At 44.3% G+C, this 120702-nt stretch overlaps 3 protein-coding genes and 1 long non-coding RNA gene across 6 annotated transcripts in view; 2 read left to right on the top strand and 2 right to left on the bottom strand.

Moving 5' to 3' along the window:
• Positions 1-10236: 10236 nt before the first annotated feature.
• Positions 10237-77159, bottom strand: LOC138949189 (von Hippel-Lindau disease tumor suppressor-like). Its single transcript, XM_070320967.1, has 4 exons — positions 77124-77159; positions 51337-51545; positions 44932-45202; positions 10237-13771 (listed from the first exon to the last, which is right to left on the bottom strand). The coding sequence occupies exons 2-4, from the start codon at positions 51430-51432 to the stop codon at positions 13602-13604; spliced, it is 537 nt and encodes a 178-aa protein (XP_070177068.1). The 5' UTR covers positions 51433-51545; positions 77124-77159; the 3' UTR covers positions 10237-13601.
• On the top strand, positions 37960-38913 carry LOC138948108 (uncharacterized). Its single transcript, XR_011449887.1, has 2 exons — positions 37960-38165; positions 38407-38913. It is a non-coding gene; the product is annotated as an uncharacterized lncRNA (long non-coding RNA).
• Positions 77160-77194: 35 nt separating the features above from the next.
• Positions 77195-90248, top strand: LOC138949190 (uncharacterized). 2 transcript variants are annotated; one of them, XM_070320968.1, is made up of 3 exons: positions 77195-77458; positions 81226-81270; positions 89938-90248. In XM_070320968.1, the coding sequence occupies exons 1-3, from the start codon at positions 77335-77337 to the stop codon at positions 90240-90242; spliced, it is 474 nt and encodes a 157-aa protein (XP_070177069.1). In that variant the 5' UTR covers positions 77195-77334; the 3' UTR covers positions 90243-90248. The 2 variants fall into 2 exon arrangements, with proteins under 2 accessions (XP_070177069.1, XP_070177070.1); XM_070320969.1 differs by lacking the exon at positions 81226-81270 and having other exon boundaries at positions 77198-77458.
• A 24773-nt stretch (positions 90249-115021) lies between these two features.
• Positions 115022-120702, bottom strand: part of LOC138949153 (uncharacterized) — a 16327-nt gene continuing 10646 nt past the window's right edge. For both annotated transcript variants that reach the window (XM_070320916.1, XM_070320917.1), the window contains exons 4-5: positions 119758-119977; positions 115022-115435 (exon numbers count right to left, since the gene is read on the bottom strand). In XM_070320916.1, the coding sequence (XP_070177017.1) occupies positions 115142-115435; positions 119758-119977 (514 nt within the window). In that variant the 3' untranslated portion in view covers positions 115022-115141. The remainder of the gene's footprint in view (positions 115436-119757; positions 119978-120702) is intronic.

The following is a 120702-nucleotide window of genomic DNA, read 5'->3' as shown; positions in this document are numbered from 1 at the left end:
CATTCCAAGGACATAATAATATCAATTTACTTTTATGTATAATATTTACATATATATAGACACTTATGATCACTGTTTGCAATTATTGGTAAAAGTTTGCCAAACAGTTTCCTCTAAGAATTAAAAATGACTGTTGAAATGAAACTTTTTGTAGTTTACCAAAGGCATGGGTGGGAACCCAAAATGTTGCCAGGACTGAACATTTTGGAAGGTCCAGGGGCCGCTAAGGCTCCGGCGGGGTGCAGGGGCAGCGTCTTTGCTAGGGGATGTAGGGGGGCAGCGCCCCCCCGGCGAAAATGAATTTTAGCAATTTAGGTGGCCTCTCCTGACTCTAAATCTTAGAACAAACAAGCTTGTTAGAGATGCATAATATATAAATCTTGAAAACTTGAAGGTATTTGTTATTAAAACTGACCAGCTGAAAATGAATTTTAGCAATTCAAGAGGGGTTATTTGAGCCTCTCCTGGCTTTAAAACTGAAAACAGCACACACACATTTAAAAAATTTTTTTTTTAGAGGGTTCAATCAAATTGCTTATATCGCGCGTATTCCGTGGGTACAGTTCTAAGCGCAGGGATTTATTTTTTATTTTTTTATTTTTTTTATGCAATTTATATCGCGCACATATTCAAGGCGCAGGGATTTATTTATGCCGTGTGAGATGGAATGTTTTTTACACAATACATCACGCATTCACATCGGCCAGCAGATCGCAGCCATTTTGGCGCATATCCTACTTTTCACGGCCTATTATTCCAAGTCACACGGGTATTTTGGTGGACATTTTTATCTATGCCTATACAATTTTGCCAGGAAAGACCCTTTTGTCAATCGTGGGATCTTTAACGTGCACACCCCAATGTAGTGTACACGAAGGGACCTCGGTTTTTCGTCTCATCCGAAAGACTAGCACTTGACAAGGGCGGATCAATTCACTTTGGAGGGGGGGGGTTACAAAATGACTGCGAAGATACAAGTAAGCCTCTAGGGGGGTCCGGGGGCATGCCCCCCCGGAAATTTTTTTTATCCAAAGAAGCAAAATAGAGCTATCTGGTGCATCCTGAGCCAATAAATTACCTCTTTTTTGGGGGGGTGGGGGGGGGGGGTTACGTAACCCGTGTAACCCCCCCAGATCCGCCCTTGCTTGAACCCACCACCTAGGTTAGGAAAGGGGGGAGAAAATTGCTAACGCCCTGACCCAGGGTCGAACTCGCAACCTCTCGCTTCCGAGCGCAAGTGCGTTACCACTCGGCCACCCAGCCCAGGGTTGGGGGTGAATGCACAAAATCAAAAACCTCTATACTTGAAGATGTTTGGTTGCATCACTCTGGCTAGGGTGTCTACTTAAAAACAAGTGGTAAACAAATTTCAAGAAGGGTTTTAGATTTTAGCCTCTCCTTGCTTAAACCAAAACTTAAAATTGGAGCTGCACAAAATTAAGAAATCTTGTAAACTTGAAGGTATTTCATCACCTAGTTTTGTCTTTGGTTTACCACATTAAAGGAAAATTGCCATGCTAACAAAAAGTTAGGCAAACACAAGACATTGAACAGTCACCTCCCTTGTATTACACATTTTTACTTGTAGCTTATGATTTTATCATTGCAGGTGGTATATATTATCAAATAATTGTTGAACCATAGCTTGAACCAAATGAGAAACAAGTTTCAAGTCATTTTGTTTCAATTGAACACCTTCAAAAGGGCTAACTGCTCAGGTTAAAAAAGAAGGTTTAGACAAAAACAGAAACCCCCAGAGTTATATCCCTTGCTAATGCTATACACGGATGCTGCTTTTCATCATTTCAGGAGTTATATTCTAAAAGGATTGTTGAATCATAGCTTGAATTAAAAGAGAAATATGTTTCAATTAAGTTTGTCTCACTTGCTAACTTTCTTAAGGACTCAATGTATCAGAAGCTAAATACCACTTGCTCATAGATGAGGAACTAGAAAGAATACCCGCTTCGCCGGGTAGCCGGCTTCGCCGGGAAGAAGTAGAACCGAATACCCGGCTGTGCCGGGGACCCGGCTTTGCCGGGTGTACGCCGGCACACGAAGGACGGGAGATAAACGCGCAAAACACTGGAGAAGATAAGGAAGAGTTACTCCCTTTGGACGACGTCAAATCTAACCGAGTGCCGAAACACCACAATTACCTTTGAAGGCGAAGTCGTCTCAAACGGGATTGAGAATATTAGAGCTTATTTGTAAGCCCTATAATAACTGTTATGGCTTCTGAAAGGAAGGCCTGAACATACGGCGAGATAAACGCCGCCAGGCCCCATCACAAACAGAACTCTACAATCCACAGGTGTTGCCTACACACACACACACACACACACACACAGAAGCCGTATATATCTATCTATATATATATAAATAGATAGAGATAGATGACAGTGGATTTTTTGATAAATAGATTCGACCTTTGCACTTTTACAGTGAGGACAACTTACAGGTACATGCAAGGAAAGCCGCGTTCTGGACAGTGCAGTCACCTTCTAAAAATAGTAACGTAGTAACGGGAATATGGATTGACACCACACGAAGGAAGGGAGATAAACGCTGAAAACACTGGAGAAGATAAGGAAGAGTTACTGGGAATGGATCCAGAGAAAAACCAAAATCGGTTCAGCGCTGTGCGCTGAGAGCATGTGTTGAAAATTCTCATCGACCAGGTTCTGTGCGGGGTCTACCTGAATATGCCCACCAAATTTGAAGCAGATCCATCGAGAACTTTGGCCGTGCATCGCGGACACACACACAGACAGACAGACACAAGTCGTACATATATATAGATAGATGCAAGTCCACACCACTGAAGGTCTCTGAATCCCTGCAAGATGTGGGCGAGCCGAGTTTTCAAATAAATAGCAACTATGATTCTTTCTTTCTTTATTTGGTGTTTAACGTTGTTTTCAACCACGAAGGGTTATATTGCGACGGGGAAAGGGGGAAGATGGGATAGAGCCACTTGTCAATTGTTTCTTGTTCACAAAAGCACTAATCGAAAATTTTATTGGTAAATTTTCATTTGATTAATATACTTACCCAATTCACATATAGCAATTTACTTCAGTTTAGTGCTAGAACGCTGAAACTACGATCCACCCTGGTAGGGGGAGTAACCCTAAAAATAGAACGGCCTTGAACAGTCACATGACCATCTCTGACCAATGGTTACTCTCTACATGCATTGCGCATGCGCACTCTCGCCGCCAATTGTTCTTCATTCGCTCGAAGCGCCCCTTTTATTTTTAGGGGATCTAAAGCGGGGTAGGCGGGAGGGACTTCAGTATGTGAATTGGGTAAGTATATTAATCAAATGAAAATTTACCAATAAAATTTTCGATTAAATTACATATCTTATCCCAATTCACATATAGCAGATTGCTAATTAAGGTGGTGGGGTGCTCACCTATGAACTAGGCAACAACTGCCCTGCTGCTACCATCGCTGGTAGCGCCTTGGAACTGTCCTGCCGCACACTGGAAATGTCGCGCAGGTAATAGTTGATGAAGACATCTTCCGATCTCCAGTACGCAGACTGGAGGACCTCGGATAACCTCCCTGATCTTAGCACAGCTAAGGAGGATGCCCAGGATCTAGCCTCATGCGACCTTGCCGACGTTAGAGGGAGAACTGACTGCCCCCCCCCCCCCCTTTCTTTTTGTGCCACCAATCATACGCCTGTTTGATCAGCGTTGAGACCCATTTCGCAAGAGTTACCTTAGATATGTCTTTGTCTCTAGCTGTGTTCAGAGATAAGAAAAGAAGTTTCTGCTGACTCGCTCTGAAAGGAGCCGTACGGGACAAATAACTGCTAAGAGCTCGAACCGGGCAGTTAGACAAATCGGGGTCTCCTGGTGCCAGAATTCTGCTAAGAGGAAGAACTCTGATTATAGGAGAAACTTGATCAGGCTTCTGGTTTTTGGCTAGAAAATCCGGCCGAAAACGTAAAGAAATAGAACCATCTTTTTCAAAAGCTATATCTCTAGCTAAGCCTGAAAGAGCATGAATTTCACTGCCTCTTCTTGCAGTGGCCAAAAGAACAAGCAAAAGTGTCTTACGAGTAAGATTAACTAAACTTGCTGATTGCAAAGGTTCAAAGTCTTGCAATCTTAAGAATTCTAGAATAAGGAAGAGATCCCAAGCAGGAACTGGGGCTCTAATTCTAGCAAAACCTATCGACGCACCTTTTAGGACACTAGCGATAACACCGCTGAGGTTAATGTTGTGACCCAACTGCCTCAACGTAGCCGATATGGCAGAACGCCTAACTCGAAGAGACGATGGGGAGCTGCCCTGATTTGCTAACCATGACAAGTGATTAGCTACCTGCATAGAACGCGGAGAGACAGAACTGACCTGATTCTCCGCGCACCATTTAACCCAAGCTGTCCAATGTGAAGCGTACACTGAGCTCGTAGACTTCCTGTGCGCTTTTTGAACCAAATCCAGTGTCCTCTTTGAAGCACCTGACAGATGCAGGGATCTTCTCACAGTCTCCATGCGTGAAGGAGCAGGGACTGTGAGTTCGCGTGCTGAATGCCGGTGCGTGGTTGCAGTAATTCTCCCTTTTCCCGGTTTAGAGAAATGGGAGGACCTGCTAGGCGGAGGAGATCCGGAAACTAATGCTGACTCGACCACATTGGAGCGACTAGAATCAGGGATGGTCGTTCCAACTCTGCCTTCCTCAGCACTTTTCCAAGAAGTTGGAATGGTGGGAAAGCGTAAGCCGTGAGTCCTGTCCAAACCACTTCCAGTGGATTCACTTTCCAAACTTCCGGGTCCGGAAACGGGGATATGAATACTGGTATTCTCCTTGAGAACCGGGTCGCGAAAAGATCGACTATCAGTTTGACTACCTGCACCCAAAACAACCGGAGAGCGTGGTGGGTGACAGTCCAGTCCGTGTGAAGTACTCTCGAGGATCGACTGAGCGTCAGTCTGCCAAAACAATCAGTTTCCCCGGCAGATGTTTTGCCAATAATCAGATCTGATGTTGTTGACACCACTTCAGAATTCGGCATGCTTTGAGAGAAAGCGTGTGAGAGCGGAAACCGCCCTGCCTGTTTATGTAGGCTGCAACTGTATTGTCTGTAAGAAGACGAACATGCTTGCCTGACACCAGCAATAGAAAGCTCTGGAGACCGTGGGCTACAGCTGACTCTGCTTCCAGCTTGACGGGAAACTTGAACGAAGTTGAGACTCTGGTTAAGGGAGCTTTTCCCTCCTTCCAGAGTAGCCTGAACCCAGAACGCACTATACCCACTATCCACTGATTGTTTACTTTTAGCAACCGAAGGGGTAGGGCCATTGACAGGCAGCCTGCCACCAAAGGCATGGTGGACGCATGGGCTAGTGGTTCGGGTACGCATCATTGGGGGTGTGCTTTGCGTCCCGACCCCCTTGAATTGCCGAAAGACGGCTTCTTCTTAGGGTAAGGCGCGCCTCTTCCCCGTCCTCGTGAAGAAGAGCTGGCTTGTTCTGACCTGCTCCTATTCCCCGAAGAGGCGGAAGGTTCAGGCGGACCGTAGCTCTTGCTCTGAGGCTTAGGGAAGCCGTGTTGCGCTATCTTGGCTATAGCCAAATCCCGATCGTCACGGGTTTGCTTGTGGAGCGCGTCGAGCGACGGCTGTCCCAACAAGGCACCCTCCGTGAAAGGGGATAACTTGAGAGCCTCCAGCGTGGCTTTGTCTTGGATCCTGGAACCCGAGAGAAACGCTGACCTGCGCATGTGCACGGCATGAGCATAAAGGTGCGCAGAAAGACGCATTTGTTCGGCTGAAACTTTGGCCAAAGTAGCGAGCAGCGTCGTCACATCCTTTTCACTCGCGTCCTGCCGAAACTCAAACGGTTCCAAGGACGTAGTGATAGAACGGGAGAGGGACCTGAGTAGCGTTTCCGAAAGGGAAGCCAACTCTAGGTTGTATCTCCCTGTTTCCTCCAACGCTACAAGGGATGACTCTGTATAAGGAACAGCTCTGTCCCTATTGTAGCCATCCTCCCTGAGTGTCGCTAACTCCGGTGTAACCGGAAGTGGAGCACGTGGTAGGGAAAAAGTGTCTAAGAGATTGTGTGGCCTAGCGTTCAACCCGAACTTCCGTGCAGCAGCTTGCCCGACATAAGGGGTTAGCTGTGCGGAAGCTAGCCACGGCTGTGCTACTTCTGATGCCGGACTGTGCGCTGAAAGCAGAGGCACTGTGTCCAAAGGCACATATTCCGAACGGGAATTCGTAGCCAAAATCTTAGACATCTCATACGCCACTGAGGGAGATTCACGAAACCTAAAAGTTTGTTTATCTCCCTGTGATGCGCGAAAATCTCTGACAGCAGAAGGTGGTGGTGCAGACAAGCTTGTTGTTGCCACCACTCCTTCCTCAAAGTATCTTGAAGCTACCTGAGCCGCCAACGCCACTGCATTGTGAAGCTTGTCTGGTAGCCGGAAATTAGGATCTTCCTCAGAAAGGGAAGTCCCGTATTCCGCTTCTCCTTCCGGCACGGAAGTGCCTGCCGGAAATGCACCGCCATATTGACTGTCATAGTCATAGTCATAGGCAGCGTCATCCGGAAGAGAGGTACCGTATGAGGCATGTCCTCTATTCGTATCCTCCCTGGAGAGAACTTCCTGCCCCCTGGGCGGAAGTGTGGAGAGCTGTGATGGGGATGCTTTCGTTGAGCAAACCGGCACTTGCTTGTCTCCTGTTGTAAGTACAGGCACCTGCAAGTCATTATGCGAGCAAGTCCCCTGCCTTACAACAACTTCCTGCCCCCTGGGCGGAAGGGAAGACCGCTGTGCAGGGACTGCTGAGCAGACCAGCCTTCGCGTATCTTCCGTCGAGAGTACTGACGATTGCAAGTCGCGATGCGAGCAAGTCCCCTGTCTCTCAACAACTTCGCGCTCCCGTGGCGGAAGTTTGGACTGCTGTACTGATGTTGCATCCGTATAGCAAACCGGCACTTGCGTGTCCTCCGATCCAAGTACAAACGACTGCAAGTCACGATGCGAGCAGGCCCCCTGTCTTATCACGGCTTCCTGCCCGGCGCCAGGCGGAAGTAGGGAACGCCCGTGCGTATATCCCTGTGGGACAGTCACAGTACCTTTAGAGTAGCTGCTGAATCCGGAAGTGGAGGCATGGTGAGGGAAACTCTTTCCGTCTTCACCGGAATGGTGTTCAGCGTGAACGTCAGCCGACGTAACAGTGGCTGACGGCGCTGCCTTAACCCTCGAACGAGAGCTATCGTCCACCGGTCTTGCCTGGAGAGAGAGCAAATGTTCGCTCGCTGAGCGTAATTCTGACGAAAACATGCACCTCATTTGATCGCTAAACGTTGCAAACATTGCTGACAAATCTTCCTTCTCCGATGCTATGCTAGCCTTAACCGGCGCTGTCTTGCATTCTTGCTTCAGCGCCGACATTATCGGACTCTTAGGATTGTCAATTTCTACCGTAAAAGTATTCTGAGAAACTGGCTCGAACACCGTAACTGTAGGTTTAGAACCCTTGGGCTTCTTAGCCGCTTTCTTAGACGGAGACTCTGTACTGGCTGCCTGTCTAGAGCTGGGTTTCTTCTTCCCACTGTCCGCCATACTGGCGTTAGTCTTGCAGACGAAAGTAAACAAAGACTAACTCGTGGCAAACAAAGGCAAATACAACGAAAGAAAATGGAAAATTCTCACCCAATCTCAGCTAGAGGCTAAGATACAAACGAAACCAGGGTGTAGTCTGCCAAAGAAGCAGAGGGCTAACTAAATAGCCCGAGCGTAATCCAAACACGTCCGTAGACGCTATCGCTGAAGAGTAGAATGAAGAACATGGCGGCGAGAGTGCGCATGCGCAATGCATGTAGAGAGTAACCATTGGTCAGAGATGGTCATGTGACTGTTCAAGGCCGTTCTATTTTTAGGGTTACTCCCCCCCTACCAGGGTGGAGCGTAGTTTCAGCGTTCTAGCACTAAACTGAAGTAAATTGCTATATGTGAATTGGGATAAGATATGTAATTTAATCAAAAATTTGCTCCAGGGGCATGCAACGTAGTACAATATATGACCTTACTGGGAGAATGCAAGTTTCCAGTACAAAGGACTTAACATTTCTTACATACTGCTTGACTAAAATCTTTACAAAAATTGACTATATTCTAAACAAGAAACACTTAACAAGGGTAAAAGGAGAAACAGAATCCGTTAGTCGCCTCTTACGACATGCTGGGGAGCATCAGGTAAATTCTTCCCCCAAACCCGCGGGGGGGGGAGCACTGACTATGATACAAATTCCTCAAAATGACATGACATTGCTGCCCCCTACATGTCACTAAAACCTTATTGAGATCGGTCTGGGGCATATGGTGAAAGGTGGCTGGGCTGACCTGGCACAACCACATCGGTCACACAAACCCAGTGTAAACAACAGCTGCCAGGGATTAACAAAAAACGGTATATAAATATTTTTTTTTAAATGCCAAATTCTTCCTGGGATGGAAATCCGTCTAGGACGGAAGAACTCCCACCCCTGCAAAGGACAATCAGCGCATATGTTCATAGTTTTTGATGTTCAATTCATTGCTTCAAATCTTATACAAAAGTGAGATCAATTTGCCAACTTCAGGGATTTTTTTCTTTCTGATTTTGAACAACTTACATCAATACATCTAACATCTCTTCCACTGTAAGTTCTTTTCCCACTCAGAACAGGTTCTTGTGTGATAAGGTGATAATGTGATATAATTTTTAAACAGGCAATGCATTGCTTTTATTTGTAGGCTTATTTTAGTAAGTGTGTGGGTACAATGTTTGCGTGTAACGATATGATGTGAATATGCGATGTGAATGGTACTACATGCATGGTTGATTGATTGATTAATTGATTGATTTTACAGACACACAGTCAAGCTTGTAATTTCTCTTTTAGAGATGAATAAAGGTTATTGTATTGTATTGTAAAGTACATTTGCTCAGCTTGCAGTTGTACACAAAATGTAGAGTGCAAGTAATTTTGAATTTTTCTTCCATTGTTATGCTAGTGCATCAAATTTCCCACCCAATAAAATCAGACCTGTCAACCCCTTCCAAGGCCAACCTGTACTAATATGATTAAAAACTGTAATCAGGGCAACAATCCCTTACACACTCCCAAAAAATGAACACACGCAAACCTGAGTTCACACGCAAGACTCGCAATTCCCTCGCACGACATAAAAAAGAAGAAAGACCAGCTGGTAAATACTCAACATTTATTTTGTATTCATAAAACACATCTGATTTAGCATTAATGAATACATATAACTACTGTAAAACGCACTCACACAACTACCACTGTCCACTGACCAGGAAAAATCACAGTCCAGTCTCTCCAGATCACTTCAAGCATGACACTTGTTGTAGGTAGCAGTAGCTGACTTTGCCGTGGCAAGCAGATTGACTGTGGTAATGGTTTCATGGCATTGGCTTGTGTCACATCTTCTTCCGTTGGAAGGCGGCTGTCTCGTTTCTGGAAATGTTGGTTCACATGCTTGAACTGTTTCGAACGAATCAATGCATGATTGTTTGTGTACCGCCGTTTCAAAATGCTGCTTCAAGTCGTAGTGACCAGAAGCAGCAACTTTTACTTTGATTTGCGAGCCACATGGCACGCACAAACTGTTCTCCTTTCCCTTGTCCGATGATCGCACAACACCAAAGTACGTTTTCTCCCACTCCGACATGTGCTGACCATGTCCGGCTTTCTTTCTTTTCTTCGCTGGCCTCTCCATCTTCAGTTGTAGCACGAAAAGTGACGCGAATCGTTGTCTGTCGCTGAAGTAAGTTGTGTAAACAAAGACCAAATCTTGTGACACGGAAGTAGCGGATTGGGCCACAGCGCCCTCTATGATACCTTCTGCGCATGCGCACAAGCTCAGTTACAGTCTTTTTCTGTTGGTTGTTGTCGTCTGCTAAACAGAAACGAATCTGATGATCGGTTTCGAAACTTTGTTCGGGTTTTGAATTTTCCCGTACAATTCCCGTACAATTTGGTTTACCCGTACAGCTAGGCCTTGTACGCCGTACACACCAAAATTTGAGTAAATCCCGTACAAAATACGGGAAAACCGTACAGGTTGACAGGTCTGTAAAATACATCATTGGAATTGCGAGTTAGATGATGTGTCAAACTGTTCCAGTTTTAACAACTCTGCTAAAGCAAAATCGTTGTACAATGTCAAGAAAGAGTGAAAGCCAAACATACATATATGTTAAAGCTTTTATTTGTAACAATAGCAAATAATTATAATCTTCACACATGTTTATAGTTCTCTCTCTCTCTCTCTAATGGTAGCATTCATTTCCGTAATCATTCCTTTACAGAAAAGAAAAGTCGCTGTGAGGTCACCGTTGCTGTGAGATTGCAGTAACCTTGCTGCGATCTAAACAGATTGTGGCAGCAGGATTCTTGTGATGTCGTGAGCATCGCGGATTACCGCCACTAGGTAGCTGCATGGTTGCACCAACACCCAGCTGTGAAGGTGCTCAACATTGCCTGCACCTAGTCACAGCAACACCACATAAATTAACTCAAATGTTTGCCCCATCCCAAAATGGCAAGCTTCCAAAACTTGATTCTTTAATCTGTGATAATCTTGCTGAAAACTTCAACATAACTTTTGCATGAATGGAACTACAGTATGCACACTTTGGAATGATGAATAGGCCCTCACGGGCCTAAATCATTGATCTAAGTAAAGTCAAGTGTCTGCAAATTTACCTCGCATGTTACACACATGAAGTTTTGAGAATGCCATTTTTTCTTATAATCTCAAATTGTATTAACGTGTTGTAATAATAGCACGACAGTTTAATTATGTTCACACACAAAGGGAGGCTAAACACCAGCATTCTTTCAGCTTCTCACAGATTATACTTGGCAAGACATACATGCAAAGCTATATGACCAACTGTACTGATCTTGTCTTGATGAAAAAAGAATACTTTTATGATTTAAGAATGTTTGTGTAACAAGCTGTCAATTTATTATTTAGATTTTAAAAGTTAGGTCTAGCGCCAAAACGCACCACGGTCCGATTGTCTCTGAAAATTGCTCGCTCTTTACGTTGGGCACCTAGGATGTTCCCGTTTGGTGAGCGTTCAAATGGAAGGGTGTTTGTACTGTGTGTAAAAGCCTGACAGTATCTGTGATGGTTTACGGGAGGCTTACTGTGCCTTTAAATAATAATTTATATGAAAAAATCCTTCATTAAGCCCCCCATCCTACTGCATGATTTTTACGCCAAAAAAACCACCATGTAAAACATGAATACTGAAAACATCAGACATGAAAATTGCAGGACCTTCATTTGAAATTACCGTAAACTACCTTGTAAGCGCCCAATATCGAGCAAATGCCCAAGCCTATATTTTGGATCAAAAACTGTGCATAGGGTACTGTACCTTTTTAACACCCAGTCCCCACATTTGGACCAACGGTGTCAATTTTGTTCCTTATTGTTTTTAAAATCCGCACACAATACAGACATATTATTATTGGAGTGAATAATGACAGGATGCTGCTTTGCAGTCATGCCGCTGATTTCATAATTTGCCACTGCAGTCTCTGGATAGCCATGCCAAAACTTCATGAATATTTGATATTGCAGAGCTTGGGGGATTTACAGAGGTCAAATGAACGAACTGTTGTTTGAATACACTGTGATTCAGACAATTACACCTTACTCCCCCTAGATGACTTTGATCAGAGCAAATGAATTTTAACTGATGGTCTGGCAAGAGATCTATTTCTCAGAGTCAACTTTGTGCAGACTCTCGATCTTCACTGTCCGATGTGCGCACAAAAAAATCCCAAGTTCACAGCGAAAGTCTCAGGGCTTGAAAAACAAGAAGACATGCATGCATCATCTCTCGTCTCTGATTATCATGATTATATCTCGATACTTTGAGACAAACCCAATGCTGGCGTCTCGAAGAAGACATCCACAGCAGGCTTGTTTGAGTCAAAGTATCACACCATATCATCAGCGTATTACCAATACCTGTCCCAATATAGGCCAACTGGTCTAAGAGGACGTTAAACCCTAATAGTCAGTCGCCACTTGTAATGCCCATCCCATACAGAGTCATTCAACAACACAACTTAAATCAATTAACAAACCGATCAATAAACAAATGAATAAATGAAATATTCCTGTAGCCCGTTAACCTGCAGTAGGAATCTGTTTAGATTCATATCCCAAGTTCAAAGACTTCATTGTCACTTCAAAGGCCATTCAGCAGAACAGGTCTCAGGAGATACATTCAAAACAAAATAATAATAATAATAATAATAATGGTGATTTCTATAGCGCTTTCGAACACACAAAGCGCTTTACAAAAGCAATAACAACATCATTACCAGAATGACGCCATTGACGGAATAGAACACAATCATAAACACTTTACAACAAAAACCAAAAACAAAACATAAATGTTACAAAAGTCCAGAGGCTCTTACAGGAACGAACTCCCAGTATACACAACAATTATAATGTGCACACACACACACACACACACACACACACACACACCCACCCACACATGTCCACACACACACACACACACACACACACAGTAAACATTGTTCATTCGAAAGTGCACATTCACAGGGTCGCGACAACTACATCATCATAGAATGCTTCTCTGAAGAGGTGAGTCTTGAGATTTGCTTTGAAAGAAGGCAGAGATGGACTGAGACGTAGAGACAAAAGGAGTTTGTTCCAGATATGATCAGCTGCGACTGAAAGACAGCGGCCACCATGATCGTCCCTCTGATACTTAGGAGCTTTGACAAATTTATTTTGGGAGGCAGAGCGGACAACCCTGTCAGGATTGTTTTTCTGCACGAGATCGGACAGGTACTGTGGAGCCGTGCCCGCGGCAATTTGATAGAATATGCAGCAGATCTTGTATTTAATTCTTTGTTCGACTGGAAGCCAATGTAGCTGTTTGAGTAGAGGCGTGACGCTTTGTTTCAATAATGCCAATTAATTGACAGTTGAGCTATGAGCTAAATGTTTTACTCAAATTTGCACCAATCACGAAGATTTGTGTTCACTGTATGTCAACTACAGTTTCAGAAACTAATACAGTGGAACCCCCCTTTTAAGACCTACACAAATATGAGAAGAGTCTTAAAAAGGAGAGAGTCTTAAAATGGGGGTAAATTTACAAAGGTTATGAACAGAAAATCTGAGAAAACAAGGTCTTAAAAGGGAGGGAGTCTTAAATTGGAGGGTCGTAAAAGGGGTATTCCACTTAAATTGCTTTTAATTTTGACGACTCACACAAACTAACACCAGCTGCCACTTCATTTTAGCTCTTTTTTTTTTTTAGTTCTTTGTTTTCACCACTTTGTCAATCGACAGTTGAGAGATGAGCTAAATGTTTCACTCAAATGTTCACCCATCGCAAGGGAATTTGAGTTTTCACTGCCATACAGTCACAGAAAAAAAGTTAAATACTTCAAATTATATATGGCCACTCATGCAAACCAAACCACCACACAAGTGAGCACTGCCCTTTTCAGGTCATTTTAGTTTTTTCTTGTTATGTTTTCCCCCCTGTGTATCACGTAGAGTTTTGATGGCTCTTGCTATTGTTGTTATTATAGCTGCTCTTTGAAGCCACAAGTTCTTGGATTTCCTGCTTGAGTGTGAGGGGGATGTCCAAACTTTCCACTCTGGAAGGGGGCACCATGTCTCTCAGAATCTGCAGACATCGCTGCTGAAGACTGTACACTGCAACACAGAGAAGACGAGAAACCATAGACATCTAAGCCTCGATCTTAAATGTTGTTACGTAGAGCGAACGATGTGCTCCTATTTTCTCAATTGGTTTTATTCAAATGTGATAACATTAGCACAAAAATTATGATCAATCAATTGTTCAGGCATAAAATTATACTCGATGAGAACTTGGCCATCTTCAGTTAGATATTTGAGATCTTAATCAGACGGTAGCAATGGCTTGGTGGTAAGACGCCGGCCTCCATAGTGGAAGGTCGTCTCCAGAGCAACTTATGTGCAGACCTGATAGTGCCGAATCCCGGCCGCGCCAGGTCAACTTATGTGCAGACCTGATAGTGCCTTATCCCCCTTCGTGTGTATACACGCAAGCACAAGACCAAGTGCGCACGGAAAAGATCCTGTAATCCATGTCAGAGTTCGGTTGGTTACAGAAACATGAAAATATCCAGCATGCTTCCTCCGAAAGCGGCGTATGGCTGCCTAAATGGCGGAGTAAAAACGGTCATACACATAAAAATCCACTTGTGCAAAAACATGAGTGTACATGTGAGTTTCAGCCCATGAACGCAGAAGAAGAAGAAGTCTTAATCTTAAGAACATCACATCAAATCTAGCCCTCTGTATATGGCAAGAATCTGTCATGGCGTCGAAAGAAGGAAAGAGCCCGCTTGAATTATTTGGCAGGCTCCTGCTTCTAATAAACTTTTTTTGCAAAGAACATTTTTGTGTTGGATGAAAGAGGATGAATGGACGAACGTTTTGGTATAACAAGGTGGCAAATTTATGCCGTAAGCAATGAATAACAGACTTGTGATTCCAACCTTACCTAGTCATTCTGGAGAGAAAAGCGTTACGCGATTTTGGGTGCTTTCAGTTTTGTAAGAACTGTACTCCGAACACCTGCGCGACAGGTAAATCCTTCATACAAACCAGACAGGAAATGAATGCAGTGTTTAATGAGACCAAAAATGAGCTCGACGGAGCTGCCAACTTCGTTCATTTCGCTTGTAAAAGTGATGCGAGATGTACGTTATTATCCTTGTGTCAATTCGGTATCGGTCAGTCAAACGGTCACACAGTTCGCGGTAAATGTAAGATGGCCGCCAAAGATCGATTTTGAGGCTCACAAAGTCTACTAAGTCTAAAAAAATAGCTTGCAATGCATGCTTTGTCTGTGATTCGTGAAAATCGACACGATTTATCGATTTTGTGTACAGAAAAATTACTTTTAACCAAAATAAAACGTTCTCGTTTTGCCGAGATGTTGTGACGAGCGTGACCTAACTAGTCTCCCTTGGTCATTTGAATATGATCTATCAATGACAACAGGACTTTCACACCTACGTGCGAGATGGACAAGCCCAGCCCAACGGGTAAGTGTGCATGGTCGTCATCCAAATAGTAACGTACATACTTTTGAGAATGAAACTGTTATAAATCGAGTGATTTCTTACAAAACATGATAAAAACAATGTTTGAAAGGAAAAAGTATACTTTTGAGAATGAAACTGCTATAAATCGAGTGATTTCTTACGAAACATGATAAAAACAATGTTTGAAAGGAAAAAGTATTCGTACCTGAATGATTCAGTCGAAAATCGGAGGCAGTCGGGCTTTTGAATGTTCGCTAGGATGAATATGGTTTCAGATTTGTTGTAAATGTAACGTACTTAGGATTTATTCTGCACTTCTTGCTTAGGATGATAGATTCTTAATGAAAAAGCATTTTTTAGGAAGTAGCATGGTTAACATTATCCGGGAGTAAAGAAAACCATGCGTTCCATCCCGATCTGGCGATTCGATTCATTGCACAAGGCTTTCGTGTCAGCTGTAACGTACAGTTCAAAATTCCTCTCTTTTCAGTTTTGGTGGTGAAAAATGTACAGTTTGCAGAATATTTTGTCACTAAGCTTTCCAAATTGACTCCTTTCATCCATAATTAAGCATTTTGGGTTGATATCTCCGAACTTCGTCACTTTCCCCCGCCGTACGTTAGTTTACCATATCGATGTACAGCAGTCCCTGCAATGTACGGCCCCCGGCGTGAGCGGACACCTGACATGTACGGACACATTTGCTCGGCACGGAGTGTTTTCCTTCTATATTTGCCCCCCCTTAAACGGACGCCTGCAAAACGTGGACGCGGACACTCATTTTCGGTCCCAACAGCAGGTCATACCTGCAATGTACGGACAGACCATCGTCAAATTTTCACCACAACACAAAATTGATAACAGAGCAGTCCGGCTCTTGGTACAAAGATCACAGCCGCAATGGCGTGATGACAGTCACTGATAACTTGAGTGCACGTGTCCCCATCAGGAGGGGGGGTAGTTTTGGTCAGGAGTGGAGTACATGCGAAGATGCCAACATGAAACTGCACTTTATTCTTGTCTGTTGGACGTAAACAACCACAGTCGATGAACGTCCTGAGCGAAAGAGAGTGAAAAACTGGCCACAGTTCTCAGCATCGTGTAACTGTAACCTCTTTCATTGACAAGATACTCTTGTTTCCCCTCAGCCTTGACCAGTGAGTCGGTTGCCTAATCTGTGAACCCTTCAGTTGTCTTGCTTTGTCAAAAGTTACGACACAGTCAACTGGTTTTGCTCTGAGTGAACAGTGCAGCTGGCCTCTCTGCCCACAGCCCCAAACAGTACATGGCTGGAGGGAGTGAGAGAGAGGGAGGGGTGGGTGGGTGGAGGGGTAGCTGGCTAAACTCTGTGGGGTGTCCGGTGTCGCTGCATGTCAGCAGGAAGAGCATTGGAGAGAAATAGAGAGGTGTACTCTTCCACACAATTTCCAAGCATCAGTTGTCACGGCTTGGGGTATAGGCATTAGTGAGGGAGAGTGGGAGCTGTGTTATGTACAGTGTATTTCCGACTGAAGAGTGAAAAGTCACTGCCATGCCACATGATCGGCATGCAGTCAATAAAGCCAGACAAGAAGAAAATAAATTATATGATTATGACATGCAGCTCTTTCTGCTGCTATTTATTCAAACTGGTTTTCAAGCTTATTCTTGCAAAGCATCTGCACAGGCTCCTCTGTGCTGTGTTTTTGTGGCAGCTTTCGTATGTCAGTGCATGGTGAGTGTGTTCACTGACTTGAGGATTTATTTTATCTCTTCTTTTCAACACTTTTCATACAAATCATTTTTACACAACGTTTAAAGAAGTATTAGGAGTTTATTTTCCAAAATTTTATAAATAAATTTTCATTTAATTAATATACTTACCCAACTCACAAATAGCAATTAACTCTAGTTCAGTGCTGGTTACGCTGTACGCGTCCCCTTGGTAACAAGGGAGACCACTCTAAAAAAGAAAGTGATCAATCCCATAAGGCCAGACTATTGCTAGTCTGACTTCCGTATGCGTGCGCATATGCCGCCATATTATCATTCCAAACGAAGCCCAACTCACTCTTTTTTAGACCCCAGTACCAACCACAGCGGGGAGGTGGGAGGGAATAAACGTTGTGAGTTGGGTAAGTATATTAATTAAATGAAAATTTATTTATAAAATTTTGGATTTGAATTACATATCTTTACCCAACTCACAAATAGCAGATTGCTACTATAGGTGGCGGGTACTTACGGAAAATCAACGAAGAAGGGCTTGTCCTGCGGCTACCATAGCAGGTAGCGCAGAACTGCCGTCCTGTCTCAAGGAGGAGATGTCTCGGAGGTAGTAGTTCATAAAAACATCCTCAGATCTCCAATAAGCTGCCTCCAAAACTTCGGCCAGACGGCCTGATCGGAGCGCTGCCACAGAGGAGGCCCATGCCCTTGCCTCATGAGTTCTTGCTGAAGTCAGGGGAAGAACCCCCCTAACTTCTCCGGACTGAGTATTCCACCAGGCAAAAGCTTGCCTGATCAATGTGGAGACCCACTTGGTTAAAGTCACTTTTGCAATGTCTTTGCACCTTGCTGAATTAAGCGAAATGAAAAGTAATTTTTGACTTTCCGAACGAATGAACTGAGTTCGTGACAGATAACTGCTGAGCGTTCTAACTGGACAGTTAACGATGTCTGGGTCTCCAGGAGCAAGAATGTTGCTCAAGGCAGGAATGTTAATAACAGGTGAAATTTGACCCGGTTTCTGATTTTTAGCTAAAAATTCTGGTCTGAATTTGAGAGATATAGAACCATCTTTCTCGGTTGAAATATCTTTAGCTAAACCTGACAAGGCATGAACCTCGCTCCCTCTACGAGACGTAGCGAGCAAAATTAGAAAAACAGCCTTGCGAGTCAAATTAGCCAAGCTGGCCGACTGAATGGGTTCAAAGACGTTAGAAGCCAAATACCGCAAAACAAGCAACAAATCCCAGGCAGGGAGCGGAGACTTAGCGCGAGCGGCCTTAAGGGAGGCACCCTTAATTACACTAGAAATAACTCCGTCCAGAGTGATTTTGTCACCTAGTTGCCGTAGCGTTGAGGCAATCGCGGACCTCCTAACGCGAAGGGAAGACGCAGATCCCCCCTGTTCTGCTAACCAGGCTAAGTGGTTAGTTACCTGCATCGATCTTGGTGCCAAGGACTTAACTTTGTTGAGATCGCACCATTTAACCCAGGAAGCCCAGTGAGAGGAGTAGACTGACCTGGTCGACTCCCTGTGGGAATGTTTCACAAGATTCAAAGTGGCAGAAGAGGCCCCTGCCTTACGCAAAGAGCTTCTGACAGAATCCAACCGTGAAGGTTTAGGGCCTGAGGGTTCTCGTGAGGGATGCCTGACCGGGGTTGTATGAGTTCTCCCTTTCTTACTGCGAGGGGGATAGGTGGTCGAACCGCCAGTCGCAGCAAGTCCGGGAACCAGTGCTGGCTTGGCCAAAATGGGGCAACCAACACCAGCGCTGGTCTCTCCAAGTCGACCTTCCTGAGAACTTTGCCCAACAGACAAAACGGAGGAAAGGCGTAAGCTGTCAGACTCGTCCAGTCCAATTCCAGGGCGTTCACGCCCCACGCTAGAGGATCTGGGAAGGGGGATACAAACAGAGGAAGCCTCGCTGAAAACCGAGTTGCGAACAAGTCGATTATAGAGGCTTCTCTATCTGCACCCAAAGTCGGAGCAGGGACTGATGAGACAGGGTCCACTCTGAATGAACCACTATGTCTCCCCTGCTGAGGGCGTCTGCAAGGACGTTCAAGGAGCCCCTCAGGTAGATGGCTGACAGCAGTATGCGGTGCGAAACGCACCATGTTAGAATGTGGTACGCACTGTCTGAGAGACTGCGAGACCGCGTTCCGCCCTGCCTGTTCACGTAAGCCGCCACAGTCGTGTTGTCTGTGTGCAGCCTGACGTGACTGTTCTGCAAGAATGGCAGGAAAGCTTGGAGGGCCAAAAACACAGCCTCCAACTCCAGGGCGTTGATATGGCGGGAGGGTTGAGACAGGTCCCACACCCCTGACGCCACATGTACCCCCAGGTGAGCCCCCCACCCCGTCAGAGACGCGTCTGTAAAGAGCTCGTTCTCCGGCGCAGGGAAAACAATCGGGACCCCCTGCGAAACCCACGGGAGCAGCCAGACCTGCGTAGTTGCTAGAAACCAGGTCTCCAGAGAAATCTGACTGTCCCATCCCTGGGTTGACTGATCCCACCGAGACTAAAGGGCTGCCTGAAACGGCCTTTTGTGCACCCTGCCCAGTGGGATCAGAGTCGCCATTGACTCCATCTGGCCAAGTACTGATGTCAGAACCCGTACACTGACCAGATTCTCTCCGTGAAGCGCACGGATCAAGTCTTGGAGTTTGGTCACCCTTTTCTGAGAAGGGCGGACAGTCCAACTTTGAGTGTCGAAATCCATCCCTAGGTAAGTAAACTTCTGGGATGGAACCAGTTCTGACTTGCCCAAGTTTACCGAAAACCCGAGCTGAGCGGCCTGACTGAGAACCTTCAAAGTGTGAACGTGGCAAAGATCCCTGTCCTGATGGAGGATTAGCCAATCGTCCAAGTAAGCACGTAGTCTGATGCCCTCTTTCCTCAACAGAGCGCAAAGTTGACGTACCACTATGGTGAAAATCCATGGGGCGAGAGAAAGGCCAAACGGGAGAGCCCTGAATTGATAGGCCTTTTCTCCCCAGCGGAAACGCAGCCACTTTCTGTCCGAGGCATGCATCATGACATGAAAGTAAGCGTCTGTCAAGTCCACTGAGGTTGCCCAATCGCCTGGACGAAGCGCCTCTCGTACAGAGGTAGGAGTTTCCATAGTAAACTTCACTGTTCTGAGAAACTTGTTCAGTGTCGACAGATCTAGAACCGGTCTCCAAGCCCCCGAGGCTTTCGGAACTACAAAGAGTCTTCCGTAAAACCCCGGGGACCGCAGGTCCGTGACTTCCTCTATCGCCTCCTTCAAAAGGAGGGCAGCCACTTCCCCCTGAACTGCGGCTCTCGCCTCCGGATCGCTTGGAGGTTTGCAAAGAGGCATTATCCTGGTCAGAGGTGCCTTTTCCCCTGACCAGAGAAGTCTGAACCCCGAACGAACTATCCCGGTAACCCACTTGCTGTCCACCAGCTGCAGCCAGGAAGTGAGGGCCCTGGATGGGCCGCCCGCTACAACCAGTGCGGGGGCTACCGGGATGGCATGTTTAGGGGGGCATCATTGGGGGTGGGGCTTGCGCCCCGACCCCCTAGACGCGCCAAAAGATTGTCCCCTCTTAGGGTAAGGCGCACCACGGCCCCTACCCGCCGAGGAGAAAGACTGCTTCTGAGATTTACCGCCACCAGACGAAGAAGTCTGTGGCTTGGTAGATGACTGCGTCTGTGTCTGAGGATGCGGCTTGTTCTGAGCCTTAGGCAAGCCCTGAAAAGCCATCCGTGCTATGGCGAGATCCCTCGCATCAGAAGTTTCCCTCTGAAGTGCCTCTAGAGAGGACTGGCCCAACAGAGCACCTTCCGCAAAAGGTGAAACCTTCAAGGACTCGATCGTGGCTTTGTCACGTATCCTGGAGCCTGCCAGGAAAGCTGACCTCCTCGAATGCACGGCATGTGCGTAGAGGTTAGCAGAGATAGTCATTTGCTCCCTGGTCACCCTAGCCAGCGTGGCCAAAAGGGTAGAAACATCCAGTGCAGAAACATCGAACCGGAATTCGAACGGATCTAAAGAAGTTGCGACTGATCTCGACAGTGACCGCTGCAAAGATTCTGAAACTGAAGTCAGCTCCAACAGAGATCTCCCTGCATCCTCCAAAGACAACATGGAAGCTTCGGTGTACGGGATAGTCTTGCTAGCATTGTAACCGTCTTCCCGCAAAGACGCCAGTTCCGGCGAAATAGGCAGAACTGACGTAGGCAAAGCAAAGGGCTCGATCAGACTGATAGGTCTAGGAGTAAGCTTAAGCTTCTGAACAACAGAAACAGCTCGCTCCCCTTCCTTAGCCAGCCAAGGAATGACATCGTCCGGTGCATCACCCCGTTGTGCCAACAAAGGCACCGCCCGATTGTTCTTTCATTTGAACACGTTCGCCATGACGTAGGCGACAGATGATGATTCCCGGAACCGGAACTGAACCTTCTGATTCTTGGAAGACCGGAAATCATCAAACGCGGAAGCCGGTGGCGGAAGTCTCTCCTTACTCCGAACCACCCCTTCCGGGAAATACTTAAACGCTGTCTCTGCTGCCGCCGCCACTGCCGCCGGCAGCCTTGCAGGCAACGTAAGCTGGGCTTCATCCACCGCCGTGGAACTACCCTCGTCCTTTCTTTCTTTCTTTCTTTATTTGGTGTTTAACGTCGTTTTCAACCACGAAGGTTATATCGCGACGAACCCTCGTCCATAACATCCTCCTGCTCGCCATCGCAGTCAGGAAGGTGCTCACCGGAAAGACTTGCAAGGTCAAATCCGAAGTCACCCTTGACTTCCTGCCCCCGGGGCGGAAGAGGAGACGACATACCCGACACTGAGACAGAGGTATATGCCGGATCCTTACAAATCACAGGGCTCCTAGCCTCCGCTGACCGCGTACAATGCGTTTGGTCAGCAATGGTTTCGGAACTTTCACCGCGCCCGCGGTATACTCTATCCTGTGTTTGCAATCCACTATCACCGGAGAACCCGGCGACATGTGGAGAAGACGTACCTTTCAAAAGCCCAGGCTCCTGCAGCAAGGAAACGAGACGGCCAGCGCCATGCTGCGACGCGTGCACATCCGCTCGAACAACGGAAGTGGCCGCCAACCGCGAAGCTCCGGAAGTAGAAGCGGAAGCGGAAGGTGAAGGCGAAGACATGATTCTCCCCAAAGACGTAACGTCAATAACGCCAGTCGGAAGTGAGCGAATCTCCGCTTTCGTTGCCGTCAAATCCGCCGCCAAAGATGATACCTGAGAACTAAGTGTAAGTAACAACGACGCAATGTCGGAGGGCATCACACCTGAACCACCAGGAGTCCCCGACACAACAACATCTTTATCAACATTCTTAACCGAAACGTCTTTGTCACTGCGCGTGACCCTGTCTTTTCTCACAGACAAAATGGCGGTCGACGGCTTGTCAACAGCCACATCTGAACATTTGTCAATAACCGGCTCTGAAAGAGGAATGGCGGACTGTCCGGCACTCTTTCCCCTCCTAGAAGAAGAAGATTTCCTAGAAGAAGAAGATTCCCCAGAAGGAGACGCTGCAGCAGTCGTCTGTCTCAAACTAGGTTTATTCTTGGCGTTCTCCGCCATGGTAAACACGAACTCACAAAAAATTTCTGAACAGAAAAAATCGTACAAGTTCGCACAAACGCGACAAAATGTCGCCAAAGTTTACATAAAACAAGAAAGATCTCACCAAATAACAGCAAAGGTGAAGATAAAGCTCAGCGGCAGACCAAGGGGCGAAGCCAAAGTCCGTAGACAAAGGAACAAGGCTGAAAACAGCCGGAGCGTACTAGATAAGCGACCAGTCTTGTTGAACGCTGAGTGTGGAATGATAATATGGCGGCATATGCGCACGCATACGGAAGTCAGACTAGCAATAGTCTGGCCTTATGGGATTGATCACTTTCTTTTTTAGAGTGGTCTCCCTTGTTACCAAGGGGACGCGTACAGCGTAACCAGCACTGAACTAGAGTTAATTGCTATTTGTGAGTTGGGTAAAGATATGTAATTCAAATTATTGTTTAGTAGCCACAAGAAGTGATTAGCATAGACTCAATCCTGTTGTTTGTGTGTCTCTGTGTGAGTGTATGGGGGAGGGGGTGGTGTGGTCACCCCTCCCGTGACCGGACACCTGCAATGTACGGACAGTTTTGCTATGGCCCAAGGGTGTCCGTTCATGAGAGGGACTGCTGTAGTGTAAAGTAGAGTACGTTTCTGTCTTTGTCGAATCGAGTGTTTTCTTAACTTTTTTTATGAAAGATTTGCGTGATATATGTTGAAGGCCAGTGTTACCAACTTCGCTGAAATTAAAAACGCCGAACACCTAAACAGTTGGTCACATCCCGTACGTTTGTTTACACAAAACGCTGGCTCTGACCGGATGTGTAAAGTGGCGTACGTACGCGCTACACGGAATGTTCCACTTTCCCCCACCGAATTCATGGAGATTACACGTTTTAGGATGTGGATTTTGCTTGCCTTCCATAACTTGTCTTCCTGGCTGTTGCAGTTGGGATTTTTTTTAGGGGGGGGGGGGGGGGATTGTGAGTTGGTGTAGGTGCAAGTGGAGCTTCTGATAGGTCTTTATTTATATGATCAGAGCTTGCTGGCGACTGCAAATATTCTTAGTGTTATTTATTTTCAGGTATGTTTGTTTTCATAGGACCAACAAAACAAAAAGATTGTTTCCAAATGAGATAATTAAAAAGTGGACAAGTGAAAATATTAAATTTTAGGATTTTTTTTTTTTTACTATACATAGATAAGTTTACAAATATAAATTTTAGGATTAACTTTTTATTTTTATTTTAACCATGTGGCATGTGCATACACTTTTTTAATGGTTGGATTTGTGCAAGAACCATGTCACCTGGAGTTTAGAAAAGTGGTTTCATCAGGATAGATGAGTCCGGAGTGAGACACAGATGATTTTTTAAAGTTGAGATTTTGTATTTGTTTTGTGGTTTCGACTGTTTTCTGTGGGGAGAGAGGTATTTTTAGTTTATAAAAAGACATATTGTTACAATGGAAGGAAAGTTGTTTGGCAGTATGTCTGAACATTGATTTGCAATTGCGAACTAGGTTTTGTGAAAGAGATTACATAATGGCTGTGCTGTAGTGTATTAGCCTTGGTATTCACATTCAGCTTTACATGTGGTGAATTATTATGGGTATTTTGACACACATTACTTGTAATAGAGGGGCATTTCAATGTTTTCACCACAGCTGTTCTTCATGAGTTATAACATTATTTTTAAATTGTCTTTGCAGATGATGATGCTGCATGATCAGCAAAGGCTACGTTTCCAGCAGCGAAGAGATATGTGGTCCAAGTATTTTCACGATTGGATCAAGATTCTTTTCTGTATTATGGAGTGACCAATAGCTACAAGCTGAGAGTCAAGCTGCGACCAAGAAGAAAGTGGTTGGATGACGAATGTTTAGAAATGCTACTGCCTCAAAGTCCAAATACAACCAGACCCTACAATGCATGAAGCTCTAAATACTACTTCATCATTTTGTGAACAAGAGAAGCAGCTGTTGGTGCAGTACCAGAGAAGTTTCACTGGTGATAGGAAGGAGAATTATACTAGTTGAACATTTGATTAAGGCAGCAACCTTTCTTCGCCTGTACCAGAGGCAGAGGCGGGCCAACATGTCGCAGTAGTCGGTCATGCAACGATCAGAAGTTTCTTGGTGTAAAATAATATACCATCTGACCACACTGGGTCAGAAACAACACAAATGCAACAGATTGTACAGCATTCTGGGTTGTTTGGCCATATTTCTAGTCTAGTTGATCATATACAGTAGTTTTCAGTTCACCATGTATTTTAATTTAATATCTTCCACTTGAAAATAATAGTTTGAAATGGCTTTGGTGTAAAGTAACGTACAGCTTAGTTGTTCTACAAATTATGTCTCCATTACTTATTTCATGATAGTTACCTCTTACAACTACTGAAAATCACTCCTGATAGCATTCCCTTTGTCCTTATCTTACACAAAAGACTGATTTAGTATGCTTTGAGGTTAGGCACATATTTGGTGTAAAATAACGTACATCTGGCCATACTACTTCTAAAAAAGGACAAATGCACAAGTTTGTGCCACCTTCTGAGCTTCTTGTTTTTCTTTCAATTCTGAATTGTGGCTCTAAAAATGATATTAGCTCATGTTTTTGTGATTTTGCACCTTATCATTTATACAGGCATTGATGAGACTATTAACGTTATTGGTGTAAACTAAAGTAACATACACCTAGCACTTTAATTTACAAGTCTGCCATGTCATGCATCATAATCACACCTTTGACAATTTTAAAAGTGTGGAGGCAGTGTTTCTTGAGATTAAGACATTTTGGAGCAATCTAGATGATTGTATTCTACCTCTGAGCTCGTTTATGTGCTTTTTATGGTGTAAAATAACTAACAAACAGGTTTGCCGGTGATTTTTGGGTCACATAGTCGTCTTTTTAAAATAAATGTTCTTTATAACAATTCAGAGCTAAAGTCTTTTTGTTCCTGTGTGCATATGCTGTAGTATGGCACTATGTTTGGTCAGTAAGAAGTGAAAAACTGTGTACTTTGGTGGTGTAAAGTAACATACTGACTGGAGCAGTTGTTTTTAAAAAGGCCACATTTCTTTCTGGATTCATATTTCACAGTAATCAATGTCATCCCTGCTTACAAGGGACTTCCACAGATGTGTTTGAACTGAAACTAACCAGAGAATTATAGCGGCTTGTGGTGGAGTGAACTTTTGTTTTAATTAGATTGTACAGATTTTTGCAGTGAAGCTGTTTTTATTTTGTTAGCATGATGCTGCCTGGAATAAGACTCTCATTATATAAGTCTTAAAAAAGAATATGGGTACTCCTTAAACCTAAAATACTTACTAGGCATCGAAGAGATTAAGCATGGGGTGAAGTTTACACATGTAAAGTGATTTTTGGTGAAAAGTAACATACGGCCACTAAACATCCTGGCAGGCACTGATTATAGACATCTGACTTGCCATGTTTGTGGTAACAGTAGTACCAAACACAAGACTACATGACTGCTGAATTTTAATGGGAGAAATAACTCAGGGGAGATTCCATGATACTTATTGTATGTGTTTTGGTGTAAATCGAAAATTTTAAAAGTAAATTTTCATTTGATTAATATACTTACCCGAATCACATATAGCATTGACACAGTCTGAGATGCTAAGGTCTGAAAACGCTTACCCGTCTAACATTTTTAAAGGGAAGCAACCCCATCACCAAAAGAGCTAAGAATAGCCATGGTAATGAGCACATACTCTGGGAGTTACCTCCCATTGGTGTGTACTACGTCACTACCTCTATCACCACGTGGCTACAATCATACGGCTTTAAAGAAACTAAAAAACCATACGCGGGGCAGGTGGGAGGGCATAAACGATGTGATTCGGGTAAGTATATTAATCAAATGAAAATTTACTTTTAAAACATATTCTTACTCCGAATCACATATAGCAGATAGCTTCAACAAGGCGGTGGGAAAGAAAAATTTAACTCACTCAAAAAATCCTTGCCAGAAACTGGCCCGCTGCCAACAAGTCAGGAAGGGCCCCGTGGGAAAGAAAAATCTAACTCACTCTAACACCCTTGCCAGGAACTGGACCGCTGCCAACAAGTCAGGAAGGGACCCGAGAATCATCCTGATTGACAGCCGCGATGTCTCTCAGGCAAAACTTGCTAAAGACAACTTCAGAGAGCCAGTAAGCTGTGCCCAGCACTTCGTCCAATCTCCCGGACCGTAAAACGGCACAGGAAGAGACCCCAAGCCCTGGATTAAATGAACCCGAGCCTAGTAGAGGAGAAAGACAATCTGCCCCCCCCCCCCTTTCTATTGGAAGGAAATGCCAATGGCCAATGCCCGACAAGGCCTGTGAGATAGAGGTCAGCTCAAGAGAAGAGTGACCGATCTCCACACAAAGAGAGAGAGAGAGACACCTGAGTACAAGGTACCAGAGTCCAACTCGATGGTAAAAACTCAATAAAGAGCATAAGCGTTTCCAAAGTTCCAAGAACGTGAAGAAACGCTCACCCTCCAAGGCACGCTGTACTGCTTCTCTGCGTTAGAGTCCAAATCTAACCAAGGCAAGAAACATAGTACTCCTGGGAAGTGACAGAAAAAACGTCAAAGAAAAAACCTGACTGCAATCTTTGACATCGTCACCCATACAGCATGCTTGAGGAGGGTGCCGTAACCAGCAGTCTTGCTGCCCTCAAAAGAGATGGTCACCAGTTATCCTCTACCCGTCCATGCGAAAGCAGAGAGAGATAGTACGAGGAAGCAGCGCCTTACGATTGAGCGTAAGCAACCGGAAGTGCGAAAGTCACAGAGGTCGAAGCCTGGTGTCTGACACCAAACTGCGTGAGCATAGTGAAGGGAGGATAGTCGCATCTGCTCTTCATTCACCCTAGCAAAGGCTGAACGAAGAGTGGAGACATCATCAGCATCCTGATCTACACTGAGTGTGAACAGATCGAGCGAATCAGTCATAGACCAAAAGAGTTCTGATGATCGTCTCCGAAAGGATGCAAGTTCCAAAAACTGACGTCCTATCTCCTCTGAAGAGACAAGGGTGTGTTCTGGTACTGACACAACCGAGTCCCTCATAATCTGTTTTACCAGCAGAGGAAGCAATTCCTGCGTCACCAGTAAAGGTGACCGCGGAAGAGCAAAGGACGAAAGCAAGTTCCGACTAGAGTTAGGCAGGTTGAACAGGGACAGAAGGAATAACACTTCAGGCATGAGATGACTTCGCCAAAACCTGCGAAAGGTGGTATGCCACAGAAGGGGACTCGTCGAACCAGAAGCAGGAATCCTCCTCCTTCGCGGAACGGAATTCCCGACATCGCCGAAGGGGCAACCAAAGCGGAAGCCGAAACAGCTGGTGCACCTTCCGGAAAATAACGGGAAGTAACTTCCGCCGCAGCTTCAAGAGCAACCTGAGCTTTGACGGAAATCCTGAATGTCTGTTCGCTAGCCACAGACTGAACGTCAGAGTGGTCGAGCGAAGGACAAGGACCGAAGTCACAGTCACCAGTGGCGGAAACGATGCACGGGATAACCGGAAACCGGAAACCCGCGCACCAGGACATCATCTTGACTCATACCCTGACTGGTGTGAGGGTAAGGAAAAGCCAAGTGAACGTCCGAAGCCAACGGAACTGCATGAATGGACGGAAGCCACCCCACCCGAAGGGTGAAGTGACGACTGCCCCGGCCGAGGTGAACCTGAATGCCCGAAGGCCGGCCGCTGTTCCTCACTCACCGACATCCGTACGGAATTACCAGGAAGAGGAACAGTGTATCCGGACGAAGCCGGAAATGCAACCAACGAAGCCGCAAAATGCGGAAACGAGGATTGCGTAGACTGAGGCCGGAAGCCATAAAGCCCGGAGGCCAGTCTCCGGTCAACCCCAGCACTGACCACGGAGTGAACGAGTGGTGGGGGACCTATGCTTCCGGTGGGAACCGGAAGCGCAGCAGCCGAAAACGGCTGCCACCCTTGCTCTGAAACGCCCGTGAACGCGTAGAACATCGGGGGAGACGGAGCAGAAGTTTTTGTGTATCCGGTCGAAGCCGAAAATGCAACCGACGAAGCCGCACAATGCGGAAACGAGGGCAGCGTAGACTGAGGCCGGAAGCCATAAAGCCTGGAGGCCAGTCTCCGGTCAACCCCAGCACCGACCTCGGAGTGAACGAGTGGTGGGGGACCTATGCGAGAACGGCTGCCGCCCTTGTTCTGAAACGCCCGAGCACGCGTAGAGCATCGGGGGAGACAGAACAGAAAAATGCAAGTTGTGAAAATGCCCCAGAGAACTGTCTCCCAAAAGGGAGTGTCCGGTCGCCTCACGAGGGCTGTTGGACCAGTTCAACTTACCGTCCATGCCGACCACGGCAGTAGACGACGAAAAACAGGAAGCTGATCCCTGGAAAACGTCACAGACGGCAACGTCACAGAACGCCAAGGAACGAGCGTCACCCACGGACGGGGGAAAAACGACGCTGGCAAACGGCGTAGAAAGCAATTCTTCTCTCCCAAACTGCTTGTTTGTTTGTTTGTTTGCTTAACGCCCAGCCGACCACGAAGGGCCATATCAGGGCGGTGCTGCTTTGACATATAACGTGCGCCACACACAAGACAGAAGTCGCAGCACAGGCTTCATTGTCTCACCCAGTCACATTATTCTGACACCGGACCAACCAGTCCTAGCACTAACCCCATAATGCCAGACGCCAGGCGGAGCAGCCACTAGATTGCCAATTTTTGAAGTCTTAGGTATGACCCAGCCGGGGTTCGAACCCACAACCTCCCGATCACGGGGCGGACGCCTTACCACTAGGCCAACCGTGCCGGTCCTCCCAAACTGCGGAACTCTGGAAATAAAGAGCTACGCAATATAGACACCAGAGCACCATGCTCCGATGCCTAAAAGAGGGAAAGCAAGAAGAAAAAGAAGTCAAAGACATGCTTAACTGGCCCCCCAAACACGTGTTCATTTGGGGCAGAATTAGCAATGGACATAACTGATTACATGCTTAGTCCAAAACGACAACAAATACAAACGGTCTGGTAGATCCCTGACAAAAGACTTGCCATGTTCAATGTCGGCCATGCAGGCCAACCAAAAAAGAGACCAGACAATAAGTTACTGGAAAATGTACTAGTCCAAAACGGACGAAAAGTCAGTAACTAAAACGAAATTCCTGTCAAACTAATGACCAAAAGGAAAGAGCTTACCGACTAACAAAGTAGAAGGCAAGTAAGAAAGTAATATAAAATTTACCTCACCATTACATAGGCCTAGCCACATCTGATACCTGTCAGCTATGCTGACCAACAAAAAATGGCGGCCAAACCGTAAGTTACTGAAAAATGTACAGGTCCAAAAACGGACGAAAAATCAGCAACTACAACAACATTCTTGTCAAACTAATGACCAAAAAAGGAAAGAGCTTCCCAACTAACTAAGCAGAAGGCAAGTAAGAAGGTAAATATAGGTTACACACTCCGAGTTCTGATTATCTTGCATATTTTCCCGAGGGTCGATTTTCATGTATTACCGAACCTTTGGCGAGGTAATACATGAAAATCGACCCTCGGGAAAATATGCAAGATATTCAGGACGAGGTGTGTAAGCTATTTATCCCATTACTCCGACGTTTTCATTAAAAACACTTACTTTTTCCACTAAAACCTGCCCGTGCCTGTTTTCAGCTTGCCAAAAGCCTCCGCAGTCGAAATTCATGTCAATGAATTCATGCGCAAAGCTAGTTCCCATTTGTCAGCATAATGGACGGCGTCATTCGACTTGTATGTGGACATTCAGTCATTCATATTGCTTATAAAAAGGTATGCTATCTGCTTTTACATTTTGAAAGTCATTTTAAAATATCCCTGTGTATATTTGACATCGGCTTTCGTTATACTCAATTCGGCATACCGGGTTTATATTTTTACCAGAATTGCGCACAATAATGGCAGCGCAACAAATTCAGTTCGGGCCGTGCTGGTTTGATCGTTGACCCAAGTCAGTTCGCATGCAGTGATACTGTTTGTCAGTCGGGGATAGAAATGTTGGCTGTCATCGCGCTGTTCTGTTTTGGTTTTCACACGTGGATCACTTACATATTCAGTCGTCGGGTTTAGGTGAGCCAAAGCTTCAATACTTCGCCTGTTGTGGACGTTAAGCAATAAAGCTTGGAAGTTGTATGTCGGCACTGAGAGTCGGTCGCGGTACATCGCTTTCTACTTTGTCCCGGTCTTGAGTTTGAACACCTAAGGTTGGATACATCTAACACCTCACATCCTCTTCTCTTTCCCATATATCTTAACTGTATCTCCAACTTCTTTTCATTTTGGTGCCACTCCCTCATTTGTCGCTGAACCCCGCAGCTGACTCGACTCGGATTCACACAAGCCCGTCTAGCAGACGACAGTTCGAACAGTCTTGAACAGCACGGTTGCAAGCAGATTCAGCTATCAATCGAAGCAATACACTTAAAGCCAAAGCAAATAACCAAATGAGAAAACCTAACGTTTGATTTGACTTCATGGTGAGTCTTCTGATAATTTTTTTGGCGTTGGAATGGATCTCAACGGGTTCCCAGCTACGACAACTTTTCCAGAGTTATGCACCGCAGGCATGCCTTCGACAATCGATGTCAGTTTCAGATTGAGTTTTCGAACTACCAGGTGACTGGGTTGTGTTTTGATTTCTCTCTCTCTCTCTCTCTCTCTCTCTCTCTCTCTCTCTCTCTCTCGCTCTCTCTCTCTCACGGTTCTGTGTAGATGGCTGTCTGTGTAAAAATTAGGGAGTATCGTCCTTTGATCCCACTCGCGATACTAGTTGAACATGCCTTTGACCATGCAGTCGCTTCAGCCAGCGAAATATCTCGACTCCGCTCTTTAAATCCTGCGTATCGTATGAAGTATTCTTTATTTTCTCAATATTGACACGTGTAGGCCTGTACCTAAACGTGATATTGACTTTGACACCACAAAATATTTCGGTCGTATGTTGAAAAACGTAGTCCATCTGTAAACTCTGAATATGCAGATGACCTCTATAAATTATTCAATTGTACTCTGAAATCAAAGACAATGACCAATGACAGTTGAGATCGAAACTCGGTTGTGATGGGATATCCATATGGTTGTGATGGAATATGCAGAATAATCACCTCCTCAGCTAACAGACACAAAGAGGCAGGTCATGGGATAATATAGGATTACCTCACCATTACATCGGCCTTGCCACATTTTATCACTGTCAGCCATGCTGTCAACGAAAATGGCGGCCAAACAAAAAGTTACTGAAAAATTTGCAAGTCCAAAAACGGACGAAAAGTCAGCAACTACAACAAAATTCCTGTCAAAATAATGACCAAAAAGGAAAGAGCTCACCAACTAACGAAGCAGAAGGCAAGTAAGACGGGTAAGTGGCCGGAGGGTGTCAAACAAACACCAAACCACACAGCCACGAGAGCGCCAAAAATCAACAACCTGATCCTCAGTGCTGAAAAAGTCGTATGATTGTAGCCACGTGGTGATAGAGGTAGTGACGTAGTACACACCAATGGGAGGTAACTCTCAGAGTATGTGCTCATTACCATGGCTATTCTTAGCTCTTTTGGTGATGGGGTTGCTTCCCTTTAAAAATGTTAGACGGGTAAGCGTTTTCAGACCTTAGCATCTCAGATTTCATGGTGAGTGATATATGTGATTCGGAGTAAGAATATGTAATTTAATGTAACATACATACCTTAAGTGCTTGAGGCACTATACTGACCCCCCCCAGGCGGCCCATACCAATAAAAACAGTTTTATTCTGCTAAAAACCACATATCCTTCCTTACCCACAACATTAATAAGATAAAGCAAGTCTAAAAAATGGTGTTTGTGTAACACTTTTTGGACACACTGACAGATTCCTGGCCATATATCAATCATTGAAATTTCACCTAACACTCACTCACAGATCATTTTTACATTTAGTCAAGTTTTGACTAAATGTTTTAACATAGAGGGGGGAATCGAGACGAGGGTCGTGGTGTATGTGTGTGTGTGTGTGTGTCTGTGTGTGTGTGTAGAGCGATTCAGAGTAAACTACTAGACCGATTTTTATGAAATTTTTCATGAGAGTTCCTGGGTATGATAATAATAATTGTCAGTAAGTACTGGTGTCACATGACTGATGTGAACCAGTTGATTGGCTAATGGCGATGCGCTAAAACTGTTAGCGCACTCTTGGAGTGCGCTAACTTTTCCACAGAGCGTATTCTTACGCCCTTTACCTAAGCAAGACTGTGCTCTCATCCTAAGAATTAATTACTGACATGTAGCTTATATTCTCCACAATACCAAATGACCATAAATTCCCTACTTCTCAATTAAAGCAGAAGTGGGTTTTTTTCTGACAGATTGCATGTGCCTGTGCCACAGTGCGGCTGCCACTGATCTAAAAATAGAAGCCGCTGGGTTTCATCTAATTCTCGCCGACTTGCATAGATTCTTCTCATCGTGTTAGTGGCATGTAGCTTATCATCCACATTACCAAATGATGAGTTAATATAAAATTCCCACCCGCTAGCAGAAAACACAAGTGTTATTCCGATAACGTACCAGCTAGACCAGTTTGGAAGACTGACTCGATCGACTCTGTCATACGTAGCCGCACTGACTACACTGAAATACGACTGCATCAGTTCAGTAAATGAATGGTTTCCGAATTATTATTTCAAGGCAAGAACAATCGTAATCGAAAACGTGTAGGGTTCAGAACGTTCTTACCATTATAAGACTTATTACCAGCGTGCCTCGTGCGTGCAGACTCAGTCAGTGCAGACTGCATGCAGTGGTTTGATTGCCCTAGCAGACGACATAAACCCCGCTCAGCAAATTAACATGTTGGGCAAATGTGAACGAAAAAACGATGGGGATATAATACGTGTAGGGTTCAGAGCATTCTTACCGTTCATATTTAGTATCAGACTCCCCGATGAATGAAGATACAACACGAAAATATGCCACATTTGTTTTGAAAATGTGCGAACCGTCGAGTCCCGCGGCTTCGAGTCAATTCAAGGGGAGTCACTCCGCACAGTCAATCCGTCGAAGCTCGACTGGAGGTTTCGAATCGCAAATAATGAAGAGCACAGCCCTTTCTTCGAGTTCAAATGAGGTCCCTCTGAAAGATCATCACTGTTCAGATTAACGCTACACTGGAATTTACCAACAGAAATTAAAATGCGTGTGACGAAAGCACGACACACTTGAGACACCCCACACAAAAGTAGATCTTTACTGTACACGACCTGACCACACAGTTATGCCTATTCAAATGCGCGTTGCAAAATGTGCGCTTGGAATCTTCTTTTTTCTATGGCGGTACTGACAATATCGTTATTGAAACAATCCCAGTGCACTAAGGGATTTATAGAGCAAATCTCGAAAATAATTATTGAACTCAGCGCTATGCGCTTCGTTCAATAATGAATTTTCTCGATTTGCTCTATAAATCCCTTAGTGCACTGGGATGTCTCAATAACTTAAATAATAATAATAATAATAAAGTGTATTTATATTGCGCCTATCCCTTACAAAAAACTAAAATATTTGGCTCTAAGCGCATTACAACATGTGTAGGGGCTTGGTACAATCAAGTCTGACAAATACAATAACACAAAATACAGTCGGTCTCTTAGGTAAAACTGGGAAAAGCAGCTTCGACATTTGAACACTGCTACTAGAAGATCCCCAGACATTTTTTTATTTTTTTCGATAAATGTCTTTGATGACGTCATATCCGGCATTTTGTAAAAGTTGAGGCGGCACTGTCACACCCTCATTTTTCAATCAAATTGATTGACATTTTGGCCAAGCAATCTTCGACGAAGGCCGGACTTTGGTATTGCATTTCAGATTGGAGGCTTAAAAATTAATTAATGACTTTGGTCATTAAATATCTGAAAATTGTAATTAAAATTATTTTTTATAAAACGATCCAAAATTACGTTTATCGTATTCTTTATCATTTTCTGATTCCAAAAACATATAAATATGTTATATTCAGATTAAAAACAACCTCTGAAAATTAAAAATATAAAAATTATGATTAAAATTAAATTTCCGAAATCGATTTAAAAACAATTTCATCTTATTCCTTGTCCGTTCCTGATTCCAAAAACATATAGATATGATATGTTTGGATTAAAAACACGTTCAGAGAGTTAAAAAGAATAGAGATATAGAAAAGCGTGCTATCCTCCTCAGCGCAACCGCTACTGCGCTTTTCTGGATTGTCAATTTCACTGCCTTTGCCACGAGCGGTGGACAGACGATGCTACGAGTGTACGGTCTTGCGGAAAAAATGCAATGTGTTCAGTTTCATTCTGTGAGTTCGACTGAGCTTGACTAAATGTTGTATTTTCGCCTTACGCGACTACTTGTTTTCTTTCCTTCTGCTGTGATGCTGTCACCATATGACAAGCTACTGAAGAAAATGGACATTCCAATGCTGACATCAATATACACTAGCTGAGTCCTTGGTACAAGTGTGGAGATAAATAAACAATCAAACAAAATTCCTCTTTATAGCCATATATGTACATTTCGCTACCATAGACACTCTCAAAGACATAACAAAACAGCCTTGCACAATTACAAGGAGAGTTGACATTCTGTAGCAGATGACAGGATGCGCGCACACATCTCATACTGGTGCAATCTCTTATATGTAAACAGCTCAGATCATGGGTCCAACAAGTGTTGCACAGATGGTATGTAATGGGCTAGTGAAATTTCTGACGGGCTAGCGACTTTCATGTTGTAAACTCGCACGCCCCGCCTGGTGTGTTAAATTTCTGAGATTTGGCCATCCCTGCATGCTCACAGAGCTCTGATGCAGCAGATTCGAAAATTTTAAAAGTAAATTTTGATTTGATTAATATACTTACCCGACTCACATCTAGCATTAACCTTTGGTTTAAGTGCCGGGACGCTGAACTACGCTTCACCCCTTAAGGGGAAGTAACCCTAAAAAAGAACAGCCTAGACCCCGTAAACTGGGTCACAGGTCAAGGCCATACCGTCACGTGACTGAGCACGCGAGACCGCCGCCGCCATATTGGAATACTTCACTCGAAACGAAGCGAAACGTTCATTTTTAGGGTAAATTAGAGCGGGGTAGGCGGGAGGGTATTAACGATGTGAGTCGGGTAAGTATATTAATCAAATCAAAATTTACTTTTAAAATTTTCGATTAAATTACATATCTTATCCCGACTCACATCTAGCAGATTGCTAATGTAGGTGATGGGAAAGAAACTCACTCTACAAGTTGGAGAGAACCTGCCCTGCGGCTACCAAAGCCGGAAAGGTGTTGGTCCCATCCTGACGAGTAAACAGATTCTCAGTGAAACTCACTTATTTCTAGTAAGAAACCGGCCTGCTTCAACCAGGACTGGAAAGCAACCACTACCATCCCAGCGGGTATTAGAAAACCCGCCAAAAGAAATAAAGAAAGACGTCCTAAAAAACGTCCAAAACACCTATGTGAGGCCGATCGAGATTTAATTGCCTGGTCGCAGAACCGCCGAATAAAAGAGCCCAAGCTCAGGCCCCATGAGTTCTAGGCGAACTCAGAGGAAGGACAGAACGCTCCCCCCCCATTGACTGCCACACTCATAAGCTTGTTTAATGAGTGTGAAAGCCCATCTAGCCAGTGCTTCCTTGCACAAATTTGATTCTATCCGTCCAAAACGAAAGAACCAAAGAACTGGTCTGGCACTCCAAAATGAGCCATGCAAGAATGAGTATGTCCAAAATACTCAATATCTTGCGTGAGACCCAAAAAGTACGTAAATCACTGCCCCATCAAAGAGAAGTGAGCACCGACAAAAAAAGAGTATACGAGCCTTCCTATAAAAGAAAGGCTTGCATGTCTCAAAATTCTATGTCTCTTCAAAAGAACTCCAAAAGAAGAAGAAATCCCAAGCTGGGACTGATAAACAAAAGACAAAAGGCTTGAAGACAGGGCCCTTTTCACGCTGGGCGTAAAAAGAGAAATGTCTTGTCTAGTTCTGAACGATGTTTCTCCAGACTAATGAAACATCGTCTTCCGTCAACAACAAAAGTTCATGGAACATCTTAGCATCCTCGTGAACTTTTTTTTTTTGTTTTTTTTTTGTTGGTTGCAACCACCCACAGATTGCTAATGATAGTAAAAAACCACCAGATAAGGTCAAATTAGATAAATAACCCTTTCACATAAAGTCTGTTGAGACCTGAGTGAAACAGCCGAGTGAAAAACCTTAAGATTCGTGAGTTACGTCTTCCAGAAGCCGAAAAGAGCACCAACCTCACTAACCTGTCTTGATCGTAGCTGACGAAAAGAGTGAACAATCTCTTGCAAACAGCAAGACCAGGAAGACAGTCCTAACTCAAAAGAGAGCTGTGAAAGTTCGGAAGACAACAAGACATGTCTTCCGATGCGAGCGAGTAAAACAAAACGAACCTGTGCGTCTCCCGCTTGCATAGAACAAAGAGTTCCAAATGACCACAAGTGAAACACCCTCCGAGGAGTGAAACACTAAAGGATTATGGCTTGAGTAAACCACAGCACCATAGTCCCATGAGGTAGACGCTAATGTTCGTAATGAACCAGAGACAAACACTTGTCCCTTGTTCAATGGAAAGATGCAAGACAAAAAACCATCTGACAAACTAGACTCTTTACAAAGAAGAGTCGAAAGAACGTCTTAAAACCGTAAACAAAGGAAATAATTTGTAGACCGGCGAGACTGCAACCTCTCATCAAAAAATGAACCGAGATTGCTCAACAAACCAATGCGGCTTAAGCAAAAGCGGCAAAAGTCTTAACTTAATTTTCACTAGCAAGTAGCTATGAAAATTTAATCGACAAGGAAGGGAGCAAGCGTCAAAGTGGGCGCTTGCTGTTGTGCCGAACATGGAACGATCAGTGCGTAAGGCTGTCCACTCAAAACTGATTAGGACGAACCCTGTAGGCTACCGTCAAAACATAATGTCAAAGTATGTGAGACCTCGGGAAGGCGTGAAGCCCCCCAGGCCTAGGAGATAGACGTCAGCTCAAGAAAGACGTGACCGATCTCCTCCCGATAAACGGGTGATACCTGAGTACAAGATATCAAGCCCTCATTGGCGAGGAAAAACCCCTCAAGATAGAGCATAAGCGTCCCTGAAGTTCCTAAACTATAAGGGACAAACACCTCCAAAGAACCAAGCTGTGAATCCAGCTTGATCCAAACGATTAGCCAAAAGTAGGCTACTGCTGGTGCATGACCTGCTTTGAGTGTCTACCCAAGCAAGACCGAGTGTATGACGCAGTCCTGCTTCCTGCGTTAAGAGTCCAAGTCTAAGAAAGACAAGGACTCATAACCCTCATGGGTTGTGACAGAAAAAGCCAAAGAAAGACCATGGCTATGAACTGGACTGTCAATACCCGTCGAGTAAGTTAAACAAGAGTGCCAAAACCGGCAGACCTGTAGCCCACAAACTGACTTTAAATCTTTGTCATGAATCGATATTCTGAAGCGCGAACCTGTCAAGAATAGAATAGGCAACCGAGACTACTCGCGCATTACACGACGTAGCCAAGTGACGTATTCATGTGACGTATCCAAGTGTACTGACGTAAACTAAAATCGTTTCACGAGAGGGTCGTTTTCCGCAAGTCCACGGAACGAAGAACGCTTGGAAGAAAAGCCGTTCCCCTTCTTTGAAGGTAAGTGACTGTGATTATTACATCGACAATCGTTCCACGGGATCTGGGCGGAGATGAGTGTATCGTGTCAGTCATGTACATTGTGTTGTTGTCAAGTTGTGTACGTTTGAATGTGCGCTGTTGCCAAATCCCCATTTTCCGAAACACAGTAATAGAATGAGAACGATAATAAAATATGAACAAACCAAGTCTTTTAGACAGGCTGTGTAGGTAACACATATGGCCCTTTGATCTGTTTCAGGAACCCACGGTCCAATTGATTCATTCATCTTCCTCTTCCTCATGTTGCCGTAATTGTGGAGAGAGATGTAACCAGACTACTACTGCTATTAACTTGATGATGGTGTCTTGAGAAGAAGAGTGATGACCCAAACCAGGAGCGCGGTCTTCAAGACCAGTCAAGTGCTGCACGTCATCTCGAGTACCTTTTCAATGACATCGAGCTAAGTCAAAACTTCATAAACATTATGTGTATTCCTTTTGTTTTGATGTCCTCCAAGGGAAAGTTCTGAAGAACGTTTGCGGCAGCGGAGTCACGTTAGATTACCATGACAGAATTGAAATCCAGCAGCAATAGACATTTGATCAGAGTGTGCTGTGATGCAAGTAACATGACCTAGCTTGAACAGTGTGTGATACATTTAGTACGATACTGATATTTAGCAAAAATATAGACTAACCTGATTAATGTGTGCTGCATTGCAAGAATCTTATTAACACTATCCATGTATTAAATTATGTAAACCAATGTTGACCTTTCTCCGCTACTTCGAGAGCATGGGAAAGAGTGAAGGAAAGTAAAGTCAAGGCAGTACCTGTTTCTTTAGCTAATACGAAAAGGCGGCGTGTTTTCCTTCCATAAACTTCCTTTGGAAGGCGCACGCAGAAAGAAACAGGCTGACGAAAACTGACCTGCGACAATCTTCTTGCCAAAACAGAAGAAGTTAAAAGAAAGTCCGAACGACCTCCTAAAGAGGCCAAAAAAGAGTGCATTCAAAGGCCGACAGCTGTCGTGAATGACCGTCTCACTACTCAAATAAAGTCTGTCATCCGCTTTCTACCTAAGTAGAATGCTGATCAGACTCGTAGTAAACCAAAAAAGTTTCGTGATAAAAAGAGGTCTGTGTGCTGAGCGAAACGGAAAACGATAAGTCCAACTGACCACAAGTCATCCTCTCCAGTCCATGCATGAGCAGATGGAGATAGTACGAGGAAGCCGCGATTCTGGTTGAACGTCAGCAACCGAACGTGCGGGAAACACAAAGGCCGAAGCCTGGAGTGGCATGAACGAAATGGCTGAAAGCCGCAGTGCCCGTAGGTCAGTCTGCTTGTAGGCAAATGACTACGTAACAAAGCCAAAAACAGAAATCAAAGCAACTACTGGTCGGCATACGGGAAACCAGGAAGCCAACCTGTCAAAAGATTCCAAAGACGAAGTGTCTTCAAGAAAAAACATGGAATTAATTTAGCTGCCAAATCGAGAGTAACCCTGAGTTTGGCCGAAAAACCAGAACTAGTCTGTTCATCGATGAAAGACCAAAAGTCAGACGCGGGGACCGACGCAAGCTGTATAATAGATGCCATCACGTACAAAACCTAATTACCATCCGAGACAGCCGAAGCTGAACAGGAAGTAAGATACAAAGCATCACTGCCCCCAACGACCTAGAACCCCAAAGGGTTGACGTCGTAAGCTGTGGACAGGAAAGAACAAAGTGCTACGATTACCCGGAACGTGGGAGAAACGGCGTGCCGGGACAGACATCTGCTCTGTGTTGACCTTAGCTAAGGCCGAAACGTCTTTAACACTTGCGTCATTCCGGAACTCAAACGGATCCAGGGAAGACCTAATCGAACGAGAGAGTGTCCAAAGGAGTGTCTCAGAGAGAGAGGCAAGATCAAGAGGGTACCTGCCTGTCTCTTCCAAACCACAAGGTCTGTCTTGACGGTAACCGTCCTCCCTAAGAGTGGACAGCTACGGCGTGACCGGAAGGGCTGCACTCGGTAGGGCAAAAGTGTCAAAAAGGTTCTGAGGCCGACGGCTGAGTGAAAACCTGCGCGCAAGGGCAGATACACTAGCCTGTGGAAGTTGGACAGTGACAAGCCAAGGCTTAGCAGCGACTGGAGCCTGACCATGAGCAGAGAGGAGAGGCACCGTGCCGACAGGCAGGGAGCTCGCCGTGCCTGGAAAGCTTGCTAAAATATTAGAGAGCTCATAAGCAACTAAAGAAGACTCAGAGAACTGAAAACCTTCAGCTGCTGTTGGTGCTGGGCGGAAGTCACCCACCGCTGATGGTGGGGGTAAGACAAGCCCAGCCTATGAAACAACGCCGTCAGGAAAATATTGTAAGCGACCTGTGCTGCAATAGCTAAGGTTGGCTTCAGCTTTGACGGTAATTGGAACTCAACGTCGTCATCATTGAATGAGAGATGATCGTCGAGCTCCGACTCCACTTCTGTATGAGTCGAAAAGTCCGCGTGACTCGCCGAGTCTTGGACATGAACAACCGGAAGCGAGGCTGACTGCAAACCGGAAGTAGAACTTCGGTGCAGAGCCTGCATGGAGCCAAACTTCCTGCCCAGGCGGAAGTGGTGACGCAAGTACACCGACGGGGGAAGTCATAGACAGCCCGTGTGCACCTTGGTCTCCAGATCAATGAAACATCGATTGCATTCCCGCGTCAACATCCCGTGAGCTCCGCTTCGTATGAGTCGTATGCCCCGGGTATGTCGAACTTTCACTCCCTGACCTATGAGGCGGGGGAGCTACTAGTTGCGGTCTATGCGGAACGCTTTCGCCAAAGAGCCTGGCTACCGGCGAACCCATGTAACATCGATTGCATTCCCGCGTCAACACCCCATGAGCTCCGCTTCGTGTGAGTCGTTTGCCCCAGGTATGTCGAACTTTCACTCCCTGACCTATGAGGCGGGGGAGCTACTAGTTGCGGTCTATGCGGAACGCTTTCGCCAAAGAGCCTGGCTACCGGCGAACCCAATGTACCTGAGGAGAGTGCCTGCTGTGCAGAAGCAACAGTGTCCCGAGGGACCATCTCTCCGAAGCTGGCGTGCACCAGTTCTTCCGCCCGCAAGTCCGCTGACGTGACTGTGGCCGACAGAGGCAACCGGAAGCGGGAAAGTGAAGAAACATCGCCAACACCCTTGGACAGCGAACGCAACTTGTCTCGCGTAGCCTGTAGAACGGCGGCAAGTTGCTGCTGTTGAGAAAACATGGTATTCATATGCGAAGAGAAAGAAGAGAAAAGGGAAGAGAAATCTTGCTTATCACTCTTCTTAGGCTTAGCCGAACGAGCCCTACTCCTGCTTTAGATTCTTTTAGAACAGGCATGGTAGGGCTTGCTGGTTCAACAAAATCAACCGAAAGTGAAAAATTAGACACCGGTTTTACAAGCGTAACCGTTGTCCCTTTGGGTTTACCTTTATCTGACTGCTAGCAGGGGAAGAATCAGCAACTAACTGTCGAGTATTAGGCTTTATCTTCTCTTTGTCCGCCATGTTGGAAACAACTCACAGAGTGTAGAACAACAACAACAAAGTTGACGGACACAAGGCAAAAATTCAATTAAAACAAACAAAGAACGATCTCACCAATACAGCCGTAGAAGCAGAGACCGTGAAGAAGAACCGGGGTGAAGAAAAACTGCCAACCAGGCAGCAGGCTGAAAGCCAAAATGCGTAGCTCGAGAGAACAACGTCCTAGCGCTAGGACCGCTGAGGAAAGAGTGAAGTATTCCAATATGGCGGCGGCGGTCTCGCGTGCTCAGTCACGTGACAGTATGGCCTTGACCTGTGACCCAGTTTACGGGGTCTAGGCTGTTCTTTTTTAGGGTTACTTCCCCTTAAGGGGTGAAGCGTAGTTCAGCGTCCCGGCACTTAAACCAGAGGTTAATGCTAGATGTGAGTCGGGATAAGATATGTAATTTAATTTGTGTTATGAAAAGACTACGTGACTGAAAGCTGGATCTCCATGTCTGTTTATATGCCTCTCTAAATCAACTTGTTACGAGCATAAGATTATGTCAGCGATGTTCTATTTCAACTTTTTTTCTTCTGTTTTTTAAAGTTTTTAAACTTCTAAGTTTTTTTAGCGTAGAAATTGTATCAGCTGGTTCTAAAAACAACAACATTTAAAGTCATTCATCTACAATTGTGTGATGCACATTAAGACACCACATCCTTCCCAGTAATCATGTTGTCGTTGTTATGAGCAGAAGTGCAGAATGCATATCAAAGCAAAATTCTTAGAATAGATTCAAGGGGCAGACATTATTTTTGATTAAAAAAAGATGCTGTCAAACTGAACTGTGTCCCCTTCAATGAACATTTGTAATTCCTTATTTTTTACAAAAGTCAAACTAAGTATTCTATGCACAAATTGATACAGGTCTCTAGATTCTTATTGTAAACTTGTTTCTTTCAAAACAAGTTTAATCACACATGCTTTAAACGCAATAATTGGACACGATGTGAAGAGAAGAAGAATTTGTGCAACAGAGATCGGAAGCCCCTGAAAGTCTAGACTCATTGTTTTCTTTCTCCCTTTTTTGCCTTTAAGCATCCTTAAGACACCAAGCAACAGTACATAATAAGAGTGCAATATCTTGTACAATTGTACTTTATTTTTGACCACACACACAAAATTATGGCACTGTAATAGTATGATTGACTGTCAGGTTTATTCATACACGCAAAATAGTGGTGATACGATCAACAAGTGGGTTGTGGTCAGCGATGAATAGTATTTCCCAGCTGGCATCTTGTCTGCCTTTTGTTTTGGTTCCATTTGTCGTGAAATTTGCACTCAAACAGTGAGCAAATCTATGTTTCGCGCAACTTTATATTTTCCAATTTAAGCATTGTTGTTCCAGTTAAAAATGTGTTCTTTCTGTGTTCTTGGAAATCTTTTACAAAAGAGAACCCGCCATCGTCTCCCCATCGAACTCTGACTACTCGCCAGTGTTCTTTTTCTGTTCCTCACTGATATACTGTTTGTTTATCTCCTTCCTTTCGGCATCAGACTTATCAAGTTATTTTTGTATGCGGGTTCACCTGATGATAGGCATTGAAATCAGTTGCGAAAGTACAAACAGCCCAGCCGCTGTGCGAACAATAAATAAAATGCCAGAAGAGGATCTGAGATAGGAACCTTGTTCTCGTTTCCCTACAACGAAGTGGTGTTTTTGCAGACAACAGAAATTTCTGCATTGTAAAGTGTTTCAATGACTTGAAAACTCGATCGTAAAAACGAAAGTTGTTTGTTTTACATTTGACCAGAAATTTCACTGGCCAGGCGTACAATTTGGCCATCCCTGGTGAGCCCAAATGATGACGTAGACAGCAACTTTTCAACCAAACATTGGTGACTGCAACAGTGTCTTAGGCACATAACGTCGATGACACGAGCAACTTCATTTGACTTAACGAGAGTCGTGTTCTGTCGACACTATAATGTTTTTCTTTCTTTTGTAGCGAAGTGCAAAACTGGCTACTAATTCGTTATAATGTTCTTCTGTCATTTGTGTCTCGTTTAAGTTTTGCTGATCGTTTTGTGTTTTGCCTAAAGTCATTATCTGTTCTCAGTCAAATATTGATATGCACATGTCCAGACACCTGTAGATTGTAAACGTGCTTAGCTGTCCATCCACTTCAGGCTAGTCTATGACAATTTCAAGTTAAAGCCACCCCTCCTACAGAGAGATGGGTACCTCGCCTGCACATGTTCAGTTACGCAACTTTATGGCTGAGCTGATGTTCTTGTGTTGTGTTTGTTTGATGCGTTCAGATAAAAGCCTCGTTAGGAGGGTGTTAGAATGTCGCGTTCCTCTTTCTGGTTTTCATTTCATTTTCATTTTCATTACTTTATTGTCCCATCGCTGGGAAATTCGGGTCGCTTCCTCCCAGTGGAAAGCTAGCAGCAACGGAGTCGTGCTACCCAGGTGTCTGCGTGTTTAGGTGTATTCAGCCACCTGCACTTATGGCAGAATGACCAAGGTCTTTTACGTGCCATTGTGATGACACGGGGGTGGGACATGGCTTATGTCTCTGGGTCTGCACATAAAGTTGACCCGTGTCCGTCCCGGCCCGAATTCGAACCTGGGACCTTTCGATCACAAGTCCAGTGCTCTACCAACTGAGCTACCGGGCCCCCGGTGTTGTGTTCATGCCATGTGTTAGTAAGATTGTGATTTGTTTGTTGTTTACTTGCCTTGACCAAAGCGTCCTTTTTCTTTTGACCATGTCTCGTTGTAGCTTTGAAAGAAATTAGTTCTCTCAAACTTATTTTTGCCTTTTTCTTAAAGATCAAAGATTTTATTTGATGTACTGGTTTTTAGGAATGGTTATGTCTTTTTATGAGATAATCGATTGGAAGTAATAGTGCCAGAAACAGATTCTGCGATTCCAGCCGTTTTGAGGCTGAATTTCCTCCCAGCCGGACTGTGCATGCTTTCATTGTAGTCCAAGCAACGGCTATCAATACTGGCCCAGGGACAGGACTTTGCATCATTCACTCATTAGTAGCTGAACACTCCACTCTATTTGATTTCAACACGACTGTGGGGTTTCCCCGGCCTCTGCACTTTCTTGTGCTTTCATCTTGAACACAATAAAAAGTTGAAAACAAGATGCTTGGGCTTGAGCTTCATTCTTTCTCCTTTCCACTTGCACCTAAATCTTGTCTACCAATATTTTCTCAAAAGAGAGATAAAAGTCGAGGTTTATAACTTGCATAACGTAGCTCGACTCTTACCTGGAATGGAAATCCTGACCACTCTTCTCTGCGGAGGCCAGCCTTCGTTGATATTGTAGCCAATGGGTTCAAAGACCTCTTGCAGTTGAACCATCAATTTGTCCCCAGTGTCAGCATCACGGAAGATCCAAGGGTGTCCGACAAATGTGTTGACATCCACAAACTGGTCTGGCTGTAGCGTCTTGTAGCGGACACGAGCGCCCTCATAGTTCAGCCACACTATGTCCACTTTGCGCAGCGTTTGGTTGACAAAGCGCACAAATGAGTGAACCTGAAATTTTTCATAAGAAAGATCAGCTGTGTAACTGTAAATCAGAGCCACATAGCGTTCAATGGAATATATACTGCTATATTCATTACATTGAAATTGTATAAAGGATGATAGAAGTTTTCAGTCACATAAACAATAGCGACTTGAAAGAAACACCAGCCTGATCTTAAGCTGCATGGTCATTGACGTTTCAACGTCGCTAGCGTTTTAACAGCAACATTCAATATCGCTTGTCGTCGTGTTCCGTCCACAATATTAAAACACTTTTGATTTAATGCACAGAGAGAGAGTTAATATGAGAGAGCGCGGAAGATAGGATGCGCATAAAAAGATTACGACATATTCATTATGACAAAACAGCACGTGACGCCATTCATTCATTTTCCATCCTGATAAAATCAACACTGGTTTCTCAACAGTGAGAAATTGCCCCATGGAAAACGCCCATTAGCTTTTTTCAGGAAATACAGAACCAACAGCTTTCTTACAGCCGATGAAAGCATGTGAACAGCATGAAGAGCTGAGAAAACACTGGCGTAAATCCTAGAATTGATTCCAGTAAGTACAACTTATAGCGTCTCCAGTTGGCTTAATCGATGTTTAGTACAGTAAAACCTGTCTCTAAAGGACACCCTTGGGGTATGGTAATGGTGCAAGTCCATATTAGACGGGTGTCCTTTCTTCACAGGTGGAGGGGCCGGGGCAATATTTTACAAAGAGCACGTAAAATGTACAAGACACTTTTTGTCAATCCTGGAGTATGTATTCATTTTTCAACACAAAACACAAGGTAAAAACTTAAATAAAATTACCAGATCATTGTACAAGGCACAGATTGAGGGCGGTGACAGGAATTAAAACAAGATTAAATTAAATTGAATTGAATAGTGTTCATCAAGACGATTTGAAAAAGTCCTGGATGCCTGTTTGTTTGGCTCGTCCAGCTTCCCTAAGCTTGACGTCTTCAAGCATGGACTTCAGCGTGAAGGCAGCATTCACATACCTGTATAAGTGGTCCACTAAGACCTGAACAACGTGGTATGGGAGTGGTTTTGTACTGCAAGATCGAAGAATCTGCCCGTCAGTGGACCACTTATACAGGTATGTGAATGCTGCCTTCATGCTGAAGTCCATGCTTGAAGACGTCAAGCTTAGGGAAGCTGGACGAGCCAAACAAACAGGCATCCAGGACTTTTTCAAATCGTTATTGCGTTTTCCGACGTTTCACAGTTTCTTGGTCGCTTCGTGCCCCGGACTCCCACTCCTTCATCACGTGTCCGTCCGTTAAAGGTTAGTTATTGTTGAAATTGTGTTCGTTCCATGTTAAACTGTCCGTATGTAGCAGGTGGCCGTTCCAACAAGGGTCCGCTAGACTCAGGTTTTACTGTACATCTTCAGAAAGGGTTATACATCTCTTGCAAATAATGTCTTGCAATGTGCAAAATGCAATGCACCTTTAACAGAAAAAACCAAAAACCAAAGATAAAACAAAACAAAAACATATGTCTCGACATGTATTTCTCTCGGATCTCTCTCGACTGTACACAGAGATAAGAACAGCCTCGCTTTCACCTAGATCCTGCCTAAAAACAATGTTCAGACCTCATGTTCAGACTCGGCGTAATAATACCAAAAGGACTACTTTTTAGCGGTCAAGTTCAGTCGTCCGCATATTCGAAAGTGAAAAAAAGATGAAACGTTTTGCTACAGTATCGGAGGATGAACTGTCGAAGAAGAAAAAGAATCTCGTGCCAACCACTACGCAGAAGACCATCCGAGTTGTACAGAAGAAGTTCTGAAACACGTCACGTTCCAAATCAAAAGACGACATTCTATTCTCTTACGTCACTATTCTTGGTTTACGGTACCATTCGGCGGCTTTGCTACGAGTATGCCATAGTCTTGGTCTGCCGAGACCTTGAGGTGGAATGCGAGTGATTAGGTTTGTTGATTTTGCTCAGAGAAGTGGTCCGTGTTCAAGCAAGTTTCTTTCTTCTTTGAAAACAAAAACCCTAAGACCAGTGAATGTCGAGATATATATGTTAATTGGATCTGTGATCCAAACATGCCTTTTGGACTTCTTCTTCTTCTGCGTTCCCGGCTTTATGGCCATGTTGGGTTTGATGCGTGCATGCCTGGTTTTCTCCTGTAGATGGGTGTCGGCACAGGAGGTCTGCCCGCTGTCCTCAGCCAACATGCTCCGTCTTCATGGCAGCTCAGGTTTTTTATCGAGGTTCTCTCCTCTAGATCCGCCGTGTTTCGCCTAGGGGCTTGCGCTGCCTAGTTGATAGGGTCACCTCGTAGAGGATGTGGTCATAGACCACGCACGGTCGGTCTTGGGATAGGAAAACGTTATGCTAGTCCGGAGGGATTACGCCACAAAGGCCACCTCGCGAAGACCCAGGGTCCTAGACTAGGGAGGTCCAAGGGGGAGCACCGGGAGGGCTACCCCTCTACCCGCACCTCCAACACAATCCCTTCCCCTGGTAGCTTCATCCCCAAGGAGGAGACAGAGCTACCTGCAACACCCCTGCCTTTTGGTCAATCTCGATGGCAGTTTATTCCACTCGCCCTACGGGCTTGTGGAATAAACTTCCATCTCGATTGACCAAAAGCCATGTTTGGATCACAGATCCAATTAACGTATAATGTCTCGACATGTATTTCTCTCTCTCTCGACTGTACACAGAGATAAGAACAGCCTCGCTTTCACCTAGATCCTGCCTAAAAACAATGTTCAGACCTCATGTTCAGACTCAGCGTAATAATACCGAAAGGACTACTTTTTAGCGGTCAAGTTCAGTCGTCCGCATACTCGAAAGTGAAAAAAAGATGAAACGTTTTGCTACAGTATCGGAGGATGAACTGTCGAAGAAGAAAAAGAATCTCGTGCCAACCACTACGCAGAAGACCATCCGAGTTGTCCAGAAGAAGTTCTGAAACACGTCACGTTCCAAATCAAAAGACGACATTCTATTCTCTTACGTCACTATTCTTGGTTTACGGTACCATTCGGCGGCTTTGGTACGAGTATGCCATAGTCTTGGTTGGCCGAGACCTTGAGGTGGAATGCGAGTGATTAGGTTTGTTGATTTTGCTCGGAGAAGTGGTCCATGTTCAAGCAAGTTTCTTTCTTCTTTGAAAACAAAAACCCCAAGACCAGTGAATGTCGAGATATATATGTTAATTGGATCTGTGATCCAAACATGCCTTTTGGTCAATCTCGATGGCAGTTTATTCCACTCGCCCATCTCGATTGACCAAAAGCCATGTTTGGATCACAGATCCAATTAACGTATAATGTTTCAAGAATGGCATCATTAAATGTGTCTGTCTTCTGAAGTAAGTGAACAAAACATGCATCTTCAATATGACATTGTGAATAAGGCAGGTTTCACAGTATTGCTTTGGTCACTGGATCGAAAGTTTGTATGCTTATCATTTCTGTTTTAGATTGCATTGTGTAACATGCTTGGTATATTTTTGCTTGTGGTGGAATAAAGACATAGAAAAGACAATGTCAGCGCATTTTGTGTTTTTTGTGCTTTGTTATGATCTAAAATAACATTGCTATCGTTCAATTTGCGACAGACGTGATTTCCCGATTTTTACCATCACGTAATCATGAGACACGAAAAGTATCAACCCACACAGGTTTTAAAATCAAGACCTGATAATTGTTTGAAAGGAATGCAATTCGAGTCATAATCATATAAACATTTGTAAAAAAACTATTTTTTTATGACTTTATCGTGATGTCAAAAATCACCGCTCATGCTCGAAAGCGTCGGTCGGGAGAAATACGCCACGACGGGAAACCAATTTACCTCCTAGTTTTTGCATACGCACTCTTTTCTTCCACAAACATATGTTTTTGTGTGTAAATAAACATACAGAACAGAATTACGGCAATGGAAATGTCAAATTCTTGTTTTGGAACTGAAAACGAATGTTGCTATCGCTATCCGGGGGGCGTCGGGTGAAAAAAAACACGATATATATAGCAATTTTTTTTTTAGTTGAGGTTATTGTCTCGTTTTCACAGTTATGACCTTGACACGTATTCCTACGCACGCGCCATTTTGAACTCGTTCGACTGATGATGCATTTTGCTGCTAAGTTTGCTTTGTTCTCTTTAAAAACTGAATGAAAGTGTGTCTGTCACCAACAATAGCGTTTTCCAACGATCGCGATGCACTCATTTCAGGCAGTTTAACACCAGACCTGTCAACCTGTACGGTTTTCCCGTATTTTGTACGGGATTTACTCAAATTTTGGTGTGTACGGCGTACAAGGCCTAGCTGTACGGGTAAACCAAATTGTACGGGAATTGTACGGGAAAATTCAAAACCCGAACAAAGATTCGAAACCGATCATCAGATTCGTTTCTGTTTAGCAGACGACAACAACCAACAGAAAAAGACTGTAACTGAGCTTGTGCGCATGCGCAGAAGGTATCATAGAGGGCGCTGTGGCCCAATCCGCTACTTCCGTGTCGCGAGATTTGGTCTTTGTTTACACAACTTACTTCAGCGACAGACAACGATTCGCGTCACTTTTCGTGCTACAACTGAAGATGGAGAGGCCAGCGAAGAAAAGAAAGAAAGCCGGACATGGTCAGCACATGTCGGAGTGGGAGAAAACGTACTTTGGTGTTGTGCGATCATCGGACAAGGGAAAGGAGAACAGTTTGTGCGTGCCATGTGGCTCGCAAATCAAAGTGAAAGTTGCTGCTTCTGGTCACTACGACTTGAAGCAGCTTTTTGAAACGGCGGTACACAAACAATCATGCATTGATTCGTTCGAAACAGTTCAAGCATGTGAACCAACATTTCCAGAAACGAGACAGCCGCCTTCCAACGGAAGAAGATGTGACACAAGCCAATGCCATGAAACCATTACCACAGTCAATCTGCTTGCCACGGCAAAGTCAGCTACTGCTACCTACAACAAGTGTCATGCTTGAAGTGATCTAGTGAGACTGGACTGTGATTTTTCCTGGTGAACAGTAGTACAAAGTAATTGTGTGGGTGTGACTGTGTTATACATTTAAGCTTAAACTTAAAGTGATCTGGAGAGACTGGACTGTGATTTTTCCTGGTGAACAGTAGTAGTTGTGTGGGTGTGACTGTGTTATACATTTAAGCTTAAAGTGATCAGGTGAGACTGGACTGTGATTTTTCCTGGTCAGTGGACAGTGGTAGTTGTGTGAGTGCGTTTTACAGTAGTTATATGTATTCATCAATGCTAAATCAGATGTGTTTTATGAATACAAAATAAATGTTGAGTATTTACCAGCTGGTCTTTCTTCTTTTTTATGTCGTGCGAGGGAATTGCGAGTCTTGCGTGTGAACTCAGGTTTGCGTGTGTTCATTTTTTGGGAGTGTGTAAGGGATTGTTGCCCTGATTACAGTTTTTAATCATATTAGTACAGGTTGGCCTTGGAAGGGGTTGACAGGTCTGTAACACTTGTTTTGTGCTGAAAAGGTTGTTAATTTGCATTCGCTTTGATAGATAGCATGAAGGATTGTACTGGGTTTGAACTTACGCTCGTGATGGTTCCACTCTCTTCTCAAATTCGATCGTAGGGTAAGAAAAATGCTGGAGGTGGCGAAATTGCGCTATTGTTGGAATTTTGCCACGACAGTCAAGTTTGGTTCAGCGCTATCGTTTTAAGCCTTTTTATAATGTAAATATTAATCAGATTTCATTTATTAAGCTCAATAGCAATACTGTTAAACAACTTAAAGTGTATGTAGACCATAATTGCTTTTGCCAATGGCTGTGTGTCTTCAGAAACTGTTTATAATTTGGTCAAATTTAGGGGGGGTCATATCGGTGCGTATATGTCAGCTGACAGGTGTCCGCTATCCCTGATAGGGATTTTTTTGCATTCATTAATGATTAAACTTGCAAATAAATACATTTTTTTAACTGTATTAAATGTTTGTTACTGTTGTGAAAATGTGAGGTGGTGTGATGAAAACCGTGAAACCTGCCATTATAAATCTAACTCCACACACCTGAATGTGGTACAATGCAGGGTCAACACATTCCAAGTGAACAATAAAGTAATTAAAACACTCACTCTTCATTGTGTTAAAATTAATGCAACATTAAAACTAAGACCCAACCTGTGAGCGACCAGACTGCAGCCTAGGTGGGTTGTGTCGTCTGGGCTGTTGAGGTCTGCTTGTGGACGGGCCATCAGCCTGGTCCGTCGCTGACATCTTATAAAGCTGTGCCAACAAGCTAGCAATCACATGCCTGCTGTGGAGTGGTCTCTTAATTTCTCCCCCAAAGTTGACATTCTCAACAAAAAACACCAGTGTTGTTTTGGAGTCTGAAAAGTGAAAACAAACACATCCTGAAACTGATGTTTGGCAGTTACCATGCCAGGATAACTCTTCACCTTTATTTTAATCTTCTTCCGTTAGGGGATTTGATGTTAAAATAACAGGTAATAGAAAGAGACAGACCTATAGATAGTTGAGCTGAAAACTGAATAAAACTATGTGTAGTGGTGAGTGGAAGGTAAGAAGGAATGAAGCTCAAGTCCAAGCGTCATGTTTTCAACGTTTTAATCGTTGTCAAGAAGACAATTCAAGTAAGCGCAGAGGCCAGAAGGCAAAACCCATAGTCAAAGGAGAATCAAATGCAGTGGAAGTTTCAGCTACTTATGAGCGAACGATGCTTTTTCCTGGGGTCGCGGTCAGTAATGAAAGCATGCAGGTCCGGCAGGGAGGAAAAATCGGCCTCAATATGGCTGGAATCTGTGTTTTCTGGCACTACCTGTACAATCCATAACTAATTCCAACAACCAATACATCAAATTAAAGCTATGACCTTTAACTCCATCGAAATAAGTACCTTTTGAGCATTATAAAGACTCTGATGTGAGTGCATACCCCACTTTCCATTCCTCTCACCCCCCTTCTACCATCCGTAGCATTCCCTTTTCTCAGTTCCTGAGACTGCGCCGTATCTGTTCAGACACCGATGATTTTGAGAAGACAGAGGCAGAGATGTCCGATTTCTTCCTGAAGCGTGACTACCCATCCAGCCGTTTGGATGTGGCCTTAACTCTTACCAGTTCACTCCCTTGACCATCCAAAGATATCTTTGGATGACTCGCTACAGAAATTCCCATTTACTTTATTCTAAGGACAAGCCCGTTTACAACAACACAAACATTTTTATTAAACATTAAACAGAAGTTTATTGATTAAATTATCGTTGTATGTTGACAGATTTTTAAAACGATCAATGTTTTGCTTGCTACGACAATGGTTTTCTCGATATATTTTTGATACGCCTGTGCTCTCTGCTCATCTAGAACACTGTGTATTACAACTTTTGTTCTCCTACAATGACAATGAGTTGCCTGGGTTTGTATCAGTTGCAATTTTTAAGCACCTCGGAAATTTGTATTCTTGTCCCAAAGTCGAGGATTATTATTATTACGTGGTAGCTTGATTTGTATTGTAAACGTGATACACAGTAAAGGTATACTTTCCAAAAATAATCGTATTTTCTTTCAGTATTCTTTAAACAATTCATGAGCAACTTTTATGATTTATCCCTCCAATTAGAGGGTTTGTTTGAAATCAGTATTTTTTTTATTGACACATCGTTATAGTTAAACAACATGTTTTTATGAAAATAAAAAAGACGTAAATGTTGCAATTACTTTTCTTACTTGTATCCTCTCTCTCTCTCTCTCTCTCTCTCTCCCTCCCTCCCCCCCCCCCCCCACACACACACACCACTGAACAACACCCGTAATAAACAGCACAAACTAACGACACAAGAGCACTTGCCATGCATCAGTAGTCGCAATGTCTACCCAACCCTCACACACACACTGATACACCACTGACGAACACCCGTAATAAACAGTACAAACTAACGACACTCTCTCTCATGTCCGATTATGACAGTATGAGTTATTTCTAATATGCTGACTGTTAGCAAATGATAACAAGACATGTCGAGAAAAAAGATATCAAGCATGAGCCTTTTAGGCGAATGCTGATATCGTTTGTGAGACATGTCTGTTATCATTTGCTAACACCGTTTAATTCTACCAAAAGAAATTTCGAAGCGACCCCGCGAATTAGACAGAACAGCCGCAATGGAAACTTGAGCGCTTATACCTGATTATGCCTGTCAGTCAAAGAATTCTCGTGACCTGAGTCAGCCAATCAGAGTAACACACCTGACGTGATGAATATTCACAGGTCAGATGCGTTTGACACACAACAATCTCACAAGATAAACCATGTTGAACATGCGTTTCGGTTTCTTCGCTTTTTCTCGTTGAACAGAGAGCGACAGATTTAGAACCGACTCCAGACGGATGGGAAATGACGTAAAGATACATTTGATGTAAAGCGAGTGACGCAATTTTACTTGATTTTTCCGAACTTTGATCATTTAGATTTCAAGTGAGCGGTCGGCATTGCACACTCAGACGATGGGCGGTGCCTTGCTGTTCCGTAATGCACCCACCGACAAAACTCGCTTTTCGGTATTTTTTTGATAAAGAGAGTATTATATGACAGCATTTGAAGTGTCATTCTTTAGAATAAATCACGCTGATATTGTTGATTTAAATTTTTACTTTGTCTTGTTAATTTTTAGCGTCATAAACAAAAAGGGTCCCTGCCTGAACGTTATAACATTTAGAGGGTCACCTAGAATCCGTCCTGATTGGTCAAAAAGCCATATGGGGCACTGAATTGGTAATAATACCCTCTAATGAAAAGTTCAATGATATGACGAATATGACGTATGCAACAGAAAACAATACTTATTTGACCACATTTTACCATATTAACGTTAACAAGAAGAGCAAACGCTCGATCGAGTCACTTTCGTAGTTCTGAATATTATATGAGGCATCAGATGGACAGGAAGAAATTGCTATTCACAACACAATGCATACCTGATGTAAAGAATAATCCTATAAAGTTTGAATCAAATCCGATGAATAGTTTCAGAGATATGATATTTCAATTTTTTTCCTTCAAGACATACCTGTGACCTTGAAAAAGGTCAAAGGTCACCAAAGCAGACGTCAAAGTGTAGAGGTCACTGGGAGTCACGTTCACATAAAATTTGAGCCCGGTCACTTTTATAGTTTCCGAGAAAAGCCCAACGTTAAGTTGTGTGTTGCCGAACAGAAAAGGCTAGTTATCTCCCTTGTTTTTCTGATAACGTTCGTAAAAGGCTACAGATGTAAATACTTTGATGTAAAGAATAATCCTACAAAGTTTCAATCACATCCGATGAACTTTGTCAAAGATATAAAATGTCTAATTTTTCCTTTGACGCTGACCTGTGACCTTGAAAAAGGTCAAAGGTCAACGAAACCATCGTTAAAATGTAGAGGTCATTGGAGGTCACGACTAAACAAAATATGAGCCCGATCGCTTTGATAGTTTCCGAGAAAAGTCCAACGTTAAGGTGGTGTCTACGGACGGCCGGCCGGCCGGACAGACTAACACTGACCGATTACATAGAGTCACTTTTTCTCAAGTGACTCAAAAAGGGGGAAAATCGGTTATAATGTATTGTTTCCTCTTATCTACGTTATAACTGATCTAACCGGTTATAATGTAGACCGGTTATAACGTATAAAAAACAGTTTCCCCTGAGCTACGTTATAACCGATTCCGACTGTATTGAGCTCAGAAGTCCTAGTTTTGGACCCATTGGTTTTTTATTTAAGATCAGCTTGACGAATCATTTTTATCAGAAAACTAAATAAATTAATTGGATTTTATGTGAAAAATGAAATAAGTATCAAAATGATATTAACTGGAAAATTTTTAATTAAATTTTCATTTGATTAATATACTTACCCGAATCACATGATTAGCATTGACTTACTTGGAGATGCTAGGTCCTGATAAAAGCTTACCCGTCTAAGTCTAAGGGAAGCAACCTCAACTAAAAAAGTGACAGCACCATGGTACTTGCCACCTACGGTTGCCTCCCATTAGTAGGTGAACTACGTCACTATTGGTGCCTGGTCACATGATACACAGATCAATCGACTTATAGAATACTAAGAAACTATAAAGCGGGGCAGGCGGGAGGGAATTACCCATGTGATTCGGGTAAGTATATTAATCAAATGAAAATTTAATTAAAAATTTTCCATTAAATTACATATTCTTACTCCGAATCACATGATTAGCAGATAACTCCAACAAGGTGGTGGGTAAGATCAAAAAAGTTCAAACTCACTCTTAAGTTCTGGAGAGACATCCTTCAGCTACCCCCAAGGCAGTAATGGACCGAGGTCCATCCTGACAGGAGGCAGCAAAGTCTCCCTACGAAAACTGATAAAGACAAAAGCCGAGCGCCAGTAAGCTGTGCGCAGGGCGTCATCCAACCTCCTAGACCGTAAAACGGCCAGGAGGAGGCCCAGGCCCTGGAAAATGAGCTCGGGCCGCGCATAGGGGAAAGATAGCAGATAGCTACGCCAAGGCGGAGGGAAAGAAAACCCCTTGCCATAGACTGGCCCACTGCCAAAAGTCAGGAAAGGACCCGGTGAGACAGAAAACATCTGCCTCACTCTAACACCCTTGCCAGGAACTGGCCCACTGCCAAGTGACAGAAAGAGGACCGAGAACCATCCTGATTGACAGCCGCAATGTCTCTCAGGCAAAAAATGCGAAAGACAACCTCAGAGAGCCGGTAAGCTGTGCCCAGCACTTCTTCCAATCTCCTGAACCGTAAAAAACAGTCCGGAAAGGACCCAAGCCTTGAATAAGCCCGATCCGAGTAGAGGGAAAGACAAGCTGACCCCCCCCCCCCTTTCTATTGGAAGGAAATGCTAACAGCCTGGAAATGCTCCATGAGTAAGAGTCCGACTCAATGAGAAAAACTCAAAAGGAAACGGTCACCGGTCGTCCTCTACCGGTCCCTGCGAAAGCAGAGAGAGAGGTAAAAAGAGGAAGCAGCGACCTAAGATAGTGCGTAAGCACCGGAAAGCGAAAGCCGCCGTAGCCAAAGCTTGATGTGACCGGCGACCCTAAACGAAATGACAAAAAGTCAGTGTTCGCAGAGCAGTCTGCTTGTAGGTAATTGAATGAAACTCAAAAACCTAAACCAGAAAACAAGCTGGGAAGAAAAACGGAAAAACCGTAAAGCCAACCAGCGTCCGTAATAGTTGCAAGTGGTAGAAGGAAGCCGTAACAGGCAACCCAAACCACCGGAAGTCGCCCCGACTCGCCTCATGCCAGGATGAGGGAGAAGAGGGAGACACAAAAACTAGGTACACGGAGACCGTAGTCGCCCGTGCCAGTCAAGAGACTATTACCCGGGCTAAGACTGAGAGCCGTAAAGCCCGTAGACAGGCCATAAAAGATGCTGGACTAAAGGCCCGCACCCAGAAAACCGGAGCATTAACTAGACCTCTGCTGAAAGGAGAGGGTTAGCCAATAAAGCTGAGAAAGTGATAGGCCACAAGAAAGGCTCCTCACCATGCATTGCCAAAGCCAATGCAAACTCAGGAAAATCTGAATGCAACTTCCGAGGCCAACTCAAGTAAACCTTAAGTTTGGACGAAACACTCAAGCAAGTCCGATCGCCAAAGAAAGACAGAGTCCAATTCGGCGAAAGACCCACCAGGGCCGAGTCCATAAAAACAAACAACAAACAACAGCCACCACCGCCAACGGGAGGAATGGCTGTTGCGCCAGCATAGGCTAAAAAACCCGGATGCCCTAAGGCCAGCTGTTGTTCCAATACAGACTACAACGCCTGAGAAAGAACAACCTCTCCAGTTAAAGCCTGAGCTGAGGACTTAGCCTGAAAGGCTGAGTCTGCTTAAGCAGAGCCTGTTTTGCTGCTTCAAACCTTGAAGAGCAAAGGAAGAGACCTGAAGGTCCCTACGAGTCTCTATCTCCTACCTCCTGACCTCCCAAGCCAGGAGGCCTAAGAGAGACCCATCCACCAAGGGTGAAGAACTAAGGGAGTTTCTCGTTGATACCGCATAAAGCTAGGCATGGGAGAGAAACAGATCCCGTCTGTACATGACCGAAAGGACAATGTGCAGAGAGGACACCTCCTCTGTTCTAAATTCGCCCTCGCAAAGGTGGATAAAGCGTCCCCTGCGTCCTGCTCTTTACTGAGTGTAAAGGTCCCTCCAAGTCTTTATCTCCTTGGAGGCCACGAGGCCAGGGAGGCCTTGGAGGCCAGGGAGGCCTTGGAGGCCAGGGAGGCCTTGGAGGCCAGGGAGGCCTTGGAGGCCAGGGAGGCCTTGGAGGCCTAAGAGGCCTTGGAGGCCAGGGAGGCCTAAGAGGCCAGGAGGCCTAAGAGGCCAGGGAGGCCTTGGACGCCTGGAGGCCAGGGAGGCCTTGGAGGCCTTGGAGGCCAGGAGGCCTTGGAGGCCTTAGAGGCCAGGAGGCCGAAGAGAGACCCATCCACCAAGGGTGAAGAACTAAGGGTGTCTCTCATTGATCCCTCATAGACTAGGAATGGGCGAGGAACAAGTCCCGTCTGTACATGACCGCATGGGCATTGTGCAGAGAGGAAGGCCTCCTCTGTTCTAAATTCGCCCTAGCAAAGGTGGAGAAAGCATCCCCTGCGTCGGAGAGGCAAACCAAACCCACCCCGAGAGCGTCTGCTAACCATCAACCGAACGAGAGTCCGACGTGGTAAGCGAAGGGGCTGGCTAAAAGCCATAAGAGCCCAAGACGGACGCTGAGCGGGGAAGGCCGGAGCCCGAAGCCCCTTTCCTGCAAGACAACGGCCAAACTTCACCCCTGACTAAGAGGAGGATGAGAGGCGTCGAAGACCAAAGGCACAGGAAGTGAGGAGAACGGCAGAACCCACTACCGAAGTGTGTGGTAGCTGCTAATCCGCCCGAGGCAGGGAGCCTGCAAGCCCAAAGAGCAAAACCGTGTCCCACATCGCCGACGACCAAGAGGAAGTGACGGGAATGAAACCGGAAACGCCGGGAGAAGCCGGGAGCGCAGCGGACACAGCGGCACCATGCCAGAGCTGGTGCTGCACAAACTGACGGCTGAAGCCCGGTAACCAAAAGGTAAACCCTAGGTCCGAAACGGCAGGGACAGCGACATGTTCGCTGCCGAAGGACCTATACTTCCGACAAGCGCTGGAAGCGCAACTGTCGCGGGCGACTGCTGACAAAATTCTAGGCTCAAACCGGATGGGACCATAACAGGTCCACTAACTGGTGAGCCCACACTTCCGGCCGGAGCCAGAAGCGCAGCTGCTGCGTACGACTGCCGCCGTAAGACAAGGCTCAAACCGAACGTGACAGTAGTCTGTGCACTAACCAGTGAACCTACGCTTCCAGCCGGAGCCGGAAGCCGCGCTGTCGCGGACGACTGCTGAAGTAGGGCAAGGCTCAAACCAGAAGTGACAGTAGCCTGCGCACTAACCAGTGAACCCCGTAGATATGACCTTGAGTCAAACCAAAAGTGACAGTAGCCTGTGCACTCGAGGAATGACCTGTATGACCTTCAGTCAAACCAGAAGTGACAGTAGCCTGTGCACTCAAGAAATGACCTGTATGACCTTCAGCCAACCAGAAGCCAGCCATCGCGGAAGGCGCGACCCCAGAGGGCATCGCCGACGCTGTAGCTCCTTCCGTAAAATAGCGGGACGTGACCTCCGCGGCAGCCTCAAGGGCAACCTTGAAAATGGCCGGAGCCCCCGAGAGCGTCTGCTCGTAGTCGAAGGACCTGAAGTCCAAAGCAACGAACAAAGGAGGTGGCGCAAAGCCATCAGAATCCATGAAAGGACGCTGTGTCGGGGGGCCAGAAAACTGAATTCCGTCCTGCTGAAGGTCAACCAAACTCGTATCCTGACCAAGAGGAAGCCGAGCAAAGTCAAAGACCGGAGCTGAAGGTCGTGCGGCATCAGCAGACCCAACCACCGAAGTGTGTGGCAGCTGAAGGCTCACCTGAGGCAGGAAGCCCGTGTGTCCCAAGGTCACAGGAGGTGAACTGGCCAATCCGGGCGGAGCCGGAAATGCAGCAGAAACAGCAGCGCTATGCCAGCCTTGTCGCTGCACAGAATGAGGGCTGAAGCCCAGAACCCCGTAGGGGTGACCTTCAGTCAAACCGGCAGTGACAGTAGCCTGAGCACTCGAGGAATGACCTGAATGACCTTGAGTCAAACCGGGAGTGACAGTAGCCTGTGCACCTGAGGAATGACCTGAATGACCTTGGGTCAAACCGGGAGTGACAGTAGCCTGTGCACTTGAGGAATGACCTGAATGACCTTGGGTCAAACCGGAAGTGACAGTAGCCTGTGCACTTGAGGAATGACCTCTACCTCCGGAGAGGTTCTTCTGAAACAGCAGCGCAATGCCAGCCTTGTTGCTGCACAGAATGAGGGCTGAAGCCCAGAACCCCGTAGGGATGACCTTCAGTCAAACCAGAAGTGACAGTAGCCTGAGCACTCGAGGAATGACCTGAATGACCTTCAGTCAAACCGAGAGTGACAGTAGCCTGTGCACCTGAGGAATGTCCTGAATGACCTTGGGACAAACCGGAAGTGACAGTAGCCTGTGCACTTGAGGAATGACCTCTACCTCCGGAGAGGACAGCTGCCGGAAACGGCTGCTGTGGTAAGGCGTGGTTCAACCCGGACGTGACAGTAGTCTGTGCACTAACCGAGGAATCACTACTCCCGGCCGGAGCCAGAAGCCCAACTGTCGCGGACGACTGCTGGAATAGGGCGAAGCTCGAGCCGGACGTGACAGTAGCCTGTGCACTAGCCGGTGAACCTCTGCTTCCGATAAACGGAAGCGCAGCTGCCGTAAACGGCTGCTGCGAGTACCAACCTTGCTGTGACCTTGTCCCCGGAGGGACATGCACTGTCACACTACCACAAGTAGTAGGCAACGAGTGCAGGTCAAGACGAGAAGACGAGGGTCCCGGCTGGGACAGTCCACCAAGGTCGCAGTGGCCGGCAGTCTGGTCAAGGGCAGGCAAGGACACTGCGGGATCCAGCCTCAACAAAGAGGCCAAGGAAAGAATGTCGCTAACCCCCGGCCGGGGGACAGTGCTGGCCACCGCGTCTGGCCGTGACATCTCCTCACGTACCAAGCTTCTAAACTCTGGAAGCAAAGAGGAAATCAAAGTAGACACCAGAGCAGAGGCTCTGGTGCCGCAACCGAAGTAGAAACGGCGGCCTTATGGGCAGACGCACTCGGTTGAGAGCCGGACGGCAAATCGTCTGGCGCCGAGAACGGTACCGAAAACGAAACTTTACCCTGAGGGTCCGACACAGTGATAAGAGGATTCTTGCTAGAAGACACGGGAGTAGAGGATTTGGGCTTACCAGGGCCCTTGCCCTTGCCCTCAGCCTTCCCCCCTTTCCTTTTTGTCGCTGTCGGCCATGTTAAGACCGAGCGAAAAATGTAAACAAACAACTGAAAATAGCAAAGTCCGAACGGACACAAAAATTCAGAAGTAAGCAAGCACAAACAACTAACACATGCAAAGTAGCAACCGAAAGGAAGCTAAAAAACAAGCTAGAAATAGCGTTAAGCGTCCGTACGGACGAAAACAACAGAATAGCAAAGGCACGTGTTAGACAGACAAATGGCGACCGGTAAGGAAGCCAACAACTACTGAGAACTTCAAAGTCCAACGGACTAGCGAAATTAACAGCAGAACAGAAACAAACAAGTCAGGACTAAAAGGAATGATCTCACCAGCTGCAAAGCCAGCAAGAACGACGGGAGCCGAGGCCTGTGGGTGTCAGCAGACAACGAAAACAGCCAGAGCAAAAGCCAACACGACCGTCTCTCTCAAGTGATAAATGTCGATTGATCTGTGTATCATGTGACCAGGCACCAATAGTGACGTAGTTCACCTACTAATGGGAGGCAACCGTAGGTGGCAAGTACCATGGTGCTGTCACTTTTTTAGTTGAGGTTGCTTCCCTTAGACTTAGACGGGTAAGCTTTTATCAGGACCTAGCATCTCCAAGTAAGTCAATGCTAATCATGTGATTCGGAGTAAGAATATGTAATTAACTGATTATTAAAAAAACGAAAATTGATTTTTTTTTTTATTCATGACAATTGTCATGTGTGTGCTGGGTTTGTATGAGATTTAAGCAAAACGGTAAGCTTTCATCCACCAAAACTTCTTTCCAGTCATATTTTTTTTTTAATTCCTTAATACTGTCAGTGTCAGCAAGAACACTGAGCATACAACTTAAAGACTTTTTGACCATACCCTTATTTCATTATTTTCAGCATGAAATACCGTGAACTGTAAGAGTTAAACAAGGTTCGCTGCATCCCAAGGCAGATGCTCTGCAGCCATCAGTCACCACGGAGAGATCGAAAAGACCTGTTGCAGTTCTCACTCACCTACATGTTCGCCACATTTTGAGCAAAAATTGATTCATTCTGAAATCTGTAGGCAACACTTTCAACCTGCCACCCTTGTTTAGCCTCCTTTCGCGACTGCAACCAGATTCACTGGTTCATTCCTCTCTGCGTTTGCCAGCTGCTTTGCACACACTCATGTCACTGTCAGAACCATATATAGTTGTCACATTTGCCACTCTACCATTCTGACCGGCCACCCAAAAACATGGCTGTGCTGATGTTTTCTTTCTAAAAGCAGCGTAAATCAAAGACGTCTGTACAGTTTATTCCAAAAAATATTGCTTGTGCAATTAAAGGCACAGTAAGCCTCCCGTAAACCATCACAGATACTGTCAGGCTTTTACACACAGTACAAACACCCTTTCCTTTAAACACTCACCGCTTGAGAACATCTTAGGTGCCCTCCGTAAAGAGCGAGCAATTTTCAAAGAATTTATTTTTGCGTGGTTTATCTTACCCCTGAGCCATCGTGAACCCGTGTGATCCAGTTTCCTTTTTTCCACAATGTCGTCGTCAGTTTGTGATTTCCAATGCGACTCGCTGTAAGCTTATCCGCTATAGCACGTTATTATGTACCTCTGAATCTAAACGCACCAAACGGCTGTGATTCACACGAACTCTAGCGATGGCTTTTGACTGTTCAGAGGAACTGGCGATAGGCATTACCGTCGTCTGTTACGTGACCCTGCTTCCGGGCTTTTCTTTTTTTAAACTTTCAAAACTTTGAATTGTACTGATCTTGTCTTGATGAAAAAAGAATTCTTTTATGATTTAAGAATGTTTGTGTAACAAGCTGTCAATTTATTCTTTAGATTTTAAAAGTTAGGTCTGGCGCCAAAACGCACCGTCCGATTTTGTTATCAGACAATCCGCAAAATTAATTCTTTGAAAATTGCTCGCTCTTTACGTAGGGCACCTAGGATGTTCAAAAGCGGTGAGTGTGTAAATGAAAGGATGTTTGTACTGTGTGTAAAAGCCTGACAGTATCTGTGATGGTTTACGGGAGGCGTACTGTGCCTTTAATTGCACAAGCAATTTTTTTTTGGTTTTACTAAAGGGACTTGTATAAAAAGATAAGTGAATATAATGCCACTGGATTAGCTATAGCTAGTATGAATTTACAACGCTAAAGTTCAACATTACCCAGGCTATCACTCATCGTTTTTTTTACCAGAGGCTAGCTAATCTCGACCAGCTCTAGTGCATAGGCGAGCCCAAAGATAAATTAAAAAAGAAAGAAAATTAAATGGATAAAAATGTTATTTTAAAAAGCTACAGAAGAAACTAAAGTTATAGATCATAACATTTTCTTTTCACTGCAACCGAGCATATTTTCAAACAATTCATCGGCGAGGCGTTTAGGCCCCTTATACACAAGGGCTCACATCCACGTCGGACATACACGGATATTTTTTCCAAATGTCCTATACATTGTTCATGCAAGAGGACATATATGTCCTATTGTTTTTGTCACAAAGTGGTCATTGTCCGATTATGCTTTCATTTCATCCGGACATTGTCAGTACTTTCCAATTTACAGTAGTTTGATTTCAATCAATCAATCAATATGAGGCTTATATCGCGCGTATTCCGTGGGTACAGTTCTAAGCGCAGGGATTTTTTTAAATTTAAAAAAAAAATATTGCGCACATATTCAAGGCGCAGGGATTTATTTATGCCGTGTGAGATGGAATTTTTTTACACAATACATCACGCATTCACATCGGCCAGCAGATCGCAGCCATTTCAGCGCATATCCTACTTTTCACGGCCTATTATTCCAAGTCACACGGGTATTTTGGTGGACATTTTTATCTATGCCTATACAATTTTGCCAGGAAAGACCCTTTTGTCAATCGTGGGATCTTTAACGTGCACACCCCAATGTAGTGTACACGAAGGGACCTCGGTTTTTCGTCTCATCCGAAAGACTAGCACTTGAACCCACCACCTAGGTTAGGAAAGGGGGGAGAAAATTGCTAACGCCCTGACCCAGGGTCGAACTCGCAACCTCTCGCTTCCGAGCGCAAGTGCGTTACCACTCGGCCACCCAGACACATTTGATTTGCTATTTTATCAATGTGTCTCTCCAATCAGACGAAACTTGGGGAGACTTTATGTGCTTTTTATAGAGAAGAGCTTCCAAGGGTCGCAACTCTGAATGCTCCAAGCCGGTTGACAGGTGTTTTTTTTCTGAAAAAGCAACATGTCGCTGAAACAAAAATTGGTGCCAGGAAAAGGCCAGAAGCGTTTGTACAGTACTTCAAATATCTTCCCTCATCAGCAACTAGTACCACTGAAACTGAGCTCCCTACAGCCTCAGAGCAGCCAGAGCCAGATGAAACCGTCGCTCTACCTGTGTGTACCTAAAGGGGCCAAAAGATGACATTCAAAAGAAACAGTGGTTGGTGAAGGTTGTGGAAATGTGGGCATCCACCAGAAAGCGGCCATGCTCTTCAGCAAGAGAAATGAACAATCACAGTGAATTGTCGAGACAGAACAACACGTTTTATTACTTTGATTTGTTCTGTTACCTTTTTGCCAACAAAATTATTTTTATTTTTATTTGTGACAAGAAACTAGTTAAGTTTAATTAAATTAAAAATTTTAGTAATAAATTTTCATTTGATTAATATACTTACCCAACTCACATATAGCAATTAACCCTAGTTCAGTGCTGGATACGCTGTACGCGTCCCCTTGGTAACCAAGGGAGACCACTCTAAAAAAGAGAGTGCTCTATCCCATAATGCCAGACTAACTACTAGCCTGACTTCCGTATGCGTGCGCATACGCCGCCATCTTATCATTCCAAAACGAAGCCCAACCCACAGCGGGGAGGCGGGAGGGAATAAACGATGTGAGTTGGGTAAGTATATTAATCAAATGAAAATTTATTACTAAAATTTTTAATTAAATTACATATCTTACCCAACTCACATATAGCAGATTGCTATAATAGGAGGAGGGTACTCACCAGATCAATCCACAAGGACCTGCCCTGCAGCCACCAAGGAGGGCAAAGCAGAGCTGCCATCTTGACGTATGCCAGCCACCTCCCGGAGATAGAAGTTTATAAAAACGTCCTCAGATCTCCAGTATGCCGACTCCAGAACTTCTGAAAGACGACCTGATCTCAAAACTGCCAACGACGAAGACCATGCCCTGGCCTCGTGAGTTCTGGCAGCCGTAAGAGGCAACACCACTCTGGTATCACCTAGCTGTCTTTGCCACCAGATATAAGCGTTGCGAATGGTAGAAGACACCCATTTGGTTAGCGTGACTTTCGAGATGTCTTTCCCCCGAGCCGTATTGAGTGATATAAAGAGCAGTTTCTGAGACATAGAGCGAATCGGCTGAGTCCGGGACAGGTAGCTGCTGAGTGCTCGTACAGGGCAGTTAAAAACATCCTCATCTCCCGGAGCCAGAATTGTGCTTAGAGGGGGAATACGGATAAGCGGGGATGGTTGGCCTGGTTTTTGGTTCTTGGCCAAGAAATTAGGCCTGAACTTAAGAGAAAATGAACCGTCTTTTTCCCGCGAGATATCATTTGCCATTCCCGACAACGCGTGAACCTCGCTACCACGTCTAGCCGTAGCGAGTAAGACCAAGAAAAGAGTTTTATGTGTTACATTCGCCAGACTGGCCAAATGGATAGGCTCAAACTCCTCTGACGCAAGAAAACGTAGCACCAAAAAAAGATCCCATGCCGGGAGCTGTGTTTTGTCACGAGCCAGCTTAAGGGAAGCGCCCTTAATAACGCCGGAGATAACCCCCGACAAGTTAACTTTGTGTCCGAGTTGCCTGAGTGTAGAGGCAATCGCGGACCTCCTAACCCTCAACGAAGAGGGAGAACCCCCTTGATCAGCTAGCCACGATAAGTGATTCGCTACCTGCATCGACCTAGGAGTCAGGGGGTTCACATTATTCTCAAGACACCACTTCGACCAAGACGACCAGTGCGAAGCGTAAACAGAGTTGGTCGACTCTCTGTGAGCGTTTTGAACCAGCTTCAAAGTCGACACAGAGGCCCCTGCCCTAAGCAGAGAGTCTCTGATAGCACCCACCCGTGAAGTTGCAGCATTTGCGGGTTTAAGTGATGAATGCCTGACCGAGGCTGCAAAAGTTCGCCCTTCCTTAGAGCGAGCGGGATGGGCGGACGAACCGCCAGACGCACCAGATCCGGATACCAGTGCTGGCTGGGCCAGAGAGGAGCCACCAGCACGAGCGCTGGCCTTTCGAGATCTGCTTTCCTTATCACCCTGCCCAGAATGCAGAAAGGAGGGAAGGCGTAAGCCACCAGATTCGACCAGTTCATCTCGAGTGCGTCCACCGCCCAGGCCTGTGGGTCCGGAAACGGAGACACAAAGAGCGGGAGCCTTGCCGAAAACCTTGTCGCAAACAGGTCGATGCACGGCTTGTCCACCTGAGCCCAAAGGCGCTCCAAGGCCTGATGCGAGAGAGTCCACTCTGAGTGGAGTATCTTGTCCCCCCTGCTCAGGGCATCCGCCAACACGTTGAGCTTGCCCCTCAGGTAAGTTGCTGACAACCGAATGTGTTGCGTACTGCACCACATCAGCAAGCGACATGCTCTGTCTGACAGAACCTGAGAGCGCGTCCCCCCTTGGCGGTTTATATAAGCCGCAACAGTCGTATTGTCTGTATGTACCCTGACATGACTGTTCGCCAGAGAAGGAAGAAACGACCTCAGGCCCAAGGCCACGGCCTCCAGTTCCAGGACGTTTATGTGCAAGGACCCTTGGCTGACGTCCCACACACCCGCAGCCGTCTGATCCGCCAAATGAGCTCCCCACCCTGTCTGAGACGCATCCGTGAACAGATCGTTCTCCGGGGCCGGGGGAGTGATGGGAACACCCTGGGACACCCAAGGAAGAAGCCAGACACCTGTGGTGCTTCTGAACCAATCCCCCAACTCGACCTGGCAACTCCAAGCTTGAGTTGCCTGATCCCATCGAGTCTGCACAGCCGCCTGAAACGGTCTCTTGTGCACTCTTCCCAAAGGAACCAGCGAGGCCATGGATTCCATCTGTCCCAGGATAGAATACAATTCCCGAGCTGAGGCCACATTCTTTCCGTGTAGTGCACGGATCAACGCCTGAAGTTTGTCCACCCGCTTTTGAGCAGGACGAACTGACCACTCCACCGTGTTGAACTCTATGCCCAGATAGGTGAACCCTTGTGAAGGTTCCAACTCGGACTTTCCCACATTGACTGAGAACCCGAGTTGACCCGCCAGGCTGAGCACCCTGTGCGTGTGTGTGCTGCAGAGAACCTGATCCTGGTGTAAAATCAGCCAGTCGTCGAGGTACGCCCTGAGGCGCACCCCCTCCTGCCTCACTAGAGCACAGAGCTGACGAACGACCATCGTGAAAATCCATGGAGAGAGGGACAGACCGAACGGGAGAGCCCGAAACTGGAAAATCCTCTCCCCCCACCGAAACCGCAGCCACTTTCTGTCTGCTGTGTGCATCAGCACGTGAAAGTAGGCGTCCGTGAGATCGATGGAAGTAGCCCAATCTCCTGGACGGAGAGCCTCTCTCACCGACGCAGGGGTTTCCATCGTGAATTTTACTACTCTCAGGAACCTGTTCAGACATGAAAGGTCTAGAACTGGCCTCCACGCGCCCGAAGCCTTGGGCACCACAAAGAGCCTGCCGTAAAATCCCAACGATCCCTGATCGCGAACCTCCTCGATCGCTTCTTTTTGCAGGAGAGCAACTACCTCCCCCTGCACAGCCAACTTGGCCTCGGGATCGTTTGGAAATCTGAAAGGCGGAGGTATCCTGGACAGAGGTGCCTTCTTCTCTGCCCAGAGTAGCCGGAACCCCGAACTGACCACCCCTAATACCCACTGGCTGGCCACCAAGCGTGACCAGGTAGTGAGGGCCCTGGAGGGGCCACCCGCCACCACAACGGTGGGGGCTAACGGGACCGAAAGTTCGGGAGGGCATCATTGGGGGTGGGGCTTGCGCCCCGACCCCCTAGACCCGCCAAAAGAACCCCTCTTCTGGGATGAGGCACCACGCCCCCTACCCCGAGAAGCAGAGCTCTGACCCTGTGTCTTGCCCGCCGCCGCGGACGAAGACTGAGCCTTGCCTTGACCCTGAGGCTTGCCCTGAGGCTTCTGAAAACCTTGATGCGCAATCTTGGCAATAGCCAGATCCCTTGCCTCATGCGTTTCCTTTTGCAAAGCATCCAACGATTCGCGACCCAGAAGTGAACCGTCCATGACGGGAGAAACCTTCAAAGCTTCGATCGTCACCTTGTCCCTAATTCTTGACCCCGTCAAAAAAGCCGACCTGCGAGAATGCACAGCAAACGTGTACAATCTAGCCGACAAAGTCATTTGTTCCTGTGACACCCTGGCCAAAGTAGCCAACAAAGTCGTCACATCCTCCGAGGAAGCGTCATACCGGAACTCAAAGGGGTCGAGCGACGTCGCAATCGACCTCGACAAGGACCTCTGGAGAGACTCTGACACAGACGCCAGCTCCAGCAGCGACCTTCCTGTCTCCTCTAAAGACATCAACGATGCCTCCGTACAAGGGACAGGCCTCTCTCTCGCATAACCATCCTCCCTTAAAGCCGCAAGTTCCGGTGTCACCGGGAGTATCGACTTGGGCAAAGAGTAGGAATCAATCAGTCTGACTGGGTTGACTACCAGCTTGAAGTTGCGCAGATTAGCCGAACAAGGAACTTGTTGACCAACCTTAGCTAACCACGGTACAGCCGCCTCGGGAGCCTCACTGTGTTGTGCCAACAACGGAACAGGAGGCAGACCCTTAGACCAACCCTTCACCAACACCTTCGACATCTCAAATGCCAGAGAAGGAGATTCGATGAACTTGAAAGAACCCTTCGTATTCTTATCAACACGAAAATCCCCCCAAGCCGAAGGAGGTGGAGCAAGCTGAGACTTGCTCTCCACCACACCCTCTTCAAAGTATTTTGAAGCCGTCTCAGCTGCAAGCGCCACCGCACTTCCCAGCCTAGACGGCAAACGGAGCCCGGCATCGTCTCCCAGAACGGAAGTGCCATCGTCCAGACAGTCGTCCTGTACGTCAGTACAGTCCGGAAGTTGACCCCCCGCTTGACTGCCATAGCCAAACAGAGAGCCATCTCCACTGTCTTCTTCCCCCCCAGGGGGAAGCGGAAGTCGCACAGACTGACCAACGTCAAATGGCGCGGCAGAAAGCATCGAACGTTCCGTACGCTCTACAGTGTCCCTACCCCCCCCCTGACTGGCCGACAGCGCGGCGATGGCCAGGAGGAGTATCAGAACTTTCACCCGTGAGCGCGATGCCCGTGGCTACTTTTGACTGTAGACGCGCTACACTTTCCCCGGAGAACCCGGGTACTCGTGTAGCAGACATACCTTGTGACAGCGAACCACCAGGAGACGGAACACCCAACGAAAGTGGGATAATCTCATCCCCATCCTGAACAGCGTGAACATCCGCTGTAGTCACTGTAGCAGAAGGGCCCGCCACAATCTTGGCCAAAGATGACGGTCCTGTCACCCCGGGAGGGAGTGAACGGAGTTCAGCACGCGTAGACGAAATTTCTTCCGCCAGCGAAGATACCTGCGAACTAAGTGCAAGCAAAAGAGAAGCCACGTCCGCGGCAGCTAGACCAGAAACAGCAGGAGCAGAAACCGCTTTAGCCGGTTTAGCAACATGAGTAACCTTATCCAAAGGCTTCACCGGCAAAATGGCCGCCGGCAAAATGGCGGCAGAAGGCATGTCTAACAAAACATCAACACATTTGCCTGAGTCAGGTTCTAACACCGCCGCGACGGATTGTTTAGATTTTCTAGGCGTCTTTTTCGGAGGGGAGGACTCAGCAGCCACCTGCTTAGAACTCTGCCTCTTCTTAACGTTATCAGCCATAGCAGGTAAGACTTTGTCAAAAAAATTTCAGAAAAAATTTTTGGAAAATTTCACAAGTCAAAAATGGCCAAACAACGCCTTTACAACAAGTACAAAACAAAGAACGATCTCACCTCAATACAGTAGCAAGGTAAGACGACGAAAGAATACCAAGGAGAAGAAACCCGGTCCCTCAGACCAAGCAACAAAAGGCTGAACAACAGCCAGAGCGTACACAAATGCGACCAGCTTGTCTGAGCGCTGAGTATGGATAGGATAGGATAGGATAGGATAAGATTTACAGTCCAGTGAGGTTACCCTCATGGAAATTCGGGCTGCTTTCTCCCCGGGGAAAGCGAGCTGCCATACATACGGCGCTACCCATATTTTTTTTTCCTGCATGCGTGTATTCATGTTTCCTGAGACTTAATGCCGTGTGAGATGGAATTTTTTTTACTTTATTCCAAGTCCCACGGGTATTTGATGGACATTTTTATCTATGCCTATACAATTTTGCCAGAAAAGACCCTTTTGTCAATCGTGGGATCTTTAACGTGCACACCCCAATGTAGTGTACACGAAGGGACCTCGGTTTTTCGTCTCATCCGAAAGACTAGCACTTGAACCCACCACCCAGGTTAGGAAAGGGGGGAGAAAATTGCGGCCTGACCCAGGCCTGAACACGCAACCTCTCGCTTCCGAGCGCAAGTGCGTTACCACTCGGCCACCCAGTCCCTATGGAATGATAAGATGGCGGCGTATGCGCACGCATACGGAAGTCAGGCTAGTAGTTAGTCTGGCATTATGGGATAGAGCACTCTCTTTTTTAGAGTGGTCTCCCTTGGTTACCAAGGGGACGCATACAGCGTATCCAGCACTGAACTAGGGTTAATTGCTATATGTGAGTTGGGTAAGATATGTAATTTAATTTACGTTTTGTTGCAAAAATCAATTGTCCTATTGATTTATTTTTGTTCAGGACAAATGTCCTATCACTTTTGCATTGTCCAGGACATTTGTCCTATGCCACCTCTAATGGAGGTGAGCCCCTGCCTACACCTGTAACGGAGGGACGAGTGTTTTTAAATCGTGAAGTATTTATACAATTATATAAAACACTTGTCTGTCCACAGGCAGGTTTCACGGTAATCAGACTCTTTGATGTGTGTAAACTTTGCCTTCAAATTACTTGCTTACTGTGTTGATTTTCATCATTTTTTCTGCTTGGCATGAGTAAGTATGGTATTTGCAATACAAAAAAATAAATAAAAGCTAAAATGTTTGTGTTTGAGCAATTATTTGAGCGAGTTTTTCGAAGCGAACGTGTGAATCCTGACAGACACAATTTCCTTCTGTCACATGACCCCATCTCAAAGTGTGATTCAACAGACACGAAAATAACACACAAAACTTATGATAATGGGGTTATTAATTCAATTAATACACAAGGTTAGTCTCTGACTAGATAAAATAGGGAAAAAATATCAAATGGGAGCATAAAACCGTTTCTGGAAAAATTTTCAATCGCCACCGAAAGTGTCTGTCAGTAAAAAAAACATGTGCTTTGTTTGCAAAGCAAAGCCTAATTTTACACATCGCGTGCTTTTGTCTGTTATTCTTGCTTGTGAACATCAATTTATTGATGTTCTTCACTGGAAAGCAGGTGTATCATCAACAGTATCACAAAATCGCAAAGAATGAACATTTTTGTTGTGATCCGACCGGTGTCTGTAGACTGAATCACACGTTCGGCAAACTTTGTTTTTAACGGAAATAACCAAGCCTTTCATCGGAAACGACGTTTCAACCGCTCCATATCGTCTGCATGAAGATAAAGAGGAATGCGATACCCAGTGAGTAAAACATTTAATCGTTTTTAGTGCCTTTTGATCAAGTTTTGTTGCGTCTGTCAGCAACGTTCGTCAACCCAACGTTCGACACAGCGACGCACGCATACGGATTTGCAGTGTTTGCCTTCGGAAAGTGAGGGATTTGTGAGTTCGTTTGCATAATTTCAATCGATAGTAGGTTTTCCCTTCGTCTCCCATTGTTGTGTTTGCATGTTATTGGCATTTCATTGTGTAAATTGAAAGTTTGTGAGTAACAGTAGTACAATCTGTCGAACGTTGGCGACGCTGACAGACGGAAATATCGAACGTTGACTTTAATGACAGAAGGGCTTGGCGATCGTACTTTCGATTCGTAGGAACACAATATGGAGACAGCAATGTGCGCTCGTTACCACAACGGTCATGAACCGGTGTAACACAAAATTTTTACTCTACGAAAAATTGACTCCGGAGTAAACTTCCAGTAAAAATCTTGTACGAAAAAAGAACTCTACAAGGAACTAAATTTTTACTCCCCAAATATTTACTCCCAGTAAACATCTCGTACGAGAAACTTAGGGCCTACTCCTTCGTTTATAATTCGCGCAATATCCCATTTACGTGCAATCCCGTTTTGCCGCCGTCCCATTTTGGCGACATTTCACAAGCCAAGCGTCATCTTACTACCGCATCCCATTTTGGCGCAATCCCGTTTCGCCGCTATCCCATTTTTTTATTTTTATTTTTATTTTTATTTTTACATTTAGTCAAGTTTTGACTAAATGCTTTAACGTAGAGGGGGAATCGAGACGAGGGTCGTGGTGTATGTGTGTGTGTGTGTGTGTCTGTCTGTGCGTGTGTGTGTGTGTGTAGAGCGATTCAGACCAAACTACTGGACCGATCTTTATGAAATTTGACATGAGAGTTCCTGGGATTGATATCTCCGGATATGTTTTTTATTTTTTTCGATAAATACCTTTGATGACGTCATATCCGGCTTTTTGTAAAAGTTGAGGCGGCACTGTCACACCCTCATTTTTCAATCAAATTGATTGAAATTTTGGCCAAGCAATCTCTGAAGAAGGCCGGACTTCGGTATTGCATTTCAATTTGGTGGCTTAAAAATTAATTGATAACTTTGGTCATTGAAAACCTGAAAATTGTAAAAAACATTAATTTGTTTTTAAAACGATACAAATTTACGTTTATCTTAAATCGATTTAAAAACAATTTCATCTTATTTCTTGTGGGTTCCTGATTCCAAAAACATATAGATGTGATATGTTTGGATTAAAAACACGCTCAGAAAGTTAAAAAGAATAGAGATAAAGAAAAGCGTGCTATCCTTCTCAGCGCAACTACTACCCCGCTCTTCTTGTCAATTTCACTACCTTTGCATCGAGCGGTGAACTGACGATGCTACGAGTATACGCTCTTGCTGTAAAAATGCAGTGAGTTCAGTTTCATTCTGTTAGTTCGACAGCTTGACTAAATGTTGTACATGAACAAAGTATGCAAACCAGATGATCCAGCGACGTCCTTCCCAATTTATGTCCAATGGACGTCTACCCACAACACGCCACTGGATGCCGCGTGGTCAGCCAACCATGTGGTGCCAGTCGTGAAAACCAGGTTCTTTGTCCCACAGTGAGACATTCAAGTTGGGGACTTTGTGACCGCTGACTTTGTCAGCATGGATGGAAAGGTGGAGAGATACAGGGCGGTGATCATCCCCAAGTCAACCCATTTCCCCGATGGGCCAGATCGAGAGGAGATCTGCGTGAAATGTTTGCGCGCAAAAGACAATGGGAGATACTATGTCTTTCCTACTGTTGATGACATTTCATGCTTGCCAATGGCTCAGATAAAAAAAAATCCCACCAACCAACCATAAACAACAGGGGGGATTACTTTTTTTGACATGTGACCAAGTCTCATTTGAGCGTTCACAGTGTTACCTGAGAATAGCACACCCCCTTGAATTGGGACCAAAGAAAAAGCGTTGTATATATGCATTTTTGAATGCTTTTCTAAAGTCATAAGTTCATTTGTGAATTTTTTTTTTTTTTAGGGATTGTTTTGCTGAATGCATGCAGATAAGAAATTGACCCCGTTTTCAAATTTAGGGGGTAGGGTTGCCCCATAGCCCACGTATGTCTGTGTGACTGTGTCAAATATCAATCTACTTTGCGTACACAATGTATAGATGTTTGTTTTTCGATTTTAGAATGATTTCTTAAGCTGGCTAGAACTTCTGAGGTCTACAGGAAACGATAAAGATAAAAAATGTACAAAATATAAGTAGCGTCCTTTATCTTACCATTGTTCTGATCAATGTTGTCCCTTTATTTGCAAGTTAACCATTTTTCTTAATGTGTTCAAGGAGTATGTTAAAAATTATTATCAATGGTTGCTTTAAACAGCACCTTTGGGCAGTTATTATGCACTGAAGTTGTAAAAGCATGTTTTGGGGGTTTTAGGATATAGCGTCTTGGAACGCCAATCATCTTGGAAATACGAATGTTCATATAATTGTTTTTACTGTTTTGGATAGATAAAAAGTTGAACTCTTGGTGCAAACTGTTTTTTGGCCCCTGTTTGACTATTTATTATTTTGGAATATTGTTTGTGAGGGGGAAACTGCAATCCTCAATATCATGAAACGTGCCCACACTTAGAGTATGGCAATGTAATATGGTAACCTCACCTTTAATATCAATCGGTCGATATTGAAAATGTACAAAGAAAAGCAACTAACCAGAATTAAGTGATCTGTCTTATGGCGAACGTCTGAAAGCCCTAAATCTACCATCCCTCAAACACAGAAGAATCAGAGGAGATCTGATTCAGACTTATAAGATTTTAAACCAACAGAACGATATTGACAGCTCATATTTTTTTGCTGAGAGTGAGAGTGTGTGTGATAAAACAAGAAATATAATTTATTAAATTGTAAATACAGTTTGCAAAAACAAATGTGCGAAAGTTTACATTTAGCAATAGAGTTGCACCAGTTTGGAACTCACTATCTGACAAAACTAAAACGGCTACTAACCTTAACAGATTCAAGAACCAACTGGACACAGAAATATTTATGAAATCAAGTTTGTATGAGTACGATGAGTGACCATTGTCACACAAGTTACAAATTATGCATGCAAAACAGACCAATGTATCAATCAGACATGGGATTCAGAAAAAGTGATAATTAAGGAAAAAGGTGGGGGTCTGGGGGCCGCAGAAGGCCCCCAGTAGGGTCCAGGGGCGACGCCCCTGGTCGGGGTCTGGGGGCTTCGCCCCCAGAAGCTGAAGGTTTTTAGTGTTTTAGACACACAAAAATGGCCCTGAAATGCATATTTCAGCTTAATCATAGCCCCCCCCCCCCCCCCCCCCTTTCTCTTCCTTCCCATGTTTCTCAAATTAATTTTACGCTAAGACTCAAAATAAGGAGGAGAAAGAGAAAGAGAGAGAGAGAGAGAGAGAGAGAGAGAGAGAGAGAGAGAGAGAGAGAGAGAGAGAGAGAGAGAGAGAGGCGGGGGTGGGGGGGGTGGTGGTGGCATGTGACGGTGTGGTTTCAATGTTCTTACCTTGTCGGTGCCAAACGACCCCAGTGACTGATTACCCGACTGGGTTTTCAGGATAGTCAGGTGCTTGTTGCTTTTCAAGTGGCTTTTGAGGGCAGTCTTTCCATTGGAGCCGTAGTTGATAACATTAACATCGTTGCACAAAGTGCACTGAGCTTTTCCCGGCAAGTTGATTTTAGCAAAAGCATCGCCAACTTTCAGTTTCACGTCTTGTGTCTTCTGGCCTTTCTCGTATTTCCAGCTCAATGATACAACTTCATCGAGCCAGTCGAATCTCCAGAGATTTATCTTGTACTTCTGCTGGTCAATTTCCCGGGCTAGAACGGTTTCGTCTCGCTTTAGCTTCCTCATCATTTTGGCAGGTGGCTCGAAGCGATGTAAAAATGGCGCCGGATCATTCTCATACGGTATGCTTATACTGAATCCCCGATAGCTACGTTGAAACGGTGACTGTAGGAGACAAAGAGCGCGTTCCCATACGGATCGACCAGCAACAGTCTGACCGTTTTAGGAACCAACCGTTCAAGAATAGTATGGAATGGAGCGTCGCGATCAGCGGACCAGCCGAAAAACTTGGGTCTATACCTACATATACCCCAAAATTTTCTCAGCGGATTTGAACGAATCTCAAGAATGATCCCTGGAGCCTAAAAATTTACGGAATTCCGTAAATTTACGGAAGAATCCCATGTCTGATCAATACGTTGTTGAACTAATGATGGTACGTATAAAGGCCGCCAGGCCTATCTCATTCAATGAGTGTCCCTATTGAGGTCTAACGAATGACGTCTCACAACGTGCGTGGTCGTCCTTGGCGGTCAAGAAAGCCGCCGCGATCATTGCGCAGACGACACTTCTAGACCGCCAATATTTTTTGTGCGCATCACGTGCTCCACATAAATCGGCCGGAAACGAAGCAATTGGGAAACCTGGATACCTATACCTATACCTAAGGCCTAAAAAAAAATAGGTGTGGTTACGGTAACCCGACCTACCCTATTTTTAGGGGCCAACCCTATAACTTTTTATTACATTTGTCAAAAAAAAGAAAAAAAAGAAAAAGAAAACGAGTGCAGAAAACGCAATGAAAGCGAAAGCGCTCGAATCGTACACTTATTTCCCTGTCAAGGTTTAATTTGTACACATTAGAAAAAAAAGTTAACCACAAAAAAAGTGATTGCCTACCTTCCTACCCTATTTTTGTTGGCTATGTTACCTTAACCACACCTTTTTTTTTTTTGTGCCTAATAGTAATAAACATCGCTCCAGGTCGTCTGCTTTTGTTTAGGCCTAAAAAAAAATAGGTGTGGTTACGGTAACCCGACCTACCCTAGTTTAAGGGGCCGACCCTATAACTTTTTATTACATTTGTCAAAACAAAAAAAATGAAAACAAGAAAACGAGTGCATTTTTTTAAAATTTTTTTTTTAAAGGTAACTTCAAAATTGTTCAAAAGAATATCCATAGTCGCACACTTATTTCCCTGTCAAGTAGGTTTAATTTGTATACATTAGAAAAAAAAGGGTAATCTTGAACTTTAGCGTGTTAAATTCATAGCTCATAATTCAGAGGCATTTAAGTCTCCAAATTGGTGGAACCTGCACTTGTAATCATAACAAGTCATTTTAGATCACTTTGAAGTTACGGAATGAACTCCGATGAACTGTACAAATGCATTTCGTTTACATGAGTCAAAGAAGGAATTATCCGTATGACCGGACAAGGGAGACAACTCTTTCGTGTAAATGATGTCCCATGGTTGACAACTTACGCCATTTTCGGTGCATTTTCGTCGATTGAACAACCAAATTAATTAATAATGCTTAAGTTTGGAGCTTAATCCGTCAATTAATTTCACGACAAATGTTCTTTGGCTTGCTTACATGGATCGACTTGCATCAAAAAGAAGTAAAGACTGTCACTGGATTCTGAGCTATGAATTTAACACGCTAACGTTCAAGATTACCAAAAAAAGTTTTTAAAAAAAAAGTGATTGCCTACCTTCCTACCCTATTTTTGTTGGCTATGTTATTTTTTTCTTTACTGTATTACATCTTCTATACTATGAAACACGAAAAGGCCATGCCTGTGAGCCAAACCATTTCATTTACCGTCACATACCATGGAATAAACGGTATGTGCGACGATTTAATATAAAACAGACAGGAAGAGAAAAGAAACTATTGCAAGTGGCTAAATTAAAACAATATTAACCTCCTTTCCTACTTTCAACAGACAGCGTCAGCCATTTTGACAGTCTTCCAGATTTTTAACCAATCAAACTTCGCCGGAAGTACAAGGGACACTATTCTTGTCACTGTTTACAACAGTAGATGGGCAGACTCAGTGAAAGTGTCGGGAATATATGATTATATCACAAGATTTAACGAAAACTAATCAGTAAGATTGACAAACCTGTGGGTAAATCAGAACAATTATGCCACCTGCGCGCCTTCCAGAGCGACCGAAGCCTCCAACTGGACAGCAAATGCTTGCTGACATTGCCAATGCAGACGACAATGACGTGGTGTTCTTGGAAGGCCAGGCACTGGATCTGTCGGGTAGGTTGATGATGATTCAACTATTAGAGATGTATGTGATTTAGTTAAATAACTGATACTGTCATTATGCTGCTTGGATCCTGAAGTTCAAGATCATCAGTTGAGAAGGGAAGGAAGGAGCTGACCAGCTAGGATTATTCCCTGTGAGTATAGATAATAGAGGGCATTTGACTAGTTTGGGATAGGAATAGTGGGTAGACCAAGCCTTTGGAAATAGCCAACTTGCACAATAGACCTTTTCGGTATCTGAGCAGCTCTCGCGAGACACGCTCTTTGTTATACTTTGAACATCGCGAGAACTTCGAACCTTGGCTTGTGCAGCTCGCACGAGATCGCTGTACCGCATGCTTTGCTATGCTCTGAAGTTTGCGAGAGATTACGAGAGCTTGGAATACCGATAGGGTCTATTCACGACTTGTTTGCTTGACCTTTCGGATTTCATGGGGGCTGCCATTTTGGTTTTGATGCGCTTCCTTATCCGGTTTACGTATTTTCCGGTTTAACATAGCATTTGCGTGTTTTTGTCAGAAGAGTGATATTTGGTTATGAAGGAAGTCAAGTCCACCATTACCTGCAACCTCAGTTGAGTGTTTACTTTGAACTTAAACTTGAACCGTAACAGTGTGTAGCCAGTTCGCAAGACCTGTTCATCTTCCTACCAGTTCCAACTGTTGTTATCAATGGGTCGCGCAGCTGGAGGAAGTGTTTATTTCCATTCGGAGCCCAACTTCAGTTCAAATCCAGTCAAAAACTGGCCTTGACATTCCCACCCTTGAATGACATTAGATCTACGTCATTTCCGCTTGCCAAAATCCCACATGTTACAAGTCTGCTCTTCGAGTTGTTTGGTACTCGCGCGAAGAATGCTGAACGGGCAGCGACGACTAGCTGTTCTTCTTCAAAGTAATAAACTACCCCCCAAACCCTGCAAGTTTGTGCGATTTACTTTGTGGACATGAAGCCAGCAGAGGACTCATGAATGCCCACTTAATTCCTTGATTTTACGTCCGTCACAAGAACTAAAAGAACATTCAATGTTCGTTAAATCTGTGGATCAAGTGACTCATGAAGCGGAGGAAATGAAAATCACCGGCAGATCTGTACAAGATGTTGAATTCTGCCAGGGAAACGAAGCCGCTGTCACGGCAGAGAAGTCTCCGCCTACGAAAATCGGTAGATCTAGAGCAAGGTAAACATACGTTTTTCAACGCTTGTTCACAAACACACACACACACGTACACAAACACACACACACTCACACCATCACACACACACATATATGAAAGAGATGGAATAGCTGATCGAGTGATGACAATGTTGATTGATAAGTATTTTTTGGTGCAGTGAACTTGAGGCTATATTGTTCTATCAATCCATCGATATATTTTACACTTTCACCCCAGAAATGAAGCACGTGTACACATATTGAACAAAAGAATCATTTTAAGCTTCCATTGGCATTGTTTCCTTTTTTCTGCAGACATGTTGGCAGGAAGTGAGTGTTTCACCCCACTCTTGCAAGGTAGGTTGATCACTGATGACAAGTTCTGATTGTTTTTCCTTTTTAAACGGATGACAATCCGTACTCTGCAGATGGATCTAACCGAGATGGATCTAACCGATACACGGAAGCAACATTGGGAACAAACTGTTATTCAGTCTGAATATTTCATGTGTGAGGGGTATTACTGCAAGTACGTTCGCTAATGTAGAGAAATAATTTTTGACTCAAACTTCAAGTTAAATTGTTTCTGCTGTCAGAGCCATCTTTCTGAAGGAACAGTATTTTACATGCCACTGGATTGTTGTATATTTCTTCTTATTTTGCAATGACAGGCTCAGCTTTCATTTGATTGTAATGTGTTTCTTATTTGAAGCTTTGTATCATAAAAGCTCTGTAGAAGTGTTGCACTTGTTTTGCAGACTGCATTAGGCGTGGTAGCTATTGCACCCCCCCCCCCCCCCCCCTGCCTATTTATCTAACACGCCCATCCACACACATACACAGGGTGCTGACAAAAGATTTTTTCCCATTCTCCTTCAGGCCATCGCTTATTTTCTTGCAGACTTGAGGAGCAATGGGCGTTTGAGCAGCTCCTAAACCTGGGGCACACAAGCCACAAGGTAAATAAGGTATCAGTATATAAACAAATGTTTTCACTTTGATTTTTATCGCATCATTTTTTCATAAAACTCTGTAAATTGTGGCAATTACACATTATGCCAATAACATTATTATGAAGAATGAAGATTTTCAACTTATCATTGAAGAAATGAAATCAAGCATTTTTGTTCATTCTGTATTTGATTATTATTTTCCAGTCTTTGGGTTGGCATAGTGTCGGTTGGTGTTATTTTTTTGTTTTGTCTTGGTGATGTCATATTCTTCCCACAGTATTATTCGTGGTTATCATTGACTTTAGGGAAGATTCCAGAGAAACATTTTTTTGAACAGCCTCTTAAACTGAAAAGCTACAAGGTCAACAACATAAACAGGTTACTGGTGTCTCAGGCATTGATGTTTTTAAAAAGATTTGCACAGCAATTTGTGTGTGTGTAAAGAGATAATGAAAATAAAGCATAACAACTTTTATATTTTTGAAGTGGAATTAAATGTTTTCATTTTTTATTTTGAAGTGTTTTTGTATTCAGGTTTTATTGGATGGGTGGGGGGTGGTTTTGGTGGTTCTGATTTTTTATGATGTAAGTTTTGTTTTTCCTTAATTAGTTATTTAATTAGTTTATGAAAGAGGGGGGGGGGGGGGCTCGAGGGGAGGGGGATTTAAAGTGTATTTCTGGCTTTCGGAGAGGTGCTAAATCTGTTACAATGGAAATGAAATAAAACAATTGGTGGTGAGGGTTATTACAAAAAAAGTAAGGATTATTTCTCATACCTTTTGTTTCATTTAAAATTGATTTTTTACCCAAAAATTATGTTACTGAATTTATTCATTTATTTTTAAAGAGGCAGACTGTGAGACAGGTGATGTAATTGAAGTTAGAATATCATGAGATGTTACTTACTTTCTTTACAATATCATCTAATTTGACAGTCCGACACTGAAGACTGCAGATTTCATGGCAGCCACTGACCTGACGATATGACAGCCATGAATATCGAACGCAGAAGAAGAAAAAGAAGAAGACAGTCTAACAGGAAAATAATTCTGGTATGCTCATAATTTCTATGCCAGTTAAAAAAAGTCATGAATTGAAGTTTACCCAGTGACAAGGAATGTATCCGTAAACGCACCAAGCGACTTACTTAGAAAAATTGAAGTCATGCATCGTCAATATGACTACAATCACAAACTGAATAAGGGGAAATCATGTCAATTTGGTGGTCTGGATCATCAGCTGTTGCTCATTCGCCGCTATAATGGTCTACCTGACAAAGCCCGTCTTCATGTGCTTCTTTGTTTCTGTACACCTAGTGTCGACAACATGTAGGCGTTTGCAGACTGTTTATTGTATTGCTGTTGTTTGTTTGTGAGTAAAACTATGGTGTGACCTCAATTATTTGGAATTTGTTGTGTATGTTCTACTTTGTGTAAAGTGTTTCTCCATGCCCCCAGAAGAACCGACATCATATTAAAACCTTCATACCCTGAAAATACTTGCATACTAGATGTTGTTTCTTATTGTAATGATTGGGGACAGGCAAGCTCTTAAATTGTGCAAGCCTTGAGAAAACTGTCAAGTCTGATTTGCTAGAACAAGCGATATTAACACGTTATTAAGATGAATATTTGATTAAATATGTGCAGGAACTACTTCAGCACTCATATGGCCAGTCTCACAATGCAAGGAAGGTGAGTAAATTGAATTATGTCTTTCCCACCTGTTCTGTGTTTCGTGTCAGCCGTGATTGCCTGATGAGAATTTGAAAACATGTTGCTAACTAACATGAACCCAACCATGTAACGTGATGTAGGTGAGTAGCCCATCTAGAAAAAAGAACCTTCTTTTTTCTAGATGGGCTACTCACCTACATCACGTTTTATGGTTGGGTTCATGTTAGTTAGCAACATGTTTTCACATAGAAAATGGTGGGCACCTGAACAAATATCTGCACACTAGAGGAATACCCGCTTAGCCGGCTTCGCCGGGATGAAATACTTAGAGCCGTACGCCGGCTTTGCCGGGTCCGAACAATGGACCCGCCAAGCTTAGGTCCCTCCCAGATTCGTGGAATGGGAACAGCACGATAATGATTCAGTGGCCATAATGCCATTCCTGACCATATAGAGTCCCATCCTTGTCGACGAATGTAACCGTGTTAATCACCTTTGGAGGCGAACTCCACTCAAACAGGATTGAGCAATTTAGAGCTTATCTCTAAGCCCTTTTGATCTGTTATGGCTTCTCAAAGGAAGGCCAGTACATACAAATACACAAAAGCCGCCAGACCACATCACAAACAGAACTGAACAATCCACAGGTGTTGCCCACATAGAGAGAGAGACACACACACACACACACACAAACACAGAGAAGCCGTATATATAGAGAGATAGATGACAGTGTATTTTTCGCGTGGCTATAAATTGATTCGACCTTTGCACTTTTACAGTGAGGATAATTTACGGGTCCAATTTACGTTCTGGACACTGCGGTGACCTTCTAAAAATAGTAACAGAACGCCGGGAATATCCGAAGATACTATAGTGCACCATACGAAGGAAGGGAGGTAAACGCTGAAAACCTGGAGAAGATAAGGAAGAGTTACTTGTAATGGTGAAATGAACACAAAAACCAAAATCGGTTCAGCGCTGCGCGCTGAGAGCACGTGTTGAAATATCTCATCGATGATATTGTGTCCGGGGTGTAGGTGAATACGGTGTCCAAATTTGAAAAAGATCCACCGAGAACTTTGGCGTTGTGATGTGGTGTAGCGGCTTTGGTGTGTCGGTATGGGGGCCCGGGTAGCTGAGGTGGAACCAAATTCGGTTCAGCGCTGCGCGCTGAGAGCACGTGTTGAAATATCTCATCGATCAGGTTGTGTCCGGGGTCTCTGTGAATAAGCCCACCAAATTTGAAGCAGATCCATCGAGAACTTTGGCCGTGCATCGCGAAGACACAGACACACAGACAGACAGACACAAGTCGTATATATAAATAGATTACAATGAAGTCTTACTTTGTGATCTGATGGTTTAATACCCCCTCCCCCCCCCCCCCCCCACCCCCCAAAGAAGAAGCTCACATAACTACCAACTACACAATTTCATTACAGAATCAAACAATGGGAAGAATCAGGATTCAGCAGTGCTAGGTCGTTGAGGGAGATAGCCATCACTAGGCACTCAGCAATGAATAGTTGAGGTTTTCACGGACATTAAGAAAATCCGGTAACCTACGGACAGTAAATTTCACAGGGACGGGAACAAGAACGTCAAAAATGGAAAAGTATGTTTTTTCTTTCAAACCATTGATAGAGCTCTGAAGCTTCACACAAGTTTTGCAGAGAGAGCACTCGGCCTATTCTTTTTTGGCACTAAAAAATGCACACACACAAAAAGAAAGTTTTTAAAAAGTGGCGCCGATGTATTCTCACACTCACAGCCTTAGAATATTGCAGTTTGTATGTTACCAAATTGAGGCATGATTTTACTCCATGCAATTACCTGACAGGCAAATCTGCGACAGTCGGGCAAACTTCTTACAAGTCGGATTGGGCCTTCAATCAAATACTCAGAAACCAGCAGCTACTTTAAGTAATACAGTAGTCCCTTCCATTTCCGGCCCTTTCGTGGGCGTGAACCTGCCCGGAGCGGCCAGCTTTCCCATGACTAATGAGTTTTCCTTCTATAATTGACTCTTAATGGCCGTTAACCTGTCTGACGCGGTCAACGGTCACTGATTTTTGCCCTAAGGTGCCCCTCTTACTCGACAGGAGCGGCCACTTAACGGCCACTTGTCACTTTCGCGGGCGAAATCCAGCTTGTGTGTGTGTGTGTGTGTGTGTGTGTGTGTGTGTGTGTGTGTGTGTGTGTTGTGTGCACAGACGGCACAGCACGAGCAGACGACATGAATACTTACGCATGCGCAAACTGTAAATACAGACATGCGCATACATGTACATTTACGGCAGTCACTTCCGGATCGATCACAGCTGATGTGAGTTTGAAACACTTGTTTATCTGACACTCAAATACATATATAATAATCCAAACAACACAGTTAGAAACATACGAAACAATAGCTTAGCCAGGACGATCGAGTTAAACACGCAAATAATTAAGATGTATAAACGAAAGCAAAACTAACAGAGACAATGAATCGGCGGCTCGTGGATGATCGCTTTCTTTTCTTCATGAAAACTTGATCGTGTTTTTGTTTTTTTTTGGAGGAGGAGGGGGCCTGTAATGAACGGCCACCTGATATTTGCGGTCACATTTGCAATGACTAATGGGTGACCGGATATGGCAGGTATTACTGTACTAGTTTTGTTGTTATTTTTTACAGCTTGTACTGAATGTGTTTTCTTTTATCTCCTCAGAATCGAGTCAGCCAGAGAAAGACCATTGAGAGGCACAGTAAAGCATATATGGCATGCACTTCCGTGTGACTTGGAATAATAGGCCGTGAAAAGTAGGATATGCGCCGAAATGGCTGCGATCTGCTGGTCGATGTGAATGCGTGATGTATTGTGTAAAAAATTCCATTTCACACGGCATAAATAGATCCCTGCGCCTTGAGTCCGAGTCTGGAGATACGCGCGCGATATAAGACTTCATATAACAATAACTTCGGTGGACCAGTGCCATCATCTTCATAACAAGAGATGCAGATCATATTTTCTTATGTTTAAGTATAGCTGTTAGCAAAAGTATTTGACGATTCTTGGGTACGACTTTCGTGTAGCTTGTGCACAGCCCCAAAATCTGTTTTATTTTGATTTATCACTTATAGTTTGATTTTTTTTTAATGGAATTAGTCCAAATGTAAATACATCTAAGGTTGCAATATTGTTTTCTTGTATATACCCTTAAAACTACCTCTTCGTGTAAACAAATTGTAAAAAGAAGTGTTTGTTCAAGGGAGATAATTTGAAGCGAATTTTTTTTTAAATCAGTAAAACTGCGTAGTGACATCCTCAATTAAATAAAAAGAATAAGGAATAAAGGTATACACACAGGTTGTACCCATTTTCTTGATTGCACTGCTTTTAAGTAGAAAGCTTTTTTTCTCAGAATTATTTTACAAATAAAATTCAAGGGAGGCAATTGATATATCATAAAAAAGGAAGAATTTTTCTTTTCTTAGAATACTGTACACATTTAGTGAAGTATAATTTACAAGACAGAACACAGGTGGTTTTTTTTCTTTTTTTTCTGTGCCTACTACTTGACAAGAGAACCACGAGATTTGTGCAGATTATTTAAAATTTTCTGTACAGTATATTTTACAAAGACAGATCCATACAATATATATAATTTTGTAATAGATGTTTACAATTTGTGGGTATGTTTTTTTTTAAATCAACAGTTCGGATAGCCACAACAAGTGTGTTTATCTTGTGATTTGAGAGCTTTAGCACTGGATGCTTAGAATCCTCTTGATCATTTACTTCAGTAGGTTAAGCCACCTTCTCCAAAATCTTCTCTCCTATTCTGTGCTTACTACAGTGGGTTTGACAAGAGAACCACGAGATTTGTTTTTGTATATATGTTGCTTTTATTCTGTACACTTTAATATTTTAATCCTATGTGCAAATTTTTTTTTTAACTGTGTCAGTGTGTGGTTTTTTTATTTTTTATTTCCTGTATTCAAAGTATGTATGAAAACCACAACCTGTCACAGCAGTATTATTAATCTGGATCTCCCTGCTAAGCACGTAATTAACAGAACGTGTGCATGTAGCTAAAGAACTTAAAAAGAATTTCTGCTACTTCACTCAAAATACGTCCATCCTCACACTCATATTTGTTCATACAAAAATGTTTGCGGATTATTCAATTTTTCGTAAAATATTCAATTACGATTTCTTTGTGTGTTGGAAAATTATGTAATATTCAAAATGAAAGAATGTTTACTAAACAGACAAATTCATTATTGAAGCCAAGAAAAAATGCTTTGCAAGATCAAATTCAAAACAGCAATAAAACTGCTGACGGCAGAATACCTCTGTTCACTTCTCTATCTGTTGGGTCAAACTATGCCACAGACATGGTTCTTCTAGTAGCTCAATATCATGTGATACAGTCTCTAAGACAGAACAACGCAATAACCTTTTTTTGTATAGATTCGATTGACTTTTTCCTGAAATAAAATATTCATGAAGCGGGTTCTGACTGAGTTAATATATTTGTGGAAAGCTGAACAACGCAATGCGTCTGTGACTGGTGAAGAAGCAGAGCTGGAGCTTTATGTATTGTTTGTCGTTGGTTTTATTACACACGCACTCACATACGGTCAAAAAATGTTGCATGTTCCTGCTTGACAAACAAATGCCTGCATACATGTGTGCACGTTCGAACGTACGAACATTCATACCTGTGCAAACAATCTACCACTTCAAGTTCAACACCCAAACCCCACACATTCCTCCAAAAGGAGTCTGAAATACTGGCATTTGTGGTATTGAACGAGGACCTCAACTTCCATTGTCTACTGCATGTGGGTCTCATGTTATACGTGTGAAACCACTTACTTAAAAAAGAAAAAATCTTGTAAGCTTATCAACTAAAAACAAACAAAAACGAACAATTATATTCTTAAACAAACTGGTTAGAATAACAGATTTAGGAGAATGCAATGCAAGGAACATCTTTATCTAATTCGGTCGATGCTTAGATCTAGAAAAGCACCCACTCATTCCAGTATAATAGAGAAAAAAAATTCCAATTGAAAAAGTTCCAGATCTAGACAAGGCAGCACTAGCAGCAATTTTAGCTAGCAAAATCGAACTTGCCCTGCAGTCATGCAAGGTCGAACCACTTTCCCTGCCTTGTGGGGGTTTGGCGGGTAGAGGGCCGGTGCTGGCACACTCGGAGTGAAACGACATGTCACCTACTTCGATAGCTTCTCCGGATTTACGTGTACAAACAGCGTCCGGGTTTACCGCTTCGATTCTAAACCCTAGTTTCTCATGTTGGTAACAACTGTCTGTTTGTTTATCAGATGTGTCGTTGTTCCGCATTAAACGATGCTAGAATGCAAGGTCGCAATCATTTGGTTATCAAACCAGGTTTTGTTCTTTTTTTCATCACCTTTTTCCGCGCAAACTGTTTTGCGCCATTTCTTCAGTTGAAAATAAACTTCCGACTGGGCGGGACCGGAAGCGCATCTCAATTTCTGATTGGACAATGATGCCGACGCCCACTTGACCCCCCACTACAATGTCAAGGTCGGAAAGTCGTGAATACCCCGCTTGGATAGCTCTCCGGTGCGAAAGATAAGGAAGGTTCACTTCCCTGCGGGCACATTTTTTGCTCTCAAGAGTTATCGTTCCTTCCATACACTACAATCACTGATCTAAATAATGGCTACCGAACAGCAGAATTTTCATGCGATTGCAAGTACCAAAGTTGCAAAAATACCTCAAAGAAAGAAAAATACAATATTCAGGATACAAGAAACCGAAGCTGATAAAGTTATTAAACAGACAACGGAGTACCGGGATGGCACATCATTTTGACGTCAAAGAAAATTCAGCCATCGCTTCACAATTAAGCGCTGGTGTTCTCTGGCTTGTGTTAAAAAAAAACTCGATCGCCTTTCCTTTGTGTACGGGCCATGCTTGGGTACTTTGAACGAACTTTAGGATTATTCTTGCGGCTAATATTGCTGCAGCCCACTGCTGCACAGTGCAAATTCACCATTTTCAAGGCGAAGTGTCTGCACTGAAACGCAACCTCTCACAGAGAGCTATCAAAACATGCCCGCAGTTTGATGCAGATCTCGCAAGACCACGCAAGGTATTGCAGATTTATCGCGCGACTTCGCGGCGCTGGCCGATAGGGCAAGTCGCCTATTGGACACACGTTGATAATACAGCAACAACTACACAAGAGTCTCTTTGCAACAGTGTCATAAGGTATACTCATGTAATTATCGAGAGGATAACGATCTCGTAACTATTAAAGGCACAATGCGCCTCCCGTAAACCATCACAGATACTGTCAGGCTTTTACACACAGTACAAACACCCTTCCATTTGAACGCTCACCAAACAGGAACATCCTAGGTGCCTTATGTAAAGAGTGAGCAATTTTCAAAGAATTAATTTTGCGGAGAGAGTGTCAGAGACAATCGGACCGTGGTGCGCGTTTTGGCGCTAGACCTAACTTTTAAAATCTAAATAATAAATTGACAGCTTCTTACACAAACATTCTTAAATCATAAAAGAATTCTTTTTTCATCAAGACAAGATCAGTACAATTCGAAGTTTTGAAAGTTTGAAAAAAGAAAAGCCCGAAAGCAGGGTCACGCAAGGTCGTGGTTCTCGCAGCAGACGACGGTTTATACCTATCGCCAGTTCCTCTGAACAGTCAAAAGCCATCGCTAGAGTTCTTGTGAACCACAGCCGTTTGTTTCGTGCATAGTCAGAGGTACTCAATAATGTGCTATTGCAGATAAGCTCACAGCGAGTCGCATTCAAATTACTAACTAACGACTACATTGTGAAAAAGGGAAACTTGATCACACGGGTTCATGATGGCTCAGGGGTAAGATAAACCAGGCAAAAATAAATTCTTTGAAAATTGCTCGCTCTTTACGGAGGGCACCTAGGATGTTGCCGTTTGGTGAGCGTTCAAATGGAAGGGTGTTTGTACTGTGTGTAAAAGCCTGACAGTATCTGTGATGTTTTACGGGAGGCGCACTGTGCCTTTAACTGTAAGTGTAAATGTAATAAAGCACCCGGCCCTTGTCAAATTTCAATCCCTGCATGTCTGTGGCACCCCGCCCCCCTCCCCCTCCCCACTAGATTCCACCCTCTCCAGACCCATCCCTCCAGACCCATAAGAAATCAGTAGTAAGATAATTGTATTAGAATTAATCTACCACTCTTGCTCCATATTGTTCGTCCTGTTTGTACTGTTTCGTCGGGGCGCAGTTGCTGTGATAGGTAGAACTGGGTGGTAGGCTAGCTATAGCCCCACAGCCCCGTGCCTGAAACTGGACGCCAGGGTGAATCGCAAAAAGCAGTAGCTTGCCGCAACTTGCCTTCCAATTACCCACCCCTGTTTTTATTTGATTCAAATATCCAACCAATGAGGATATTTGCTCTATATATAATGATTCCCTCAATACGAAGAAGAAGTAATGCTTTCTCTTGCAATCCTCAGATGATATTATTAAACTTCTGTTCTAGCTTTAAGTTTCAGAGCTAAGTATCAGTTTACAAATCCAAAAACTAAAAGTATTGTTTTATCAAATCCAAAAACAAAGAGACTGCCAACGTTCCAAAATTCAGAATAAAAAAACAAGAAAGGTAGTTGTTGGAACGTTGTTATTGAGAAAAATATGTTACAATCTCAAATATATTGACCCAACAGTCTTTTAAGTGAACAGACAAACAATTATTCACAAAAAACTTAGCTTGATGGAATCAGTTTTTGCCCGCTCGCCAGGAAGCAGAGCGAATGAATGATTGTATGACGAAATGAGTGACGTAGAAAGGGAATGACGTCAGCGTTGAAAGAATGTTCTATAGGTAAATAGAACATGGCAGAGTGAGAGAGAAAGAGAGAGAGAGAGTGTATGCGCGTGGTTGTATGTGACTTGTGAAGAAAAATAAAGAGAGCTAAGGTTGAAAGTAGTATACACCTAATGTGTATACATACAATTACTGAGGTATGATGTCTAACCCTGGAATAGAAATTTTAAGTGATAACATTCTACATGGAACCCCCGGTAGAAAAATCCATCAGTTAGACGCGGAACGAAGGGGAGAAAATGATAGATTAAATAATTATTGTATTGTTTTATCAGTTTAATTAATCCTTAATCCAGTTTTTGCCCTGGCTTTAACAATATACACATTCTATTGTATATATTTATATTCACCCAAGACTGAAAGTGAAATACGGTTTCCCAGTCAAATTAAAGAGGTACATTTATTTGAGGGAGGAGAGCATGTCATTTTCTTGCAAGTGAAGGAAATTTGTAGTGAAATTGAAAATCAATAATGTCACCCCAAAATCAGATTCGTTCAAAAACGGGCACCAAGTGGTTACGCCCCTTGCATAAGAAGGGAAGGATTTTGTGATGAAGCAAATTACTAAGTTAAAAAGGACAATTTTTTTTTTTTTTTTTTGGGGGGGGGGGGGGGTGGGGGGACCAATTTGACCCCGTGAATGTAAAGTATCTCAGGTCAATCATCAGTAATTAATTTGGAAGGGAGGGGGGAGGGGATATTCTAAGTGGAGTTTATGCGAGAACAAGGCTGAATGTGAAACTGATAACTTTACACCAATTTTGGCATTGTCATCACTCATAGTGAGTCATGCACAAGACAATGTATTTTTCAGATCTGACACCGTCAACACCGGAGGGAGGGCCAGAGGGAGCAGACAAAGCCTTGACTGAGGCAATGCTGAAGCATGCAGAGGCTCGTGAAGCTGCACAGAGATCATATCACAAAGCACTGGAACTTCTCCAGCGAGTGAAAACTTTGGAAGAGTCTCCAGCTCGTTTGGAGCTGCAGTATACTCATCTGAGTGACCTTGGTCAGGAGATGTCTAAGGTCATCAAAGACTTACAGGAATCATCCAGTCATGTGATGCAAAATAAGAAAGAACCAAAAAGCTCTAAAGGGAATAAAAAGAAGAGATGAACTGTTTTATGTGCCTCTGTGTTAAGGTTTTGTAAAAGTGAGTGTGTGTTTAGTCTGACCGAAGGGTTAGCGAAGGATATTTTTAATTATTTAAAAGAAATCAAAAGAACTTTAATATAGTGCTAAAGAAGAAAAGTTTCTGAAGACAATAAGTACTATCTTGTGTTGAACTTTTATTGCAGAATCCCTTACATATGTTCACCGTGGACAGGTGGGGGTTGGGGGTTCCCCACTTGAATCCGCTGGACGACTGGCGCCTTCTGTACTCGTCGTCGTACAGAAGCACCGACTGCCACAAGTATCTGGCCCCCAGCTCGCCTATCATCTCTGTGTACCGGAGGTAGGCGGTCGAGTCAAACCCGGGCTTCTCAGCACTCAACTTCGCCATGATGCGTGCGTTTGCCACAATCCAGTGGCAGGGGGAGACTTTGTCAAGTTTTGGTCTCTGGTTGAGTTTTAGGATGACACCTCCCCCGAGTGTCACCTCTTCCTCGGCCGCCATCGACCCCGGCACAAAATCCAGAATGGAAAGATAGGAGGTCTCACCTGTTGGCTGCAGTGACAAGCCGCCTAACAGTCCCTGGAGTGGTTCCACGCTTTTTTCCTCAGTCACCCGCTGGGATAGTGGCCCTCCCCCGCTTCGCTTTTGCAGGGCCGCCACTGCTACTCTCAGCGCTACGTAGTGGCCACGCTTGAGACCCAGGCCCTCCAAATCCTGGGCAGTCGCATTTCTCAGCACATTGAGGGTGTTCAACTCCTCATCCTGGAGAACTTTAACCACCGTTAAAGGCAGATCTGTTGCCCACGCTCCAAATTCGAAGTCCATATTGCAGTAAGAAATAGTTGGCATATGCCCGCTGCGCCGCGCTGGTAAGGACTGACCACAATGTGTTGCTCTCCCGTTCTTATAGACCCCCGCTGATGCATCACACGTGCAAGCCCCCCGGCAACATGGACATTGCGGCTGGGCTATTCTCCTTGACTTTCACAAGTCCTCCTCTCCCCTCTCTTTCTAATTACGGGCCTAAGTGTTGATATCCTGCTTTACTACCCTCTCTTCCCTACCTGCCAACACTGATCCCTTTAGGCCTACCTCAAGTATCTAACATCCTCCTCCTCCACCCGCGGCTAATCTGTCTCGTTTAAATAGAGTTTATCTGACGCTGTCCGCTCTATCTAAACTCACACTTATAATTTGTGCCTTGACAAATCCTACTTTCCCACCAAATTAAAGGAGGCGAAAGTAATCCCGCTATTTAAATCAGGTACATCTGAGTGATCGACAAGAAGAAGAAGAAGAAGAAGAAGAAATCAGGTAGTTCTTCTGACCCCGCCAATTACAGACCAATCTCAATTCTTCCTGTTTTATCAAAACCACTTGAAAAACACATATTTACACACTTGACCACTCATTTGAAGAAATACGATCTTATACATTCCAACCAGTCAGGTTTTAGAGAAAATCATTCGTGCCACACAGCATTAACAAACCTTCTTGAAAGTTGGCTTAGTAGCATAAATAATAATCAACTCTGTGGTGTCTTATTCGTCGATTGTGCTAAAGCTTTCGACGTTATTAATCATGAATTACTATTAAGAAAATTAGTTGAATATAGAATGTCACCCCAAACCTTATGCCTGCTCTCCTCTTTCTTAGCTGGGCAAGAGCAGTCTGTCTGCGTTAATTCAACCGTATCCAGCAAAAGACCTGTGTTATACGGGGTTCCCCAGGGCTCTGTCCTTGGACCACTACTCTTTTCCCTGTATATTAATGATCTTCCTCTTAGTATTAATGATGACTGCGAACTCTTTGCTGACGATACGACCCAACACACTACTGATAAAAAAAATTAGACAAAGTTTATTCATCGTTGCAGAACAGTGTAGATAATCTCATTCATTGGACGGAGTATAACCACATGAGTCTTCACCCTAAAAAGACCAAATACATGTTAATAACAACAAGACAAAAGAGACAAAACATACGAAACAATCATCATTCCATATTAATTGGTAACGACGCAATAGAAGAGGTAGGAGATCATAAAGTTTTGGGAGTAAATATCGATAATAATTTGTCTTGGGCCCATCATGTTCGGTCGGTATGTAAAACAATGTCCAGAAAAATATATCAGTTAAATAGAATTAAACACTTTCTAGATTAGCACTCAAGGTTATTATACTTTAACGCATATATACAAACCATCACAGATTATTGTTCAACCATCTGGGACTCTGCCAGTGCTAATATTTTAAAACCATTGTATAGTTTACATAGGCGAGCGCTGAAACTAATTTTACTGAAACAATCCAGTCTTGTATTTGATGATTATAAGAAACTTAAGATTCTCCCACTAAAAGAAAGATTTAAATTAAATGAAGGCGTGCTCCTTCACAAAATACTTTCCGGCCGTGCACCACGAACTTTCGTTGCAAACTTTAAAGTCAAACCAAACCGAAAGTTTAACGTCCCAATTCCAAGGATAGATCTCTTCAAATCAAGCTTAGCCTATTCTGGTAGCGTCCTGTGGAATTCTCTCCCGGAATTTGTGAGAGTCCCAATGAGTCTCAATACTTTCAAAAAACACCTTTCACTGTATTTAATGTTAAATTACGAAAAAATCACAGTGATGGAAGACTTCGTTTGGTTATATTTTCATTTGTCCAAAGCATCAGTGTTCATTATATCCACACAAAAACACTCAAAGCTTTAATAACACATTTACTCATGCATGTGTATTCAGCATTGTTTTCACTACGTTACATATACGACGCTTTATATTTGTGTATAATATGTAATGTGTAAATATTCATATGTTGTTGTTTTTCTCTACCTTTTTTTCTACGTTAATATCCGTGTAAAAATGTGATTAGATTTGTCCCCTCTCTGGGCGAGGGCTGGTTGAAAAAAAGCTCGTTGTATTGCTTATGCCACAACCCTCGAAAAATAAAATTTGATTTGATTTGATCTCTCTCTTGGAAAAATAGAAAGCAGATTATGACGAAAAGAAATTTTTACAGTTGAAACAGGCAATTAATGATCCAAAGGTGTTCTGGCAAACAATCCGGTCACTAAATAGAAAGTCGATGGTTTATAACGAAATTTCGAAGGAACGGTTCGAGCATTTTATGACTGTTTTTGAAACAAGGGATAATGCAGATAGGAACGAAGCCCCGATACAGGATGGGACTGACGAAGAAGTAACAGTGGCTCTTTTTAACGAAGAAATTACCATAGAAGAGGTCAAAGCAGGCATAAAGAGCCTCAAGGTTGGATAATGTCCTGGCCCGGACATGGTATTGTGTGAAATGTTATAAAATGCGAATGACGTGGTTTTAAGTTATCTGGTACAGCTCTTTAAAAAACTTTGCCCACAGAGTGGTCAAAATCCATAGTTGTTCCTATTCATAAAAAAGGTGATGTGAACCAACCAGATAATTATCGAGGGGCCGGTGTTCTTAACCAGTGTCCTAAGCAAAGTGTATACCCATATTTTAAACAAACGTCTTACACATTGGGCAGAAGAAGAAGACAAAATAATTGAGGAGCAAGCTGGTTTTCGAGCGGGCTACAGTACAGTGGATCATATATTCACGTTATACACTGCCCAAAATAAGTCAAGGACCAAAAATCCAAACACAAATTACGCAAAAACCGATCAACCAAAAACATGGAACTTGTAATATGTTGTGGTCAAATCATTCAACAACAATCACGCCAAAGTGCATTGAATTCCATTCATAAACAATTGAGTTATTGTCTCTTAAGTGAAGGGGGGGTCAAAATCAAAAGTCGCAAGTCTTTGCAGATTGTCAATTCCAATGTTTCACCGGTTCCCAAAGTTCAATAATGGGTATAACCTCCACGATTCTGGCGGCACTCGTTGCAGCGATCCCTCATTGAGTGGACAATGTTTGCCAGATTAGCCTGGGGGATGGCCTGCCACTCTTGCTGAAGAAGAACGAGCAGCTGTTGGAGGTTTGCAGGTGGAGCATGATTCTCGCGAACACGACGGCCCAACATGTCCCACGCATGCTCGATAGGGTTCATGTCGGGACTGTTGGCTGGCCAATCCATCCTGTTGATCTGTACCTGCTGCAGGAAGGCGTCCACAAGCCGTGCTCGATGTGGGGGAGCATTATCGTCCTGTAGCACTGCATGGGGCCCAATCTGACGCAGCATGGGCTTGACTTGGGGCCTGAGGATCTGGTCCCTGTAGACAAGGACATTCAAGTTGCCCCGTACATGGTACAGTGGGGTCCTGTGGTGCTCGCTGATCCCAGCCCACACCATCACTGACCCTCCCCGGTAGGCTCTTCTCTCCCTCACGCATGCAGGGATCATGCGTTATCCTGGACGCCTCCAGACCCTGGTCCTGCCATCATCATGCTCCAGACTGAATCGAGATTCATCGGAAAACAGTACCTGGGCCCACTGCTGTCGATTCCATCTCAAATGGCGGGTGGACCAGGCCAGTCTTGCCATCATGTGACGTGGCGTCAGTAAAATGCGGCCAAGTTGACGCCTTGCGTGCAGCGTCTGGTCATGAAGGCGGTTGCGGACGGTCTGCTCGTTGATGTCAGTGTTGGTTGCCACCCTAAGCCTTCGTCTGATGGTGCTGGCAGTGGTTGTCCTGGTCTGCAACGCCTGGCGTGTGATGTAGCGGTCTTGACATTGTGTGGTGCTTTGAGGGTGCCCAGACCGGGGTCTGGTTTCCACACTTCCAGTGGCCAGAAAGCGCTGCCGCAGCCTCACGATGACGGAATGGGAGCAGCCAAGTCTTGCAGCAATCTCTCGGAGCCGGATACCCTCTTGAACCCAGGCTAGAGCTCGTCCGCGGTCGACAAGGTTCAGATGACGTCTTGGAGGCATGGTTGTTTGGTGGCCTGCTGTGATTTTGCCTGGGCTTATAAAGCATTTCTGGTGACGACAGTTCACTCTCAGAGGACCAATGGTTCACGTGAAAAAGATTGATTGGGGCAAAATCACCTGTGCTGAGTTCTGCAGGAGGGTTACTTTCACGTGCATTTTTCGCAATATTGCGGATTCTTTGTTCGCCTGCACAGAGAAACAGGCAAAGTCCGAGTACCGGTTTTTGATGTCACCGCAAAGGCAGGGAAACTGTCAAGACGACCACAAAGCGTAGATAGTCATTGTCGCCGATTTTTGTGATTTTTGCACAATCAACGTTGGGATCGAAAAATGGCTTTTGGTCCTTGACTTATTTTGGGCAGTGTATATGCTATTGTTCAAAAACACTTGGTCCGAAACATGAAGCTGTATGTAGCGTTCGTGGATTTTAAGAAAGCTTTCGACTCCGTGAACAGAAATGCCCTATGGACCGTTCTGAGAAAAAACAGCATAAACGGGAAGATGTTCAAGGCCTTGCGGGGTGTATTTAAGTCAGTAAAAGCATGTGTGCGTGAGAAAGGTACGTCCACCAATTACTTTGAGTGTCCTAAAGGAGTAAAACAAGGGTGTCTACTGAGTCCTTTCATGTTTTCGTTTTTCATAAACGAACTAGCAGTTGAACTGTCCAGAAAAGGGAGGCACGGAATCCAGCTGATCACTGGCGCCATAGAAATTTTCTTATTGCTCTTTGCAGATGATGTCGTGTTGTTATCAAATACTGTAACAGGTTTGAAGAACCAGTTGATTCATTTGAAGGAAGAAGCAGATAGGATGTCCCTCACTGTGAATTTAAAGAAAACAAACAATATGGTTTTCCGTAAAGGAGGACACTTGTCCGCTAATGACAAATTGTGTTACGGGAGTGAAGAACTTAAAGTAACAAATGCATATAAATATTTGGGGATGATGTTTACAACAAAGCTGAGCATAAACAGTACCCTTACAGAGTTGAGCAGAAAAGAAAACAAGTCGCGTAAGGCGAAATTACAACATTTAGTCAAGCTGTCGAACTAACAGAATGAAACTGAACTCACTGCATTTTTACAGCAAGAGCGTATACTCGTAGCATCGTCAGTCCACCGCTCGATGCAATGGCAGTGAAATTGACAAGAAGAGCGGGGTAGTAGTTGCGCTGAGAAGGATAGCACGCTTTTCTTTATCTCTATTCTTTTTAACTTTCTGAGCGTGTTTTTAATCCAAACATATCACATCTATATGTTTTTTGGAATCAGGAACCCACAAGGAATAAGATGAAATTGTTTTTAAATCGATTTCGGAAATTTTATTTTAATAATTATTTTTGTATTTTTAATTTTCAGAGCTTGTTTTTAATCCAAACATAACATATTTATATGTTTTTGGAATCAGAAAATGATGAAAAATAAGATAAACGTAAATTTGGATCGTTTTAAAAAATTTTTTTTTTTTTACAATTTTCAGATTTTTAATGACCAAAGTCATTAATTAATTTTTAAGCCACTAAGCTGAAATGTAATACCGAAGTCCGGCCTTCGTCGAAGATTGCTTGGCCAAAATTTCAATCAATTTGATTGAAAAATGAGGGTGTGACAGTGCCGCCTCAACTTTTACAAAAAGCCGGATATGACGTCATCAAAGATATTTATCGAAAAAAAGAAAAAAATGTCCGGGGATATCATTCACAGGAACTCTCACGTCCAATTTCATAAAGATCGGTCCAGTAGTTTGGTCTGAATCGCTCTACACACACACACACACACACACAGACAGACACACATACACACACACACACAGACACACACACACACGCACACACGCACATACACCACGACCCTCGTTTCGATTCCCCCTCGATGTTAAAATATTTAGTCAAAACTTGACTAAATGTAAAAAAGGTGTCATGGAGATTCAGAAGACCATGCGAAAGTTAAACACGATAGACCCACATCTATTCTGGAAACTATTTGATGCACAGATTGAGCCGATCCTGACATATGCAGCAGAATAGTGAGCATGTTGACCAATTTCAGATTGCTATGACAGTTCGAGACAGTTGTTGTACTGAAACTAGTGCTTCATGAGTCCCTCGTTTCGAATTTTGATAGATGCAAGATATTTGCAAGGCTTTTTTTTCTCTTATTTTTTCTTCCTCTTCTTCTCTCTTCTCTTTTTTTTTTTGGGGGGGGGGGGGGTCTTCCTTTTCATTTATTTTCATTTTTGTTTTGTTTGTTTGATCCTCTTTTTATTGTTCCGACGCTTGTTCCTTCTCCCAGTATGCTCCCACGCCCCGTACCAGCACTCACTACAACATCCACACCTGAACTTCGTTCCGCCGCCAGACTTTGTCGAATCCATGAGCCCCCAGTGTTGGTCAGGCACCTGGGCACCCTCACAAATCTTACAGACACTCCAGGGAAGGATGTCAGGCCGCTGCCTTAGGCTACCCTCGGAAGATGACACTGCACTGCTGCTGAGTCACTTCCACGGTGTTCAGTATTGGTCCTGTTCCTGGCCAGGGACACAGGCACCGCTACCTACTAAGCCCTCTTCTTACGACACTGACTGTTGAGTCGCGGAGCCAGACTGAGTGAGCAGACCGCCACTGCGTCCTTCCGTCGAGCATCCCAGGGTGGCAGCAGAATATTCAGGGATGGCTGGAACAGGAACACTCGGACCAAGGTCACCACGAGAGCCCTGGGCAGAAAGGGTCACAAGAATCGAGACAAGTTTGTTTATTTTCGAGCTTTTTGAGTCAATCGCATTCGTGAAGTGAATGACACTCGGCTGTGTGATCCCAGCCTTCCCATTGGAACTTCAGCACTTCCACTCTGGGTTCCGACCGAAGCCCGAAAAACCCACACACCCCTTATGGGATTCGAACCACGATCTCCCGGCCCGCAGTCCGATGCGCTAACTGTAATGTTATGACGTCATTAAAAACCGTGTTCTATTGTCTATATGCAAGAACCCTGACGTAAAAGGTTGCTGGGGATTCTGGGAGAATCATGGCGGAATAAATAACACGCTAACCCTCCATGCCTGTGTCTGCTTCATTTATAGTCTACCAGTTTGTTTATAAATATATATGCATGTGACCGTCCAACACGACGAGAACACGACATGGTGTCAGAAGTGGCTGGTAGCGAAGCAGTGAGTGTGAAAAACTTTATGTACGAGATTGCAAGTCGAAAGTTTTGTTCGCGCGTGCTGTAGAGCATTTTGTTCGATCTAAAATCGCGTACTCCGACAGCAGCAAACTAGATGTAGCGTCGCAGTAGGAAGCGCACACTCCAAAAATAAAGAAAGGCTTGGTTCAGTGGTACGGATTCAGCAGAGATCCAGTATGGCAGAGCAGCCGAACCAACCACCATTACAGGCAGAGAGGAGACATTACACAGCCAATGTTCCAATACCTTCAAAGCTGGTTATGGAAGGCAACTTATCCCAAAACTGGAAGAAGTTCAAAAGACAATGGGACAATTATGAGATTGCTTCTCGACTGGACAAAGAAGAAGGAGAATACCGGTGTGCAGTGTTGCTTGCCTGCATTGGCGAAGATGCAATGGAGGTGTATGACAGCATGAGGTTCTCTGAAGGTGAGAACAAGAAAGACATAAGCGTTGTCATCAAGAAACTGGAAGATTTTTGTGTGGGAGCCACACATGAAGCGTTCAAAACATACAGATTTCACATTCGACGCCAGGATTCGTCTGAGTCGATCGATGCGTATGTGGCAGCCCTTAGACAACTTGCTAAGAACTGTAATTATGGCATCATGGAAGATCGTATGATACGGGATAGAATTGTCGTTGGTCTCAAAAGTGATACCATGCGGGAGAAACTTCTTGAAGATTCAACACTGACTTTTAAAAAAGCAGTAGACATATGCAGAGCTTATGAGTCATCCCAGCAACAACTCCATGAAATGTCTAAGGAAACAACAGTGGATCGCCTAAAGGGGGTTCCGAATGCTATGCAAAAGGGACAGCATCCGAAAACACAGTCCAAGCCGAAATCTCGGAGAAAGGTCACAAAAGTGCACCAGATGCGGTCGAGATCAGCATGGCAGAGAGTCCTGTCCTGCCGCAAAAGCCGAATGCAGAAAATGCCTGAAGAAAGGACATTATGCAGTTTGTTGTTTCAGCAAGCCCATCAGCCAAGCTTCTGTGAAGGAAGTGAAAGATGAAGCATATCTGGGAGCAGTGTCAAATGCAGGAACTGACGCCTGGCATGTGGACGTTCAGCTAGAGCAGTCAAACATTCAGTTTAAGATGGACACTGGAGCAGACGTAACAGTGATGCCAGCAGTGATGGTACCCAAAAACAAATACCCGCTTGAGAGGCCTTCGAAAAGACTCTTTGGCCCAGGTAAAATTCCACTAAAAGTGCTGGGACAGTTCACGTCAAAAATGAAAGTCAAGAACGCCATGAGCATTCAAGACATCTACGTGGTTGAAGACCTAGAAGAACCTCTGTTAGGGAGACCAGCAATTCAGGCGCTAGGACTCGTGAAGCGTGTGGAAATGGTGAAAGAAGGCGACAAGGAACGCATTCAGAAGACTTTCCCAGGCTGTTCTCTGGACTTGGGAAAATGAAAGAGACTTATACGATTCGCCTGAAGGACAGTGCAGTGCCGTATGCAGTGACAGCACCGAGACGTGTTCCACTCCCTTTTCAACAGAAGGTAGAGGAGGAGCTTAGGCGACTGCAAGATCAGGAAGTGATTCGACCAGTCAACACTCCAACTGACTGGTGTGCCCCCATCGTTGTGGTGCCGAAAGCACATAATGATGCAGTGAGGATCTGTGTAGACCTTACCAGACTGAACGAGAGTGTCAAGAGAGAAAACTATCCTCTTCCGTCTACAGATCAACTCCTCGCACAGTTAGAGGAGGCAACAGTATTCACTAAACTGGACTGCAACAGCGGTTTCTATCAAGTTCCACTGGAGAAAAGCTCACAAGAGTTGACGACCTTCATTACACCAATCGGACGTTTTTGTTTTCAACGTCTACCCTTCGGAATCTCGTCAGGGAGCGAGGTTTTTCATCGCATCATGTCGCAGCTGTTGTCAGACATTCCAGGGGTCATATGCGACATAGATGATGTGTTGGTGTCCGGACGCAACCAAGTCGAGCATGACCAACGTCTGAAGCAAGTACTTGAAAAGCTTCAAGATGCTGGTGTCACACTGAATGACAAGTGTGCTTTCGGCCAAACAAGCATCAAGTTCCTCGGACACGTGATCTCCAAGGATGGTGTGCAGATGGATCCGGACAAGGTGGAGGCTATCAGGAACATGCCTCGACCTAAGAGCGTCCCTGAACTACGACGTGTTTTGGGACTGGTGAACTTCGTCCGAAAGTTCTCCCCTAACCTGGCAGAAGAGACCAGACCTCTACGTGATTTGCTGAAAAAGGAAATTCAGTGGACATGGGGAGACGCACAGGAGAGAGCGTTTCAAAGACTGAAAGAACAGCTGACCTCACCACCAGTGCTGGCTCACTACAGCACATCCTTGCCTACCAAAGTGTCAGCTGATGCTTCGTCGTACGGGCTGGGAGCTGTCCTTCTCCAGGAAAGAGATGGTGAATGGCAACCCGTATTCTTTGCTTCAAGATCTATGACGTCCACCGAGCAGCGGTATGCCCAGGTGGAAAAGGAGGCATTAGCGTCTACGTGGGCCTGCGAGAAGTTCGCTGACTTCTTGATTGGTCTTCCCTCATTCACCATAGAGACAGACCACAGGCCGCTTCTGGCACTCCTCAAGTCAAAACAGCTAGACGAGCTTTCGCCACGGATTCAACGGTTCCGTATGAGGCTGATGCGGTACCGGTATGACGTGATCTACACAGCTGGTAAGGATCTGACAACTGCTGACGCCTTATCGCGTGCTCCAGTCGGATCTCCACAGACGTCAGACTTACAGCTTGACAGTGATGTTGCAGCATACGTCAAATCAGTGGTGGAAGGATTTCCAGCGTCAAAGCAGCGCATGGATGAAATCAGGGCCAAACAGCAGAAAGATATAATTTGCTGCAAAGTGAAAGACTACTGCAACAAAGGATGGCCTGATGTTAACAAGGTTGAACCAGACCTTAAGCCTTTTCACACAGTGAGAGACGACCTGACGGTACAACAAGGACTGTTGTTGTTCAGGGACCGTCTTGTCATTCCAGAAGTGATGAGGCAGGACATTCTCAGCAAAATCCACGGAGGTCACCAGGGCATCGTAAAGTGCAGAGCGCTGGCAAGATCTTCAGTGTGGTGGCCAGGACTTTCCACAGACATAAAAGTCATGATAGAAGAATGTGCAACTTGCGTGAAGGAGCGCAAACCACCACCAGAACCATTGCAACCTACACCAGTGCCAGATTATCCATGGCAGAAAGTGGGTGTCGACTTGATGGACTGGCGTGGAAACGACTACCTTGTGGTGGTGGACTATTTCTCGAGGTACATAGAAATGGCACTACTACGTTCGACCACCAGTGAAATTGTCATCCAACACCTGAAGAGCATCATGTCCAGGCATGGAATCCCGGAAGTCATGATGACGGACAATGGCCCTCAGTTTGACGCTGACAAGTTCTCAAGGTTTGCTGAAGAATATGGCTTCATCCATGAAACCAGTAGTCCACGGTATCCGCAAGCCAACGGAGAAGCTGAACGAGCAGTGCAGACCCTCAAGCAGCTGCTCCTGAAAGCTGAAGATCCGTACGTGGCCATGTTAAACTACAGAGCGACGCCTCTGCAGTGCGGTTTCAGTCCAGCGGAAAGACTTATGGGACGTCGTTTGAGAACCAAGGTACCTGCCGTTCCCAATCTGCTTATTCCAGACTGGCCAAAGTTCCACGACATGCGGTCAGCCGATGTCCAGCAGAAAGAGGCACAGAAGAAAAACCACGACAAGCGACACCGAGCTCAACCCCTTCCTACCCTCAAGCCAGGAGAACGTGTATGGCTGAAAACACCTACGGAGAAAGAAGCAGTCATCTTGCGACCAGTTGCTCCGAGGTCATACGAACTACAGACAAAGACGGGCATACAGAGAAGAAATCGCCGACACCTCAACAGACGTCTGAGTGATGCACCAACCCCAAAGCAGTCACCAGACAAAGCGTCAACAACCATTCCTCCTGATGCGGGACGCCCAGGACATCGCGGGGAGGACGGTGGTTTTCCTGATCCGTCCTCAGAACAAAGGGAGACAGATTCTCCGTCTGAGGGATTGCCCAATGAACGGCCTGTGACCACAAGAAGCGGTCGCGTGGTCAAGCGGCCTAACATTCTTGATCTGTGACTTTTGGTTATGTTTAACTAGTGTGAAAGAAGCACAGGAATGTTTTCTTTTGTTGAAGTTTTCATCTATGAAAGTCATACTCATAGTTACATTGAAGAGCTAATTTGCTTTGTTTTCTAAAAGAAAAAATAAGCGTAAAGTAAGGGGGATGTAATGTTATGACGTCATTAAAAACCGTGTTCTATTGTCAATATGCAAGAACCCTGACGTAAAAGGTTGCTGGGGATTCTGGGAGAATCATGGCGGAATAAATAACACGCTAACCCTCCATGCCTGTGTCTGCTTCATTTATAGTCTACCAGTTTGTTTATATATATGCATGTGACCGTCCAACACGACGAGAACACGACACTAACCACTGCGCCACGGGGACCAGTCACTTAACAGAAACCATGAAAAGAGCTTTTGCAGCTTGAACTGAACGTACTGCAGCTTGTCTACGCAATTTGGACTGCAAACTTTGATCAGTTTGTCCAAGCACTGGCGGTTCTGATTTCCATGGTTTTTCGCACTGGACCACATATATATGCGCGGTGGCTTTCTGTGCATCTGCGTGACATGTGTCAGCTGTTGACAAGGATTCCAGCTGTGTATCAAGCCTATCTGGGTGCATTTGTCGTCAACAAAACCCGGCGGCCATTCTCTTCCATTGCGATTGACCACGCGTCTTCTTCTTCTTCTGCGTTCGTGGGCTGAAACTCCCACGTACACTCGACCAAAGGATGCATTTGCAGAAGTTGATGCCAGGATATTTGATGGTGCTTTCATCGTTCAGCTTCTATCTCCAAAGACATGACGCAGGTTTCAGGAGTATGCAGATTTCGTCTTTATACCATACGTGCTTTCTCAGCTGGAAAACGTGTCAAGAGTGGACGTTGTCTGGGATATCTACCTTCCTGACAGCTTCAAGTCCTCAACACGGCGGATACGTGGCCATGGGCAGCGACGGAAAGTGACTCCAACTTCCCCAATTCCATCGAACTGGATGAGCTTCCTTCGAAACGATGGCAACAAAGAAGATTTGTTCCAGTTTCTCGCAAGAGAACTGATTGGCCAGAAGGTCACGGACAAAGTTGTCATTGCTACATGTGGAGAAACAGTCCTCTGCTCTTCCCCTGATGTTATCCTGTCCACCATTGATAGTTGCAGTCAAGAAGAAGCGGACACACGCATGTTTCTTTATGCTGCACACTGTATTGCACAAGGACACAGAAGAATCGCGATACGAACTGCAGACACTGACGTTGTTGCCCTTGCCATTTATTTCGCTGAAAAGTGGCATGGTAATGAGCTGTGGGTATCATTTGGTTCGGGGAAGCATTTTCACCACATTGCTGCACACAAGATTGAATACGAATACGAATACGAATACGAATACTTTATTATCTCATACAGAGAAATTTCAGTGTGGTGCACATTAAAAGACAAAACAAATAATAAGACAACAGATAAAAATACCATACGAAGCATACTACACTCGCGCACGCATATGTACACTAACAGGAATAGTAACATGATTCCAAATAGGTTAATTGCCGTCAGTTTACCGCTAAAAACTATCATTATCACAGGACTAGATATGTCATTGAACAATATTTATCACAGGACTAGTCATTCGAGGGTTATCACACTCAGCATAAGGGTGCACATCAAAGAATATAAAAAATATTCATCACAGAAATCAGTGCATATGTTCACCGGCACACATACTAGTTTTAATTAACTTAGGTATTTAAAAAGCCAATTGACTTTGGAATAAAACTGTTCTTAGTTCTGAGCGTGCGGAATCTGGGAGTGCGGAGGCGACGTCCTGAGGGCAGGACCTCAAAGTGGTGAGCGAGCACATGACTACTATCCTGGATGATGCAGCGGGCCTTTCGCACCACACGTCGTTCATACAGCACAGTCAGTCCTTCCTGTCTCACCCCCACAATCTTACCACATGTGTTCACCACCCGCCCAAGCACATTCTTACTCTTCACACACAGACCTCCATACCAGCAGATGAAAGAGAAAGTGAGAATGGATTCAATGAATGAAGTATAGAATGTTTGGAGGATGCGGCTGTTGATGTTCAGACTTCTGAGCTTTTGTAAGCAGTAGATTCTTGACTGACACTTCTTGTGGATAGCTTTAGTGTTTGAGGAGAAATTTAGTTTGTTGTCAATGACTGTACCGAGATATTGCTGGTAGTCTTCCGCCTGAGAAGGCGAATGCCTTGTCAGTTTTCCACGCATTAACAGTATGTGACACCGTGTTTTTTTCTCGTCAAAGGGCAAGACAACAGCATGGACAACTTGGGCAGCTTTTCCAGAAGTAACTTCAGCTTTCTTTAAACTTGCTGCAATGAGAAAACCTTCCAGCGATTGCATCAGTAAGATTGAACAGTTTGTTGTCTTGATGTATGAGAAGAACAGCACATCGTCAACAGTCAATGAAGCAAGGCAACGCTTGTTCTCTCAGAAGTGCTGTTCCATTGAGAACATTCCTCCCAACTCCGATGCTCTGCATCAGCATGTTCCCCGCGCTGCCTACCAAGCAGGGTTTGTATGGGAGCAATCTCTGGAGAATGCTCCCTTTCTACCTTCTCCAAAGGACTGGGGTTGGACCAAAGAAGAAAAAGAGGGGTGGAAGCCCTTGTGGACCACTTTGCGCCAGGCTGAAGATTCCTGTTACAAACTGATTCGCTGTGGATGCAAAAAAGGCTGCAAGGCAAGGTACAAATGTGGGGCTGCATGTCTTCAGTGCACCGCCCTTTGCAACTGTGGCGGGGACAGTGGGGAAGAGTAACAGCTCCAAGCGTCAGCTGTAAGTTCTGTGAGTTGTCAAACATTCCTTTGGTACACTGACGCTTCAAATAGTGTTATGTTCAAGTGTTTGTTGGAAAACGGGTTTTTTTTTTAAATTTTTTTTATCCTTTTTGACACTTACAAAATACATTATTAAATTCATGATTTTGGATGTTGATCGGGATTTTTTAAAAATGGTTTTGCATACATGTACTAATAAAAAGAGACTTTTTTGTGTGTGTGCTTATGGAAATATAATATTTTTTTGCAGGAATAGTTTTCTGTAACACACACTCACACACACAATAGTTTTCTGTAACACACTCACACACACACACACACACACACACACACACACACACACACACACACACACACACACACACACAGAGAAAAATGTGATGTGGATTTTGAAATGTACATGTAAAGTTTTGCTTAGCTTTAACCATCCTTTTACATTTGTACTTGTGAAGGACGAAATGAGGGGTTGATATTTTGTTGCAAGAGGCAAACGTCTTTCGCTCCCGGTAGTGATGACCTATATTTCAGCAAAATTAGGTCATATGAGATATATGAACTTGTCAAAGATAATCAAAAGGTTACAGACTATTGCAGGAATTTATTTGGTTAACTGTTATAGGTATTACCTCGTGACCAGAAAAAAAGCATTTATTGATCCCTGTGACTGTGACAGAATGGTTGGAGACTGTCGAGGGCACACCGTGTGACCTACTTTTGAAGGGTCAGTACCCTGTGTTGTCAATGAATACGCTTACCTCTAATGAAATATATTAATCTACATGCTTTTTACTCTTTTGTTTGAAAATGCACGCTTTGAATTAATGTTCAGGCGCCACACAACGCTACAATGGGGTTCCGGGCAGCTATGACCCATTTTTAATCTAATGTAGGTCATCACACATCAATCGATCAAGTGTTTTGAAAAGCTTGCAGATTAATACAGGACATTATGTGATCGATTGTTTTAAATTATATCCCTGTAACAAAAATTCATTTATTGATCTGTATAAATGTTTTCACCGAGTGTCTGGAGACTGTCGAGGGCATACCGTGTGACCTACTTTTGAAGCGTCGGTACCCAGTGTCAGTCAATACAAACGCTTGCCTCTATCAAAAATATTCATCTACATGCTTTTCCACACAGGTGTGTAAAAAAGGCATGCTTCGAACTCGATTTGCATTCTAATGGGGGTTTGTGTTGCTCAACATGCTCACTAGAAGTATGGGGTTTTGAGGAAATGCAGACAATAGAAAGGTTGCACACCTTTGCTGTAAAACATTTTCTAAATGTCCCCTTGCATTCTTCAAACAAAATCATATATGGAGAAACTGGTCGATATCCACTGTTCATTAGAACAACAGTAAAATGTATTAAGTATTGGATTAAGTTGACCAGGCTCCCTACTTCACGAATTAGCAAACAGGCTTACGAAATGTTGTTGGCACAGTCTGAGACAGGTCGAGAAAACTGGACAACAAAGGTGAAACAAATATTGATTAAGAATGGCTTTGGGTTTGCCTGGTTAAACCAAGGAGTTGGAATGGAGAGACATTTTCTGAATCAGCTTAATTTCTTGTTTTAAGCAGAACTGGCATTCTGAAATAGAAAAAAATGTGAAGTACGATTGGTTTCACTCTTTTAAATCTACATTTCAGGGGAGAAATATTTGTCTCTTACTGATAAATGGAGAAGGGACAATTTGGCAAGATTCAGATTACGAACTTGTGGTTTGAAAAGCAACAAGCAATGGTTTGTAACTGGTGAACAAGGGCAAGAGTCTTTGTGTCCATTGTGCAAGAAATAACCAGAAGATGAAGTCCACTTCCTCTTAAAGTGTACATTTTATAACGATCTAAGGCAGAAGTTTACAACTTTAAACTGCACGTCTTTCCAGCCTAATATGGAAAGCGTGTTCCGCCTGCTCACATCCAGCGATATGAAGGTAGTGAGATCGCTTGCGGATTTTATTGCAGTTGCATTGGATATGAGGAAGAAAAACTGGACGAAATATATATTGAAACAGCAGAGAAATGGGTGGTCCGTGTCCGTGTCCATTTTATTTTATTTTAAGGTTTTAAGATTGCATGTCCTATTGGGGATTTTAGAATGTATGTCGTTACAATGTATTTCTATTTAAGTTTCTGGAAGAGAGAGAGAGATCAAATCAAATCAAATCAAATTTTATTTTTCGAGGGTTGTGGCGTAAGCAATACAACGAGCTTTTTTTCAACCAGCCCTCGCCCAGAGAGGGGACTAATCTAATCACATATTTACACGGATATTAACGTAGAAAAAAAGGTAGAGAAAAACAACAACATATGAATATTTACACATTACATATTATACACAAATATAAAGCGTCATATATGTAACGTAGTGAAAACAATGCTGAATACACATGCATGAGTAAATGTGTTATTAATTTGAGTGTTTTTGTGTGGATATAATGAACACTGATGCTTTGGACAAATGAAAATATAACCAAACGAAGTCTTCCATCACTGTGATTTTTCGTAATTTAACATTAAATACAGTGAAAGGTGTTTTTTGAAAGTATTGAGACTCATTGGGACTCTCACAAATTCCGGGAGAGAATTCCACAGGACGCTACCAGAATAGGCTAAGCTTGATTTGAAGAGATCTATCCTTGGAATTGGGACGTTAAACTTTCGGTTTGGTTTCACTTTAAAGTTTGCAACGAAAGTTCGTGGTGCACGGCCGGAAAGTATTTTGTGAAGGAGCACGCCTTCATTTAATTTAAATCTTTCTTTAAGTGGGAGAATCTTAAGTTTCTTATAATCATCAAATACAAGACTGGATTGTTTCAGTAAAATTAGTTTCAGCGCTCGCCTATGTAAACTATACAATGGTTTTAAAATATTAGCACTGGCAGAGTCCCAGATGGTTGAACAATAATCTGTGATGGTTTGTATATATGCGTTAAAGTATAATAACCTTGAGTGCTGATCTAGAAAGTGTTTAATTCTATTTAACTGATATATTTTTCTGGACATTGTTTTACATACCGACCGAACATGATGGGCCCAAGACAAATTATTATCGATATTTACTCCCAAAACTTTATGATCTCCTACCTCCTCTATTGCGTCGTTACCAATTAATATGGAATGAGGATTGTTTCGTATGTTTTGTCTCTTTTGTCTTGTTGTTATTAACATGTATTTGGTCTTTTTAGGGTGAAGACTCATGTGGTTATACTCCGTCCAATGAATGAGATCATCTACACTGTTCTGCAACGATGAATAAACTTTGTCTAATTTTTTATCAGTAGTGTGTAGGGTCGTATCGTCAGCAAAGAGTTCGCAGTCATCATTAATACTAAGAGGAAGATCATTAATATACAGGGAAAAGAGTAGTGGTCCAAGGACAGAGCCCTGGGGAACCCCGTATAACACAGGTCTTTTGCTGGATACGGTTGAATTAACGCAGACAGACTGCTCTCGCCCAGCTAAGAAAGAGGAGAGCAGGCATAAGGTTTGGGGTGACATTCTATATTCAACTAATTTTCTTAATAGTAATTCATGATTAATAACGTCGAAAGCTTTAGCAAAATCGACGAATAAGACACCACAGAGTTGATTATTATTAATGCTACTAAGCCAACTTTCAAGAAGGTTTGTTAATGCTGTGTGGCACGAATGATTTTCTCTAAAACCTGACTGGTTGGAATGTATAAGATCGTATTTCTTCAAATGAGTGGTCAAGTGTGTAAATATGTGTTTTTCAAGTGGTTTTGATAAAACAGGAAGAATTGAGATTGGTCTGTAATTGGCGGGGTCAGAAGAACTACCTGATTTAAATAGCGGGATTACTTTCGCCTCCTTTAATTTGGTGGGAAAGTAGGATTTGTCAAGGCACAAATTATAAACATATGTAAGGGATTCTGCAATAAAAGGGGCAGACAACTTCAGAATTTTCCCATCAAGATTATCCAAACCACGAGTACCTGTTTGTTTTAAGCACAACAGATAATGGAAGACTTCGCTAACAGATAGCAGAGGAATGTCTAAATTATGGGTAATATTTTTTGAATCACAAAACTGTTTCAACTTGTCCAGATTATTCTGTTTCGATCTATCAGTTGTAATTATTTTGTCAACAATAGAAGTAAAATGAATGTTCAGATCATCAGCAGGTATATCAATAACGGAAGATTTTACTGTATCTTTACGAGATAATTGGTTGATCACCTTCCAGATGGCTTTTGAGTTTTGTTTTGAACTGGATGCAGCGAGCTCACGGTAATACTTTCTACGAGCTGCACGTTTCATGGACGTTACTTTGTTTCTCTGTTTTCTGTATTCTTCTTCTTTTCCCTTCCGTTTAAGAAAATCGCGGTAATCAATCGCATGTTGAATGTCGTCTGTAAGCCACTTAGGTTTGGGATGTTGCTGCACACGAGAGGTTCGAAATGGTGCATGTTTATCATATACTTTTATAAACAAGTTGTACCATAAATCAAATGCTTCGTCGGGGTCAGTATAATTATAGATCATTGCAAAATCTGTACAACTGAGTTCCGAAAGGTATGAATCTTGATCAAGTTTTGAAAATAACCTATATGTTATAAATTTATGTTTTCGTTTTGGGATTCTAACCCCTTTTTTCGACCACGTGAGGCACACTGGAAAATGATCACTACAGCTAAAACTTGGAACTGAGGTTTCAATAATGTTAGCTCGAGTTCACACACAGATATGGTCTATAAGCGTAGATGAGGTAGCTGTAACTCTTGTTGGAATCGTTACTAACTGTTGTAAATTATGCAGGGATAACCTTTCCATCCAGCATTTGTTGGGTTTCACTAAATCAAGATTAAAATCCCCCAAAAGTATAATTTCTCTGGATTCAAGACTGACAGCGTCCATCATATCATCAAAATTATCGAACCAGTTAATATGTTCAGCTGGATTCCTGTAGCAGAAACCTATCAATATTGGTGCTGATTTAGGCAATTTTAATTCTAGCCATATTGTTTCAACTGAATGCTGCTCTAAGTGATGAAGTCTATGAAATGATAAAGACTCGTGAATATAAACTAGCAAACCAGTTTCTCGTGTTGATGTAGGGTCTCGACGTACGACATTATATCCTTCAATCTTAACTTCCGCATCCGTGATGTTACTGTTTAATCTTGACTCAGAGAGACCAAAAATGTGAAAATATTTGCCTGAATTGAGTAGAACAGTTGCTACCTCATCCAGCTTATTTATGGCATGATTTATATTTAAATGCCCAATTCTGAGACCATCTTTCACGGGCCAGGAATTCATAGACACAGTCATAAAATGAACAAAACACAACAACAATAATCTCTACAAAAGAATATTAGTGAGTATTATCTCGTAGAATAATAAAAAGCAAAACAAATTAAACTACTAAAAACGCACGGTATACGAAAGAAGGGAAAAAAACAAGTAGAAAAGCCGATCGGCACGGAAAATGTGTCGTCAGTAACAGTCTTCTTATCACTTCTCTGCGACAAACACTGTTAGCAGTAGAATTATGAACGCCAGAAGGAAGTCTGTTTAGATGAACGCGATGTAAACAGAGACTAGATCGTTAGCACAACGAAGTGTCACAAGGATTCTTTAAAAAAAAAACCAAAAGCACCAGCAGAAGATTTCAAGGTTTGTCAATGACACTTTTCCGTTGAGTGAACACACGATAATTAAAGAATGCCAGCTTCGACCCCATACACACACACACACACACACACACACACACACACACACACACACACACACACACAATCTAAGAGGAGTCGCTATGTTGGTTGCGAGGTAGTTTCTGATAGTAGTTCCGAGACACTGTTCAATACTGGTAAGGCACAGAAAACTGCTGTTGCAAACGGCAAGCCTGCATGTAGCTAAGGAGACAATGACAAAAGGTGACGTTTTCATGTCAGTATGTCCCAAATGACATCACCAGTACATTTTTCATTCTATCTAATCTGTTTTCGTTCTATTTTTTCTTATAACATGCGTTAACAATTGATTGCCAACTGGAATGGAAGAGCACAAAAATTGTAACTTGATATGTAGTTTTTCTAGAGGGAAACAAATCTTACACTTTCATGTCAGTGTGTCCCATGCAACATACATTTGCCAAACAGCTATGTGTAAGTAGATTATTTGTTAGTGGTATAGAAAATACTTATCACCAATTAAAGTCAGTTTTCACATTCATTTTCTACCTATTTCTTATTTGTTTATTCTTTTGGCAATGGTGAAATGTCAGCAATCGTGTGTCATTCGGGACAGTAGACATGACACCTGACCTTTTGTCACTGTCTCTAAGGTAAGCCTGCATTACAGTTGGGTGGACAGGCGGCGGCAGGAGGCGCTGAACAGGGTCACTGCCGTAAGGAGCACCAGACATTGGAGCGAGAAAGTGGCGATCAGCTGCACCGTGATCACCCACAGGATAGCTGTCCTCTCGAGGACGTGCGTACCTCCTGGGGTCAAAGGCGGCCCGGTAGACTGGCTCCTCAAAAGAAACCCCGGGATTTGGAAGGCTAGGGAAGGCACCTGGGGGTGGCGCCACGTGGTTACTGGTGGGCGGTGGTGACTGCTGATTCGTGGAGTTGAAGCAAGGAGGCACAGGAGGCTGAGGAGACCTGTCCATGTGGCAAGGTTGGGGTGGGGGGTATGAGTAGTGTTGTGACTGCTGCTGGGATAACGGAGGAAAATCAGAGTCATAATGGGGGGATGAGAAGGTTTTCGGGTTGGTGGACGGATGCGCGGGTCGCTTTATGGAGAAGTGTTGGAGGGCGAAGGTGTCCTCGTCCTTAGAGTGGACAGGTCGCCTGGCTGGACGATTGGGGGCGGGGAACAAGGTCTCTGCCAGTCTGGCTGTTCCTTTGGGGCTGGGGTGGATCCTGTCCCTGTACAGGGCCATGCGGGGCGCCCCATTTGCAGTGATGAAAACAGGGGTGTTGTCTACGAAAACAACGCCCAGACGTTCACATACCACAGCCAAGTTTTGGTTTGACGGGTTGATGACGTCGTTCAATGGAGAGCGTCCTCGTGCGGGAATAATGGATGATGCACGGAGACTGGCGTAGGGGAATGCCAGTCTCAGTGATGTCACGACATCCTTCCACGCGTCAGTCGTTACCGCCACAGATGAATGAACACAGGTGTTGATGCCAACGTGAAACGTGACCTGTTCCACCTTCGGCACCGGCTCTGTGCTGTGTGCCCAGGCTGCTAGCTGTTCTGGTGTCATTCCTGGAATGCACACTTTCCTTGCAGCGTCCTTCGTGGGCACGGATTTGCTTAGGTCAATATTTCTGACGACCGAGTCTCCTAGCAGTACGGTTCTGGCATTTCTGTCAACGGCCATGGAACTAAGTCTGTCGGCAGGGGAGAGGCGGGTTGGTTTCTTGGACAGACTGCCTCGCTCTTCCTTGTGGACACCGGCGGCTTCATCATCCAACTCTGCAGCAGACACCTCATCACAGACTGATGAATCGTCTTTGTCAGATGAGGACAAAGGTATATCAGACGGGGGTTTGGCTGTGGGTGGTGTTGGGAATGCGTCTGCATCTACCGCTGAGTGTCCGCCTTCGCTGGATGGTGTGGCGAGTGACTGGTTCCTCTGATCAGTGGGAGTGGGGGGTGGACTGCGGGGAGGAGAAGAAGCATTGTTTGTAGCTTGGGGTGAGGCCATTTGCCTCTCAATGTGATCCACTGACGCACGAAGGCTATGGCTCTCATGTTCTAGTGTTGACACTTTAGACTTCAATGATACCACCTGCTGCTTGAGGGCATCCTGTGCCTTGTTTGACTCCAGGACTGAGAGCCTGTCGACAGCCGAGCAGCAAGCTTCTCACACAGCTCGTCGCATTTTGTGTCCATTCGAACTTTGAGCTCTTTTTTTATGCGCTCTGTCGTGTCGAGAATCTCTAAAAGGGCAATGTTCTTTGCATCTTCCAGCTGCGCGGGAATGTCCGTCACCTCTGCCTCGAGGCGAGACAGACGAGAGCGGATGACTTTGGGGGTGGTGATCACGGTTGGTGGCGCATGTAAGATGCAGGACTGACGCCGCTTGTGTTTACGTTTGCGGGAGGAAGGAGGAGGGGGCAGCTGGTGGGAAGGGAGGCCAGCAAAATCAAACCAAGTTCCAAGGAATGGCATTGGGGTTGACGAAACTGCTTGACGCAAGGAATCGTCCACATGAGGGTCAGTGCCTGGTTCCGTGACTGTGACAGTGATTGCTGCTATGAGTTTATGAAGACTTTGGAATTCATTTTTACTCCACCCAGGGACCTTTATGCCTTGGGCCATCAAGGTTCCAGTTTGTGTTTTATGTTTATAGTAGAGTGTTACTGTGATAAGTTTGATCCCGTCCTCAAACAGCCTGAGTACAGTCCTGGCGATAGATGGAGAGGGGGCAATGTGGCTGAGAATGTGAGTCTCAGCTGTGTCGTTTACCGTAGCACTGTTGTCGTCAAAGTGTTGCACTTGGAGAGTGACGGTATCCTGTTCTAGTAGGGCGTTGAAGCGACACAGCAGTACGTTCCTCCATGTCACTAACTCTTGTAGAGAGCAACGGTGTGTTTTTTGGAAAGCGTCTAGGGTGTCTGTCATTTTCACTGTAGGGTTGGGTGAGGAGGCTGTGTCCCTGTCAGAATTTTTATCCACGTGAGAAGGTAAAGGGTCTGTGAGCTTTGGAAAAGAGGGTAGTAATGTTGGCGTGTCTAGCAGTGGGGTGAAATTTGTACTGTCCAGAAAATCAGGGGTGGTTGGAGGAGGTGTCATACTGGGGGGAATGGGGTTTTGAGGGGATGGGGAGTCCGGTGATACGGACATCACACTAAGGCAAACATTCATCGTTCATACATTATTGCTGGCAAAGGCACTGTAACACTATCAGTGCATGGTCCAGAGGCAACGCACGGAACACGCTGACAAGGCTGTATCAGGTGTTATTAGTACACACGCCGTACATCCCTGTGACACACACGGTCACTGCGCGTGTAGCGTTGCAGCCTCCCCGCCGGGAGGAAACCGCGCGGCGCCGCACACAGCGAAACGTTACCACATGTATCGAGGCGATGGGAAGCGCCAAAACACGATGGCAAGTCGGAACAAAAGAAAATGAATCAAACACTCATACCTTCTTTGTTCACAGTTATGTTGACACATTGGAATAACATTGTTCAAGTCCATCACTTTACCGAATTGCTGACACATTTTCGGAGTAAAAGAATGTATTTGGAGGGAGTAATATAGCAAAATGCACAGATCAAATCTTATCATTCTGCTTCGCGCGACGCGCAACATGAGAGAGAGAGAGAGAGAGAGAGAGAGAGAGTGAGAGTGAGTGTGTGTGTGTATGTGTGTATGCTGTCATTGTCTTTCAGTTTGTCTAAAGGGCTTTTAAAGCTGATGACAATAAACTGCCAAAGCGTCTCTCTCTCTCTCTGTCCGTGTAAATATGTGATTAGATGAGTCCCCTCTCTGGGCGAGGGCTGGTTGAAAAAAAGCTCGTTGTATTGCTTATGCCACAACCCTCGAAAAATAAAATTTGATTTGATTTGATTTGATTTGATCTTTCTCTCTCAGTCTCCCTTTCGTTCTCTCTTTCCCCCGCTCTCTCTCTAACACACAGAGACACACACAGACACACACACACACGCACACAGACAGACAGACACACACACTCACTCACACACACACACACACACACACACACACACACACACAACACGCGCGCGCGCGCGCGCAAAGAACACAACCCAGAACATTTTTGATAAAATATACATTTTATTCAACCAGAAAGAATACAAATCACCATTTCACAAGTCACTGTAAAGCCTATACAGCACAACGGATTTAAACCTAAAAACTCTTTGAAGCAGAACAGTTACCACAGGCCACGGCGGTAACCCCCGAAGCGACCACCGGCGTAACCTCCGACACGACCGACACCGTAACCTCCGAAACGACCGGCACCGTAATCTCCGAAACCTCCACTGACGTAACGGTCAGCAACAACGCGGTCAACTGTGTCCACGGCAGCGCTAGCAGCAGACTGTTGGTTGACGTAGACGAAGCGACGCACGGTCTTGGAGTAGGGGTAGGTGGCCCCCTTGAAGACGATGCAGTCGTGGTACCCGCTGTAGCCGTCCAGGTAGCACCCCTCACGCATGGCGTACACCTGTAGAGTCGGAGAAGGGACGATGCTTTAGTTAAGTGATATTTCAGGACCCTATTTTTCAAACAAGTACTACAGTCGATCCTGTCCTTGCGACCACCTCGTCGTAATGATCACCTGTCCAAAACGACCGCACCAAAGGATCCTGACTTTTTTTTTCTTTTTGCATTTAATTTACCTTTTTATAACAACCTTCTGTCTTCATTGCGACCTCTCTAGGCCAGTCACCAGCGAATGTGTGTCATCACGCGCGGACAAGAAGCCTATGGGAAAGTTTGCCTCAATAAGAGCAGCATCGAGTATGCACTCTTTCACAACCCGAACAAACCCGACAGAGTTATCGTTCTGGAATTCGTTTGGTTAGGTACCGGTAGATAAATCTGTGATCTAGCAAATGCAAAGCTCCTTTCACACCTGTCACGGGCGAAAAAGTAGGGGACAGCGCGTGAAGACAAACAGAAGAGAGTTTGCAATCTGCAAAGAATACCCAAAACAACCCAAACATAGCGTTTAAAATTTGAATCAATTGAACGTTCAAACACATGTTTTAACATGGACGTTTGTATCGTATCCTTGATGAACGGCCGTCTCTTTAACGGGCGATTTAATAACGATTTTTCGACAAATCTTAGATCCTTCGTTGATAACATTCTGTTTAAATTCAATGTTTTGCTTCCTTACATCTGGAACAACTGAGTTAATTGCTGCTTCTACCAGTTGTCACAGTATAACACGTTTTTTATGCCTTAAAATAGAAAACAAACAAACAAACAAACAGCAAGAACAATACCACGTGTCGTCACCTATCAAAGTAGGGCAAAACTCCAAAACTCGTGCTTTAAAAAATCGTGGACAGCGCGCTAAAGTCTGCAACAATACCCAGTGTTGAAACTGCTGCTGTCATTGTGTCGGTGTCGCTGTGTGCTGCACGTGGAAGTTATGTTCCACTGACCCCGATCATACCGAGTGTTAACCAGCAGGTAAAGTCAATGATTTTTATTTTTTTTAAAGGAAACACTGGCCACCACGCTTTCACCCCCCCCCCCCCCCGTTTGTATGGGTGTGTGTTAGTGTGTAAGTGGGCGTCGTTGTGTTTCTGACTGTCATGTGCATGTGTGTATATGTGTGTTTGTATGTCTGTCTGCTTGTCTGTCTGTCTGTCTGTGTAAATGGGCGACGCCATGTGTGTGTGTGTGTGTGTGTGTGTGTTTGTGTGTGTGTGTGTGTGTGTGTGTGTCTGTCTGTCTGTCTGTCTTTCTGTCTGTCTGTCTGTCTGTCCGTGTGTTTGTGGGTGTGCGTGTGTGCGTGCGTACGCGCATGCCTTTATGTGTGTACCCAAACCTAGCCTTCAATTCAAATTAATTGGACGGAACATTACTTTATGGTCGTTTACAAAGTCTATGAAACAAAACATTCTTGCTAGGCAGTTTTACTAACCAAAACTAAACAACACCCCCACCCCACCACACACAGGATACACGTGTGCATTGGGTTACCAAGCAGACTTGATCTGTTCCTGGGAAAAGGTTACTGTTATGCTGAATTTTCAGTCTTTTTGAACATACGCTTCCTGGGAGTATTTTGGTCGAGATGACATTTCTAAATTTAGCTTGGGTCGTCCTTGCGTGCTTCATGGTTTGCTGTGATATCGCAGAGCCGTTGGAACGGGTCACCCGATTTATTTAATTTTAGTCAAGCAACCACACAATTAAAAAGTGTGGTTTATGCGCCAGGATATAGGAAAATGCTGTAAGAGGAGGTCTCATACTTTATTTGAATGGTTCATATTTAGATTTTAAAGTAATATGAGATACGTTGCCTTCACGTATAAAAACTGTTTTATACGTGATCACGCCCGTATCAGAAGCACGCACAGCGATCGACAGTGGGAGTACCCGCAGTGATAGGGGTGTAGTATGCAGGTAACTATAGACTATGGTGGTATCTAACGCTCAGAAGTTGTCAAAAAGAAGGTCACAGTGTTCACGTATTATCGAGACACCGACACATTTGCACTAACATCCATTCTAGGGGAGCTTTTCCATTATTTTTTTCTACCGTAGGGATTGAATTCATTCCACTGAAAGATTTAACTACAAAATACATTAATTTTGAACGAGCGGTATTTTGCTTTCTGTGTCTGCTTTTCGAAGTGAATCGAGGCGAGCACACTCAATAGGCCCACAGAAGGATACGCAACGTAAGTCTCAGCGCCTTGTCGTTCGTGGGGTCATCTGCTCTTGACACATCGGCGACTACGATGTATACAACCCAGAATTATGAAATATGGACTGAAGCGTGAAGGAAAGATTCCAGAAAATATTGAGCATCCTTACACCCTTCTCGGATGGTTGGACTTGATAAAATCTGACATACGTTGCGCTGACGTATGGAAGGGTTTGCTACGTGAACACGTACCTAATCACCACACGCAGCGCGACCCGCATGTGAGAAAGGTGTCCTGGTAGGTGACGTAGCTGTCCGAAGCGGTTGCACCCTTATTTTTCTGTCCGAAGGGAGACCCCACGCGACGTAAGTTTCTGCACAAAATCACCTGTAATTCCTCACAAATGACATATCATCACAAAACTACCGTTTGTACTTTGGCTTAAGGTGTCATAGCATCATATCATCGATTTGTTTTATTGCTTCAATGTGTTTGTGAACGTTGGCCTTCAAGTATTTACACATTTCAAGCGCATTATGTGCAAATTTTGACTTTCCGCAGTTACTAGGGAAATTCAAGCACATGAGAAAGGCTACACGCGATTGTAATGTGATCTTTGGTCATTTCTTGACATCTGGGTAAGATGATATGATTTAAAGTGGTGCAGGAGCGTCATATTTCATGAATCTGTGAAGACATTCAAAGATTTGTCGGTTGCGCATCTCCGAAGTCTCTCTGTTTTTCTGGTTGCACATCCCCGAAGCAATCGGTTGCACACCGCCGAAGATATTTCGGTGTTTCGATGCCTATGTATAGCATGCTTGATCTGGGGGTGCCCATATGGTTTGCCACTCCTGGTCGTTAACTGTAGGTAATATCTTATATGGCTAAGAGCAAAAAGTCGTTTATTAGGCTTGACCAAACACGATTCTGAAGGAAAGAGTGTTAGTGTGTTTAGAAATGACACTTTGTTCATAATCATTACTGTATAATTCTATTTTTAAAAATCGGGGAAAAATCGCGTCAGCGTTTTTTCCTTCAGGATTCTATTTCAAGAGGTGAAATAGACCAACTTTTGCTCTTAGGTGCATAGCAAATTATAGCGGTTGGCTGTCCAGACGGCAAAACGATCTGGGCAGGCTCAGGTAAATTGACGTTTTGCTAACAATAAGTTATGAAGCTAAATCTGTTAAAAGAAAACCCCACAAGCCCGTTATCCTTAAAAATCCTGTTTGGTCAAGCCGCAAAACACACTTTTTCCTCTAAGACGAATAACAAATTGTCCACGGTTAACCGTGGCAAGAGTTTTGTTGCATTTTGTGGTTGTATGACAATTGCTCATAGGACAAATGCTCACACGGACAAACTGCACACACACACACACACACACGCACGCGCACACACAACATTGCACTGAATTCATGTACATGCCTTGTCAGATGCGAAAATGTCACTTTGGAGCATGAAAATCACACACAAAAATATTAAAAAATCCTCCGGGCGGCCCCAAAAATTGGGACGGGCGCTGACGATCAACATCATTAATTTTATTTAGCATAATGTAGGCAAAACAGAAAGAAAATGCTTCGGCGGTGCGCAAACGAAACAAAGCTAAAACTTCGGAGATGGGCAACCAGCCACTTCGGAGATGCGCAACCAGCCACTTCGGAGATGCGCAACCGACAAATCTTTGAATGTCTTCACAGATTCATGAAATATGACGCTCCTGCACCACTTTAAATCATATCATCTGACCCAGATGTCAAGAAATGACCATAGATCACATTACAATCGCGTGTAGCCTTTCTCATGTGCTTGAATTTCCCTAGTAACTGCGGAAAGTCAAAATTTGCACATAATGCGCTTGAAATGTGTAAATACTTGAAGGCCAACGTTCACAAACACATTGAAGCAATAAAACAAATCGATGATATGATGCTATGACACCTTAGGCCAAAGTACAAACGGTAGTTTTGTGATGATATGTCATTTGTGAGGAATTACAGGTGATTTTGTGCAGAAACTTACGTCGCGTGTCTCCCTTCGGACAGAAAAATAAGGGTGCAACCGCTTCGGACAGATTTGCCTAGTGCAACCACGGTATACGGTGTGTGATAGGGACGCAGTTTCTAAACCTCCCTAATACAACTACATTTACCTGGTAGGGGAAGTCACGCATGACGCCGACGTATCCCACAGTGGAGTCTCTCTCCACGTTGCCGAAGAGCCCGGAAGAGGTCGAGGTTTGTCTGACGCCGCTGAGAAGAACGACCTCGTTGTTGTTGTCGTTGTCGAACATGTCGGAGCTGGAGACGGCCTTGATCTGCTGGAGGCTGAGTCTGTGGAAGTCCGTCAGGCAGTCGTCGAAGGAGCCACGTCTGCGAAAAGATAAGTACAGTGTTGAATAAATACAAAAGTGAAAGTCCATTCGTTTTCGTTTGCATGTATGTTGTAGCCGTTGAGCGTATGTAATCCGCGCTTAAAGCCAGCCTTCGCCTCCCGTATACCATCTGTTTTTGATCACTGAGCTCCCCGAATTTTTACATACAGTACAAACATACACTCTTCAAAAAAGTTAAGGATCACTTTTTTACAAGCACGCCACACAAAACAGACAAGACCGAATTCTTTCATTCAGTTAAAAAAATTATATAATTGAACAACCAAGGAGTAATGACAAACAAAGCAAAGATCGAACGCGGCAGCGACAATTTAGCTAGAGTGTGTCAAAGTGACAACCCTCGAAAATGGAATTCACAACAATGTGAATCAGTGTCAATATCGCGTGTGCCAGGCATTCAACACATCGTTGGCGCATGGAGTGGATCAGGTTGCATATGAATGCTCTGGGAACTCCATTCCACTCCTGCTGGAGCCATTGCAGCAGTTGACCCAGATTGGCAGGAGGAGGGTGATGTTGCTGTACCCGACGACAAAGCTCGTCCAACATGTGCTCTATGGGGTTCAGGTCCGGGCTGTTGGCTGGCCACAGCATCCTGTTGACCCTGGCCTGCTGGATGAAGGTGTTTACAGCTGCAGAGCGATGGGGATGTGCGTTGTCGGCATCCTGAAGAATCGCACGAGGGCCGATCGCTTGGAGGGC

The sequence above is a fragment of the Littorina saxatilis genome, linkage group LG15, assembly GCF_037325665.1.
Source record: "Littorina saxatilis isolate snail1 linkage group LG15, US_GU_Lsax_2.0, whole genome shotgun sequence".
In the NCBI taxonomy this organism is placed as follows: domain Eukaryota; kingdom Metazoa; phylum Mollusca; class Gastropoda; order Littorinimorpha; family Littorinidae; genus Littorina; species Littorina saxatilis.
This window is presented reverse-complemented; position numbering and strand designations above follow the sequence as displayed.

Coding starts and splice junctions, on each gene's coding strand:
- LOC138949189 (XM_070320967.1), bottom strand. CDS start 51,432: ATGTCAGCGACGGACCAGGCTGATGGCCCGTCCACAAGCAGACCTCAA. Junction 45,203..51,336: donor TGCAGTCTGGTCGCTCACAG/GTTGGGTCTTAG, acceptor GAAAAATTTCAG/GTTCACTCATTTGTGCGCTT. Junction 13,772..44,931: donor GGTCAGGATTTCCATTCCAG/GTAAGAGTCGAG, acceptor TCTGTGTTGCAG/TGTACAGTCTTCAGCAGCGA.
- LOC138949190 (XM_070320968.1), top strand. CDS start 77,335: ATGCCACCTGCGCGCCTTCCAGAGCGACCGAAGCCTCCAACTGGACAG. Junction 77,459..81,225: donor CCAGGCACTGGATCTGTCGG/GTAGGTTGATGA, acceptor AAATATGTGCAG/GAACTACTTCAGCACTCATA. Junction 81,271..89,937: donor AGTCTCACAATGCAAGGAAG/GTGAGTAAATTG, acceptor TGTATTTTTCAG/ATCTGACACCGTCAACACCG.